The sequence below is a fragment of the Saccoglossus kowalevskii genome, chromosome 4, assembly GCF_978046115.1.
Source record: "Saccoglossus kowalevskii chromosome 4, keSacKowa6.1, whole genome shotgun sequence".
Lineage (NCBI taxonomy): Eukaryota > Metazoa > Hemichordata > Enteropneusta > Harrimaniidae > Saccoglossus > Saccoglossus kowalevskii.
The window spans coordinates 27,816,800-27,933,307 of NC_140644.1; the positions used below are offsets into that span (position 1 = coordinate 27,816,800).

The 116,508-nt window shown below is 35.3% G+C and overlaps 4 protein-coding genes, 4 long non-coding RNA genes and 1 pseudogene across 8 annotated transcripts; 7 read left to right on the plus strand and 2 right to left on the minus strand.

The window, feature by feature from the left end:
• Positions 1-1,789: 1,789 nt before the first annotated feature.
• LOC146747245 (uncharacterized) lies at positions 1,790-2,483 on the plus strand. Its single transcript, XR_014929197.1, has 2 exons — positions 1,790-1,877; positions 2,239-2,483. It is a non-coding gene; the product is annotated as an uncharacterized LOC146747245 (long non-coding RNA).
• Positions 2,484-4,713: 2,230 nt separating this feature from the next.
• LOC144345808 (uncharacterized) lies at positions 4,714-4,987 on the plus strand. Its single transcript, XR_013419403.1, has 2 exons — positions 4,714-4,761; positions 4,852-4,987. It is a non-coding gene; the product is annotated as an uncharacterized LOC144345808 (long non-coding RNA).
• Positions 4,988-5,817: 830 nt separating this feature from the next.
• Positions 5,818-37,658, plus strand: LOC144345639 (E3 ubiquitin-protein ligase rnf213-alpha-like). Its single transcript, XM_085498364.1, has 57 exons — positions 5,818-5,987; positions 6,098-6,272; positions 7,230-7,405; positions 7,574-7,768; positions 7,943-8,065; positions 8,187-8,313; positions 8,515-8,753; positions 9,355-9,437; positions 9,749-9,882; positions 10,005-10,094; positions 10,293-10,424; positions 10,782-10,945; positions 11,066-11,288; positions 11,433-11,603; positions 11,814-11,986; positions 12,248-12,385; positions 12,508-12,676; positions 12,913-12,989; positions 13,349-13,481; positions 17,997-18,190; positions 18,288-18,476; positions 18,860-18,986; positions 19,488-19,712; positions 20,087-20,232; positions 20,325-20,545; positions 20,955-21,179; positions 21,409-21,567; positions 21,850-21,994; positions 22,089-22,405; positions 22,574-22,749; positions 22,878-23,081; positions 23,725-23,918; positions 24,226-24,331; positions 24,857-24,954; positions 25,950-26,132; positions 26,242-26,490; positions 26,623-26,734; positions 26,837-27,256; positions 27,710-27,826; positions 27,962-28,078; positions 28,208-28,261; positions 28,360-28,557; positions 28,927-28,978; positions 29,092-29,126; positions 29,241-29,335; positions 29,473-29,623; positions 29,807-29,984; positions 30,131-30,225; positions 30,479-30,736; positions 31,011-31,155; positions 32,909-32,989; positions 33,091-33,265; positions 33,795-34,074; positions 34,526-34,711; positions 34,949-35,038; positions 35,150-35,328; positions 35,597-37,658. Exons 1-57 carry the CDS (start codon positions 5,818-5,820, stop codon positions 35,730-35,732), a joined length of 9,204 nt encoding a protein of 3,067 aa, XP_085354490.1. The 3' UTR covers positions 35,733-37,658.
• A 10,816-nt stretch (positions 37,659-48,474) lies between these two features.
• LOC146747246 (uncharacterized) lies at positions 48,475-49,341 on the plus strand. The gene is made up of 2 exons (XR_014929198.1): positions 48,475-48,538; positions 49,118-49,341. It is a non-coding gene; the product is annotated as an uncharacterized LOC146747246 (long non-coding RNA).
• A 2,455-nt stretch (positions 49,342-51,796) lies between these two features.
• On the minus strand, positions 51,797-53,136 carry LOC146747247 (uncharacterized). Its single transcript, XR_014929200.1, has 2 exons — positions 53,069-53,136; positions 51,797-51,837 (listed from the first exon to the last, which is right to left on the minus strand). It is a non-coding gene; the product is annotated as an uncharacterized LOC146747247 (long non-coding RNA).
• Positions 53,137-60,202: 7,066 nt separating this feature from the next.
• Positions 60,203-63,871, plus strand: LOC100376701 (L-rhamnose-binding lectin CSL3-like; the record flags this gene model as incomplete). Its single annotated transcript, XM_002730541.4, has 5 exons — positions 60,203-60,252; positions 60,524-60,583; positions 62,645-62,930; positions 63,140-63,157; positions 63,360-63,871. Coding segments are annotated over exons 1-5 (885 nt in total), but the record flags the coding sequence as incomplete, so codon positions are not given.
• LOC146747248 (L-rhamnose-binding lectin CSL3-like) lies at positions 63,872-73,070 on the plus strand. Its single transcript, XM_085498598.1, has 4 exons — positions 63,872-63,895; positions 71,131-71,439; positions 71,857-72,165; positions 72,851-73,070. Exons 2-3 carry the CDS (start codon positions 71,196-71,198, stop codon positions 72,159-72,161), a joined length of 549 nt encoding a protein of 182 aa, XP_085354724.1. The 5' UTR covers positions 63,872-63,895; positions 71,131-71,195; the 3' UTR covers positions 72,162-72,165; positions 72,851-73,070.
• Positions 73,071-77,506: 4,436 nt separating this feature from the next.
• Positions 77,507-78,916, minus strand: LOC144345593 (uncharacterized; annotated as a pseudogene).
• A 27,774-nt stretch (positions 78,917-106,690) lies between these two features.
• Positions 106,691-110,963, plus strand: LOC146747249 (uncharacterized). The gene is made up of 6 exons (XM_085498366.1): positions 106,691-106,742; positions 107,679-107,793; positions 108,129-108,196; positions 109,519-109,593; positions 110,438-110,611; positions 110,904-110,963. Exons 1-6 carry the CDS (start codon positions 106,740-106,742, stop codon positions 110,961-110,963), a joined length of 495 nt encoding a protein of 164 aa, XP_085354492.1. The 5' UTR covers positions 106,691-106,739.
• The last annotated feature ends 5,545 nt before the right edge of the window (positions 110,964-116,508 follow it).

Genomic DNA, 116,508 nt, shown 5'->3' on the forward strand with positions numbered 1-116,508 from the left:
TACTGAGCGCAGACAATCTCGGAAGCGCATTGTACAGTAGTATCAAAGTGCCACCCAAAAAAATAAATTCTTCCATATTTGAAATCGAAATTCTCTGGTTTGTTTTTTTGTAGTTGACATCGACGTCCTACATAGTAAGTTGAAAATTGATTTAGAGAGTATGCCATTGACATCAGTTTGTCTTCCTTTGACGAGTTTTACAAGCTGCAGAGAACCAATTATCACATTCTTTGAGTTACCACCAAATGTGAAGACTATTTTGGAGCCTCTCTATCACGTCCACACCAGTCGTTTATTCCACCAAAGATGGGAACAAAGAGTCCTCGCTTTAAAACAAATTGTCGTTGATGGCAAATCACCGGTACTCAAACTTGAAGACTTAATTGAACAAGTATGGCAGCCAGTTTGCGATTCGATTGTTGCAATGATACATGAACTAGAAAACGGTAAAATAACACTAAAAGAAGTGGACACTACATTTGGAGAAACTCTGAACCATGCCTTGGAGTTGGAGACTGAAGCAAGAACCCTCTACACCTTAATAGCTCGAGGACCACTACCCGACACTCTTCAAATACGACTAAATCAACTGAAACAGTATGGTGTCATTCGACAACGGTTGAAGGCTGCCAACGCTATTTTGCATGTCCGAGAAACACTACAACTTAAAGGAGACTTTAGCACACTGGATGGCATAGCTTCAATGGTATGTTATTTATTTATATTTTATAAATATTTTATTTATTTATTTATTCAGTCTTATTTCAACACGTATTGATGATTTATTCTCATTTTTGCAGACAACCAAAAACCAAACCCTTGACTCAATAACATCTGAGGTGATCTCCGGAGCTGATAGATTAGATTTCCTAACTTCTGACGAAATCACGTGCTTAAATGTTTTAGCCGAATGCCACGTATTTGTTAAGTGGCTGAAGAAAGAAGTGACGGGTAAGTCAGTCTGTGTTTTCATTTCGTTTTAATATGAGCAGAAAATGAACTCTTTGTAACATTTCCTCTACACTTTGCAGATGTCCAACAATTACAAGTGTTTATAGATTTAGCGATGATATCAGCTGGAGAGACGGATGATGAAGTAGATCGCGTTAAATGTCTCCATCAGGCTGCCACTGGATATTCATCACTGATCTTTGATTTGAAAGAAAATGCATCGCTTGAAGATTTGTTAAGCACGTGTGTGGTACTAAGAAATAACCTGAAGAATGACAGAATGCTGGCAAAAAAAATGGTAATACTGTCACTATATGCTGCAATATACAATATTGCCGGACCTGATTAACCCACGTACTAATTTGTTATTATTTGCTTTAAAACATTCAGAAAGACATCAACCGGCATCTGGAGTGGTTAAAGAGAGTGAAAGAAACGCATGGATCGGTTGAAAGGTCATCCTGGCTTGAGGCAGAGGCTATCAACAAAAATGGTGTTTATAGTATTGGGAACATTGGTAACAATACATGCAAGGTATTTCGTTGGTTTTTCACATCACTTCTTGAATGTATAGCATTAGGATAAAATATACATTTCTCATTGGATAACCAATGACAACCAATTGGAATTTGTTAATCAGGCAATGTCCTTGTCTAGTGTGGTTTTGTGTCTTGTCGATCCAAATAATAATTGTTTACAATTCTTATATTATTCAAATACATGAATTTCTATCACAGGACAATTTACGTGATGTTATTTGCCTGTCTGTTCCTGCGATCTTGAGCTCCAATGATGTTGAGACTGATACTGATGTACAAGAAAAACGTGAATATGATCTTGACAAACTAAATGACCTGCAAAGTAAACTTATGCTTGTTGCTGGCAAAGGCGAACAGAGCAGAGGGCAAATCGACCGGTTTACACAAGTGAGTAGTCACTCAAGTATATTGCTTAATATGAGATATACAAGGATTTTGAAACAAAGAGCTGAATTTCTACCTTGTGATTTATGGGGTCGAACATGCTTTCAGATGGACAAAATGGCTGACTTGAGCCGAACAGGCCTGTCTGAACACAAGTAAAATCTACCACTAAATGTGCTTCATTTCCGCAAATAATTCTTTTATTTGCTACCCAATTCCATAGCTTGTCATTTAGGATATTGCACGTTAAATCCTCGCATAACTTAAATTTTTTGATGTCTATTTTACTAACAATGTTTACATAGAATATAATATGCAATTGTTATATAACATTGTCTAATTAAGAATATATTAAATTTTCCAGATATTTGCGGCAATCAAAAGAGTGGCCAAAACATATCTCAACCTTCACAAGACAGGGAATTCCTTATTTGAGGGATTGCTAATTACAGTAAATTGCAACCCCGAAACAAAGGTTTCGGTTATGGTTGATTTTGGAGGTGATCATCAAATACTCCAAGGGAGAGATGCTGTCATAATACAGCTAGGAAAGTTATCAGCTTTTATCGAGGAATGCCTAAACGTGTGGCTACACTACATCGAAGAAAAGAGAGATAAGATATACCATCTCAATTATTTCACAACCGAACAGCTGGTCGTTTTAATGAACGAGTTAAGAAATTTCATATACGAGGACAGCAGATACCAAATCCCTCTTATTGTGTTTTCTATTCTCTCGAGTGTGAAGTTCCACTGCAATCAAAACGACATATATCAAGCAATCCACCAAGTCCGTTCACGACAGCAAGAATCGAGTCAAGATTTGGTGGTACATGAAATAAAAGACGATGCTCAATTTGATGATCATGCAGATTTAGACTCCCGAGAAAACGTTATGATTGAATAAGGTGCAATTAATTATGAAAGAAGGCTGTTCTGAAGAGACGGCCAAAGCAGCCATTAAAATCCTAGGACTAAGTGTCCAGGTCGGGGAAGCAGTGTCGTGGTGTATCGAATGTATAGAAAGTGACGAACATATTTCTAATCTGGCCAGACAATTTGACGAGGACATGATGTTGGTTAAACAAACAGACCAAGAAGTGCGAATGCCAATGGGTTTAAATGTACAAGCTCCAACTGATATCATTGAAGTAGGGAGCGCACAAGTCAGACAACATTCGTCGGAATCCCCAAATGATGATAGTGATTACTCAGCAATCACACTCGAAAGTGAAAGTGAAGTCACGAAAATCAGAATAGTAATAAAGGCTGTTAAAGATGCTGGATTTAGTGAAAAAATGGCAAAGGCAGGCATGGTTGAGTGCGGATTAGATGAAGAAGAGATTATTGGTTGGTGTTATGATAACTTTGAAGATGATGACGTGATTGACAGGTTGTCAAGACAGTGGGATGAGCGAATGGAGGAAGAAGAAGCAGTACTTGATAACACACTGGATGACAACGGTATGGACATAGACAGCAGGCCAAAAACAACTCCAGTGTCTAAGAAGGAATTGGTTGAAGCGAAAGAGTATGTATTTATTATTAATCACAATGATTTAGATTTCTATTCTAATTTATGTTATTTAGTTGTTCTCAACTTATTGTTTTGTAGTGATCTGATCAACGAATTACAACTCATCTGGCACCATCATCGAAATACTCTGGAATCAGACGATGCAGACTTTGGCATTGATCACTTGGGGAATGTACTAACTGCGCTTGCACATACAGGTGAAAATTGACAATATATGTTTACACAAACACTTGTACATTCATTCATTGATGTAGAAAATATAATATTCAACCATTAAATTTTGAAAGTTAAAAAATAATGCACAACTCCAAAATTTAGAATTCGTTTTGATTGTGGGAGTTGGATCGTATACTACTGATGAATATATACAATTATTTGTCCATTGTAGATCCAGTAGCAATAAATAGACCCTGGAAACTATCAGATGAATATGGTAGACCTCATCTTTTAATCAAGCCTCAAGGTATATTCTAATACTGAATTCGAAATAACTAATATTTTAGGTCTGTTGTTCTTCACAATATTAAATCTTCTAATTTTGTTCCCCACAGACGAAATGTTGAGCACAGCACTAAACATATACTTGAACAGCGATAATATTCCATTGCCGTCACATGATGAAGTGTTATTATGTACTCCACAAACAACATTAGAACAAGTAAGTCTTCTGTTAATTATATTACATATATAATACATCTGAACACAAACGTTTTTATATTTTACCAGTTGAATATTGCCAACCAGGTGTGGCACTGACAATAATGACATTCAGACCTGTGCCTGTTTCAAAACACTGAATATGACTTCTTTATTTTGAACACAATCACATGAATATGTTTTCAGTACATTGCAAAGGTTAGAAATCCGATGGAAGACCGGTAAAATTAAGAACATATTAAAATATCCCCTCTGTATACCATTATAGGTGGTGTTGTTTTATCGTCGAGCTATGTTTGACACAAATGGAAAGATTTACTGTTTAATGAACGCAGACTTGTTAGATTATGATGTCAGTACAAAAGCGGAGGAAAAACGAAATGATCTAGGCAGGAAAGGTATATTTATTTATTTGTTTATTTATTTATATTTCCTGTCATATTATTGATGGTGTACATGGAGTAATGATAAATCTCAACTAAATATAGCTGTTTCAGAGTATCGCCTTATCGTGATCTGTAGTCAGGAAAGAGAAGATAGAACTCACATAGTTACTGCCTTGGATTCGTATCGTAGTGACCCTCCTGATTGGCCTCTAGTAACGGGCATGAAGACATTCCTCTGGGACTATTTTAGAAATGACTATTTAAGGCCGGGTATGGTACATTCTGCCGCTGAGGTTGCGAATGATGGGTAAATATATGCTAGTTTGTTTGTTGATTCACCCACTGAATAGGTTTTGCATTCATTCATTAAATTAATTTATCTTTTCCACCCTAATAGGTGCTGTGTTCAAGTGGTCATGTCAAATACACCTGGTACAGGAAAGTCATTAGTTGTTGAGAGGCTAACCAAGAAACTTGGCGAGATGATTAAGAATGTATCTAACTGTATCACAGTTTCATTATCTGAAAGAAAAGTGGATATAGATTCAATTGTTGACTACCTCATCCCCTACACATCACACCCCGATACCCCAGTCCCAAGAATCTTCCATTTTGACATAGCTCCACTGGTAAGTTTTATAGGAAGTAATTATTTAATACAAATTTCTTTCCAGTTTATTAATTTACAATTCAAATTGATATGTGTATTTGTAGGTAAAAAGCGGTGTTAATGAGCTTCTATTCAATTTGATTGTACTTGGTGGACTCACTGATAAACATGGCCGGGTTTGGAGACGACACCCCTTTGACCTTTATGTTATAGAGATTTTACACTCTGAGAGCAACAGGAAAACCATTGTAGACATTGACAACAAGGTAATTATATCACACAAATATTGATCCAAGGTGCCATTGATATGCAGATTTCGCTCAAGACAACAATGATCTCTTTTAACGACAAATCTGTATAGACTGGGGTGAACATTTGTATTATTATAGTGAACAAAATACATAATAGAAATAGAGGCTACATTGCAATGAAAGATTTCCATCGCCACTGACATCTTGTTCCATTAGCCGTTCATCAGCTTTGTAATATTTTGTTAATTATATAGGATGCATTTACCAACCAACCTCTATACACAGTATTACCTACAATTGTGTGCAGATCACCAAAGGAAACATTACTGATGGAGAAACGGTTGGACGAAAATAAAAGCATTGGTACATTTTCCACTTTTTCTCATACATCGATTCAGTACACAGTGAAAAATAAATATTTCAGTCCATTAATTCTATCACATATATTGGTCTATATATCGAAACTGTTTTCTAATTTACAGAATCCTTCAATGTTCCACTAATGGATGATACAGAATTCAGAAGTGTAAAGACACAGCGTGTTTTCCAGTACCTTGCCAGACATACTATTGGGGTAGATCTGGATTATTTTGACTTTGTAAAGAAAAACGAGGCCGGCGATTCTTATGAGATTGAAGGCAATCATGTTAGTTGCTTGGAAACACTACTCAGGTAATTCACTTTACATGGTGACATTGAATTTACAGTATGTTACGGAGCGATTCGTTCATGTAGATTACGAGCTAATATTACCCATTCTGCCTATATTATTCGAATTACAGACATTGTGGGATCAATGACCCAACTTGGTCTGAGCTGAGGAACTTTGTGGTATTCCTCAACGAACAACTGAAAGACTGTGAAACTTCTTTGTTTTGTAATATAGAGTATCTAGATGATACACACTTGTACGGTTTCCGAAACTTTGTTGTTAGATTCATGATTCAAATGGCCAAGGTAAGTCGAGTTAATTATACATATGCGTTGACCATGATGGGCGAATAAGCCGCGTTATTACGACTAGTTAACAATTATACTCTTGTGATAAACTATTGTGGATTACAGGACTTGTATAAATCATCAGCCCAATTGATTATTAGGTTTTTCGTCAGAGAATTACCCAGTCTGCAAATCAGTTGGTTACCTGTTGGATAATAAATCGATATATGCAGTTTTCATCTATTATGTATAATCATTGTCATGTATAAACTTTTTCTTTGATGGTCAGGGCGATGTGCGATGCCTTAGTCTCAATAAGTAACTAGCGATGTTATTGTTTTTCGTAGTCAGCATCTTGTCCGTCCCGAACCATTCCCAAGACATGAATGACTCATTTTAAACTAAACTCAAAGACTATGTATGATTGCTATTTGTTCAAATACGGCTAGCTTGCTGTCATTTTGGTCCTCAAATTTCCTAAATTAACATACTTAAATGTTTTTGTTTTTGCCCTATGCCGATTCTTTACTAAAATATCGCCTGATTCCGTTGACAGTCTGTGAACATGTACTATACTATTACATACGTTATTCCATATATCATGATATTTTTTGATTTGATCAAGTTATCATCATTTTGTTTGCAAGATTTGGAGAAAAAGTGTCCGAATTGCGTACAATTTGTTCTCATTTATGTCCACGCTGATTATAATTGATAGCCTTGCAATTTAAGCTGTTTTTGTGGTTTTAGATCGAACATGATGTTCCCATTTCCCCTAATTTGGTATTGGCTGCATGTGGATCCCCAATGTAAATGCATTGTGAGTGCAATATGAACGAAAGTTGCAAAAACAAATTTGCGCGTCGAATGAATATTTTGTTAGCATCGGATATAAGATATTGTATACCAACCAATCCATCCCAAGTTATTTAATTCACAGCTATCATATATCACTATTTGCGACATTTTCTGTAGGATTTTGCCACCCCCTCACTTCAGTGTTCAGACCAAAGTTCACTGACACTGGATAATGGTAACATTGACCACGAGCACATAACCTGTCAAGAGCTGCCATCTGATGTTAACGGGGACATGGACAATATTGGTGACGATCTCACCGAATATCAACTTAAACGAAAATGGGAGACAAGGTAAATATTACATTCTTAATTGTAACTAAATATATTTATTTATTAGTAAATAAAATATATATTTATTACATATCCATATACATTAATATGCACATGTATTTGAGTATAAGCTTATGTAATCAGACACATATGTTACACCTAACTATTGACTTGTATTATATATTACAGTGCTCATCCATATATCTTCTTCAACTACGATCATACAACTATGACTTTTATTGGATTTAACATTGATCGTTTTGGTAATTTGATTGATCCAGTCAATGATGCTGTGATTGAACGTGGTGTAATGAGTAACAGGCTACGGGCAGCTCTAAAAGGACAAAATGTGGATCTTCGTCAAGATTATGATGCTTTTGAAAAGTACGTAATTTGCAACATAATTTGTGTTGACTAGTTTAAAATGTATTGATCATGAGTAAAAGCATAAACATGAATGATCCGCGGAAGTCTATCTGCATTAATGTACTTGTTCACTATTTCAATGTCGTGATTAGTCACATACTTGTGATGATATTGTATTATATTCTGTTTCAGAGAAGCAAAGCTACAGATACTATGCCAAGCAATTGGCGTGAGACACCTACACGATCCCGATGAAACATATGAGCTGACATCGGATAATGCCAAAAAGATTCTGGCCATATACATGCGTCTCAGGTACTGGACAATATGCTGCGACTCACTATCTCTCAAATTTACGTTCTTCCATGTAAAGATATTTTAGAGTGCGGAATAATATTATTGCTCATGTATTTTAATTATAATTTTACTTGTTTAGATGTGGTATTCCAGTCGTAGTGATGGGTGAAACTGGATCTGGGAAAACCAGGTTAATAAAATATTTGTACCAATTACTAGCAAGACAAAACGAAGATAAAACAGTGGAAAATATGATTTTGATGAAAGTAAGTTATCATGTTAACAAAGAAATAATGCCAAACAATATGAGGGGAATATTTGAAATAGTCAATCAACAGTAAGAAGCCGACGCTTAAATGTACTTCAATTAACCCCAAACATTGTTTAAGATTTTAATTTATTCTGTCTCGAGACATTAGGTCAAGGACGTTTTTACTAATTGGTGGCGTTTCTTCCTTTTTTGTCAGATCCACGGTGGAACAACAACTAAGGACATAGTAAAAAAGGTTGGGAAGGCACAACAAATTGCAGCAGAAAACAAGGAAAAGCGTGATATTGATACAGTATTGTTTTTCGATGAAGCAAATACCACGGAAAATATTGGACTTATCAAAGAAATCATGTGCGATAAAAGAATGAATGGTGAACGGATTTCGTGTGATGAAACCAGTTTGAGATTTATCGTTGCATGTAACCCTTATCGTAGGTATGATATATATAACAACAGTTCGTCAAGCTTTACCTTTATTGGTATTTCGATATTTATACATTAATTAAGTAGTTTTGGACCCGTGGTTTAGTTCCCATGAATTCATGCGTTCGTTCATAGCTGTTTTCTGGAATCCCCTGGATCGGTTCTCTTCAACCCCCGCACATACTTACTACCTTATTTGGTACATGTACACCTGTGGTGATTTCTTGTTTCGGTCAAAAAACTGATGGCTACAGTCAAGCAGATATTTTGACATGTCTGGAACCAAAACTCGGGGTTGTATTGACCAATTTACTTCAAACTTGATGGAGGATTAACCATTATGGGTAGCTGGTGTACGCCATTTTGATTTGTAAATCCGACTCAAAATGGCCGACTGGTGACTGGCGACATGTATATCTGGTACATGCTTTGACCAATTCTGACTTTATGCCTAGATTGTGCATCATGACACACATACATACAATAATGTTGTCATCTGTTCAAAGATAGCCGACTGCTGACAGGATTATATATGCTTATGGTCGTGCATAACGAGGGTGTGCATGGCAGAATGCTTATTTTATTGAATGGCATTTATGTTTGTGTCCATTAGGCATGAAGAAAAGATGATAGCAAAACTAGAATCTGCAGGGTTAGGTTATCGAATAAAAGCTAAAGAAACAGACGACAAACTCGGTAAATACCAATATTTTATTTATATTGTACATATAGGTTCCTTGGCATTAACACGTTTAAACGCTTGTGCTTTTATTGAACAATTGAATCTCTATTTATTCATAAAACAGAAAATTCATATCAACAGTTACTATGTGTATTACTATGGATGCCTTGTTTCCCATGTCAGCACATTTGTGTTATTTAAATTATATACAAGCTATTAAATAAAACAAAATTACCAAAGTTAGTTTACAAACCTATGATATTAGTCTTTTCATATAGCAGGAAATATGTGATATTTAATATAATATATAACTTGTATGTTACAGGACGTGTGCCTCTCAGACAACTTGTCTATAGAGTTCAACCATTGCCACCAAATATGATGTCTTTGGTGTGGGATTTTGGTCAACTAAGCCAGGAAACTGAAAAGCTTTATATAAGACAGATTGTTAAACGATATGTATGAATATACTTCTGTAATTCTTGTCATAGTTATGAAATAGTAAAATTATTAAGTGATGATTTATTGTGCGTGAAATAATGTACATAATATTTTCAATATTTTTTTCATTTCAAACTCAGAAGCACCATATTCCGCCACTAACCGCAGATTGTGAAGTAATTATAACAAATATCCTGTCTTCATCACAAGAATTTATGAGACAAACAAAGGTAATTATGATATTTGAATCTGGTATTGGCGAATCTTACTTATAGTGTCGCATAAGTAAAATTAATACCCTTCACGTATGTAAAATAATGGGGGATTAGTGAAATGTGGTTCTCATCAGAAAAGAGAATACGAAAAACACGCATAACGACATTAATTAATTTGTTTACTTCTAACTTGTAAATATGTTAATTTTTCAGAATGAATGTAGTTTTGTTAGTCTACGTGACGTGGAAAGAACAATGGATGTACTTGTTTGGTTTTACAAACATCCGCAAATAGAGGATCAGATGCGAGAACAGAAAGAAAAAGACAAAGAAGACACGTACATGGTAAGAATGTTTGTTGTGGTATAAGTCGATTCCTCACTCGTTGTGTGATTACGTTTATAAACCTACTCGATTTATACCTGGGGTCGATGACCACGCAAAATTTCAATCAATAATGTACACAACGTAAACACAATGCAATTTGTTTAATGTAGTCTACAGATGTAACAGGTGTATATTTTTTCAACAGTGACATATAAAGTGATGTTTGTTATCACGTTTTGATCATAGCTACCTCGCAGACTAGAGTTAACAATACGGGTAAATTATAAGTATTACAATTATTGCACAATCCCCGAAAAGAAATATGTCCGATGAATCAAACAATGAATCGTTCAATGTTTATTTTTCAATTACCAGACATTGAATCCATTGACTCTGGCCTTAGTGTTAGCACTTGGTGTGTGTTATCATGCATGTCTACAAGATGAGAGAGAACGTTACAGAAATGCTGTGGTAGAACATTTTACAGGGCTTTGCGATGTTCCTGGCGGTGGACAACAATTTTGGACCGAAATAAACAGGTAATAAAATGTATCATACACTGAGGGTATATAACGAATTGTGTTTAATATGTTTTGCAATACACTTTTGTCACTGTCACCTTGTTTCATGTCTATTTTATTATTTTGCATCCTTTGAAGGTGTCAAGACCTGTTTCTTGAGGAATTACAAGTTCCTGAAACTATTGCAAGAAATGCAGCACTTAAAGAAAATGTATTTATGATGGTCATTTGCATAGACATGAGAATCCCCTTATTTTTAGTTGGTAAGCCTGGCAGTTCTAAGTCATTAGCTAAAACCATAGTGGCCAATGCTATGCAAGGCGAAAACTCAACATCAAAGCTGTTCACGACTTTTAAACAGGTATTCCAATATTTTCACTTGAAGTAATAATTTGTTGTCAACCTTGGTGGGTCGTAAACTTTGCCAATTGGACGGTTAGGATTCAAGCACCTGTAATAAATGAAGTGTAGTAGCTTTGAAGTTTTGTTGGCTTTTAATTTACAGGTACACATGGTATCATACCAATGTAGCCCTTTGTCAACACCAGAAGGCATTGTAAACACATTTAAGCAATGTGGGCATTTCCAAGACGGCAAAGATCTCAACCGATTTGTGTCTGTGGTTGTTTTGGATGAGGTTGGATTGGCGGAAGATTCACCTACAATGCCTCTCAAGGTATTTATTATTACATACCGAATACCGGGGTGTGCTAATTATCGTTGCAACTACAACTGGCGGTCAGCGAAGCATCTTCTAATCTAAGAATTTAGGGAATGGCTGCGGGATTTATGAAACTAACGACGTGCTTGTGTGTAATATTACATGTACAACCAACACACTCTCACGTGCAGTAGCACGGTGTTTGTCATTATATATCATTTACAGGCGTTACATCCATTGTTAGAGTGTGGCTGTGTTGAAGACGATGACCCTCCACCATACAAAAAAGTTGGATTCATAGGAATCTCCAACTGGGCTCTTGATCCTGCTAAAATGAATAGGGGAATATTTGTTTCCAGAGGAGTACCAGATTTGAATGAATTAGAAGATACTGCCAGGTAAGCTATGTTAAGCATCTGACCACATCAACAGTAATCAATACTGTCAATGTTCATTTTTTGTTGAAACATAGATGGATATACGGTTTTGGTGTAAGCACGTAATACGACTTACTTCCAAATATTTGTATGTGTGGTTGTAAATGCGCATAACTTCTACCTCTGAATGTGGGTGGTTGTCAGTTCATACTTGTACAACATCTAACAAGAGAAAAACCTTAAACTTTCATAATAGTAATATAATATATCTGCCTCCTACAGGGGAATTTGTTCAACCAATCATGGCGTTATGTTACATATTAAATCAAGCATACCTGCTTTAGCAAAGGGGTACAGAAATTTATATATTAGCAAAGAAAATTGGCCAGGAGAATTCTTCGGTCTGAGAGACTTTTACAGGTATGTTAACGTGCTTAACAGTATGTACTAATTGACCGTATAGATTATTGTTGAATTTGTAATTCTGATACTATACAATCAACCATTTACACCAACACTTTGCCATCACTTTTCCGGCACAGCCTGATGAAGATGATATATGGTTTTGCAAAGGCATCGAATAGACAACCCAGTCTCGCCCAGCTTAAACATGCAATTTTACGTAATTTTGGAGGAGGCGAAAACATCCACCCTTTAGAATATTTTGAAGATCTATTAATGAATCACCAGAATGACGAAGTGTCAGATATGGTAAACACATCATTCTTTTCTTGTTTTATTCGATAGTTTTAGTAAGTTTGTAGAATTATTTCATGATAAATGTTTCCTCTGGTAGTGATAAACATATATGCATCAATTTGTAGGAAAGATTATACAAATTCATAATTCATTATACACAAGCCTGCTGAAGTGCAATGCGCCACGGCACGAAACAGTGCTAAAATAAAACCAAAATTGCATTTTATCGATGTTTATGTTTACTTAAGGATCCCGGGTGCAGCGCAGGGCAACTTATTGAAGCAAGTCTTCACGGCTTGCCTAAAGCACATCTTGATATGGACAGGTAATTGTAGTTATACTATTTATGTATTCAATGTTACAAGAAGTGTATACGGAAGGGGGTGGAAATTGAAAACATGATTGTGGACATAACAGTGATAAATGAAAATATCTTTTGAATATCGAATAACCACTCCAAATAAACAAAAATATGCATTGTGCGCCCTGATTAATTGCACTGCAAGACGTAAGTTTTAGTTTTTTTTAATAATTAAGGTTAATGGCAGATAATTACTATAGTTATCGAGTGACATGTCATATAGAACAATATTACAAAACATATCTGATCGGCATATTTTACAGCACTATAGTTGGGTGATTTGAGATAACTTATTTTTGTTAATGTGTGTTAATTACTTGCAGTGACTTGCGATATTTGTTGATTATGACTGAGAGGTTTGCATCACTTGGTATTCTACAGCAGCAAATATTGCGAATGAAGGACACTATGATAATCTATGGAAGCAGTTTTCCAAAGGACCAGGAATTTACTCAGGTATTAAATACACATAATATTATATGCCTCCACAAATCAAAACACGGTTTAGGATAGGAGCCTCCGGGATATTCGGGGACCAATGAATCTTGTATTGTTATGCAGTGGATGCTTGTTAAAGATGGCATTTTTTGGCTTGATGGTATATATATTGTTTTCGTCAGTAATATAAATATATATCGGGTGAGCAGCATGTAATAAAAGTATTACTGATCAAATATATAGGCCCCTGCACGAAGAGCATCTGACACCCTAACGTCAGGAAAATGACCCCGTGCTCGGACACAATATTCGACCAGTAATATACTAACCACAATTTTATTACATTTAAGGTAGATTTGCAGTTTATTTGTGCATTTCAATCAAAAATAGTTTTTTTCGTTTTTTATATAGATTATTAGTCCCCGTTCGGACGCAGTCCGAAAACGGGGACTTATGTTTTGCCCTGTGTGCGTCCGTCCGTCCGTGCGCCCGTGCGTCCGTGCGTCCGTGATCACCTGTATCTCGAACATGCATGGACCGATTAAGTTCAAACTTCACTCATACATCACACATTATATGGGACATATGCACATGCATTTTTTTCATGATCCGATTAACGATAGCCGAATAGCGGCCATTTTAAGGCCGAAAATGCATCAAAATCGCACATTTTCACCATTCCGGACCCGGATCTCAGTTATGCACGGACGGATTTTGTTCAAATTTGGTACATACATTAAACATAATAGGACCTTGATGCACGTCATTTTTTTGTGTGGATCGGGTTCGAAATGGCCGACTGGCGGCCATTTTGTTTTAAAGAATTCAGTTCTGGATCCGTATCTGAGACATGCTTGGATTGATCGAGTTCAAACTTCACATACACAAGGTACATCATGTCACAAATATGTATGTGCATTTGTTTCATGATCTCATTAACGATAGCCAAATGGCGGCCGCTTTAAGGCCGAAAATGCATTGAAATCGCACATTTTCACCATTCCGGATCCGGATCTCAGTTATGCATGGACGGATTTCATTCAAATTTGGTACATACATTAAACATAATAGGACCTTGATGCACGTCATTTTTTTTCGGATCAAGTTCGAAATAGCCGACTGGCGGCCATTTTGTTTTAAAGAATTCAGTTCTGGATCCGTATCCGAGACATGTCTGGATTGATCAAGTTCAAATTTCACACACACAAGGTACATCATGTCACAAATATGTATGTGCATTTGTTTCATGATCTCATTAACGATAGCCAAATGGCGGCCGCTTTAAGGCCGAAAATGCATTGAAATCGCACATTTTCACCATTCCGGACCTGTATCTCAGTTATGCATGGATAGATTTTGTTCAAATTTGGTACATACATTAAACATAATAGGACCTTGATGCACGTCTTTTTTTTCGGATCAAGTTCGAAATGGCTGACTGGCGGCCATTTTGTTAAAGAATTCAGTTCTGGATCCGTATCCAAGACATATCTGGATTGATCAATTTCAAACTTCACACACACATGGTACATCATGTCACAAATAGATATGTGCCTTTGTTTCATGATCTGCTTAACAATAGCGGAATGATGGCCATTTTAAGGCCGAAAATGCATCAAAATCACGTATTTTCACAATTCCAGAACCGGATCTCAGTCATGCATGGATGGATTTTGTTCAGATTTAGCACAATGTGTTGTACATATGCAGGTGCATTTCGGTCATGATCTGCTTTGAATGTATATGTCACTCAAATATGAACGGAACGGGGACGTGTCATTGACAATGACTTGTATTATCTAAAGAACATTCTGTGAAAATTTGACCAATAATTTCTTATTGGAACACCGTTACAATTGCTGTTTATTTTCTGATTAAAAATAAAACACTCACACGTGGCAATGTTTATGTCCAATTGCCTAATTTGCATGAGTAACCAAACAACAAGACCTTTGATTGACAATATGCAAATCGAGATTGTACGGGTCATAGTTCATTCAATTCACGCGCATGTGCAATTATTCTCAAATCAGTTCTCGCTCGCTAGCAAACCAAACATATTTCCTCAGCGTTTTTTCCTAATTTTTATCATTACATTATGCGTGGTGTGAAAAGAAAGAGAGGTAGAAAGAAGATTCAGATGATTTCTATGTCGGAAGAGGCAAAAGCTACACTGAAGGCATCAGCCCACCGAACGAAAAACAAAATCGATGTGAGCGTCCAAACATGACTTTCCCTGAAGGCATGAATCCGAGTTTCTGATTGACTGAGAGATTTTATTTTTAAATAATTGTTCTTAAAAAATAAACTGAGCATGTGAAGAATAATTTAACATTGTTTACAGTGATAACTGCTCATTGTCGAAACGAAGCTTACCCATTCACGCTAGTCACAATAAACATCATACTCTTGAATAGGCGTCAATGACTACGGTAAATTTTAAACTCTATTTTAGGCATCAGGAATGATTGAAATGTCCGAAAATGACGCCAAAATACACCTTAAAAGTCCCATTTTTTTTCTAAATCCCATCCCGAATTTACGGCAGAATCTGGTCCCTCAAATAAGGGACACGTGAGCTTTGATTCTAACCGGATATATTGCACTGGGTCGGGGAGATACAAACTTTTGTGTATCTTTTGTCCAATGGGTACCTGTACTTCGATCATTCGCAAGTTTTGCTAGGTGGTGCGAGACAGCTTTGTTTGCAACCGGACGAACTCCGTTTAATTCAATGAAGCAAACAACTGACAATGCTAAAATAAATTGCAGAGGTACGCTAAAATTAATTGAAAACAACCAAATAATTTCAATGAAAAATATATCACAGAGAGAGGTAACTTAGAGATACATTACGGTAACAACTCTTTTGACGCGCTGACCGCTTCTCCACGTCTGATGTTTTGTTTTCCTTGTCATAATACTTACTGATTGATGATTTTGTTTTGATTTTTGAGTTTTTTAGCCTGCAACTCGGCCACGACCTTTGCTTTTACCGTGAAAAATGGGGAAGTTTACGTCAATTTGACGGACATTCCATTTTTTTAAACTAACAAAGCACACTGTTTAGCACTCCTATTTTTTTCATTTGCCGATTTCTATTCAGAAAAATTCGACCGTTCGAAAATGCACCTTAATTTTGCACTCTTAAAACATGTCAGATTTCCAACACTTATTATTTAAAACCGTTCGAAATTTTTAAAACTTTTACGTTAGGCTGGAGCTCTCTTCTTTCAGGCGACCGTCGCCGGCAGTACAACAGCATGTCTTGTACGTACATCCGAGCGCTGATTGTCTGCGACTGTCTCAGAAAATCCCTGAATAAGGCGTTGCCAAAATCGGAAAAAATAAAAAAAATGCCTCCTTAAAAAAACGAACAGAATTCAAATATTTCTTTTAACAAATATGTTGCAGTGGGAAAAATTGGATTGAAAACGAACAAAACTTCTGTGCCTCGCGTTTCGATTCTAGGATTACGCGATTATTCATTATTGTGCGTTCGCTTCCTGTAGTTGGTTCTCAATACTACATAAAAATCATCAAGGATAAATAAGTTAATATCCCACTTTGTACTCTTCACGGTAAACCATAGGCTCTGAAATACTCGTAGATTTTTTATTGAAAATACTTCGAAGAGAAGCCATGATGTTTTGATCGTGATAAAAGGTCACCTTCCTAGGACCGCCCCCTGTTTAATAATTCATGACATGACGTTATATTTACTGGGCATTGCCACGTGTTTTTACCGACCCCATCAAAACACTGGTATGAATGACGTGTTTCTGATTTATATATTCAAGAGCAGTTGTTCTGGTTCAACGATTTTACATAAAATGTCTATGTCTATACGTTAACTTTCAATTTCAATAGTCTAGAAAGTATGACAAAGTATGACAAAGCAGTAATTCCCGGTTTAACGCGCAAATATGCAAATTAGCCTTTTTCTCGTCTTCTATTTTTGGTGAATTCTTGGGTTTTAAATTAAAATAGCTAATAGACGATTTGGCCATTTGCCTCGAAATTTTTACACATTATTGACAAGGTGTTCCCCCTTCAAAATGCGTCCGGACAATTTATTACGGCGAGTGGAACACAAATAACAAGTCCGCAATTAACATTGATATATAAATTATGCAAAAATAGAAAAGAGTGAACTTTGAGGTCATGCTGTGCGACTTTGAAAGCCGTTAGAGAGATGAGTGGACGCATTTGAATTAGTAGTATACCAAGGTATCCAGTGATGTAACTTTACCCACAAACGGACTTGAAGTTTTTAAGCTAATTTTTTTTAAACCACTTTTGTCCAAAAAAGCATATTTTTGACCCAAAATCAAAAACGCATTCTGGATATTTAAAATAAAGACAAGTTTTATAAAGTTTGTATAATAAGCTTTCAGAAACATGTAACATGTTCATATAACATGTTGGATATATAATACCATCTTCATTGTCTAATTACTCAATTAAAAAGCAAGCCAAATAAACTGCATCTCTACCTTAAACAAAACGTTATTATATCATTTCTATATACAGATATGCCGTACAATCAACCGAATCAAACTTTGCATGGGTACTGGTAAAACTGTTATTCTTCTGAATCTGGAAAGTCTCTATGAAAGTCTTTATGATGCGATGAATCAATTTTATGTGAAATTTGGCGAAGATAGATATGTAGACTTGGGACTTGGGACACATAGAGTCAAATGCCGGGTGCACAATGATTTCAGGTAATATACTCATATAGTGTACTTAATAACGATCTGATATCAGCATTCAGTTGTTACCCACTAATGTACCCTCAATATGGTTCATTTTTGTGCTCAGGCTCATTGTTGTAGCCGACAAGCAGGCAGTGTACAAGAGATTCCCGATACCTTTAATCAATCGTCTTGAGAAGCATTTTCTGTCAACCACGACAATGCTAACTTCAGACAAACTAAGTATTGCCAAACGACTAGATACATGGGCCCATGATTTTGCGCATATTCGCCTAAATCCTGGTCAGACAAATGGGTAGGTGAACACTAACATGTTATAGATCGTGTTACTAACTCTAATACAACATGACTCACGATATTTTAATTTATTTGTCATATTCCGAGATTAAAGCAATATTCCAAAGTGATACTCTTTTTACTTTATTTTTTACCGATTTCAAGTTACGTGCAACGTATATTGTTGCATTACGATATGCACATGTACACCATTTTGCAACTGGTCGTTTGGTAGTTGTGATGCTAACGTGTTTAGGGTTTCTACATAACCTACTTTGTGGAAAGTTGTACTTATTATTCCAATTACACAATTGCATGTATAACTGTTATTTTGTCGACATATAATATAACTCTTACTTTCAAACAAAATAAAACAAACGCCCATGCTGAATGCGTTCACAGGTCTACTTTCGATGTACAAGATGCTTTCATTGGTTACTGCAGCGATACGCCAGCTCTAATTGTAGCAAACATCAGCTCGTCAGTGACAAAACAAGATTACCAAGATGAGAAGGAATGGGAGAATAGGGTAAGACACGCAATCATATCATTAATAATGGAATATTTAAATTTCATTCAGACCAATTCGTTTGCTACTTACGGTATATTTGGTAGTTGTATTAATGATGCCAATGTCCAATATATGGGTTATTGTTTAAGGAAAGACTATATTATTTACCGCCGACTTCATAACTTTAAGGCACTAAAAACCATGTTCAAATGTAATACTGCATCTAAACGCTTTATTTTCACCCGTGGTTCAATGAAATGGGTTTGAAACTAGCATACAACTATTATAAGTACATCGAGCGGTGGTGCAAATTCGCCTTCATATTTCGGCTTTGCAGAGGTTTATTCGTGTAGTTTCTTGTTGGAGACAATTGTGTTCCAATCAATACAATTAAAAAATATTAGTATTTTTCACGCTTTGACCTACTTCTAAACACGGAAAACCCATGGCATATATTCTACGTAACCACAGCTTGTATAAATATAAAACATAATAAGTAGTATATATGTTGTATTTCAGGTACTAGAGTTGTCTCAGGATGCACTGTTAGCCTGTGCCGTCCCCGATGCTATACTTCGATTGCCCGGGTCTGTGCTTTGTGACCCTGAAGATCCGTATGATTCTGCACAGAGAATAGGGTACAAGTATAATTTTGAACAGAATCATAGAAGTTTAGCTGAGTACATTAAATGTGAAATCAAGCTTGATCAAGAAAAGAAAAATAATAATGGCATCCTAGCACAGGTTTGTGCATATATATGGTCACTAGTTTCTCCTATATTATGCCCATTTACTGAAATTAATGAAGTTGTAACCCGCCATGAATTTATGTTATGTCAAATTTATGTAAAATTTAATTGTCCATCTTGCCCCTCCTTATTACCCATAACTGGGCCATTCAGAATATTTTTTCTGTACTTCACAATACATCCTTCCAACGTTACTGTATAAAGTGTTTTACACTTTGAATACTTCAAATATATTAACCGAATCTTGTTCAATTTCCACATCTCTTTTCCATAAACCAGGACTGACCAAAATAATTTTAAGCTCAGACTGTTTTTGTGGTGTAAGTACATTAATACACATTTTGCGACCGACAAACTATTTATTGATAGGTTACAACACACTCAAGACTCCTGCTTCCATGGCAAGACTTAAGCGAAGTGGCAAAGGTATTGAATTTACAACCAAGAAAATTAAGACAGAATTGTTTGTTTTTACAAGAGTTTGAAACCGAAAACCAGTTTACAGAAAAAATTAGGTAAGGGAAAAACTATTTATTGACCTCGGATAATTTCGTCGATACAATAAGTAAAAAAGTACACAGATATAACTACATTTTCTTCTTTAAAGGGAATTCTTCATGGATACGTCTTCAGACGACCAAATGATGATAATTCAGTGTGAAGGAGAAATCAAACATACTAACTTGATAGAATGCTCGCGATACATTGTTCAGAATGAACGAAACGAAGTCTTCGACAATGGCGAGACTGATCACAAATTTTCTAGACATGTTGTTTTCATAATCCAGCTTCCAAGGCTTGCTGGTGGCTGTTCTCATAGTCTACTAGGTAAGTTATTCTCCATATCTGCATTAAAATGCGCCGAATTATTGTCATTGTCGTAGAGATTGCATATGGTATGTTTCATTTGCTGTTACATTGTGTTGAGTGATAGTGTGTAAACGTGTTTAATTGGTCGGATTAAGCACATATCGTACATTTACAACAATGTCCTCAGCATTTAATACCATCAATGATTAGTAATATCAAAGATGTGTTTATTTGAAATATCTTTCGTTCTATAACTCATTTATTTACATGCATACACTGGGAAGCCATTACACCTGAAAAACATTGTATAAAATGTGAACCAGTGAATTCTGTTTTCATGCGTTCTAAACTAACATTTCGACTGTGGATTAAAACTACCACAATTCAAACATTACTGTTGAACATTTGAACTATTCTTGCAATACAGGTGGGAAATGGCGATCGGTACATATTGATGAAATTCGTTCACCGCACGCAGAGTCACCAGACACGTCAGCGTTCGAAGACAGACCGTTGGGAGCAATCTTTGAAAGTGACCCAGACGTGGTGAAATACGAGTCGGACGATACTGGCACTGTGGGAGAAGATAAAGGCGATTCACTAGGACGGATACCTCTCGAAAATACCCCAGATGACAATATCAACCTACAAGGTGATACATTGCACTGGTTTATATAGTGCATTCTGCTGTACATTGGCTATCACAAATAATGGAAAATAATAATATATAAAATAATAATTCAGCATAAAACGCATGCTTTACGTGCTTTTGTAAACCAAATTGATTAGTGAATCATTACTATCATAATATCAGAATTGGAATTAGTTTGAACGACACCCATTTATAACCATCCAATAATCCTTTACTACTGTTCTTACAGGTAGACGAATTGAAGACAGCCCACGACTCGTAAACACAGTCGCCCTGCTCATATCCTGTGTCCATGCCGCCACTGCTTCGGTTGAAGACGTGGAAGGTAACAGGAAACGTAAAAGAGTGAAAATGCTTTTAAGACTACTGAAAAGTGAGGATGACGTTGGTAAGACCATCCTAGCATATCCACCTTTATCATGTGGTGGCTATTGCTGACTTATTTGCGTTCCATACCTCGCTTTCGCCCCCAACAATACAATACGAACGATTCGCCGTCAATACGTTTCATCAATGTGAAAGCGAGGCTTGGAACGCAAATTAGTTAGCAATCGCCGACGCTTGTTTGAAGTATCGTGCTAGATGTGATTTTGAAATAATCTATAATCTAATTTGAATTAGTAATTTAATGTCATGAAAATAAGTAGATCTTTTTTAACTAATTTTTCAGCTAAATTGACATTTGCAAATGTGATAAAAGCACGAATATGTCAGTTATTGAAGGAAAGAGATGAGCGAATAGGACACTCGGCTGCCCAATGGTTATGTAATGAGGCCATGTGCTCTGAGAAGATCCAAATAAATGGTACATTCAGGTGAGACAAGTTTACTAAGTACATTGCACTCATCACTGCTAAATTAGACACACTAAAACAATCTAACATATTAATAATAATATTTTTTGAATAGGCGAACAGTGTGGCAGAAACTGAAAACAGTGGTGACACCAATACTCGCAGAAGTGATAGCTTTTGCGGATAAAGATGATAATTTGGATATTCTTACGTCACCTCAAGGTAGTTGGAAGCATCAATTGTGGTTAGAGATATTAAGAAATCCACAACTAGCAGTGATGACTTATGACGATTTTCTGTCGCCAATAAATCACTTACCCCGGGAAATTGTACCTGTGCTGTCGACCAGTAATATTTGTTATGATTTCCCCTTCTTCTGGGTTGTGAAAACGTACATTGACCGCGTTCTACAGAGTGCAATTGCGACAAAAGGTATATTTAACATTTGTTACTATCTCACCTGTACCAAACATAAGACTTGATGACGCTGAAAGATGATTATGGATTTGCATCACTAAATGAAAAACACTTTTCTGTTGTGAGCAATTTCTACATTTAAACGATATTTAATAATATTTTTCTCTTTTCCGTTCATCATAGCATCTGGTGCCAATGTATTGGAGTACAAGTTTAAACAATTACTCCAGCAATCTGAAATTAGTGAAATGTGTGTCATGGATGATAATCATCCCTATTACGACGAAATAGTCAGCTGTTACTTTACTGATTTCTTACGAAATATGTTAAGAACCACAGACAGTGAAGACAAATACATGGTACGTGCACAGTATTTGAGAACATTGATAAATTGATTCATATCGGCACACATTACATAATGTACAATAGTCATCACAGTCACTTGTACAGACACTGTGAATAATAAATAAACATCATTTGTCAACAGAATGTAATTCGAAAGGCTATTACATCTGCTGCTTTTGCGAACTTCATCACAAACAAAGCCAAAGACAAATCTTCATTTGTTATGAGCGTTGCGGACATTCACGTGACATACCACAACCTACATACGAGACTACAATATCTAGAACAGATTGTGAAAATATTTCCCGCTGCTGTAGACCTATCTCTTGAAGTTGAAAATGAAATGGTAAATGTATTATACATTTGTTGTCAGTATGAGTGTATTAACTGTGTGTATGTCAACCATGGGTGTTTAATTATACAGTTACAAATAAAATTGTGGTAAATTTTCTCAGAAATTGTTCAAAATTATCCTTCACATAAGAAGCCATACATGCAATATGCCAAAAAAGGGATTGGTTAAAGCACTCGAGGGTCACAAATGCCCCTAATTGAGGCAAAATATTAGATAAACGGAGTAAGAATACTTAATTTTTAGAAGAAATCAAAGATAGCTGTGTACGTACATGCTGAAAGTGTGTTTATTTGGTATGAAAAAAAAAAGATTTTCAAACTCCGGAACGTTTGTAATCGGGATAAGTGGTAGCTCATACAGCAATAATGCTACTACATTGAATTCAGAATGCTTAGATCCACGCAAAAGGTTAACAATGGCCACAAATGATTTAACTTCATTCCAAGATGGCTATATAAGTTGTTGACCTAACAAAATTCTGAAAGGGCACAATTTCACATTTATCATACAAATTTGAGAATGGCGGCTTCCTCAAATGAGCTGGGAAAAATGAGGAAGAGGAAGAAAAACGGAACGATAATAATAGGCCGATGTACTTGAACCCCTATATTCGTTTTGATTTTCTTTATTGAAGGTAATTGACGTCTATTCATTGCTAAAGCTTTTGGAAAATCTAGAGAAGACCCAATTGTCTGAATATGAGAAGAGAACACATTTTGTATCCATGATGCATAAAGCCAGACCAATTGTAGAAAAAATGCATGAATCTGAAAGGCAAAGCAAGGAATTGTATGGAAATAAAAGCCAGCAATACATTGCAGATTCCAGGTAAAAGGTTAATTCACATTAAAGATGCAATGTTTGTTTTAATATTCTATGTTTTATATACGAGATATTATCTTAAAATAAAAATAAATGTCGATTGTGCATCAAACTGTATACTCACATGTGCGATTTTTAGTGTATGTACCAACGCTATCAGCCCACATACGTAGTAGAAATACTGCGTCACTAAATGAAATATTTCATTTTAATTATCGCGCCTTATTAATTTTCTACGTAGCGACACGGTGTTTTCTTTAATTTCAACCGCCTCTGAGAATGTGTCTTAAACTGCTATGAGTTATTGTTTCAGAAATTTGTGGAAGAAACTTTGCGTAGTAAAATCTTTTGTGGACCACTTATGTCCTGATACTAATGTTGGCAACGAAAATGCTAAGAAGATTGTTCATTTACTGAAGGTATGTTAATTTATATTTCTTTCGGTGCAATATGTAAACTGGCATTATATGTGATTGTGCGCGGGCTACTAATATTCGAGGTTTGATAAGTAATGAGCACAAGTTGCGTACCAAATCAAATATAGGATTTTTTTGAAGAGATTAAAAGTTTACCATTTTAAATTTAGAGGGAGAATCGTTTTATGTATACATGAATTCAAAACTTTTGTTTTTTATCTTCTTGGCTGGAATAATGTATATAGTAGAGTATAGCTATGTCATAGAGCTCAGGAATTCCTGGATTAAATTATGTGTATTTCACTTGTGAAAGGGACTAAAGAATATTAAGATTGTAAAAAATGCTAGCAGTCTCGTCTACCCATCCCCATTTATGTGCCGACCCTCTGATCTGATTTAAGGATTCACTTCACCATTTAGGACAAGGGCTCCATTACTGATTTGGTGAGCAAACATGAGACGAAGCGCAAAATTTTCTTCGTACTCTCTTAATATTCAAATATATTGATGTGCAATTCTAATTTACAGGCGTTCGACAAACACAAAATTGGTTCAACAGGTGCATTAAAGGTAGTGGAAACGGTGCTGAAGATGGCAAATAAAGTTGCACAAGAAAAATACTTTCGGTAAGAACATTCTGATACATTAAAAACTTATGGGTGACGAATGAATTTTCATGACAAGTTCCAATAGGAAACCAAAGTTTTAATATTTTTTCTCTTTTTATGGCGCTCAATTAATACATACTGATTTGTTTTCTCAGTGTTTGTCGTTGCAATTGCTGTGTATTATGTATTGTGCCAATGATTTAGTGCATTTTGGAAACAAAATTAATTTGTACCTGTTTACAGTTTCGAAAGAAAACAGCTGATTGAATACGGAGACATTATATGAATATCGTATGATTATTAGTCCCAGGTCGGATTCCGTCCGCACCTGTATCTCAGACATGTCTTGGCCGATTACGATATAACTTCACCCGCATCACACATCATATCATACTTATTATAATAACGCACATGCATTTGTTTCATGGTCCAATTAAAAATGACTATTTTAGTAATAACAATTCATCAAAATCAAACATTTCAGCCATTTAATCAGATCTCAGTCATGCATGGACGTATTTCATTCAAACTTTCATTGAACATAATGGGTGATGCACGTTATTTTTTCCAGGTCGGATTCATAATTACCGACTGTTGACCATTTTGTTTTAACAATGCAGTCCAAGGACCATATCTCTGTCATGATTGGCCGATCACATTCAAACCCATACATGTACACCATACATCACGTCCTACGTATGCATACGCATTAATTCCATTATTCAATTCAGAATGGCGGTGGCCATTTTGTTTTAACGGACGCTGTTTCGGGTTGAACTATTTTGACCGATCTCATTCAACGCAAAAACGCACAATTATAAACTGTTAACTGGCTCTAGCTTGTATCAGTCATAACATTATTCTAGTGATGTAATCTATTATCATACTAACCACAGTTTCTTTAAGAGAAACACATGTAAATTGGTCATTTTTTTCCTGTACTTGTTTAGCTCATCAGAGATCACTTTAAAATAGTGTGATCTGGGTGTAATTATTCAATGACTTGTTTACAGTTTAGGCAACAATGAGTGCCGATTCTGCACAGAAGCAGTGACTGAACCAGTTATATTGCCATGTGACCACGTGTATTGCTTAAAATGCGTACAGCCTATGTTCGATCAACTACTTCAGAGAAAATGCATGTGTAAAAAACCCGTCAGTGAAGATTTCAAAATCGAAAGTACTACAAAAAACAAGTACGTAAAGCTAATACCTAATAGTCGCAGTATATATATATATATATACACTAATGTTTGGATTATTAATTCATTAATTGTTTTTTTGTCTATGTTGCCTTCAATATAGGGAAAATGTAGCTGCTTACACACGTTTCAGACGGCAGTGCAATTCGTTCTTCATGGAGTACATATCTTTATATTGTTTTACGGATGAACAGCCACCGGAAATGAAGCTTATAGAAAGATTGATGAGTCATGTTACCCTGCAAACAGGCGACAAAGTTGAAACGAAACGCCCGTCACCATTTTCAGAGGAGAGTGTCGATCAAACACCAGTTGTCAGATCGTTTGTATTGCAATTACTTCTACGATATAGGTTAGTACGACATAATTACTGAAACCACTTTATCTCATTGTGATACGAACACGAATGTACATTTCTAGAAATCAACATTACCTGTCTTAATATATAATTACATATATTTTTTAATTGACTCTTGTTTCTCAGTGATAACAATGTACGCACATCCCTTCAGGATTATCTTAGTAAAACAGGGAATGTGGTAAAGACAGAACAGGACATTCTTGAATTCAGTTCACTGAGCATTCAGTGCATAGAGGTAACGAATATAAATTGTGATTACTAGATTTACAATTTTTCAGTATCTTATGACACAGACTTCTTTCTTATTGCTGATCAAACCACACTATCATCTTTTCAGGACGCTCTATACAACAAAGTGGTTAAAACTGACAGTAATTCCAAATTATCCATTATACACGACGCTATTTTAATAATAGAAAAAGCTATCCAGTTTAGATTGGAAGAACCTGATTTGGTAAATATTGACCAATTGGAACATATCGCTAGTGTTCGTTTCGGGTTGACAGTTACTGCTGAAGTGATGTACCAATACTGCAGTAGTAACCCACAAAGAAACCAATCTGGACAACAGTATATGCAATATGTATGGAGACTGATGGAAGTAGCCAAGACATATTGCGAAAAGTGTGATTCCTCACTACCGAGGGACTTTTTACTGAAACAGCTGTGTCGAAGATATGGTTCCGACTGTTTACAGTCAATTATTCACGACCAGAGAGGTACCGAATGGTTACTACCAGCAGACTTGATTGTTGAGGTAAAGTGGTAATATTTTGACGATTCTAATCGACACAGAACATTATTATAAATTTAGGTACCGAAAAGAAAAGAAATTAACGGTCCGTAAAAGGCCGTGTATGCTATCGTGCTAAGACGTATGTTCACTCCCAGGAACGTTTGCATTTTCTCTTAAGATACGTTTAAGCTTAGTAACTTCACATTCAAACACTCTCCTGTGTTTACATCAAGTGTAGAAGCTATATCGCTTTATAGAAATGAAACCCTGACACTGAACGCAAACGTTCCCGTCGGCCGATAAGGTCGTTGTGCTGTTTTCGTGTATAATTAGTCACGTGATACTCTCATAATACTATGCTTATCAAACAATTCAGAATTAAGCTGTTTGCCTGTTGTAATTATATATCATTAATCGGTTAACATGTGACATTTACAAATTAAAGTGATACTTATCATGCATCTATGTCTTCAGCTCGAGGTACCAGATAGATACATTATATGTGGTAATGATTATCGCAAGATAAGACAAGTTATAATCGAGTTAGTAAAATCATCATCTGATGACAAGTTTATACATAAGACAATTGAGGTAAACACAACATATTCCTAGAAAGCTATTTACTCTAACAATTTTTGATAATAGTTCATAATACATAATAACATCTGTTGTTTGTGTAATGTAGTTATTCATTACAGTAAAAATGTTTATTCTCTCCACCTGTAGCCTTTAATGGAAACTAGAGAGGTCAGTGAAGCCATGTTGTTGCTCGCTATATACCAAGCTGTGACCCTACTTTATGACAGTGACAAAATGGAAGCGGGAAACGTTCTAAAACAAAGCGTATGTTTCTATTACGGATTTCCTTAACTATAATTTCTTTTTGATATTATAAATAGTTGATAGTATATAAATCTGCTGAACAATGCTGTCAACAACAACAACAGTAATAATAATTTTCTTCTATTGCAGCTATTACATAGACTAAATGAACATATTCAAAATAATCCATTTGTGAAACACAAGGTAATACATTTCAGTGTTTCGTTTTTATCCGATGATGCTCTTTTATTAATGTATTTATAATGATGAATATATTGAGTGGTCTGTTTTTTCATTGACAGAAATTTGCAGAAGACCTCCTTTACAACAGGCAAGGCGGTAATCGCTCTGTAATAACAGTTCTTCCTGGTCAGCCATCCTTACACCGTACATTGGCTGCTATCGTTATACATGCGATGACTGTATTTAAATGTATTGGGGAGGAAAATTCACTAATTCAACCAATTACGTCGTTGATGAAAACACCACTTGATATGATGGTAAGTCCATTTACAAGTCGATTGCAATATCAGTAGCCAAAGTATGAAGCCAATACCAAAATTACAAAATGAATTAGATATAATATCCTATTTAATGTATGACTTGTTTTATTTACTGTGTGACGTTGCTTATATATTCTTTAGGTTAGTGACCTAGATCACGTAGCTAACATACATGCCTACTCTTATACATATTGATATGCTGTTTTTTACGTTAATTGTCCCATGTATCAAGTTTCAAATCATTTTGATCAATCAATCAACCGAACTTAAAACTTAGTATTTTACCGTTCAGTCTGTTCTTACCATATAATTGTACAGAATAAATTGTCCAATATGTCACCATATAACTTGATGTCATTATTTCAGGAGTCATTCTTACCGACGATGCATGAGAGAACGGAGAACACAAGGACGTATTGTAAGTTTCCAGCTTTAACAAATCTACTTTTCACTAATGTCTCCTCAATGTATAATGGAAAAATTAAACTAATAGTATCGTTTAACAAAATATAACTGTATTGCATTTTTTAGATTTCCCACACCGTCATGTAGAAGTCATTGGTAAGGTATGTACGCATTTTATACACACAGTTATATTAGAATTCATTCATTTATATTGATCTAGGAGTACCTTTTAATAGTAATAATAATTTAATGAGTACATATTATTTTAATTACAGGGTAGCAGTTCCAACGGCGACACAGTTCACGAAGGTGAATACGAAACAGATGGACAGTTGCACCACTACGATGGCGGAGAAACCGAACCTGTAGGGTAAGTGATGGGTGAGGGTTGTATTCTGTTTGGCGCCCAGTTATGTTTAGAAATAACGCTTTAAATGAGAATAATAGACCTCGCTCATGAGTGTACGATGACGTAATCACGCTATAGGAGACACTTATTTTTCCTAGCTTTGGCAACATGCAAACTGGTCATAATCTCGGATCACCGGAAACGCGACTTGACGAGGAGCCAGTACCATGCCGAAAGATGTCTGCTGTTGCTTCTGCTATTGTCAGACTAATAATGCACACTGCATTACTGTCTGCAGACGTAAAACAGGTATGTCAGTCAGTAGCAATTCATGGGAACGTGGTATAAGAAGGAGTAAATGGTATAATTTGAGGAAGGGATGGTTCACTTAATTATTAGTCATTATTTCAAACATTGTATTTACTGAAAAGATAATATTATTACACCAGTAATGTATATCTTAAATTATAATCATATGTTTTGTTCTGTTAGAACCTCAGCGGTTTGATCTGTTCACCCATAGCTGCCACTCAAAATGTTTCGCAGTATTTTTGGCAACATTTAAATTGCGATATTCATCAGCTGTCACGTGCAACAGGGAAAGGCGTGGACAATGCTGCGTTAATCGTACACATGGTACTACACAGAATACTCACTCACAAAACAAGAGGTAATATAATAATGTTTCATTTTGGACTGGATGGACCTGACCGTATATTGTGTTTATATTTGATGAATTGATAGTTCACTGTAATTAGTTTAGTATTCTTGTGTCATTGGGAAAGTAATCTAATTGTCCCATTAATCCATTAATAGTTCACGACAAGTGTGATAAATTCCTGAAAACAACAGAAAGTCGAGCGGTCTGGGAAGAAGCATTCACCATAACATATATTGATCCTGTTATGAAAGTAAGTAAGATAAATTGTTAATTTGTTCAAATTAGGACTGGCACATGTCTGTGCGATTTGGTTTAACTACTTCACCATTACGGCACATATGTGGATCTTTTATCTCATAGTTCACATATCAACTGCATGGCTGAGATTGGTATATAATTAGGCGCTAATATTTAACAAAATAGTTTGCATTGAGTCCTCTTTCTAACATCGATATGCCTGGGTTAATATTTTACATGTCTAAACTTTTTTTTCATTCTTATAGGGGATTACGAAACAATTACATACTGCAAATAGAATTGTTCATCTTGAAAACAATCTCGTCAACAACCAACTGTATAAACTGGTTCATGAATTGATTTCACCACAAGTAGACGTGAAGCCAAAATCCTTATTACAACACCCTGGGATATGGATATATCGCGAAAGAATAACAGTGCAACATCTTGTCCATACATTGGCAGAGAATAACGACGGCAAAGGAACCGAATCTTGCAGAGTTCTTCGGGAATTTCTTAATAGAGTAAATATCATATTTTCGTTTTAGAGAATGTGCCTATAGACCTGTTTTAAGCCCAAAGTACTGACCTTAGATTTATATTCCATTATTTAAAAATATAAAAATGTAATCACACGAAAGAAAATGGTGGAAGGATACTACACATTTGTATTTGTTTTAATTGGCGAACTGGGAATCGTGTGATATGGTTTTTATTCAAATCGAGTGTGTAATATACTGATTAAACGGTCGCTAATAACAGTTACTTACATAAAGTTTATTACTATTTTTACAACAGGAACATCAATTACGGGCTCTGAAGTACTTACCTGATATTATCCGTCTGCAACAAATACTCATCAATAAATACCATAGAAGAATAGATATGAAAGAGGCATCTGAACTAACAATTAGACAGTTTATTGACGACATGTCCTCCCAAGGTAGAACACGATTTATATACAGATTTTGTTCAGAGTGAGAGAGCCACGCGACTAATTTCTGTCCCTTCAATAATCTTATGTCCACTCCCATCATCACGTCAGCTGCCAAATACATGGTTACATTGATAAATGGAAGAGTGGAAGTGATGATGTGAGAAAATTGAACACTCTCTGAGGGACAAAAACAAGTATCGTTGTAAAAAACAATCAGATGATGACACAACTATATGTCCTCATAAAATGCTATCGCATCATAGATATATAACATTCCTGTGTTCACGGACACGAGTACCTCCCTCCCGAATTTACGCCAATAACTTTTGAGATCTGGTCTTCGTTTTTCTCGATAAAGAGTCTGTGAAGCGTGTTTAGACATTATATCTATAAATTATGTCATTATGTGTGTTTGTTGAAGGGGAATACATAAGCGCACAGAATGGCGTCGGGTGTATTTGTAAAATCGATTCTTGGTCAAGCTGAACCTGCTGAAATTATAAGCTCATGCAAAGGAAAGAGGTGTCCAACCCAATAAAAAAACGCTATTTTAATTTGTTAAAATTATATATTTGTGTTCATACACGAATTCATGCATTGCCATGTTTTATGATTTATTCGGTATATTTATTCGTTTATAATTAGTATTTGGGTCTCAAAAACTGTCTGCCTGTGTGAGCGTATAGTGTTCGTCTATTTAATGGTATTTGCATTCCGTATACGAAGCACATAATAGGAGTCTGTACGTATGTGTGTATGTCGGTGTGTCTGTGTGTCCCAATGATATCTCTGTTTTTTTTTTTATGAAACTTAATGCATAGATGCTTTGGACTAATACATATATTTAACAGGTTCAAATATCCGCGCATATGAATTACCTAATTTGCATAATTACTTAATTTTCAGTTTGCCGCTGAAACTTCAAGTACTAATCCTTACATTTCAATGAAACTTTGTTACATAGGTCCTCTAGCACAATTCACAGACCTTATTAATTTTTGGTTTACAATCCGTGTATGTTTAACAACACATTTGCATAATTAGCCAATTTTCGGCTTTTACACCGATATCTCGTGTCAATTTCAATGATCCTTGGCACTTGGTACATGCTCTTGGACAATGTACATACCTTCTCAGTCTATATAATTACCTATTTTGCATAATAATTCATAATTTTGTTAGTTCTAGTCACCTTTCCATTTGCATATTAATTAGACAGATATAATTAGTTTGGGAATTGCATAATAATTTACTTTTCAGCTTTCCACCAATTTGTTTAGGATTAACCATTATATTATCATACCATACCATCACAGACCTAAATCTATGCATATAATTACTTAATTTGCATAATAATTAATTTGGAACATTTGGGTAATTCAAGGACATGATTAGTTTAATGTGGAAAAACATGCATATTGATGTATAATTATTATTAGTTCATTTCTGATATCTAAAATATCATATTTAAATTGAATTAGTGGCAGAAGTGCTCTGAAATTAATTTGACTGAAAACCACAGATGTCAAATCAAGTGTATTTTTTGCAATTTCTAAAACGTGGATCACATTGTTTTGACGCTGTGCATCTCAAATATCAGACAAATATTAGTTGCAAGGCTTGTTTGAAAGGCTAATTTTGAATCAATTTTAATGTGTTTCCAGCACTCGCAGCACACGGGGGTTCTTTCTATGCTTTCTTTTATATATTGACTTAGCACCCAGGATAGTATATAGCAATTTACATATTTTTATTTTAGATCATGACATGCAATATGAAAAATTGGTTGATAGTTTTTCCAAGGCTTGGAATATACTGAGACAGAATCTTAAAGATCATGGTAAATATAGGCATTTTACTTGCTTACAATACAATGTTTATAGTAATACCATGTTAGCAAATTTATCATATTTAATTCGATATGTATTTACTTATACACAGGCTTCCCAGTACAGTTATATCAAAATGACATCGATTTGGATGGCGGTATTGAAGTTCTTCTTCCAGCAATAAAAGGCCATGGGAAGTGTTCCACTGCCTTGACTGACCTCTTGATTGACACGCAGAATGAATTTATTGACATGTATACATCTATTAAAAAGGATCAAACGCAGAGGTATGTATATCATTGTCACTGTTGGATTACTCGGTCATACTCACAACTATTAAAAATACTGGTTATTCTGTGAGCGGAGAAGAGGGAAGCGGGGCTAAATTAAATGTTTAATGGTTGTTTTTGTTACCTAATTTCCCAAATGTAAAAGAGTATAGGATTTCATAGCATACTATTTTCTATTCAATCCCAGATATTTGTAAGCGACAAAAATCGAGAGGGGACACGACCTATGCAGTTGTTCGAATGTAGCCAGTCAATTTGTGTAGTTTATATCACACGACGGCACGGCGATTCAGATATCCAGTAAACACAATAATCAATAATCAGAACGTGGTCAATTCATTTTAAACATTGAATGACCAACACAGTATTTCAAATTACAAACCAAAATAACAGTAATATCAATTGCTCGTTTATTTTATGTTTTCCAGTGTGGACACTGCGTGCGTAAAACATGCTACATTCGGTACATCTAGGTCGTAGCAAAGGCATGCATGTGCTAATATTGTGTTCAATACTTATATTTCAGTGGCGATGCCTGTGAACCGAGTGCACTAACTGCAGCTCATCTGATATGGTATGACCCCGAAAAAGATTTGTTACCATTGGTGTTGTCCAACTGCAACTACTCTTTGGAAATCGGGAAAGGAACACTCGTGGAATATGACGTTATTAACATTGAGCGACAGCTGGAAGAAAGATTTATAATGGGAAAAAGCAGAATACTAAAAAATAATAATCAGTTAATGTTTCGTCAAGATTCTAGAAATCCTAGAATTTTCCGTACGCTTGAAGACAAAATACCACAGGTAGGTAGTCACGGTATTTGATGATCTGAATCTGTAGGGGTTGAAACAGAATTTGCCATAAGTGTACACATTTGTATTGTTTAGTATACGGTGTGAATGTACCGTATGTGAGCGTTATGGCAAGAATATCAAACGTAATTACTAATATTACTAATATATCTTTTCAATTAGTGGCGACGGCAAAAAATGTTGGGGGCGTCGCACCTCTAAAATCAAGCTGAAACCTATTGTGTCAGCAAAATTTGCCCCTCAAAGTACAGGAAATAGCGTTTTGGAGGGTCTAGATTTCCAGACCCCCTAGTGAAGTCGATCCTTATATCGCGAGGTTGGTGAGCATATCTCGCCCCTCTGTGTAAAATTTCGTGTCGCCGCCGCTGTCAATGATTATAAATTTATTTTAAATGTAACCAATTATTAAAAATCCTCGTCTATGTTTAATTTGAACTTTCAGATTGGTCTATCAAAATCGGCCAAAAGGCGGATTCTATTTGATATGAAATCTATGACAGATATAAACGATTCGATTATGTGTTTGGATGTTGCCATTGACTTCTTGGCATCATCTGGTGAAATTCCGAAGACGCCATTAAACAAGTATTTGCAGGACATACTTGAAATGGACAAAGATTTAATGAAGGTATGATGTGTGTTTTTCAAAATTGTTCAGTACATTGGCGTTATTTTGCCCTGTAAACAAGTTATAGATTTCATTATGTATTCTGTGTCATGTGCGTGTTCTATCACCCTCAATGTGTGCCTCAGTATTGATATTAGTATGTGATTTGTGCTTTAAATTAAGTATATAGAAACTGTTCACATTGAAATGTTTGCATTGTTAGCTTTATATTTATTCAATCAATTTGTATTTCCAAAGGTGAAATATTCGTGCGAGTTGGGACATATCATAGCTCTATGGAAGTTGTTAGCAACCGAGCGTGACAGAAGATTGACTCTGAATTCACAGGTAAACTCTATAGCATTCTTTCCATATCTCATTGTATTGTTTAATTGATGCATATATCTCAGGAATAAATATAGACAAATATAATACAAAGCTGTGTCTGTTTATTTTTAGGATCCTTTCGATTTCCTTAATGATGCATATCGGATTGAACTGACTGCCGAACAGAAAGAGAATCTTCGATCAGCTTTGCCGTACATAGACATTGATAAGCTCGTAGATGAATTGCACCGATATATTGTAGTTATGCTAGGATGTCAAGTACACGAAGACCATAATGTCACTGCCAAGCGGTATGTACAGTTAATGTTGAACGTAACAATTTGTAAAGGACTTTAAATATGTTGGATCTGTTTGTCTGTTTTTTTCTGTCTGTTTGAAAGCAGTTTCGATGCGAGTAATATAATAAACTTAAGCCTAATCCTACTATGGCCAATGTATGTGTGTATATGTACTGTTAAATGTAATGTATATGTCCACTGAACAACTATTGATTTCTGATTAATGGATGGGTAGGTCAGTGCTTTATGTGTCACTAGAAATAAGCTCCAATTCTTTCAGATTGCTGCGTGACGTTTTACTGAAGACGAGTAAGCTTGACATCAAAGGAATGGCAGAATTTTTCCCTGGCGATATTTGTGTACAGCATGTCCATGACACGTGGAAAGAACTGATTACATATCAACAAAAGGAATGAAGAACCTTGTAATATAATCAAGCTGTGATTTATTAAATAATATTTAGCATTATATGTTTTATCTTGTAACGTGTGTGCAGTTATGTATTGTGTAACCGTTTAACGATGATTTAGTATTCCAGGATACATATATCTTACTTTGGAGAGACGTGTGCTTTTGTTAAAGAGTTGTGATTAGTAATAACACGTTTTGAATTTTGAATTATTATGAGTCAACTAATTAATTTTCTTGTATTTTGTCCTCATTATATTAACACTAGACCAATGAGAGAAACTATTCGACATTGATCTTCATCTGACTTAATTGCATTCACTTCAAGTCATTATCGACGAATTACATTATCATACTATTATAGTAATTGTGTTGTTAGTATATCTGATTATCTGTTCTATAACAGCATTTAATTACAATTTAAATATGCATAATGGATAAATTGGGTATTAAAGATGCAATGTGGATGAAAACATGCTAGTGGCAATACTGTTGTTTCATACATGTGTGACTACTTTGGAAAATGATATATTGTGACTTGAAAACGCTGTTCTTGTAAGCTCATACTGGAATATTTGTTCAGAGAAACAATTACATTCCTTGACAGACATGCGATGCTGGTAGTTTTGGTGCGTACAATGACAGTCATTGCGCATGCTTATTGTTAGTTGTTTTTTATCTAACAATATTATTATGCGTCTTGAAAATGCACCATTTTTAGTTTATGATAAAACTGTAATCTGATTTGGTCTATAGTATAGACTATCAAAGAGCAATATTAAAAAATGTTTTTGTCCATATCGCATCTTTAATATGACTTTGTTGTTAACTTCTTGACCGCTTTAATTTTGGTGTATTTTGCAATTTTATGTCTAAAATTTCGTTTATTTTTACCTAATAGACATAATTTCACATTGTCTACAATCAACAATTTGGAAAAATATGAAATAAAAATACTGCAGCTTCATTTTGTGAAGATGAAAAAAGTTTACTTTGGCGTTCAAAGGCTTAATATACATTATTGCAGCAACAATTAATTTCTCTGTGATATGTATTTTGTATTCGTTATGCTATTTCCGTGAGCAACAAATACACACGCGTCGAATGCTGATATCAGTGCCGAAGTGGTGTATTATTTCCAATGCATCTTGTGTATTTGTCTCAGTGGCAATATACAAAATGTTATAGGATGTTTTGCTGTGACGGATTTGCGAACATGCAGGTAAAATAATAACCAGCCCTAGTATAATTATATAGCTTTTTTGTGTCAACTCGAAAACAATTAATATTTACCATTACTATTATATTAATAGTCAAGGAGTCTGATGCCATATATATCACATTTACTTTTGTAGTCAATTAAGTAGACGCACGGAAATGACGCCTTGATTCACTATATTGTAATTGGTTCTTGAAATCAGCTAGTTTGAAAGTTGCAGTGTGCTGTTGAGTGGAGGGAGTTGTATTACGCAGTGAAGTCGTAAAGCAGATGTGGTCCTGTTTTTTGAGTGGTGATTTGCTTATTGATTGGGAAATTATATTGACCTTCATTTGTACTTCAAATTATATTAAAGCAGCCACTGTATGAGTAGCTAACACCTTGGGACATCGGGGAGTTGTCCTAACAATACCCCGCTGTCACATGGCGTTTCAACAATACCCCGCTGTCACATGGCGTTTCAACAATACCCCGCTGTCGCATAGCGTTTCTTATACTGTAGCATGATAAGTCATATGCAGATTGTGTGTGTGTGCAGATGCACAAGAGATTGAAGATTTTCGAAAATCATCCACCTTAATATTAGTATTGAGTTTTGTAATACACCGTCGGATTTATTGAAATAACACAACATTAACTGTCTACAGATAATACTTGTTATTAAATATATGTTCATTGTTTTTGCTAAGAATAAATATGGTATGCATACACGAAATACTAGTATGTCTAAGCTTTTTTTGTAATGAATGCCAATCTTATTGATAATATGGCCGCACATAAAGGAAAATATAATTATATAGATACGAACACCTAATTACACAAAGAACATAGAACACTTTCCCGGGGTATTTGAAACCGAAATTGTCATCTAACTGTAAGGCCGTCGCTGATTGGCTGCTGAAAGTGTTCTATGTTCTTCGTGTCATTAGGTGTTAGTACTAAAAGGATTTTTCCAAACAAAAACGACGAATCCGGCCGAATTTTGTTATCGGTTGACTTAATATTACTTTAACGGATCGTAATTCTGTGAAAAATTGGCATTAATGTCCTAATTTGTAGGAATCTGAAAAACGCGTTTCACAACTTGTCTCTTAGTTAGTTTTATGCCACATTAAAGATGGCGGCCCCATACAGTAAATATCGCATTTATTTTATTATCACGTGTGTGCCAGCTGACTGTGTTTACTGCCTTTGTAAACTAGGTCGAGGAGAAGTTACAATTCATATAATAACGTTTAACTAGGTCAAGAGTTGACGCGATGGCAGCATTGGAAAATAATAATGTGCAGTTTCCTGCCATCGTCCCGAGAGTTTATGATGGTCAACTACTATCTAAACTAATTCCGCCACCGAGTTATGACAGTATTTTATCGGAGCTCTACGGCTACGGCTCGAGCAAAAATACACATATACAGATTCGGCTTCAATAAACACACAGGTTGAACTCCGACAGGGTTAGGCCCCCACAGGGCTCCGACCGTGTATACGCATTGGGGCCGAACTATCGGGCCGAAATCACGCCGTCAGTCGACTTCCTCAAGTAACCTCTCATTCTAATTATGGCTGAGACAGCGTCGTTTGCAATATTGCGTAATTTCTAACTTGACGAAGAGGTGCGTGCCCTAACATATATTTGACAGAGCTCGGACATCTAATAAGTAGTTGTCTGAGGACAGAGTAAACAAACACTGCGGCAGATTGATAGTTCAACAGGAAACAGAAAAATGGCGTACGAAATTACGCGAAAATAACTCGAAAGGACGATTGAACAGATCAAATGGAAATTCAAGAAACTTGTTGAAGACATCGAAGATACAAATCGCGGTCACTGTACGGCAACATGTTCCTACTAGGTTTAAGTTGACAACTTTATCACAACAGTTGAACAATTACAAGATGGTATTTATCGTATGCCAGCTGGCGTGTATTCTGTTTATTCAAGATACCTTAATCATAATTGTCTCATACTTGTGACTTCTCCCAGCTTAATAGCATCGTGCCATGCCACAACACATGCACAACACCAAATGTTGTTTGCATACTAAGTATTTGAGGGCTATATGTACCATTTGGCTGTGGTAGAACTGGACTGACTCTGACAGATCATCTATTTTTACCTCCATGGGCAGATCTAGGCTCTCGTTTAGCCCCGTGTAAAGGCACTGAAGATTAATCGGTGTTAATCGATGGGAGGCGCAGTAGTTCGGCTCCGATAGAATGCTACCGTGCAAACGTAGCAATTGCCATGGAAACAAGATATCAGGCATAGCTGACAAAGCTATTCAAAGTAACAATTAACTTGTTGTGTTTGCAGTAGAAGATCAATATCTCCTTTATATCTAGTTTTATTATAATTTACTCTGTGTCCATATGGGTGTATTGACCGCAATAGATAAAAAAACTATCATTTCCAAAGTTTGTTCCGGGGTCACAAGAATGAGCTTAAAGTACATGACACTGTTGTAAAATTTGTATTTTGCAATTGAAAAATCGAATAATTCACACGAATAAAATGTATAAAGAGCTATATCTCTTTGCTATATCTGAAACATGAATTTCGGTATATTGTATACAAATGCACTATAACATGTTTGTTTTTAATTCTCAAACATAAACAGTAAATGAAAATGCTGTTCTTTAAATTGATTTTTACCCAGATCAATACGCAACAAATCCACTTATATACGTGGAAAACCGATGGTTGCGTAACAAGCTCTGAGTACACGAACAACACAACGGACCAACAGTTGTCATCGTCACCATTCTATATAACATCACTTGATGCGATACAAACACATGATATTAACACTGCAATGTTTATACCAGTGATAAAAACGTCACAAATCAACGTTTCAGCAAACAACATAGTGATTTGATCAATTTCTCTCAACTGTACAGATATCATATTCATACAGCATACAGCATTACCCAGACTTTCACACTAACACGTAAAATGCATTCAGTTATCCACATTTGCATTGCTAGCGTGTATGCAAATGTACTCAAGTCAAGTACTCAAGTTAACTAGCAAATAACCCAAATATTAGAAATACACCGCGAAACTACACTGTGTAATGCAAATTGTTTCTTTTCTATATGACCGTAATAATATAGAACTATCATTAAATGAATTAGATTCTCAGGTAAATGTAGTCTTGGTCAAAGCAATTACACTTCTAGTTTTTTCCGTCACTGGAACACAAATATTTGGCACAAAGTTATCTGAAAATATTGATATTCTGTTTCATGGGGCACAACAGTTCAAAAATGAGTCTGTACAAGAATCGTCGATGATGGCGCTATTAACTTACAGTACAGTGATTTGATGATCCTTCAAACGAAAGCCATTTAAGGTAGAGATGCAGTTTATTTGTGAATTTCAATCAAAAAAAGTTTTTTTCGTTTTTTATATAGATTTTTATCTAAAGAACATTCTGTGAAAATTTGACCAATGAATTCTTATTGGAACACCGTTAACATTGCTGTTTCTTTTCTGGTTAAAAATAAAAAAAACACTCACACGTGGCAATGTTTATGTCCAATTGCCTAATTTGCATGAGTAACCAAATAACAGGACCTTTGATTGACAATATGCAAATCGAAATTGTACGGGTCATAGTTCATTCAATTCACGCGCATGTGCAATTATTCTCAAATCAGTTCTCGCTCGCTAGCAAACCAAACATTATATTTCCTCAGCGTTTTTTCCTAATTTTTATCAATACATTATGCGTGGTGTGAAAAGAAAGAGAGGTAGAAAGAAGATTCAGATGATTTGTATGTCGGAAGAGGCAAAAGCTACACTGAAGGCATCAGCCCACCGAACGAAAAACAAAATCGATGTGAGCGTCCAAACATGGCTTTCCCTGAAGACATGAATCCGAGTTTCTGATTGACTGAGAGATTTTATTTTTAAATAATTGTTCTCAAAAAATAAACTGAGCATGTGAAGAATAATTTAACATTGTTTACAGTGATAACTGCTCATTGTCGAAACGAAGCTTACCCATTCACGCTAGTCACAATAAACATCATACTCTTGAATAGGCGTCAATGACTACGGTAAAACTTAGACTCTATTTTAGACATCAGAAATGATTGAAATGTCCGAAAATTTACGGCAGAATCTGGTCCCTTAAATAAGGGACACGTGAGCTTTGATTCTAACCGGATATATTGCACTGGGTCGGGGAGATACAAACTTTTGTGTATCTTTTGTCCAATGGGTACCTGTACTTCGATCATTCACAAGTTTTGCTAGGTGGTGCGAGACAGCTTTGTTTGCAACCGGACGAACTCCGTTTAATTCAATGAAGCAAACAACTGACAATGCTAAAATAAATTGCAGAGGTACGTAAAATTAATTGAAAACAGCCAAATAATTTCAATGAAAAATAAATCACAGAGAGAGGTAACTTGATACATTACGGTAACAACTCTTTTGACGCGCTGACCGCTTCTCCGCGTCTGATGTTTTGTTTTCCTTGTCATAATACTGATTGATGAAGTTGTTTTGATTTTTGAGTTTTTTAGCCTGCAACTCGGCCACGACCTTTGCTTTTTCCGTGAAAAATGGGTAAGTTTACGTCAATTTGACGGACATTCCATTTTTTTTAAACTAACAAAGCACACTGTTTCACACTCCTATTTTTTTCATTTGCCGATTTCTATTCAGAAAAATTCAACCGCTCGAAAATGCACCTTAATTTTGCACTCTTAAAACATGTCAGATTTCCAAGACAAATTATTTAAAACCGGTCGAAATTTTAAAACTTTTACGTTAGGAGCTGGAGCTCTCTTCTTGCAGGCGACCGTCGCCGGTAGTACAACAGCATGTTTTATACGTACATCCGTGCGCTGATTGTCTGCGACTGTCTTAGAAAATCCCTGAATAAAGCGTTGCCAAAATCGGAAAAAATAAAAAAGTGCCTCCTTAAAAAACGAACAGATTTCAAATATTTCTTTTAACAAATATGTTGCACTGGGAAAAATGGGATTGGAAACGATGAACAAAACTTCTGTGCCTCGTGTTTCGATTCTAGGATTACGCGATTATTCATTATTGTGCGTTCGCTTCCTGGAGTTTGTTCTCAATACTACATAACAATCATCAAGGATAAATAATTTAATATCCCACTTTGTACTCTTCACGGTAAACCATAGGCTCTGAAATACTCGTAGATTTTTTTTATTGAAAATACATCGAAGAGAAGCCAAGATGTTTTGATCGTGATAAAAGGTCCCCTTCCTAGGACCGCCCCCTGTTTAATAATTCATGAGATTACGTCATATTTACTGGGCATTGCCACGTGTTTTTACCGACCCCATCAAAACACTGGTATGAATGACGTGTTTCTGATTTATAAATTCAAGAGCAGTTGTTCTGGTCAAACGATTTTACATAAAATGTATATGTCTATAGGTTAACTTTCAATTTCAATAGTCTAGAAAGTATGACAAAGTATGACAAAGCAGTAATTCCCGGTTTAACGCGCAAATATGCAAATTAGCCTTTTTCTCGTCTTCTATTTTTGGTGAATTCTTGGGTTTTAAATTAAAATAGCTGATAGACGCTTTGGCCATTTGCCTCGAAATTTTCACACATTATTGACAAGGTGTTCCCCCTTCAAAATGCGTCCGGACAGTTTATTACGGCGAGTGGAACAAAAATAACAAGTCCGCAATTAACATGGATATATAAATTATGCAAAAATAGAAAAGAGTGAACTTTGAGGTCATGCTGTGCGACTTTGAAAGCCGTTAGAGAGATGAGTGGACGCATTTGAATTAGTAGTATACCAAGGTATCCAGTGATGTAATTTTACCCACAAACGGACTTGAAGTTTTTAAGCTAATTTTTTTTAAACCACTTTTGTCCAAAAAAGCATATTTTTGACCCAAAATCAAAAACGCATTCTGGATATTTAAAATAAAAACAAGTTTTACAAAGTTTGTATAATAAGCTTTCAGAAAATATATGACATGTTGGATATATAATACCATCTTCATTGTCTAATTACTCAATTAAAAAGCAAGCCAAATAAACTGCATCTCTACCTTAATGCCATAAAGAGGGCGTTCTTTAAACAAGGTCAAGTCTCAGCAAATTAGTTTCTCGTCACCTGGGATTATTTTCAATCGGCACCTGAACTTAAATACTGGATATAATCAACATGAACAATCAAACCAAACAGCATCAACAATCAATTTATACTGCTTTTCGACTGGAACCAACCCTCTGACGAAAATTGTTCCAATTGTTCACCGTCAGATGAACCATTTATTTACCAACACACACAAAAAACAACTATATAGTGCAAGAATTGAAGAAAAAATCTTATATGAAAAAATTCTTGGCCATTGTTTCTAACATTACTGAAAATTTACAAAAAAGAAATAACGTGATCAACAAAAACAAAATAATTATTGTTTCTGGCAAATAGAAAACAAATTAAACTTCTAAAAGATTTTGGACAAAACATCTTTGGAAACCTGTGCCTGTCGCATTGTCGCGTATCACTAACAATCAGGTGGCGGGTTTCACCTATTGCAACAATGGATGAACTCATTGAAAAAATGCACCGTGATGAGACTGGTATAGACTCTTATGTGTCCTGTCCACCGGTTTCCCAACACGAACCGAAAATAGTTTACTGTTACTGTTTACTGAGCATACAATATGGGTATACGGTTTGGTAACATATATTGTGGACAAATTGCACACTACTAAGATAGGTACATTTTTCAGGAACACGGTGAATACACTGATCAGGAATATCGTCGTAATTGGTTTAGGACTTTTGTTATACGATGTAGTGTAGGAGTATGATAGTAGACTGTTCACGAATAGAGTTATTTCACTATTCAGAAATAAAATGGTTATACAATAGCAGGATATTGTGTGAGCGCTGTTCAGGTTGTGTACACATAATTCCATCTTTTTACCGCCAGAAGTATGAATACTAGTCATGAGCTTCATGGGGTCTATTTTGTTTAAAGTATATCTACATAAACCACTCTTGTGGCAGAGAAATATAGTTATTCCTGCAAATAATAAAGTGAACTTGTCTAAATGTCATAAATAATTAATGCTTGCTGATACTCAATACACGACATGTACCTGGAATTCATTTTTGAAAATAAGTTAGAACATAGTTTAATATGGCGATACAGTTACTTAAGAGCTGCAATGAATATAGGATGATTTCATATACATAATTTATTAGTTGAATTTTTTTTTTCATTTTGAATATCTATTAGTTGAAGGATCATACAATTTCATTAACATTGTTAAGAATTTATACATTTGGTTACCCATCGTTGCCACACTCATTATTACAATGTTTTGTCAACTGACCTACGGCCAGGAAAGCAAAGATCCATGCGACCGCTTTCCACTCACCATGACTTTCTGCTTCGATTGGTGCAACTTCATCATATTAACAGGTCATATCTCATACCTAAGGGCAAGATGTCCACTTCTTCTAACATAGATGTCAATGGCCCTCCTTTTTAGAGTTTTAATTTCAACGCATTCATCCCAGCATAAATCTATGAAATGTAACATCCAAGAGATTGGCAATATTCGGGAATGGCCTGAAGCTAAGACACAAGCCCTTTGTCCATGCCTTTGCAAAAGTGTTGTAGATGCGAATATAATTTCTAAGATGAACTGACAAGCAATGCCAGTAATATTTAAATTTAACTTTTACTCAAAGTATGTCTGTAATGTCAATATAAATCCAAATTAATGTAAGTTCTATATATATACCATTATACTGCTGACCTATAACCTTTCTTCATATATAGTAAATTAACATACTCTCAGCTGATCATACACAACCCAGTAATAATGCCGGGGATCAACTAGATATCTAAAAGATTCTTTCAATAAAAAATTGTGTATTGTTCCTCATTATGCAGCTTCTTTCCTAGTCACATTGGCTTATGATTTGTCGCCTCATAACTGTCTAAATCGTAACTTGCAGTTTTTGACTGTGCACTATAATGTGAGTGTACTGGTTCAGCTTAGTTGAGACATCCTTTCAAACAAAACCCTTTTTCCATTTTTTATGAGCGCATAGTTCTTTATCAACTATTACACTCAACCATTTTAAACTGAAAATTAACTGGACGATTTATACTATGTTGCATACAAGACATATCATCGATTAGAAGAAATGTTGGCCAATACAGGGTTATGTGTAACGCTTGTTTTATTTTGTTAAATGTAACTTGACATTCAGATTACCAAGAGAATACTATATGTTTCTCTGTCAATTTATTCAATGATCACATGAGCACAATCTATTTCAATTTACCTCGACTTGTTAGGTATTGCTTCAAGATTGTATTGGATACATGATCAGTCACCGAATATAGACAATAAATCTTTTTTTATTTGCTACTCCGTTTACTCCATTCATTGTGGATTTAATGTAAAACTCAAATGTAACTTTATTAGACATGTATGACTTGCGAGTACAAATATACGAGTAAAATATAAGTTCCCTTACATGATTACTTAAGTGTGTATTTAGGCCATTCTTATCAGTAAAATGGCCCTGATTGATTCATTCATATTGTATTCAAATTAATTTTGAAAATAATCATGAAATAATTGTGTACATGTATGAAACCCACGAACTGAACGTCGAATGATCTGATTTATAGTTCATTGACAAAACACCAATCTTTCAGGAGACATGATACCTTAACTGTGTCAAAAGTGCCCATCATCGAATGTGTATAGGACATCACAATCGTCATGCCTGGTATGAAAAACTAACTACGAAGTATAGCTACCCCACTAGCCAGCAGACAACGCAATCTTCAATGTCTTTAATTATGATGTTCAATATTCATGAAGATTGTAACACGTGAAAACTACAATACAAAAGGAATCTCAAATATTGTGACAATGTATACAATGTATGAACAATTATGTGAATATGGTGTTGTGTGTTATAGGAAGTAGATGGTGTCTTAAGTCTTTTGGTTATGTCATTTGAATCAAGAGGAGGAGGTTAAAGTACTTGATCGGAAACAATGATTATATTTGGTCTTTGGCAGTGAAGGACATTGTTAAAATAGATAATGCTTTGAAAATGATTGGACTTTTCATAATTAAATCTTGAGGCACATTGTAAATAACTGGTGAGAGGATGCTGAAAGCACTACCATGCATTCAAGCATACTCTCAATGAAAATAAACACACGGTATGCACATTTACATAATAATGAGGTAAACGACTCATGGTTGACGGAAGATCAAAATGATAGGTATCACCACTGACAACCAATTTGGTAGTAGTCATATTGTCGAAATACTAGATCTTGTTGTTTTCAATAAGTATATGTACAGCAACAATAAACTGTACAAAACCAGTAGTTAACTGTTTACAACATTGTACAAGACAGTATTATAGACCCATATCATGCAAAGTCACAAGGTGACATACCCCCTTACTTTTAGGCTTTTGTATGTTCATCCAACTGTCCATTCAGAATGAATAGGAAATAGAGTAGGTGCAAAAAGACTATATGGAATGTAATTGTACTTCATAGGAATATCATTGATGATATCAATCCCATCAGACTGATAGAACCTGTAAAATAATGAATTTATCGCATGGCAATGGCAATGCGTCATCTGACATATAACCGGAGTGAATTGACCATGTGCAAAGACAGCATTGATGGTTTGTATAAGACAGCCCACACATAAGCTATAAGAAGTAAAGTCCTGGTATCACCAATGACAGGGTTGTAAATGAGTCAACATCAAACCAGAAACGTAGAATGTAAATGCATGGACCTGTTTGTACAGAATCCCAGTTCATCCCTCATTATTTATGTGGTCCATGTTGAAAAAATCTCAAACAATTATGAGGCCAATGAAAAACAAATTTGGTGTTTCCAGTATTAGAGTAAAAAATAATGGGTAGTTAGGCAGGGATTTTATTATTTTAGATTTTTTTCCCAACATGTTCAGTCTATATCAAATACAATCATTTTAAACAATGTTTTTTTTTACATGATGATATTTATATCAACTTTTGTTCATTTTAAAAAAATGTAACTCATTTCCATAACAATATAATTTGACCTTGATAAAAAATGACAACACATGTTATTGTTTAAGGTTGAGGTGAGAGGCAAGAACTGTTGATCGGTTGCACTATTTCAAGAATAGCAGCTGGCGACAGCAAAACTTTCACTGATGTGTATGTATATGTAAGCATGAATACAAGGAATTGGCCCCTATCAGTTTCTGCTTAATAAATGACAGTTATGTACATTCCTGCTGTGGCCATTTACCTACAATAGCAACAACACAATCATGATAAAAGCACTCTGATGTACACATTGCAGCTCTTGCCGTTTTTTGTATGTGACAAAAATCCGTCCAAATAACAAGAAAATTGTAATGGGCCTAACAATGGTCATGAACAAGTAAGAGTGAATACAGCCAGCCATGCCAATTTGGTGAATGGAAAGTAATTTCTTGCATGACTTTCTGCTCAATATTATACAGTGTGTGGTAGCCTATACCGAATAATCAGTGGCGTGATCACAAATGATCATGAAGATTAGTCATGATCACATACTTCATAGACAATAACATTACATTAATGGGCAAAGACTATAAAGACATAGCTACATCCGAGGTCATAATTTGGCCAATGCCATTCTTGCAATTTCATTATTGCTGGCTGCATAGACCAGACTATTAATGTACAAGTATTAAGCCTTATTTTGGGTTTAGATGCTATTTTATTGAGATGCATCGTGACAACTGTGGCCGTGAAGGACCAGTAGATTAAGTAATTGTTACTAGTCGCACCGTGCATGTGCACATCACACAAATTATATGAGTTCACAGGCCATAGGCCTAGTAAATCGCTGTCATCATTTATAAACGATGCAATATTTGGCGATTTATTTTTTGCTAATTAGATTCCCTGATTCACGACATTATGTGCCAATAAATCCTGAAAATCCGTTTTGCTAAGCGATGAGTCGTTTAGTTTAAAACACTGAATGATCATAGCATGGTGTGCAGAGTTTTAGAGGTAAAGCAATTGTTAAGAATATATTGAAATTTGTGGGAAAGGGCAAGAGCTCTTACCTTTAGTACAATGTCTGTGCGGCGTCCTCGGTTGGCCGGGCAAAATAATCTACGTCATCGAAAGATGTGTGTACGTGTACTGTAGACAATTTCCATGACGCTTCTTTGCATGCGCAGAGTCAATCTGATTAAAATAAGATCCTGGTTGGCTTAATTTTTTTTTTTATTTTTTTTTTATATAATTACTATAATTATTATTATTTATGTAAATTATTTACTTCAATTATTATTATTTATTTTAATTATTTTTTAACGTTACAATTATTTTGCTGCAAGAATGGTTTTGTTTGTGAAAGCCACCTGGATCTGAACAACCCGCATAGGAACTCTCGTTCCAGTCTCACAATTTACGAGAAAAACAGCAGCCAATCAATTCGTTGTAACATGTGCAAGATTACGCGAGTGTTTTTGTTATGGTCGCCATTTTGTTTTTCGGCAGCGTGAAGATTTCGGAGTTGTTATTGGTAAGTATATTGTGTATCTATAGATTCGTTTCTTGGTAAAAAAAAACGACAGACATTTTTAGTCAACTGACAGTGTATGTATGTATGTATGTATGTATGTATGTATGTATGTATGTATGTGTGCATGTAATTTTGTTTGTATTCATTCGTAATGATGGATCTCAATCAATCACTTTTTGTTATTTTGGGTCGGAGGTTAGCTGCAGTTCTGTAGCTCCCTTTGTTTCGCTGTCAGGTATTTCGTTCATTGTTGTGTTAACGCGAAATCAGAGAGCTACAGTTCTATTCTATGCGAGTTGCTCTATTTTACCGACCTGAAATCAGGTCGGGCCGTAACAGCAGTTTTTTTCATTATTTTCGCCTCAAGTTTCTACTGTTGATGGGTTCCGAAACTTTTTCATCAATTATTTTGAGGACGATGGTCCGAAATTGGTGGATTTCACGAAGAAAACCGCGGAAAATAGGAAAACTACAGCGAAATCCCTGTGTTTGCCGCTATAATTGAATAATTTATTGTGACGTAACGTGAATAGGAGCTGTAAATACAAGTGAACTAATTATTAATTTTGTTTCTTTTAGTTTCAGATTGTTTCTGTTTGTTAGCTACTATGTCGTATGTAGTTTTGGTTTTAAAAACGAGTTTTTGAATAAAGCTGGAAATCTTGCCAGTGGATACACCAGAAAAAAAGATTCTCCGGAATACAGATGAAATTATTGGATTGAAAAATGGTTGGCTGTGCCCAGCAGAGCTGATATGATTGTTTTTAGCCTGTTAGAATAAATTTTTTGGTCAAAAAATAAAATGCAGTTGTATTGTCTACAAGGATCACCCTAGGTACATGGTTTTATAGTTCTAAATGTGTGTAGGGAACAAAATATAAAACTGTTTTCACAGCAATTAAGACACATTGGCAAATGTTAATAATTTATTAAAAATAATATAACTGATGTCTCTGTACATGTATTCCCAGCATGGGGACAGATCCAATAAAGGAAATTTTGTACTACAAGTAATAATTCATATGCAAGATAGAGCTTTTAACTACAATTTCTGTAGTCAATCACAAATAACATATCTGACTCATACTGAGGAAAAATGGGTAAAAAAAAAGGTTTTACAAATTTAATTACCGGTAGTTATTTATTATTGATGTTTGTCAAAATCTACTTGGCATCGTATCAACATTGGATTAAAAATATCCCCAAAATAAGAATTTTCACATATTCAGAGATACTTGTTGGATAACAAATACAGATCCTCATGTCACACTTGTAAATTGTGACAATGTGATCAATTTTCATTTACCACTGAATAACATTATGAAAATGCTTATTCTTCAAATGTTTTTAATCAGATGACAATGAAATACAAATACAATGCCAATCTGATTATACCAACTTCACACTGCTATTATCAATGGCATATTCAGTCCTCTGTACCAGTGCTTGATGAGCTATTCTCAATTATCAGACTCTATACTGTCACTGCTAACACTGTCACTATCTGCACAGTAATGAATAAGATGTCTTTCAATATACCGGTAACTACTCTCATCTTTGCCATGTCCACATGAACACTTAGATACACAAATATCACAACAACTGTGATATAATACTTTGTCTTTCAATTGATTTATTTCCAAACTTGAAGCAAAATCTTCATAAAGTTTCACCGTCTGCATACATTTGTGTTTCTTAAGTATGATACACAATAACGGAATGAGATGGTTTGTCATCTCTCCCAAATTCCTGTACATACAACTCTATATCAAATAAAGGACCATAGTGAATAACATGATGAAAATTTTTCATATCAATTAATACCCATTCTAAGAGCTGTTGTACAAAAAATAATATGCAACTCTGTATGTGACACTTTCGTCATTTCTTTTAAGTGAGACTCTTATACTACAGAATCAGTTTCGCAGTGGTACATCCCAATGTAAGAAATTGAGGCAGGATATTCTTCAACGTAATCATATAATCTAGATGTATAATAAAGTGATGAACAGTAGACAAGTGTACGTGGAAACTGGTCAGTTTCCTCTCTCAACTTATCAACCATCCAGTAAAGAGTTGAGGGGATATCACATACAATTTTCAAAACACCATATATAACATTAGCCTTATTGGGACAAACATTTATATTATTACAGTCTGAAATGGCGACTGTCCTTGATCTGTAACAATTAGGATGCTGTTGCGGTCAATGCACATCAGGAAAATAGGATCATAGTTCTCCTAAATAGGAAAAATACTCTCTAAGTGCACATTCCTGCTCCTTGCGTCTGTCTTTGTTACTTTGAGCAATAGTCTGCTTTCCCCTGTAAAGAGCAAAAATTAAGATACTCAACATGTGTACATTATTTTAATATAGATACCGGTAATTCATTTTCCCTCTGTCTTAGGGGCTTGAGGATTTGAAACTTGGAAGGAGTGAGAACAAATTTTTGTAAAGCATTATTTAACTAATTTGTACTATGGCTGTCACAAATTGGGCAGTTTCGGCAAATCAAATAGTTATACGTGTAGTTTAAAGTAGAGAATAATCACCTGCGCATGGCAGATGGCCATAGCGTGTCATTGTTTACAAATAAGCATCTACTCATAAGCCTACGCATTTTTAACGTGTTGTTTATCATCACTTGAGACTCAATTCCTGCATGTGTACAGGTGACAATCCTCCCGCTTTAATTTGTAGCAAATTTGATGATACCTATGCTTTGATCTCGTATTTGATGGTTATGGCTTTAAACAACAAATTCTAAAACGCTGTGGTACAATGTGTTGTTAATGAGTGATATACTTACCACTTTGGAACTGTATGAACGTCATCAACCACTAATAAAATGATCTTGTTACCATATTTTGTATATTATTTAAGCCTTTGGCGACCAAAAATATATTTTGGCAGGTCAGCATCGAGATTTAATTTTGTTATTGTTGCTGCTGACAAACCACAATTTCTGATGAAAAATATCTAAAGAAAAAAAGGAGCACATTAACATTAATTTGTAATTAATCAAGTTTGTATCAATCAATTGAATTATTTTTTTTAGGGGGAAGTAAAGAAGAATTCTACTAAAATCATTTTATTAGGTACATACCTGGTCTTTTATCAGGGACACCAAAGGTCACTAGGTGATACAATTATGATTACTCCATCAGTTGGTGATTATAAAATTGAAAACATTTCCCATATCCAGTTGGCAGAATTGCAAGTACATCATTTTTACCTAATATATACTTTATAGCCAATTTTTGTTCTTCTTTTAACTGACACCGAACTTCCCAAAGACCTTAAAATTAAATAGTAAAAATATAACATAGGTCACAGTCATGTATAAGTAGTACCACTTTAGCAGTGTATTACCAGGTTTTTAATAAGACAATAACATGAATCGAAATATAACTCTGACTACTATAGAACAGATGAGCATTGGTCAGATGCATTTGTTTGGGGGCTTAAGTTTTTAATCAAATAATGCAAGATACCAGGTAGTGCAAAATGTACACATAGTCCCTTGCTATCCCTGGTCTGGAAATGAGAATAGAGGGATTGTGACAGGGAGTAGTATTAGTGAGATCCTAGTTTATTTTCTTTTTTTTGGTTAAAGATTGACAGTACTGGTAAACACTAGCCATTGTTAGATGCAGTAATACAAAATACTAGTAATTTGCGACTTGTGTTTATTGAATAAGAAAGAAGAAAAAACATCAAAAACTGGGCGGACCTTTAGTTTTTGACTTGTAATTTAGGGTAGATAATCAAGTTTACCTAATTTTTCCCTTTTAAATATCTATGAAAAAAACCTTTTGGTTATAGGTATGCCTTTTATTGCTAATGTTGTATTTGTTCAAGTAAGCTCTTGTAAGGGTTGAACTGGCTGGACAACAGGAAGTGCTCTGCCTGCCAAGCTTCAAATAATGACCTAACATCAGTACTGTCTATCTTTAAATAATCTTCACAATTGCGACAAAACATATGCAAGTTATTGCAGCTTCCTGCTGAATATTAAATGACTTCAATCGTTAATTGCATGAGTATATCAAATTTTCAAACGCAATGTCCACAAAAAAACTACGAAACGTTCACACAACACTGTCGACGCCAACACCGCCATTTGATCTTTTGACGAAAAATCAAAATAATGACAAATACTGCAATAAATTTGCTCACTAGTATTCATATACATAGATATCGTAGACCAAAGTAGAAGTTACTAAAAATGCTGTGACTCAGGCGAAAATTGGCCGACTGAATGACATTACGAAAACACATAAAACAGATAAATGCGAGTGCGTTCTGAAATCTTCGGGTAACGTGTGCCAAGGCACGCATCCTACGGGCGTACTACCAGTAATCTTAAAGTTTCAAGTCTGAGAAGCTAAATAACCAGTCGGCCATCGAACGCAAAGTTACGCTGCAGGACAACAGCTACAAACAAGACAATATGCGAAGTATGCAAGGAGACAACGATTGTTTGTCAGTAACAATTACGAAATTCATCGAAACACGCATAAACCTACCTCGAACTTCACCTCTGCAGCAGTACATATGTGGTCAGCCAGTTTTTCATCTGGAGTTCTACGCTTGCGCAAAACATGAGTTTAACCGCTTTGTAAGACGCTCTGTGATTGGCTGAGTAAATTGCCTGGTTCTGGAACGAGAGTTCCTATGCGGGTTGTTCAGATTCCGGTGGCTTTCACGAACAAAACCATTCTTGCAGCAAAATAATTGTAACGTCAAAAATAATTAAAATAAATAATAATTATAGTAAATAATTAAAATAAATAATAATTATAGTAATTATATAAAAAAAAATTAAAAAAAATTAACCAGGATCTTATTTTAATCAGATTGGCGCAGAGTCGACGTCACGATTTTTGCGTATCAATATTTCTCCGCTTTTTTCAACAAATAATTCACTTTTTTCTCCTGAAGAAACGTCGTCAATCTTATTTTATTAACCTGAACTTTGTCTTGACAGGGAAAATTATACTCAAATAAGCGTCATTTTCTGGTACACCAAATCGATTCTCGACTTAGTCCTAATTATGCGTTTAGGAATTACGAGGTGATCCAAAATTGACCTCGCATGAAAATACTGCCGCCTACGACGGGTCCAGGGATCATTGCGTCTAGTGGTGAAACTAAACGCATCTACAGTATAGGGGCAACGGGGTAGCTGGTAGCATGAAATAAAAACGGTATTACAAAAAATAAAATGAAAGTTCCATTTACAGTAAATAATTGGTTTTTACACTTTACAGGTAAAGCAAATTCATAATTACATGTTTCTAATACTTGATAATCTGTGTTTAAGAATCAAAATTGCGTACGAATTACGACATTTATTGTGAAAAAAACTTTATACGCTTACAAAGATAATATCTTTGCACAAATTACGGATGCAATAGCTGATTACATTTTACACCTTGTTTATGTTTGTGTTTTTTTATTTTAATTATCTAAATTAAATTATTACGAATATAAAAACAATTGTTTACAGCTTACAAAAATACCCCTTGCCGGCCCTCTACAGTACATATGCACTTAAAAATGTATGAGAATCTCATGTCAATAGATTTATACTGTACATGGAATGTGACAATATATACCTACATGGAACAACAATAGTGAATTTCGACGAGTGTTAACTCGGCATGTAAACCCAGGCATGTAAACTACGACGTCGATAAATTAACTAAATCGATACGGCTTCTGAAATAAGTCCAAACAAAGCAAAAGTCTTCTAATAAATTCCCTAGTAACTTCCCAAACTTTACTACCTTGTTGACAGCATAAACGATACGTCGACAGCGAAACTAGACAAAAAACTAGATGCAGTGACACGCTCGTCTCACTTCTAGCGAAAGCAAAAAATGACGCGATCCTCGTACAGAGCGCGCACAACAACAGAACTGCCATGATATAAATAAACGAGTGAGTGAAGGAATCAAGAACAACAAAACTACAATACCTATTAATATGATCTGCTGTGTTTATTTTGGGAGACTGATTTATAGTGTATGTGAATATTTTCTAAATATACCATAGAGCATATGTAATGTTTTCCTTGGAGAATTCATATTAATATGATCTGTAGAATAACTTTCATGAATACGTTCTCTATAGTGCTTATAGCAAGTTTGACAAACGAACGTGACCTCAGACTACTGAGACGAGACTGACAACGCGCGGGAACGCAGCAAATGTTAGGTCACATGAGAAACGGCGGCCACATAAATTTACTGTTGTAAATCTCAAACTACTAGTTTAAATGAATAAATTAAAAAAATATTTGACACGACTATGATCTTTGATTTTCATGTGTTAACGTTCGATTTCACGCATAACGCAGGGTCTCGCTGAGAACGTAACTCAGTCTATGAACATTGCTTTATCAATGAGGCCAGACTTTTTTTATTCCTTGTTTCTCGAGTTTTTATCAGGCAATTTTTTTGAAGAGCGCGGACAAAAATAAAATTAATTCTTTTTTCCCATTAGATTTGTGTGATTCTCAAAGAATCGGAAATCGTGAGAGAAGAAATGAAATAAAATTTTATTCCATGTATAATTCTCATCTGCGCGGTACTTTGTTCATGATACTCCCACGAAAATGCAACTTGGGTTTGTTATGCGGCGGGCGGAAAAAAAAAGAAGATAAAAACAATTTTTTAGCAATTTTTTGCACTTACAATTTGGCAGGCGCGAGAAATTACGCTGAAATAACATTTTATTTTTATTTCATTTTCGGCTTCTGCTTATTCGGCGGGTTCGCGAAATAAGGGATAATAAAAGTCTGGCCTAACCTATTTATATGTATGTTACATCAAGAACAAGGTAAGCATTAGAATACATATGCTGCTCTCCTATTCCAACTTGGTGTGTTTATTTTGGGAGACTGGTTTATAGTGTATGAGAATATGTTCAAAATATCCAATGGAGCATATGTAATGTTTTCCTTGGGGAATTCGTCCCTTATTCTTATCGTTACGCTAAAACAGCACTTTTTGGTTGACTCTTATAAATTCTTATAAAAACACTTCCTTATGCACCCACTTTTAAGTCAGAAAATGTGTTTTAAGACTATTTCGTAAGTTTTATTCCTAAACTTGATAAAACAATCACTTCTGGCTTCAACATTATTTATTTATTTAATTATTTATTTATTTATTAAACTACCGCACATACCAAGTTTAAAGGCCTTGTGGAGTAGCAGTGGGCGGCACACAGTGTCGAAAACCTTCCTGAAATCAGTATATATGGAATCCACCTGTTGCTTGTTGTTAATAGCAGCAGATAAAAAGTCAGTATATTCAACCAGATTAGTGGAGGTTGATCTGTTTTTAATAAAGCCACTTTGATTGACAGTAATATTGGGGCGAATATGATTATACAAATGAGGAAAAATAACGGACTCAAATATTCTGGCAAAATGCGGTAACAAAGAAATTGGACGATAGTTAACAACATATTGTGAGCAGCCCGATTTAAAAATTCAACTGAGAAGCGAAATGAACCAAATTATTATATAAAGAGGTATAAAAGATAACGTCAATACACGGCTTAATAACACGAGCAGAAATACCATCAAGACTCCCAGATTTATTATTATCAAGATCACTAGTAGCCCCTATAATCCGATACAGCATCATGAACAGAGATTCAATGTAGAATAGTATAACAAATACAATTTGAAGTGCCCTTATGTTGAATGTCCTTGAGACCAGCTATTGATCTTATCGACATATGATCCCACTATTCAAGCAGAAATTAAGACAGTTTCAATTGCAGGAATTATCTAAATCTGTTCACGTGATTTGCACAGGTAAAAAATGTCACGCGATTCCTAGTATATTATTATATTTCGATTAGTGAAACATTTCATGGCAATGGAGACTTTCAACTTCAAAAATGTATGAATGTCATTAGTGTGTACAACGTATAATAACTTTTATTTAACGTTAAAAATTATGAAATTAAAAAGAAATTAATAAGCAAGTTTTCCCACACCGACCATTTAGACTGGTGCTATCAATGAATGGCTTGATGGATGAATATGAACACAATTATGTTATAAAGTAACGTACATCAGTGGATTATGGATTTTGTCATCCATAGACTGCCATCAGTTGTTTAATTAATCTGGATCAGTAGTAAAATTATATAATTTTGACTATATATACCGTATTTGGTCAAAGTTATCAGACCGAGGCCCCAAAATAGTCGAGTAACAGTACTTTTAAATATACGGGGGAAAGTTGTATTCTCCACTTGGATCATGTGACAGCAAACACGTTCTGAAAAACAGTCTTTTCCCAGTAATCTGACATGGCTTAGAACAAAGATATAAGTAAACACGAACTGTTAATCACAGAGTTGTGTTCACATATGGATTGTGCGTGGGAATACAAGATGCTGGACTCGAACCACATTGATCAGCCGACTCATAAAGTAATCACTCTACTAACTAAGAAAATTTCTATGGAGGTACCCGCCAAATAGACTTATTGAAGTGGTATTATTATGTGACATTGAAATATTGAAGGGTTGTGGTCGTCGCGAAGCGCGTATTCGAATTTCATATAAACGAACAATGTAGTGCCATATTGAACACGACAAGGCGCGACGATCGCTGCTCTTTAATGGCGAACAACAGAGCGTACACAATACCTTTAGTGTTCATGTGAATTGGTGAGTTTTAAATTTTACCGGTTTCATTGTAGTATAAGTCGATAATACCACAGCTCGTTATCGTGTGTTTATGATCGTAAGCACCACGGTTACAGCCAGCAAGATAATGACCACTACTGTGGTTTCCACAATCATAAACACACACAATCTCGACTACGTCCGTTTTTATATTTGTGTATATTTGTGAAAAAATAATGGTTAAAACCTCGTTTGTTTAGAATATAAATAAATAAATATATATGTGTCTAGTGTAGGCAGAGACTGGGATTACATTGACATACCCATGACGCAAATGACGCACAACTATCGGTCTGGCGTGATTTTCCTATCTTCACTGAAAGCAACAATATTTTTTATCCTGACAATGTGTTTGTTCTGTATGTGTTCGATTAGCATTATATTTTCCTAATGGAAAACCATACGAACACCGTTAATTGATTTGTATTATATATTTATAACAATAGAGCCAGTAAGCTTAATAAGAATGCGTACACCATATTTAGCTTTCAAACTACAAGAGAATCTTGGTATATAGTAGATCGTATTGCATATATCATGCAAAAACTATGTGATAAAGCCATGTGATATTTTCGTTATCACACCTCCAATATTACACACTTTATCGGCAATTTGATTGATTCTTGCACGCAATTTGATACAATAACGTCACCGATTGATAACCTCCAAGGAGACCAAAACAGAAATCGTTTGCCGACTACAAATATACTTTGTTATAAATGTTTTGAATGTGGTTAATTCGAATGTTTCGGCATTACACCAATAATTTCAGATTTGTCGCATCTTGGGCAAACGGTACAATGGGGTCGGACGAGCTGATGAGATTAGGAGGCGCACACACAAATACGTGTCACATAACTTATAGCTGACGTGTCATATGGTCTGACAATTTGAATTGATTTTCCAGAAGACCATTATGTATAATCTTACATACTTTCATACTCTTTTCTTACATAGCAATTCACACTTTTCAGAGCCCTGTGCGATATAAGAATGTTCTTACTGCTAGGTGCTGCTGAATACTGCCAAACATTTAATTATAATCTTTCATTAATCGTCATTGCCTAATTGACACAGAGTTGGCACTATGTCATTGACAACAATTTTAATACATTAAATCTCTTATTCAAATTAAATAAAAAATATTTTATGAGAATGCTACTTAAATTAAATTAAAACAAGCTATAACAGCTGTCTTTTGTACATTGTTTGTCTTTCAGGAGACTTAGATGAGTGTGTCTAAAAAGGTACTCAGTATTATGGTTCGAAATATCAGTGGGGTCGATGCAAACATTGTTATGCAAGTTATATATGATATATAGAACAGACTAGAATAGAATAGAAATATACAACCCCCTCTATATGATAATTTATATGGTATGGTATGGTTTCAACGTTTGACCAACATCTCAATACAAACGTGTTATTAATGTCACTGTTTATATCCGTTTTGTCTTTGGACTGTGAGCGTTATCGTTAATATTAAATTGATGGTTGTAGCAAATCGAGTGTTTACTGTGAAATAAATCATTACAATTAAAAACGTAAAGTGTTTACAATAAACGCATGAAAATGTATTTATTAATTACTCCAAGTTAGCAGTATTAAAATCAAGAATAAGAAAATTCTACTAAGCTTATATGATACAACTATATGTCTCCTGACTTTGTACGTTCAAATTGCAAATGCTAGTGTTGACACATGGTGTATTTTGTCACAGAAGTCATATTCATGTTTGGGACTATGTGACAGGGCTTTGCGGCCATCTTCCTATCAAATGGCTATCTCGGTCGAATACAAGCACCTGCGGACCTCAACAAAGGCCCTCCCATTGAATCTGTGGCACAATTGCCCAGGGTAGGGGTCATTTTTTTTTGATGTTCAGCCTAAGTATGATTTGAACTTGGGTCTACCAATCATGAGTCTGATGCGACAATCACTATGCTTCCAGTGACCGGTCAGGAATCGAATTGACCGCATTAACCCATCGTGTACCACAGTCAGAAACTGAATAAAAAACTCTCTACAGATAATATTATTACTTTATCATTCGTCAACAGTTTTAAATCACATATTTACCACTTTTGAATAGGTTCTGGATCAAAATTATTTACGGGCATTGTCCTTTCATTTCATGTTACTAAATTGGCCTAAGCTAGGATTATACATGCGCACACACTGTTAACTTATTTGTATTTTCTATGGACAACAAAACAAATGTATTAGATTGCTGTAGACACTCCATAATGTAGACCTAGACCATGAATTATGATTTATCAGAACATACACAGTAATCGTTAGATAAATTAAATACACTAACACGCATATGCATTGAGTTTTATCGAGCACAAATTCGAATGTGAGTTATAGGATCAGCGTTTTTATGTCGTAATAGTTGACAGTATTCATCAGTATACAGTATCAAATAATATTAAATAGTGCGTGTTCTCGTCCATATTGCACTTTACTTTTTAAAGTAGATTTCCTTGTACAAAACATACGGGAAGCGTCTACGTTGTTATATATGCTTATTTATTCAATTTTAAATTGCTACTCTATATATGTAAGACATGATGTGATTTACAATATCCTTCTTGAAAGTGATAGGCGCGTAAAGTTGTTGACTCGTAGTTCCATTTTAAAAAATCGGCAAAGAGAACATATTTGAAAACAATCTACAGAGGAAGTTACAACTGGAACGTATAAATAAATCCCACACACACTTGGTGAAGTGAAGCCGAACACATTTCAGCAGCATGGTAAAAAAAACATGAAAAAAATTCACTATTCTAATGAATATTACCTTACATTGCTAACACGTTACAGAAATGATAGCAGTTAAAGGTCATGAACTGTGACACGTATATTCAAATGCAATGTTAATCAACTGACTGGATACTATATAATAAAAAAATAGGTTCTACTGAACAGTCAACGCAGTCAACATCAGGCAGCTCTTGTGTCCTGCGTACTCATCTATCAATTTATGTTTGTGGTCAGTATTTTCATAATTTTGGTGATATTCTTATAATATATAACCGCCTTTACAGTTAATTTGTTAAATCTTTGTAGGTTTTTTGGCAAATTATTTTATCATAGTATTTATGTATTATCTGTAATCTCATTGCAAAGGCCATCGTTTTGTAATTCGTATAGTCTGCTTTTGTTTACAGGTACGTGGTTCGAACCCTATGTAGCGTTCGTAATGTATGCATAACTTATATTGACTCTTAATTAGCTGACTCTTGACATGTTTTCTTTTTTAGTCAGCTATGTGTGTGTTGCCATATTTCTCACTATTGGTAACTGGGTTGTTCGCAGTCAAGGTATGACGCTCACTTATTTTCAAGTTGGGGGTACAAGCCAATGGCTAAATTGTTTTTGTCTGTGGGCGGCACGATGGTGTACTCATATTCGTATACTGGATTAGATACATTGCACGCAGTTATTTAATTTATGATGTAATATGATATAACGCTGTGGCCTCATTCTGATGTTTGTGGATATTTAATTTATTTTCATGGGTGATGGGGTCTATCCCGCGGCCGTATTTTATACTGCATCACGAGCGAAAATGACTTACATACCCCACGAATATCAGGGCGAGAATCGGATTTTGTTCAGATTGGACTTATGGGTACTTTTGGTAATACTCAGAGATGATTAGTTTTAGAGTCATGTACATGCTTATTGAGTAGCTTACATTTTAGTTATCTCATTCCAGCCTGTGTAAGCAAAATCTCAAAAAAGTTAGTACATATGTACATTAGGATAGGGCCGTGCATATCAAGTTGTTAATTTGCATAATAATTATATTCTTCTATTTTGTGTAATCAAAATTGCCCCTTCATTTGAGATTTGCAGAGTTTAACTTCGATGACATATGTTTCAAGACCTCACGAAAATTACCATGAAAGTCGTTACCACTTCATTCGTTGGTATCAGTGCGCGCAAGGGCAGTGACCTATTTTAAAATATGTTCAATGATTGGTTAATCCGGCGTTACATTCTATTCATATGCAAACTTAGGTGGACTTACAAATGAAAGATACCGAACAATTTTTTTTTCACAATAAATACTAGTACAATATACTATGGACGTTTTTTTGAGACGTAAGGCGTCGCTATGTGTATTTCAACACCGACCGAGTACCGGGGCATCACTGGTAGAAACCCGCTAAAAGGTATGGAAGTCATCCAAGGGGCCTGTAAACCTGGTTTCAAAAGTCAAAAGGTCCTTTTTTGAAGTTTTCAGGAATTCAAACTGTGACGATATACTAGAATGCATTTAATGTGTGATATGTTACGATAGGTCCATTTTACCATTTGGATTTCCGGACCGTTATTTTCACAAAAAGGTTGACGCCTCGCGTAACCGTATTTATATTATTAAATCACGTGACACTCGCCCCACCCATATCCCGAGACCGAGTATTGCCATCAGGTATCATTGCCGGAGGCTATTTTCGAAAATTTAAAAGCTACACGTTTTGTTTTGTTTTAATTTTCTGATCAATATAAAAACGAAAGTTTGATTCGATTCCCTATTTCTGAAGAAAACTAACGTAGATTACAATTTGCATTTACAGTGCCACAAAACTTCGGTATTGACGTTTTTAGTTTGAGGTGTACTGTACCAGACTGTGAAAGTGGCTCGTTTGCATAAATTATTATTACATGAATACATGACTATTACAATATTGAACAAGGTTGTAACTATGAATACCACTGAATGAAAATTACAGAACCCTTTGACATTGCCCGAGCGTTTGTGGGGTATGACAATTCTTTTCAGGAGTGATGTGATGTATTCTGCGACTATGTGTCACCAATACAGCAAGGATACACCACGTGTGATCGTGTCTGATTGTCTTCGTAATCCTAACAGTATAACCAATCACAGAGCAGCTTATTTGTTGACAGATTGTTTTACGACATATCAAATTATGTCTTGTATATACGTATTGTGCCCTAGTTGACAAACGTAATATTTCAACATCAGAAGAATATAAGTTGAAAATTAGTTAAGCATACAAACTAATCTACGTGGAAATTCAACATTGACAATAGTATAATACTGGCATTCTAGTAATTAGTATCAATAATCTCAATTTTTCCAACTTTTGTGCCTGATTATTTTATGTGCATGTGTTAAATCCTATGTTTTGGGGACTAGGAGACAGAGCTTTATATAAAGATCTTCGTCATAATGACATTGTGGAAACTTCACATCTTCACACACTGTTGAATACTGACGTCGCTTCAACTTGGAAATCTTAAACTGCTAACAAATACAATCACATTTACGCGTCTTTCTGACGTTAGAACCCATCCAATATAATTAGGCCACAGGGTTTTCACCTATGTTCCTTTCTTGTGCCTTACAGACTGTGGGTGTTGTAACAATAACATGTTATAACGATAGTCCAATGGTCTTAGATTGCTCTGATAAAATAATCCATATCAATACTGCCAACTATGGACGTACTGATGGTGCTAGTACCTGTCCCCATACACATGTCAGTGATACCGATTGCCATTCACCAACCAGTCTATCCGTAGTACAAACCTACTGTGAGGGTCGTAGTTTTTGTTCCGTGCCACTCGAAGGTGCGACGTTTGGTCCCGATCCTTGCCATGGAACATATAAGTATCTTGAAGTGGATTATGAATGTGAGTATTTGATATATACATATTTGTATATCAACAAAGCGATGCCATAAATAAATACTAAGGTCTCATAGTTCAATCTATACTTTTATTTGCAAAACAAAACAAATATGTTCTATGTAGAATTGCGTATTGGGAAATTGTATTAACCACTGATACTGGTCCGGGTATTCGAAATGCGTATTAATGTTACTTTCTCTGTTCTATTTCAGGTGTGACACCAATACCTGGTGAGTCAATTGAGTACTACTACTATATATATATACAAGTGCATTTAAAAATTTAATATAAGTGCATTTAATACCGTTTGCTGTATAGTGTACATGGTATGAATAACGAATGTAGGAGATGTCGGAATTAGGCAGCGTTCAATGCTATATTTATTGCCAAAACATAAAGAATACTACATGTACTATGTTTACCTCTCAACAGACGTCGTTGAAGTTGGTTGCTTCAACACCAATACAGACGATGATCCCATTGAGTCTTTGGAATGCCGAGATGACCACTTAGTATCCCACCATCTGGAGCGTGAGAATCATGTAGAGAAGTGTGCCCAGGCAGCTGCAGCTAGAGGGTGGACAACTTTCTCATTGTTAGATGGAGGTGCTTGTCACTCAGATGCCGATGCATGTCAGAATCAGGACAACTTTGGAGAGACGACCGACTGTGGTGAGACTGGGACATCAACGAAACAAGTGGTATATGAAATTATCCAAAGAGAGATAGTTTGTCAGGACGAAGTACTTCATCTCGAGTGCGATTGTGGATTCATTCATATAGTGAGTGCTAACTTTGGGCGTAGTGATCCATACACATGTGGAGGTCCTGTTTTGACAACTGACTGCTCGTCCGCTAGCAGTTTCAGTATCGTGCACGAGGCATGCGAAAGAAAAACGTCATGTGACATCCATGCGATTCACACTCTGTTTGGCGACCCATCAAGTACTTGGATGTAGAATACTATTGTAAGTAATTTATATAGTTTAAACTATATTTATACAATATATTCTAATTATGTATCCATGATAACTAAAGCATTATTGGGGTCTGATATGAGCTAAAATTCGCGCGAGAAATATTCACTAAACGTTCAAACTTCAATGATATTGAGTGCGTTCGAATGTTACTGTTACTGTTACTGTTACTGTTACTGTTACTATTACTGTTACTGTTACTATTACTGTTACTATTACTGTTACTGTTACTATTACTGTTACTATTACTGTTACTGTTACTATTACTGTTACTGTTACTGTTACTGTTACTGTTACTGTTACTATTACTGTTACTATTACTGTTACTGACTCTGTTTGACTTATCTGTGCTGAAGGTTTTGAAAAGTGTTTCAATGTACGTTTTTTTACTATTTTCTATTATTTCCACCAATTCAGGCATATACAGATTAGCAAAAATGTCACCTCAAAACAGCTTTAGAAAATGTCACCTCAAAACAGCTTTAGAAAATGTCACCTCAAAACAGCTTTAGAAAATGTCACCTCAAAACAGCTTTAGAAAATGTCACCTCAACACAGCTTTAGAAAATGTCACCTCAAAACAGCTTTAGAAAATGTCACCTCAACACAGCTATAGAAAATGTCACCTCAAAACAGCTTTAGAAAATGTCACCTCAAAACAGCTTTAGAAAATGTCACCTCAAAACAGCTTTAGAAAATGTCACCTCAAAACAGCTATAGAAAATGTCACCTCAAAACAGCTTTAGAAAATGTCACCTCAAAACAGCTTTAGAAAATGTCACCTCAAAACAGCTTTAGAAAATGTCACCTCAAAACAGCTTTAGAAAATGTCACCTCAAAACAGCTTTACAAAATGTCACCTCAAAACAGCTTTAGAAAATGTCACCTCAACACAGCTTTAGAAAATGTCACCTCAAAACAGCTTTAGAAAATGTCACCTCAACACAGCTATAGAAAATGTCACCTCAAAACAGCTTTAGAAAATGTCACCTCAAAACAGCTTTAGAAAATGTCACCTCAACACAGCTTTAGAAAATGTCACCTCAAAACAGCTTTAGAAAATGTCACCTCAACACAGTTATAGAAAATGTCACCTCAAAACAGCTTTAGAAAATGTCACCTCAACACAGCTTTTGAAAATGTCACCTCAAAACAGCTTTAGAAAATGTCACCTCAACACAGCTATAGAAAATGTCACCTCAAAACAGCTTTAGAAAATGTCACCTCAAAACAGCTTTAGAAAATGTCACCTCAAAACAGCTTTAGAAAATGTCACCTCAAAACAGCTTTAGAAAATGTCACCTCAACACAGCTTTAGAAAATGTCACCTCAAAACAGCTTTAGAAAATGTCACCTCAACACAGCTTTAGAAAATGTCACCTCAAAACAGCTTTAGAAAATGTCACCTCAACACAGCTTTAGAAAATGTCACCTCAAAACAGCTTTAGAAAATGTCACCTCAACACAGTTATAGAAAATGTCACCTCAAAACAGCTTTAGAAAATGTCACCTCAACACAGCTTTTGAAAATGTCACCTCAAAACAGCTTTAGAAAATGTCACCTCAACACAGCTATAGAAAATGTCACCTCAAAACAGCTTTAGAAAATGTCACCTCAAAACAGCTTTAGAAAATGTCACCTCAAAACAGCTTTAGAAAATGTCACCTCAAAACAGCTTTAGAAAATGTCACCTCAACACAGCTTTAGAAAATGTCACCTCAAAACAGCTTTAGAAAATGTCACCTCAACACAGCTATAGAAAATGTCACCTCAAAACAGCTTTAGAAAATGTCACCTCAAAACAGCTTTAGAAAATGTCACCTCAAAACAGCTTTAGAAAATGTCACCTCAAAACAGCTATAGAAAATGTCACCTCAAAACAGCTTTAGAAAATGTCACCTCAAAACAGCTTTAGAAAATGTCACCTCAACACAGCTATAGAAAATGTCACCTCAAAACAGCTTTAGAAAATGTCACCTCAAAACAGCTTTAGAAAATGTCACCTCAAAACAGCTTTAGAAAATGTCACCTCAAAACAGCTATAGAAAATGTCACCTCAAAACAGCTTTAGAAAATGTCACCTAAAAACAGCTTTAGAAAATGTCACCTCAAAACAGCTTTAGAAAATGTCACCTCAAAACAGCTTTAGAAAATGTCACCTCAACACAGCTTTAGAAAATGTCACCTCAAAACAGCTTTAGAAAATGTCACCTCAACACAGTTATAGAAAATGTCACCTCAAAACAGCTTTAGAAAATGTCACCTCAAAACAGCTTTAGAAAATGTCACCTCAACACAGCTATAGAAAATGTCACCTCAAAACAGCTTTAGAAAATGTCACCTCAAAACAGCTTTAGAAAATGTCACCTCAAAACAGCTTTAGAAAATGTCACCTCAATACAGCTTTAGAACACAGCTATAGAAAATGTCACCTCAAAACAGCTTTAGAAAATGTCACCTCAAAACAGCTTTAGAAAATGTCACCTCAAAACAGCTTTAGAAAATGTCACCTCAAAACAGCTATAGACAATGTCACCTCAAAACAGCTTTAGAAAATGTCACCTCAAAACAGCTTTAGAAAATGTCACCTCAAAACAGCTTTAGAAAATGTCACCTCAACACAGCTTTAGAAAATGTCACCTCAAAACAGCTTTAGAAAATGTCACCTCAACACAGCTATAGAAAATGTCACCTCAAAACAGCTTTAGAAAATGTCACCTCAAAACAGCTTTAGAAAATGTCACCTCAAAACAGCTTTAGAAAATGTCACCTCAAAACAGCTATAGAAAATGTAACTTCAAAACAGCTTTAGAAAATGTCACCTCAAAACAGCTTTAGAAAATGTCACCTCAAAACAGCTTTAGAAAATGTCACCTCAAAACAGCTATAGAAAATGTCACTTCAAAACAGCTTTAGAAAATGTCACCTCAAAACAGCTTTAGAAAATGTCACCTCAAAACAGCTTTAGAAAATGTCACCTCAAAACAGCTTTAGAAAATGTCACCTCAAAACAGCTTTAGAAAATGTCACCTCAACACAGCTTTAGAAAATGTCACCTCAAAACAGCTTTAGAAAATGTCACCTCAACACAGCTATAGAAAATGTCACCTCAAAACAGCTATAGAAAATGTAACTTCAAAACAGCTTTAGAAAATGTCACCTCAAAACAGCTTTAGAAAATGTCACCTCAAAACAGCTTTAGAAAATGTCACCTCAAAACAGCTATAGAAAATGTCACTTCAAAACAGCTTTAGAAAATGTCACCTCAAAACAGCTTTAGAAAATGTCACCTCAAAACAGCTTAAGAAAATGTCACCTCAAAACAGCTTTAGAAAATGTCACCTCAAAACAGCTTTACAAAATGTCACCTCAAAACAGCTTTACAAAATGTCACCTCAAAACAGCTTTAGAAAATGTCACCTCAAAACAGCTTTAGAAAATGTCACCTCAAAACAGCTTTAGAAAATGTCACCTCAACACAGCTTTAGAAAATGTCACCTCAAAACAGCTTTTGAAAATGTCACCTCAAAACAGCTTTAGAAAATGTCACCTCAACACAGCTATAGAAAATGTCACCTCAAAACAGCTTTAGAAAATGTCACCTCAAAACAGCTTTAGAAAATGTCACCTCAAAACAGCTTTAGAAAATGTCACCTCAAAACAGCTTTAGAAAATGTCACCTCAACACAGCTTTAGAAAATGTCACCTCAAAACAGCTTTAGAAAATGTCACCTCAACACAGCTATAGAAAATGTCACCTCAAAACAGCTTTAGAAAATGTCACCTCAAAACAGCTTTAGAAAATGTCACCTCAAAACAGCTTTAGAAAATGTCACCTCAAAACAGCTATAGAAAATGTCACCTCAAAACAGCTTTAGAAAATGTCACCTCAAAACAGCTTTAGAAAATGTCACCTCAACACAGCTATAGAAAATGTCACCTCAAAACAGCTTTAGAAAATGTCACCTCAAAACAGCTTTAGAAAATGTCACCTCAAAACAGCTTTAGAAAATGTCACCTCAAAACAGCTATAGAAAATGTCACCTCAAAACAGCTTTAGAAAATGTCACCTAAAAACAGCTTTAGAAAATGTCACCTCAAAACAGCTTTAGAAAATGTCACCTCAAAACAGCTTTAGAAAATGTCACCTCAACACAGCTTTAGAAAATGTCACCTCAAAACAGCTTTAGAAAATGTCACCTCAACACAGTTATAGAAAATGTCACCTCAAAACAGCTTTAGAAAATGTCACCTCAAAACAGCTTTAGAAAATGTCACCTCAAAACAGCTTTAGAAAATGTCACCTCAACACAGCTTTAGAAAATGTCACCTCAAAACAGCTTTAGAAAATGTCACCTCAACACAGCTATAGAAAATGTCACCTCAAAACAGCTTTAGAAAATGTCACCTCAAAACAGCTTTAGAAAATGTCACCTCAAAACAGCTTTAGAAAATGTCACCTCAAAACAGCTATAGAAAATGTCACTTCAAAACAGCTTTAGAAAATGTCACCTCAAAACAGCTTTAGAAAATGTCACCTCAAAACAGCTTTAGAAAATGTCACCTCAAAACAGCTTTAGAAAATGTCACCTCAAAACAGCTTTAGAAAATGTCACCTCAACACAGCTTTAGAAAATGTCACCTCAAAACAGCTTTAGAAAATGTCACCTCAACACAGCTATAGAAAATGTCACCTCAAAACAGCTATAGAAAATGTAACTTCAAAACAGCTTTAGAAAATGTCACCTCAAAACAGCTTTAGAAAATGTCACCTCAAAACAGCTTTAGAAAATGTCACCTCAAAACAGCTATAGAAAATGTCACTTCAAAACAGCTTTAGAAAATGTCACCTCAAAACAGCTTTAGAAAATGTCACCTCAAAACAGCTTTAGAAAATGTCACCTCAAAACAGCTTTAGAAAATGTCACCTCAAAACAGCTTTACAAAATGTCACCTCAAAACAGCTTTACAAAATGTCACCTCAAAACAGCTTTAGAAAATGTCACCTCAAAACCGCTTTAGAAAATGTCACCTCAAAACCGCTTTAGAAAATGTCACCTCAAAACCGCTTTGGAAAATGTCACCTCAAAACAGCTATAGAAAATGTCACCTCAACACAGCTATAGAAAATGTCACCTCAAAACAGCTTTAGAAAATGTCACCTCAAAACAGCATTAAAAAATGTCATCTCAAAACAGCTTTAGAAAATGTCAACTCAAAACAGCTTTAGAAAATGTCACCTCAAAACAGCTATAGAAAATGTCACCTCAAAACAGCTTTAGAAAATGTCACCTCAAAACAGCTTTAGAAAATGTCACCTCAAAACAGCTTTAGAAAATGTCACCTCAAAACAGCTATAGAAAATGTCACCTCAAAACAGCTTTAGAAAATGTCACCTCAAAACAGCTTTAGAAAATGTCACCTCAAAACAGCTTTAGAAAATGTCACCTCAAAACAGCTTTAGAAAATGTCAACTCAAAACAGCTTTAGAAAATGTCACCTCAAAACAGCTTTAGAAAATGTTACCTCAAAACAGCTTTAGAAAATGTCAGCTCAAAACAGCTTTAGAAAATGTCAGCTCAAAACAGCTTTAGAAAATGTCAACTCAAAACAGCTTTAGAAAATGTCTCCTCAAAACAGCTTTAGAGAATGTCACCTCAAAACAGCTTTAGAAAATGTCACCTCAAACAGCTTTAGAAAATGTCAACTCAAAACAGATTTAGAAAATGTCACCTCAAAACAGCTATAGAAAATGTCACCTCAACACAGCTATAGAAAATGTCACCTCAAAACAGCTTTAGAAAATGTCACCTCAAAACAGCTTTAGAAAATGTCACCTCAACACAGCTATAGAAAATGTCACCTCAAAACAGCTTTAGAAAATGTCACCTCAAAACAGCTTTAGAAAATGTCACCTCAAAACAGCTTTAGAAAATGTCACCTCAAAACAGCTTTGGAAAATGTCACCTCAAAACAGCTATAGAAAATGTCACCTCAACACAGCTTTAGAAAATGTCACCTCAAAACAGCTTTAGAAAATGTCGCCTCAAAACAGCTTCAGAAAATGTCACCTCAAAACAGCTTTAGAAAATGTCACCTCAAAACAGCTTTAGAAAATGTCACCTCAAAACAGCTTTAGAAAATGTGTAATCAAGAATATTGATGCGCTGATAACAAATTTACAAGTTCTTTGTTGCCCTTTTTACTCGACGTCCTTTTATTCAAGTAACAGCTACCGTAATAAATAAATACCGAGATAAATATGGATACCTATACTGGCTTCAACCAGATACAGATACATTAGATGAAATTAGTAGCGATTTTTGTACAGTACAGAATTATGTTGTTGTGCTTTGGGGGTTGACTTCATAAAATATCACCTTATCTATAACTAGCTGCCAGGTTAAGGCGGATATCAAATCAAAATCGATTTGATATCTGTTTTCTGATTTGTTGTGATAGTGACAACTGTCACACGCAACGTAATATTACCGTAATTGGTATAGTACAGGTGTGATGGTTCAAATACCAAAATGGCAACAGTAACAGAAAGACTTCCCTGGCGGCGATGATAAAATACGAACACGGAGCCAACAGATGATGTTTCAACTGGTACTGGTATTATTATACTCTGCAAACATCAAGTACAATAACGCGGTAAAACTCCACTACTCCAATAACTAGATACGTAAACTCCAATACAATTCAACGAGATCTCCGATCTGATCTCCCCTATATATACCCACACTGTCTATGAATAGACCATTACATCAGCATACATAATGAGTCTGGAACTTACTACAAATTTCTAGAATGTTCCATTACCTTATATTGCCTCCTACAGTGTTCTATTACCTATTCAACCAGTTTCTAAAAAAAATCTAGAATATTCCACCCAGACACAGTACGGTTCTAGAACATTCTCAGTGACACGGAAGTGGTAAATAAGTCGTATGCGACAACAACCGATCGACAGAAGCTCGAAGTAATTGCATTTATTTTTAATGGAACCCATAAGGTGTATAATAAAAATGTTATGAACAGGATACTGTTTGTGTGGCTCTTGCTCCTAGTCGCAGGAAAGAACACATCCTCAGTATGACCATGATGTTTAAAAGCCGTATCAAATTTCATGAAAATTATTCTCATTCATATTGCAAATTTCTCACGAATTAATCTTTAATAACTTATATAACAAACTAAATTTTCTACCAATACTTTGCAGGTAATCAGATTCCTGGGGAACTTGAACAACCTTCATCGGCAATAACGTGTTATTATGATAGTCCAATGGAGTTGAGTTGCATTGATCTGTCCATTCATATTTTGTCGGCCAACTATGGGCGTACTGATGGAGCTAGTACCTGTCCCCATACACATGTCAGTGATACCGATTGCCATTCACCAACCAGTCTATCCGTAGTACAAAACTACTGTGAAGGTCGTAGTTTTTGTTCCGTGCCACTCCAGGGTGCGACGTTTGGTCCCGATCCTTGCTATGGAATATATAAGTACCTTGAAGTGGATTATGAATGTGAGTACTTTTAACAAATACAGCATGACGATAAACATTTTTGTTGGACATTTCAACACGCATACTAAAACACGTGTGTACACTTGGTGTAAACAAAACATCAAATGTATAAACTTTCAATATCATGTGACGTTCCCTATAAAATATCCAAACTCGGATTAGTGGGTCGACACTAATATTGAACGTTTTAGTGAGGAAATAGTGGGATAATTCAATATCTTCATACTATAAATGCTAGTATCATGATATAACCAGCTTTGATATATGATTACCAGTCACAAAATATTATCTAGCGACAATAGAAGATTTAAATAAAAATTAAAATAAGCTTTAAAATTTAAATAAATCTAGATATTAGAATCGTACATAATGCATAATTCTCCTTTTAATAACGACCAATTTATTTCCATTGGCTAGGTGTTGCCGCTGTTCTCCCTTTCACTGTTATTACCTGTTACAATGACAGTCCAATGCAATTGGATTGCTTTGATAAATCAATCCATATTGTATCTGCAAACTATGGACGTACTGATGGAGCTAGTACCTGCCCACATGCGGCTGTTAGTGATACAGATTGTCATTCACCAACTAGTTTGTCTGTAGTACAATCAGCCTGTGAAGGCAACAACGCATGCTCTATAACACTTACCGGTACTACATTTGGACCTGACCCATGCGTTGGTACTTACAAATATCTTGAAGTGGAAGTAGAGTGCGTATAATACGGTGAGTAAATGTGCAGTCGTGTCGTATCATTTTGGGATCAGTTTAACTTGATTGTTATAACATGCCTGGTAAACAACATGCATTATAGTCCGTATTCTGGGAAATCATTTCTGGAGGAGATATCAAATTCGTGGTTCAGATAGACACATAACACGTCGAAGTGGCTGTGCCACTGACCCTGTGCCTCTTACTATTAAAAACTATCATTGATTACTGCATGTGTTGTTTCTCATAATAGTGTGCGTCGTAATTTTCTGCGGACATCCCATGACGTGACCAATTTCAATCGACTACTTGGCCCTTATATTTTACATCGCATTGTATGTGCAATTAGTACATGTTTCTTAAACATTATTTGGGTCATCATGTGGTTATATTTAAAAAATGATCAAAATCACAGCTACTGCCGCTTAAACATGTCCTGTGTATAAACACGACAAAGCCCGTCATCCACTCTAACAATAATGTTTTATAACCAAATGTTAAATCTAATAACAAAACCACGGAACCCGTTCACACATCATATTAGGGCAAAGGTACTCCAATCAATTTATATTGTATTATATTTACTGTATCCAGGAGAGTCACGTCATTCACTTTGTACTAGTTTGCGTATCATAGTATTTCGTATATTAGTTCGTATATTAGAAGAACCACTTTCTAACTCTTTTGTCTTTACTTCTAGGCGTGTCGTAACGATTGCTCATCAACTAAATATGAACCAATGCCATAACATGATGCGCACGGTCTACACAATGTGTATTCGTTCGTTATTAATTCTTTGTCTCTTCGCTTTAATCATTATTAGCAGATTGCATGTACACTGATTGTGAATTTGTTCGAAATATTTCTCACACACAATTCTGAACAATATTTCAAATAAAAGTAGTGTGCGGTGAACTCCATTGAATGCTTGTATTTTGGGCGTATGTTAAACATTGCATAATATTGTGATTCAATTTATATTGAAATTATTCATTTCGCTTTATCGTCGCGGGTCTAATCACAATGCAAGAGCATACATATTTTTATGTAAAAAAAACGTGTATTGCTCGGACTAAGACAGACTCTTGCTTTATGAACACCTGTCCAGTTCCCATATCGCAGATATTCCTTTTTTACATTGGCCAGTGGATACATTGTTTCTACTGTAAAGTACATCAGTCTAAGGTTATTGGCTATCAGAAGTAGCACGGTCGCAGTATCATATGCGTTCTCAAGACCGATGGAAAGTGTGTCCATTGGTCGTAGTTTCCCCGACTATTTTTAAAAACAAATGATACATAAACTTTTCAACAATTTACTACAAACTCTATATCATTAAAATCAATTTCAAAGTTTTGCGAGGAAACGTGTAAGTTGATACGAACACACAAGTGTTTAGCAAAAATAAAATATATCTAGAGCTCGGCCACCAATCCATTTCAGGACGTAAACCAGGAATCCAAACAGACTTAGTTTTTCTGATAATCGCATCGTTCTCGCCAAACTGTGGCAATGTGTGTGGACACGTGTTAACAGATACCACTGACAAATAAAAATGTGTTCTTGTATACAATATTGTGGATTAAATAACTCTGCGGCATTCTATCATTCTATATTGAGACATCTAGTTTAATGATGGCGTATTCGATGACGTATATTGCGCAATTGGACGGTACTGTTCTACACCGATATATATGATGTACCAAGTTTTAAAAAATTATAAAAACGAATTCGAAACGTGATACAACCTTTTAGATTTTATATTAACAATTGCTGATGCAGGACATTAAAGTTTGACGAATAGTTATTTGGTTATGCGAAATGAAGAAGAAATGACAAATCTTAATTCTACTTTCAGTCAGACTTATGATCATTCACATCCAATAAGATAGCGAAAATGTTTTCCTGTGTATTTATCCCAAATTTATTTTGTAAATCATATATGTTAGGTTTCAAAATTGAGATTATACAATAAAATATAAAACATGTTTGCATCAATCTGAATTATAATTATATCGTGAATCTAATTATATCTATGAATGTCACGAATGCAGTAACACATGGTGTATCGAATAAATTAACTATGACCATTGAAAAACCTTTTTTAGTCATAAACAACTGTCTTTTGCATATGAGTAACTCAAATGCAAATATCAATAATGTTAATTATATTTCATATTAGGTTATAAACGCAAATGATATGCCACAATGTAGCGCAGTTGGCCATTTTGATATAACTATGCCGAGTGACATTGTAAATCCTAATCTTGTAAATGCATCTTACCTGAGATAAAATAAACCCAACACAGATTTAATTTCTGATGGACAATGGCTATTTCATCCATACTGTAATCTTCTAGAGGACACTAGAATATCATATTAGATAAATAATAAATATCAACAGAGTTTTTTTCATTTGACCTCACAGTGGCACGACATTCGTAGAATCATGATTGTACATTGTATGTAACTTTGAAAACACTAACGATCAGAATAATTATACGACATTTTGAATTATATAATAAATGTGTAAAATACAATATATTCGTGTTACAAACATGGTTCGTGTACACATTATTTTGACGCTCGAACGTGTTTCAGTGGTTAAAAATAAATATGAACAACCGCTTTAGGTTTTAGAAAGTCTATTAATACTTTTTTTAAAAAAAACAGCTCAATACAAAAGAGCCAACTTTGAAGCTAATAGGAAAACGTAAATTAATTATGTACTTCAAAATCAGCCGTTTTTCGATCTCAAATGGGTTGTTATATCATAAGTACCACTCCCAATCGTTAGCATTTAAAAGGTTACCAGCCATATATCATTTCAAACTACAGTACAATGGTGCAATGCGACAAGTTGATGCCATCTCAGACCATCTGTGTAATTGTGTTATTGTTTTAAACCATAATATCTTGTATGCCAAAAAACCTTTCAAATTTCTAGCGAATGAGTTGTGAAATGTACACTCCATTGTGAAATGCATACATCCAATAAGCAGGACAGAATGGTATATTTCTTTAAAGTTGTGGAACATTTCTGACAGGAAAATTAAAATCTTTTCTCCTTATTATAAGAAATGTAAATGATACCAAGCTTGTAAATTATATAAACTAGTTGATGCTAAAATATATTGGTGAATAACTGAAACAGCACTGAATTTTTATTTAGATTATTATTGTTGTGTAATTGAATATTTGTTTTTATATACTTAATTGTTTATATATTGAGTGGCCAAATGCGAGATGGTCATATGCTTTATCCAAGTCTCATGTAAACGTATTGTAAAACCAGTTCTGTGACTTGCGCCATCCAGTGGCAATACTTTCGTTTTTATCGGCCATCTTAGATTTGAAGAGTTATATTTAAAAAGATAATGCTGTTGAAAGTTGATGTATTTTCGACACAAATAGATAGAATCTCAGAGATAAAGTGACACAAATAGAAGCGATTGAGTTCCAAGAATCAGTGTAACTCCCCGGGTTAGCCGATCAGTTTGGTAAGATTAGAAATATTTTATGTTTGTATTGACACTTTTTCAGTTAGAAAACCATGTACTTTTGCAGTCTATTTTAGAAACTACGCAACACTAATCGATGAGACACGTATTTTGTTCATGAGTTTAGGATAGTTTTATCCTTTCTATGATCGACAAAGGATAATATGGAAGTTAACATAATAAACAGCATTAATACTGGTCCTACTTTGAGGTAGACACGAAGTAGATTAATATGGTTAGTGATTAATTGTACATGAAACATGTTATGTTTATTGAATTTTGTTATTTGCCATATATTTAGAGACAACATTGTAAAGTTGTCTGCTTTAGTTAGTTCAATACTCGTCAATGAACAGGACATTATATTAAAAATCCTGTATTTGTTTCTTACAGTTAATGGGCTAATGGGCCGTTGCCAATTGTATGTTGAATTATTGATGTGATGAGTTATTTAGATTAAGATTGAATAAAAGATCCACATTGTTTAAGTTCAATTGGTTGTAGCCTTATTGACGATGAGCACTACCCAGGGATACCAGGATGGTAGATGTTATAAGACACCTTACTTAATAGATATAGCATCCACTACATATATTATTCATACTGTATTATTTAAGTCTGTTGAGGAGTTGATTGTTGGGCGACTTTGATATTCCGTGGTGCAATTGAATGAGTTATGATCTCATTACACAGTTGCCGTAAATGTATGTGAATAGACTGAAAAATAGACTAAAAGGGATTAGTTTGACAATAGTTCGAGTGCCTAATATATATTGGACTATTGAGTGCCATCTCATTTAATGTATGCAGCAAATGTGAACGGCACCCCAATATATGTGTGTAGCCAGAACGAAAATACTTTCAGCCGAGATCCCGACATTTCATATCATTTCTTACACACATGGGGACGGACAATATTTCTTCTCTAAGTCCTGCCATGTACTAGTCGTATCGGGCCGTTGTGCTATCCTGGTCCCGGGACCAGACGTGATGCGGTTGTTTGGGCAGTGATCGATGTGTAATTTATTTATGTTTTGCTGCTACAACAACCCTATATCCCATTGGAATAATATGTAAAGTAAACCACATGTTATTTAAGTTATTAAAGGCTTTAATATGTTTTCCTACTGCATCAGTGTCTGTATGTAGGACTCCACGTTGAATAGTCAAAAAGCAAAATGTCAAAAGCAGATATTAAATAGAAAATAAATATATAAACCACGGTAAACATAAATACATAATTTAGATCGAAAGCATATGACAGCAATATAATTGTATTGTCTATATTTTGATCTTCTCGGACTTGTCAGTGAGCAATAGATATATTGATACGTTGGCATATATGTTTGCAATGCACTCTTTCCCTTTCACACCCTGAACATATGTACACAATCTCTATGATCTTGAATGTGCTCTACTCTTCATTGTGACTGTTAATACATCATGTAGAATAGGTAATGGGTAGACCATAGAAAATGAAATATTCTGTGCAAGACTTAAATCATTAAGTGTGGTTTCAATGTTCAATGGTTGTAATGTATTGCTTTAATATGAAAGAAACTATTAACTTTGGTGACATGAATTGGTTTTAGGCGGATACCTTCAACTGTTACATTAAAGTGCATGTGCAATGCCCACCTATATCTTTCCAATTTTATATCTGTGTCCCACTGAAAGGGGCAGCTTTTGATTTTTCTGCTGAAAATGATTACTCGTATCCAAGTAAATTTGAAATATTTCTCATATTGTTGTTGTTAAATAATTTGCCGTCTGGTTGTATATATGTATCATTAATACAGTTAAATACAAGTTCTTAAGAACGTTTTAACCCAGGCGAAGTCCAAGTTTGTATGTGATTAACCGTGAAGACGTTCATTCGGTATCTCATATGCTGAACTAATAGAGGCAATGCCGAAGCCTTCATTGTCTAGGCTCTTGATTCGAAGAATGTGTTTACCTGGAGGAACATTAAATGCCACATCATGCACTATTGTTATACGATGTTTACTGAAGCAATCAATTGTGGTTTGGTATTCATCATCTAAATAAACATCAGCATGCCCACTCGTGTTACGTTCATACTTTATTGTTGTTATGGCTATAATACTGCTGAGGTTTTGATAAGGATCAATATCAACTTTGAAATCAATAACACTTTTTTCCTTCACTGTACGCCATATACGCTTCACATCAGTTCGTTCGTATTGCATATGGAATGTGAATATGTGCCAAAAATGGCTATTTAATGGAGTAAGACCAGCCCCTCCAGGCCTATACTCTGATACCATTTGTGACCAACACTGTGGTCGTGTTATGGCAGTGATATTGAATAAACATGGTCTAAGTGCTTTCTGTGGAAAACCTGCTGTTTTCATTTCCTCAAAGGGAACATCAAACGAGTTACTGGATATTTGTAGTTGCTTTTTGAGTCGCTCTGTAGTGTTGTAGAGAACTTGTTTTACAAGTTCAGCCAGAAAAAATGCCATCATGTGGTGCGCCTTTGCACTCGGGTGATTCCCGTCATGTTCACACAAAAGATCGTCAGCTTTGTTATCTTTGACTAGCTTGCAGACTGCATCCGGCATGCTGATAGACGGAACGTCGTAATACACACTGAGCGGGGCGCTGCCATTTTTCTCACTGTTTTCACAAGAGTAGTCATGAATCTGTTGGCCATGTAGGAAATTTGCATATATCAACTGAGGCTCATTTGGCAGATCAGCGATAATCATTCTTGTTAATCGTTCCTGGCCAAGATACGCATGTTTGTACACAAAATCATTGTGTGCAAATTCCCATAGAAGTAAATCTCTTGATTTCACATTACAGTGGGTTTGGAAGCAATATGAATAGTAATAACTGTTTGTTGCGCCAATAGCACAATTCTCCACTGTTACATTAACCCCTAACATCTTCTGGAAATATTTGCCAAGAATAGTAGTAAATAGTGATGGTACGTCGCCAACGCCTGCCCCAACAGATATAGATCCGCCGATCACACTGATGTTAAATGTCCTGTTAGTCATTAACACATTTTCAAGCTTTTTATTTAATTTTTCTGTAGAGGTAATATGCTTCAAAGCCAGATTCACCATCCTATCGTCAATGTCAAGTGTTTTTTTATCTGCCTAAAGAAGACGTGATGTGATTTTAATCCTATTTTGTATATCAATAATTCTGTCACCCACATTTATGTTTGGTGTATGCAAAATTGTTTCGGGGTGGACGGTGAAGGCTGATATACCATGATATTGCGAATCAAGCATTTTGTTCTGTTTTTGTGTGACTTTCATTGATTCATTGGAAAAACTCAAATATAATATAATAGTGTAAATACACACCATGCCAAATATAAATTGCAATGTCTCTTTCTTGCCAACCATCATCACTCTTTGTGGAAATTCAGACCGACATCTTCAAATAATATCACATTAAGGTCATTGAATCGAAACTGAAAAAGAACAGAATCATTAGTTATCACCTGTGACATTTGTTTTTTTCAATTAAATAAAATCATATTATTTATCTCATTTTATTTGCCACTTAGTAGTTCAGGATTTACTGTATTTTAAAATAAACATAATTCAACGGAAATACGTTGCTATAAGTTTACGCATTTTAACTGGTTGAATTTATCACAGAAACATAATGCTTCGTAAACGATTCCATGAAAATTGTAGGAACGAAGAATATCAAGAACTGGTGGCAAACAAAAATGGTATACAAAAATGCACAAAACAATAGAACATTGTAAATATATTAATACTTTTACCCAGTATATGTGTCTTTTTTGTTGTGTACCCAGCATTTTGCGGCTGTTTCATAACATTTTCAACTCGTTTCCAGTAGTGGAAAACCTGACTGTATAAATTCTGAAAGTAGTTCGGTACCATATCGCAAACACACGCGTACTGATATGGAATTTATGAAATGCATATCACCACAGTGATAACGTGTCACCGAGTATGTAATATATTATACCAGTATTTCAACTGGTCAAAATATCGTAGTATACTCGCATCTGGTGGTGGTTATATCTTAAATAAAAATTGCAAAACTCTAATTAGTCAAATGCAGTCAGAATAAACATTATACATCATGGATGACAATTTCAAACTTGATGTTGACGAGTTTACAATCTATACGCAGTTAAAACGAATTAATGTTATAAACTCATCATATCTCATTGATTTCAAATGACCATAATTCATTCACTGTGCAAAGGATTATCTCCAAAATTATTAATCGCGTCACCGATGCACAGATCTGGTCAATTTTCGCCCAATCGGAATACGCGTTCTTAAACAACATTGTATCGATGTGTATATGAATACACTGCGGAAGAAAATAACAAGTTTTACCTTTATTGTTTTACAGAAAACGTATGAACAGTGAAGAAGGGCCTTTCAAATACATGCCACGCCTCACTATCTAGATACCAACAGAGTATACATGCTTGTTATGTCAAATAACATTAAAAACAAGTATGAAACTGATCGAGTATGTTTACTTTTAAACATTTTCCAATATCTGAAAAGTAGTGTCAAAGCCAATTTCAGTAAGGCACCTATAAATTGATGTGCATGGAATACAGCCAAAATGATTTGGTTCGAATGAAGAGGAATTATTTAGATTAGTAAACTGTAAAAACTTATTGGAATATTTGGAATGTTTCAAAAACAATATGCCCCATAGGTAGCATGAAATCAATAATCATACTGTTCCAAATAGGCAGCATCTAAAATTATTGAATATACCAAGGGTAAAGAACTTTGTCCAGAGATGGTTCCTAAATATTTCAATTACCTGGGCCTGTTATTTTATACTTTGAAGTAGGACTAGTATAAAGTTGCACATTGACACACAAAAAGGTTTGATGTTTTTATTACAAATCTCTGTTTGTGTACAATGAAATATTCAAAGACTAAATACCTACTTCTATATATTATAATTTTCCGGTAAATAAAAGTCTCAAAAATTAAGAAATTTATCGTCGCGATATTATGCCATTTGATGAATACCCCCACCAAAATCATTAAGTCGTTTGTTTATTCAATGGCTGGAAAATCTCATGGTTTCATCACGGTGGTTTTTCAGTCACTGCATTTACCGATTTCGATAAATCTGTTTTGCAAACCCTGGCATGGCCGGATGAAACTGACCAACATCTGTAACACTGGCACAATTACATTCACAATGTCGACAAAACATTCTCATATACATTCACTATAAACAAACATTACTGTAACAAATTATTGTATTCATAAATAATTAACTTAAAATACAGTAACAATATTCAATGTAGACAGCCAGAATGCAGTCCACCAGTCCATTATCAAACTCCAGTTTTCCTTATAGACCGACAACAACACAAATCCTGATTTGCATACACAGTTGCATACACATACAACACCAACTATTTCAGTTAGGCGCATGGCAGACGAACAGGTGAATCTAATTTTACCCTATGTGATACCGTACTTGTTTTGATGAGTTTGTGAAATGTAACGTTTATTCCTAGTGCGATTTATTGCCAGCGGTGGTTGGCTTAAAGTAGCTGCCGGCGCACTGTAAACAAATAATAGTTGTAGTAATCCGCCAAGTTTTGCGTGACGTTACGTTTAAATAGTGTTTATTCATAGTGGGTTATAGATCATATAAGCTGAATATTGTTCTATTAATTAAAACGAAATAGCATTTATTATAATAGCTACGTGGGTGGGATTTGCAGATCAATCAATCAATTTTTATGCTGGAACTATTGTCTACTTGTTCCGAGAGTACTCGGCGGGGAAAAACAAGAAGGCGAAATTGATGACCCATGCCTAAAAATAGATTAAATACTGTCCCGTAATGCATTGCGAGGAGAGCTAAACATGGCCGCCGCCATGTTACGCTAACATGTTGTGTGATTGATCGAACTTGTCTCGTAAATCAACAAACTGACTCTTCGTTTTTCGGGGTTCACAAGCAACCGATTCTCGCCTAACATAAAGCTATGCTATCTAATTCATAGCAACTGAATCGAATCGACATACATGCACGTATTAGGAACATTCGTCTTTCAATTCAGGTGAGTCGTGAAAACTGTTAAGTCTCGACGGTGAGCAACATTATCCAGTCGCGTATCGTTACTGATCTACCACGCGTGTGTGTTTCTTTCGTACTACAACTACGTTGTTTACGAACGCCAAGGTGAAGCGGACTCTCAGTGTTATGTCCCATGATGCTATTTAATAAGTTGTTACATTTATTTGTATAATTTTGAGTCGGATCTCTTACACAATATACAAGCTGATCAATACTGTGACCAGGATATTGAGTCACTATTGTATTTTAATCACGTTGTACCTTTAGCTAATATTTCTGAAGTGTGCTGCCATGGCTGTAGACCTGGGTGATTAATAAGGTTAAGCATTTATTGCGTTAATGTTCACCTTTATAATGTACTAGTAGTGAAACAATTGAATACATGATTATTATATTTAAGCGTGACGTGCCTCTGTGATGTTTGGATTTTATGTAAATGTACATATTTTACAATTGCTGTAGTAATAATCATGTTATTAGCGGATTTATGTTACAGATTACTTCAAGCGCACTGTGTACAGCTGTCTCTTTATACTGGGTCACTTCTTGCATTATTAATTTCAAAGATCACCTTTATAATGCACTAGCAGTGAGACAATTGAAAACATGATTATTAAATTTAAGCATGGCTTGTAATATCTGAAGACATATTGTATGTAGCAAAGTATACACATTTTACAATCGCTGTAGTAGCCAACGAAAAACACTGATGTAATCTTATATTTATTGTGAAGATTTTAACACCGTCAAAACTGTGAAATACAAGATTACATAGAATTTGACGTGAATAATTGTATAGAACAACGACTTAGAACTTCGATGAGTGTCAATTCAACTGCATGACTGATGGCAAATCGGCATGTAATCTACGCCATCGATAAATTAACTAAATCGATAAGGCTTCCGAAATAAGTCAAAACAAAGCAAAAGTCTTCTAAAAAAAACATTCTAGTAACTTTCCAAACTGTACTACCTTGTTGACAGCATAAACGATACTTGGACAGCAAAAATAGACGAAAAATTAGATGCAGTGAAACGCTCTTCTCACTTCTAGCAAAGCAAAAATGGCAACTAACACGATCCTCGTACAGAGCGCGCACAACATCGAAAACTGCCATGAGATAAATAAACGAGTGAGTGCACTGAAGGAATCAGGAACAAGTCTACTAGATTACCTATTAGTATGACCTGTAGAATAACTTGCAAGAAGACGTCCTTTATGTGCACATAACACGCTTGACAAATGAACGAGGCTGAACAATGCGTGGAAACGCAGCATAGATTAGGCTGCTCGGGCAAAATAGCCACATACTGTGTACATCTGTCACTTAATACTTCGCACTAGTCAATTTTAGGGTCACACTCTATGCTCGAGTATTACACTACGGTGTTTACATCAAAGGGCAATATAATATTATCCAAGCTATAACACTAGAATACGCTCTACCACGAATCGACGCACGTGAATTTAAAGTGTAGAAGTATATACTTATAGAAACAAATTTGAAAATTGCACCACGTTCAACCAAACTGTACCTCCAATTAAACGTAATGAGACGATGTTCTTATGCTGGTGTATATAAACTGTCAATATCATGCTATATTGTTATGTGTACAGCACTTTATTATATGTTTTGATGCTTGATTATTTATAAAACTATATTTATCCCCATCTGTCCTTTCAATCCTGTTAACAGTTCAACTACCTCTTTCACTCTAATTCTCATTCCTGTCACTTCAGGTCTCAGATATATTTCATGGATTTGTTTTCGGAGTTCCATCAGTTTTACATTGACGTAGCCAAACTTGTTCAAGAACAGTAGGCCGCTTCCTGTAAAACGACTACTTGTAAATTCACATATTCAGCGTAAATGTATAAGCGGTCCCCATACTGTTTAAGAATTCCGATAATATTTGACTACCATGATTATTGCGTATAGGGAATTTCTCGACCACGACTACATCACCTAATACGAACGAAGTTCAGCTATCTTCCATTACAGTGTTCGCTATATCGTTGATAAACTGCACCATGTACACTAATAACTTCAGTGTATAATTGGGTTGTTAGACATGCCATTAAAAAGTAGGAAATTCACTGGCAAAATTTGCCATTCCCCCCCCCCACATCTTTGAAATAGAGCACTCCGCCGATTTAAATGAAAATGCACTCTAGTTTTTCATTTGTCTGTCTCGTCATACTTCCAGTGCGTGTGAATGAAGGCAATTTTGTTACAATTTTCTCATCGATATCTTATTAGTGCTGTGACGCTGCAATTCTGAAGTCAAGCTGTAACATTAGAGGACGTGTACAGCAACAAATAAACATACAAGATTGCAATTTTGGGAGTTAGTGGATGTTTTAAATGCCAAGTTGTTTGAAAATAGTGCTGTGCTACCGTCAGAAAAATTTAGGTTGTAAGTGGGAATAATAATATGTAAGTGCAACTAAGTAAATATACATCACAAATGAAGTGGAAATGATTTGGAATGACTACCGTTCGTGACTTTCCCAAATTTAGGATATTGGCGTTTATTTGGTCTACATTTGTAAAAAATAGAATATTCATATTGCAATATAACTTGAAGCGGTTTTGATGTCACCCATTTTGTACATGAATAATTGTTGTAATGTTCTTGTGTATACACCTCTTGCATTCATCATAACACATCAGTCAGTCTTGCTAATTTAGACACAATCATCAGCGTACCAAAATTGGTACTCAGTTCTCCCTCATTAATTTATATACTTGCCGTTAAATAAACTATTTTTCTATGGATTTGTATTCCCGTGAACAATTTTGAGAGAAATGGGGAAAAGTTATTTCATCTAATCATAAAAGTAAAATAAAAACTTTAGTCAACATTCAGTAAGCTCGTATACGTATTATGTACACACTAAATACCACAAATGACAATCACAAAAACACTCCGTATTCAGGAGCTGGGAGCTTATCTTCAACATAGTGTCAACGTTAGGTGACGTCATAAATGTCACGTACCAATGTATTAAATTTCGATTGGCTGTTGCAATATCACGTGATTAAGATTAAAATGGTAGCCAGCCATTAATTAAGATACCCTTAAAAGGAGGAATCGGAAAACCAATCGAGGAGATCCCGACCCCAAAAACTGAAACTATCCCCTACTCCGAACTACGACCGGTTACAATAGGTCTAATAATAGAGATGTTATGTTGCAAATAACAGCTCTGAACTAATTGTGGTTTCTGATTCACAGGTGTTTGAACTGAATCAGGTGTGAAATGGAGCCAGTTGAGTGTCGCGCAGTGATCCGGTTTTGAAATGAAAGAAACTTATGGTAATGATTCCCCATAATATGACCTTGTAAACGCTGACATCGTAAATTCAAACATGGCCGGAAGTTTGTGGAAACAGATCCTAGACCTGGTCGTCCCTCTTCTGCCATTGATGAGGCATCTGTCTGTCAAGTTGAGGCATCTATTTTGGAAGATCGTCGCATTACTGTTCGCAAACTAGCACAAAAGGTCGAGATTAGTACAGGGTCTGTGGAAACTATCATTCATGATCATTTGGATATGCATAATGTGTCTGCCAGATGGATTCCTAGGTTGCTCACACCTTTCCAGAAGCAAGAACGCGTTGCGTGCTAGAGGATGAATTTTAGATGTGCCAATAAGATGGGTCAAAGTTGTTCAAAAGACACACAAAATGTAACTTGGGTCCAGCACTATGATCCAGAGATCAAAGCTCAGTCAATGCAGTGGGAGCACTTGTAATCACCACCTCCAAAATAGGCAAGGGTGCAGCACTTCGCTGGCAAGGTCATGCTCACAGTCTTTTGGAACCAGGACGGAGTAGTGATGACAGATTTAAAGGCAAAGGGTACCTCAATTACATGAGCCTATTACGCTTCACCTTTGATGAAATTAAGAATAGGCGGGGCAAGATCAGCAAAGGTATCCTCCTCCTGCAGTACAACGCTCCGGTCCACAACTCACATGTCACCAAATCAGAAGCACCCTCTGACTTTCATCTCTTCCCAGACATGAAGTTGCTTTTGAAAGGAAAGCGTTTCCCAGATGATGCAGCCTTGATTTCTGAAGTTGCAACGTGGTTGGAGGACCAGTCTGGGGTGTTCTACAAAAACGGTGTCCAGGGCTGCATCAAACGATGGGAGAAATGACTCTGGGTGGTTCCTATGTAGAGAAGGACTAATAACTGTGCCAAGTTTCATTAATGTCCTGCTATGGGAAATGGGTCAGGGACATTACTTATTAAACGCCCCTAGTATAAGTCTTTCCAGCTGTCACGGGAAGGGAATCGTTTGGTGAAAGTATGTCACCACAAGTCATGTCAACTTCCTGACTAAAGGTTGTGACCATGCAAACAATAAAATGTATCCAACAAAGTGATTGGTTATCTCGAAATAATAAATCAGTCTATAGAAGATGACAATTTTGGTAGTGGAATAAACCACATTTTATTCAAGTTCTACCAATTTCAAGTAGGAGACTCGGGCCAATGATGTCATATCTACTTTCATTGTCAACAACTCTGGGCTCAGCACATTCCGGGTATTTCACAATAACCACGCCACTGTATGGAACATACCATTATGCCACAGGGGAGACATAATGCATGTATCTCAAATTCTGCTGACAACACAATCCAGTGATTGTACCAGCAGCCTAAAATAAACATGTGCAATGGGTTGTTACAAAGTATCCAAACATGTGTGTTTTTCATTCACGCAGCACGGGCTCTGTTTTCTAAACAAACTTTCAATTTACAATTTATGTCACAATATCATCAACAAACATGTGTCTGGTGGTGTGTTTCCTGGTGGCATATCTACTCAAAAGACTATATAATTCCATGGACTAGGATTAGCCTGACGCCTGAACCTGACGCTACATGGGTATCATTTTCTAATATAATTGAATCATCATCCACATCGACACGCTCGTCCATAAACTGCACAAGAAGGCCTTGCACTCGTTTTGCTTGTCTCCCGTTCACAGTGATGTCATTTATACATTTCATTCTGGAATATGTATGTATGACTACGACGGTTTTATGCGTCAGCTGACAATCTGTCGCTTCTATATCATATGTCTTATAAAGGACTATTCACGTTAAGCAATCTAGAATCGTCATATTCCCCTACGTGTGCTATTGCGAATTACAGGGTATGGCCATACTATGAAGCCTAAAGCACTGAGAGGTGACATTGATAAAAATACTTGTTAAGCATAAAGATAGATAGAAACATGTATTAACTACGTGTCACAAGCATTTAAAATATGAGAATAATAATGTTGCCCTGATTAGTTGTTCGTCCTTTACACAACGACGCTCTTCCATGAGAGCAATTAACAATTTAAAACATTTAAAAATCTACCTTTTTCGTGGGTCTCCATGATATTAATTGTCTTAGTTGATCATTAAACGAGAGTGAGGGGACGTTATATGCTAAAATAATGTTTATTGTCACTAAAACAATATAATATATTATGTTGGAATGCTTGAATCATCTTGCAGTATTATAATATTATTTGTTGCAATAATCAATTGCACCCCTTACAATTCTAGGATTTCGGATTCATTAATTTCAAGTTTAACATTTTTTAATTTAAAATCATGATTGCTGAAACGAAATCACTCGACATAATATATTTTAATAGTTTTCAAAATATTATAACCTAATCTAGCAATATCATTCTCATTGTTTGGTTTATTGCACGTCTCCCAAAACCCCGATTTTGAAGCACAATGTTTGAGACAAAGCCCCGTCTGTTTCTACTTAGTTATAATATTTCACAACTAACATATAACATCAATGGGACAGTCCTAACCTACAAGGTGTGTGTTGATGCATCTTCCAAATAGATGAACGTTGCTGTGCAAAGAACCGCCACACTGCGACAGTGAACAATAGCTAGTTTAAATTAATGCTCAGATGGTGCAACTAATTTTCCATTTATTACTATGTATGGGCGCATGAAATACTGGTGTTGTTAATTACCTGACAAGTCTAGATAATAGTGATTTGTTTATTCGTGTCTAACCTTGTCCCAATAAAATGTACTATGAGTACATAATAACCCGTACCTACAAACAAGCCTGGTCAGCTTGTCGAATTATGCAAATGATTGCAGGTCCAAGCATCGACCTGAAAACTAGTCTAGCGCCGAAATTCGCTGACATTTAATAAGGGTATTTTATTGGTGGATTGACATCCTCGATTAAAATTTCTAATATTTTTTTTTCATAATTTTGCATCAATGACAAATCTATATAAAATGCAAGTGTATATAGTCTCGCAAAATATAACTCGTAAATACAAACAAGCGTGGGCAGCTTGTAATATTATACAAATGATTGAATTCCCAAATATCTCCGGCATTTTACTCAACAGTGACCCATAAAGCTGGTTCAGTCAGCGATAGCAATAACTATGTATATTGTGTAAACCAAAATGACGCCCTATAAATCTCTATTTTCAAAACAAATTTGATATACTTCTTATGTTCATTTGTTGACATAGGTTGTAGATTATTGGTGGATTTTCAGGCTGATCTGACATACATCTCATAGTTGCATTTTTTTGTAATATACTAATAGAAATAAGGTGATTAGTATGAGCTGTTATATTGTTCAGAATTCACTAATAATAGTAGTAGATCATCCAGTCTAGGAATTTTGTGAACTAGTGAATATATCAGGAACAGAATTATGTCTATAAATAGCAACAAACATCATATTTGGATTCAATATTTGTAGCAAATCATACTTCGTAATGGCTACAGAATTCGTGATGTTGTGGATAAAAACTTTACTTCTATTAGCATCAGGGTGCTATCTTGTCAACAAATTGATGTTGTACCGTCGATATAATCTACCTCCTGGTCCACAAGGATGGCCTTTGATTGAGTCACTGCTGCATTGCTATGAAAACACACATTTAAAATTCCACGAGTGGAGTCTAACATATGGCGAGGAGTACAGTTAGTGATCGTACTTAGTAGTTATGATGCAATACATGACGCGTTTGTGAAGAACTCAAAAAGCATTGCCGACCGTCCAAAACAGTGGGTAATGAGCAGATCAGAAAATCAAAAAGGTACGTTGTCATTATGTTTGATAAGAAACAGTGCAGTTTAGGGTAATTTAAGACATGTGTTTAATTTAATAATTTAAGACAACGTTTTTTGCCTTCCACTCAGCGCAACACAAAACATAATATAATAACAGTAATACTATAATAACATTTCAACTAGTAATGAAGATGTCATAGTAGTCTAGCTCATGTTGTCATACGTTTGACGAGTAATTGAGAGGTGATTATTGCTCTAAACTTGTTTTGTTGGCAGATCATTTTGATGTGTAGTGGCGGTCTGATATTGTGATTCGTGATTCGTGGTATTGATCCAGTTTCCATAATAGTCGTGGGGCTTATTCTCAAAATTTGATTTGTTGTTGTTATAATCTATCTGAAGTTTAATGGAGCTGTTGTTGTATGGCATTAGACATTAGTCTATAGTTCGTGTTGTCAGGATATTGCTGACATATCATGTTCTATTTTTCGTTGTATGAGAAGTAATGTAATTTGTATTTGGTCCTGTTGTGATATTTATGTCAACATTTTGGTGAATTATTCCAACTATTAATTTAATTATGAGTAAGAAGCTGTTCTACTATATATTATATATGCAAATATGTGAAATATATTTTTTTTAAATGATTTCTTTGTTAATGAGGCATAGGGTAGTGTTTTGAATCAAGCCTTGAATCAAGAAGTTCAGGAAAAGTGCCATTCAGAAATAGTAGAACTGGTCGGAAATGAACAACACGTGACAATGCATAATAGAGGAAGTCTCCCATACGTTGAAGCAAATATCTTAGAAATCAATCGATGCGTATCAGTTCTACCGCTAGCAGCACCACATCTAGTGATTATACATGGTTATCACATCCCTAGAGGTACAACAATAATGGCTAACTTGTGGTCCAATCATATGAATGAGGAGTTATGGCTAAGGCCTTGTGAATTCAATCCAGAAAGATTCCTGAATGACGGCTTCGCCAACAGGCAATTCGTTATTCCATTCAATATTGGTAAGTATTTTTTTTTGTTAATTTCTCGTGAAATGAATGTGAAGTTACCTGCTCGTTTGTCGAAAACTGAATACGAGATGACATATATCGAATATTACAAACTCATAAACCAAACCAATTGTGTTGTTCGGGGGGGGGGGTGTTGTATTGTTCAACAAGTAAAATACGAATGAAATAAACACTCTACCAAGGCAAATGCTATCAGAATATATAACAAGTAAAGTCAGTTGTTTGAAAATATGGAATGTCCACAAAACTGCATCAAGTCCTATTAAATTGTATTTATAGGTTTACGTTCCTGTCCAGGTATCGACATGGCCAAGACAGAAATTTTTCTTATCATGACAAGACTGGTGCAAAGATTTAAGTTTAAACTTGCCACAGGATGTAAGGCACCGCCAATGGTGGGAAGATTTGGGCAGACATGTGGACCATTCGAGAACGGAGTTGTTGTCGAAATACGTAATGACAATTCCTAAATTGTGTGTATCACAAATATAAATAAATATATAAATAAATAAATAAATAAATAAATAAATAAATAAATAAATAAATAAATAAATAAATAAATAAATAAATAAATAAATAAATAAATAAATAAATAAATAAATAAAAAACAAATAAATAAATAAATAAATAATTGATTAATTAATTAAATAAATAAATAAATAAATGAGTGAGTAAGTGGGTGATTGTGTGAGTGAGTGAGTGAGTGAGTGATTGAGTGAGTAGGTGAGTAAGTAAGTAAGTAAGTAAATAAATAGTATACTGATTTTTGAAGTTTAATTCGTATAATCCTGCATAGTTGACGTCTATAATGCTGTGTCGTTTACATAACAAGTCATTGTCAATGACACGTCCCCGTTCCGTTCATATTTGAGTGACATATACATTCAAAGCAGATCATGACCGAAATGCACCTGCATATGTACAACACATTGTACTAAATCTGAACAAAATCCATGCATGCATGACTGAGATCCGGTTCTGGAATTGTGAAAATACGTGATTTTAATGCATTTTCGGCCTTAAAATGGCCATCATTCAGCCATTGCTAAGCGGATCATGAAACAAATGCACATATCTATTTGTGACATGATGCACCATGTGTGTGTGAAGTTTGAACTTGATAAATCCAGACATGTCTTGGATACGGATCCAGAACTGAATTCTTTAAGAAAATGGCCGCCAGTCGGCCATTTCGAACTTGATCCGAAAAAAAAAATGACGTGCATCAAGGTCCTATTATGTTTAATGTAAGTACCGAATTTGAACAAAATCCGTCCATGCATAACTGAGATCCGGGTTCGGAATGGTGAAAATGTGCGATTTCAATGCATTTTCGGCCTTAAAGCGGCCGCCATTTGGCTATCGTTAATGGGATCATGAAACAAATGCACATACATATTTGTGACATGATGTACCTTGTGTGTGTGAAGTTTGAACTTGATCAATCCAGACATGTCTCGGATACGGATCCAGAACTGAATTCTTTAAAACAAAATGGCCGCCAGTCGGCCATTTCGAACTTGATCTGAAAAAAAAATGACGTGCATCAAGGTCCTATTATGTTTAATGTATGTACCAAATTTGAATGAAATCCGTCCATGCATAACTGAGATCTGGGTCCGGAATGGTGAAAATGTGCGATTTCAATGCATTTTCGGCCTTAAAGCGGCCGCCATTTGGCTATCGTTAATGGGATCATGAAACAAATGCACATACATATTTGTGACATGATGTACCTTGTGTGTGTGAAGTTTGAACTTGATCAATCCAGACATGTCTCGGATACGGATCCAGAACTGAATTCTTTAAAACAAAATGGCCGCCAGTCGGCCATTTCGAACTTGATCTGAAAAAAAAAATGACGTGCATCAAGGTCCTATTATGTTTAATGTATGTACCAAATTTGAACGAAATCCGTCCATGCATAACTGAGATCCGGGTCCGGAATGGTGAAAATGTGCCATTTTGATGCATTTTCGGCCTTAAAATGGCCGCTATTCGGCTATCGTTAATCGGATCATGAAAAAAATGCATGTGCATATGTCCCATATAATGTGTGATGTATGAGTGAAGTTTGAACATAATCGGTCCATGCATGTTCGAGATACAGGTGATCACGGACGCACGGACGCACGGACGGACGCACACAGGGCAAAACATAAGTCCCCGTTTTCGGACTCCGTCCGAACGGGGACTAATAAGTATGGTTGGTGTTTTCCTGTAAATGTTTAATTTGGTGTGTATCATATCATTGTTGTTATGTGATACATTAAGTATAGTAATTTAAGTATAGTATTTATGGTATGGTATTTATGGTCTTCACATACCTGACCTGTGATTTTACAGAAATTTATCTCGATTACCCTATAGTAAACAATAGTTTGTTTAATAAATTAATAATAGTTAAAGTTATTGTGTTACAAATATCGTTTTATTTCGGTTAAGTACTGTGGTACCATTGTTATGGTTGGTTATAGAATAAATGTATCGTGTTTTAACTGACTGTTACAATCATGATATTCTGTCAAAATGTACGTTATATAAGTAATATAGGTTATATAAGTTATTTGAGTAGTTTATATGCACAGATGTTTTATTATGTTTTAGTTTATCGAGCCTTGTTACCATACAAAACAAGATTTCATTATTGATGTTGCTTTTAATAATTGTACTGTGGTACAATTTGTTACCATGATTCATATTGCATTTTTGTCAGATTTGTCTTACATTTATTATATTTCTCATCATGTTCAAAATATATATCGCCCATCTCATTATTATATTCATATATTAATGAACGTACAGTATAATGTATAATGGCAACTCTATGGTGGCCGATATTTATTCAGCAACTCATCACTGTAAACAAACGCGCTCACCTAATTCTTAGTGTATGCATTCTTACAGTGACTAGTTAGAAACGCGTAATTCGAATCTCCGACGGTCACAAGCAGCGAGAAAAATATAATCCTGTACACAAATATAACCTATTATAATCGTCGTCAGAACGACCTACTCAGTTTCTGTTGAAAACTAATCATATAAATGAGACTTTTCCTATTTCAACTATTTCAAATTAACTGTAAAATAATAATTATTAAAAAGAACGTGTTATCATTATACAGAGTTTGTCTTGTTTATTACATATTATTTGGGTTTCTCTTTAACTGTCTTATTATATTACAAGCAATTATAACAATGACCTTCAATACATTCTGTTGCATATAACATTACTGCCGCTGATGGCGTACTCAACACGTTCAGTAAATGGTTAAAAGTGATAAATGCATACCCTGAGCCCTCATCGGCGTTTCTGTGTTTAACACTGCTTATCCACGCTGTACATTTATACCCTAAGCCATCATAGAACAAAATACTATCAATTAATTTTCATTATTTTTGATTTCTTGGGAGACATAAACTTATCTGTTAAGTGATATTCAATACTCTGTTTGACTTTATTTACAAAATTGGTTGACGTTGTAAACCCAGCCTCTGTTGGGGTGAACATTTGTATTATTATACCGAATAAATATTAAATCAGAAATTACGGATCTGAGTGCATGTATGAAAACAAATATAAAACTAATTTCAGCAGCTTCAGCCTGACGAAGAATTATTTTTTACAAACACCCCCAGTGTCACAGCGATACGCTATACGCCTCACTGATTTACATAATATGTAAATATAACAAAACACACAAAATACGTAACAAAATCAGACAAAGCGGTGCCGTCTCACATCAAAATACATGACTCTCAGATTCTTCAGAAAGACCAACCATGCAATTGCTCAAAGCCGCGCTGGCGAAACTCACGTCAGACGCGACTAAAAATCAGGTGAAATCGCAACAAAATTCTAGTTGCCGCGTATCGTGTTCCCTTGACAGGTTATTGGGCTGAATCAGATAAATTCGGGAGAAAGGTACCCGGATGGAGGTAGACATACGAATATGGCAACAGGTCGACACACGAGTTATGCCATGAGGTATAATAATATCCAAATGTTTTAGCGACCCGAAGAGCTCATTGTCAACCGAGACGAAACCGTCTTCAAATTTTCGCGAATTAACATTATGGCATTTTACGTCTGTCAAATAACGGCCAAATAAATACGTGGAATAATTAATTATTAAGTACCTAGCGTAGAATTGGAAATTACTCCAAATAAACAAATTTGCAATTTGGGAACAGGATAATAGTATATTTGGTTATTGATGGAATAGTAGGGCGCCACCAGACGGTCTGCTTAGCACTTGCGTAGTGTTTCTCTCTTGAAGTAGGCGCTGATTGTGCACAAAGGATGGCGGCACAGGACGTAGAGATGATCCGTGGTACATCGTGACCAATAATAAAATGATTGGTTGTCCAACTGTGGGCGTGTCTTTTATTTCTGTGCTATACGTGCAACACCAAAGTCCCGCAATTCATTTATCATGGTTGTTCGACCATAGTCATCTGCACCATACCCCAGACCATTCGTCCCGGTGTTATCGCTATCGCCACACGAGACTCCAGCTTGTCTCCTATACAATTTTCCTTCCGCCCACTTAATTTTAATATTCATATGACCTTTGCACTGACATCGATAGCCAATCGCATTCGACCGCGGACGTCACTCTAAATAAACAACTGAATAAATTAATATACCATATTTGGAAGATAGCGGGTAAATTCAACGTTGTTGGTGTGTTCCTTCGGGTTCCGAAGTCGCACGAAACGAGTTCATGTTCCGTTATCTTTCGCAAGTAAAACAGGTCGATATGTATTAAACATGGCATTTGTTTTCTTGTTTTAACCCCCTTATTACGCAAGCTTCCGTCGAAGTGGTGTTTTTTTCGACGATTTGTGGCATGTTGCAAAACGAACGAAACATTGCGGCATTCTTAGCGGTGGATAAGGGATCGACTATGTCGTCACATTTATGTCTCGTTTGAAAGAGAATAAACAACCGCTCAGAAAAATATGTTGCTAATATTTAAGTGCGGTGCCTTGAAATCGCCTGCCCGACGTCCAAATTTCAAAAGGATGTTCGATTTGCAATGACGACCGTTCATATGTACTAGGCCACGTTACTAATTACTACTAGGGTCGGTGTTTGCATTAAGAATTATAGAACAAAAGATCAGCAAAGCGGTGCTTTTGTCGGCGATTTTGTCAAAGGGAATATTGATAAAATGTTGCAAAACAGAATCGCGAGTTGGGTGAAAAATTGCGCCGGCGGCATTCTCAGCGATGGCGACACCCGAGAAACACCGTGTCACGGTGCATTCGTGCTTCAGTACACCGAAGAAATACATACATATTGTTGCGGACGACTATTGTAGACTGTGTTCGTGTAGTCTTCGAGTTTGTGGACAGTTAAAGTCGTGTGTGAATTTATTCAAGCCAGGAAAAGCAGGAGGGATAACTTATGGAAATCGTCTTTCCAATTTGATCCAGTGCGACGTTGTGAAAGGAGCGACTCTGTCGTCTCATCTATGTCTAGTTTGTAAGAGAAAGATTGATAGCGCAGAAAAATCCGCCAATAATGTAAAACAGTGGCGTGAAATTGTCAGTCATTCTAATATCTCCCAACCTGTAAACGAAAGGGTTAAGCGTGCTGCCTTGAAATCGCCTGCCAAAACTAAAATGGCGCGTGTCACGTGACTTTGTTTACTAAAGATAGCGTGGGCGTTTGATTGACACTCAACTCATTAGTATTCCACCAATCACAGCTACATCTACTTTCTGGATGTGCGCAGTCAAATTGTATAGGAGACAAGCTGGAGTCTCGTGTGGCGATAGCGATAACACCGGGACGAATGGTCTGGGGTATCTGCACCAGTATCGCGGGTTCTAAGTTTGGTTTAATACTATGTTGGTCGCTCGACACCATATTCAACGCCACCCTCTCGGTACCGTCCAACTCGGCGTCCTGGGGAGGAAATCTACTCACCACGCCACGCCACCTCGATACCTTTCCTTCCCGGAAACATGCTTTTCAATACGAGACTGATTTCTCTATAAGTTCGGCCATTTAAAGCGCGGTTCGAATTTCATGTAAATAAACAATGCATTTTACACGCGTTGTATACGTCGCTATGAGTCCCATATAGAACAGAACGCGGCGTGACGACTGCCGCCCTTTAAAATCATATTCTGGATAAGTTTTTTATCAATTAAATGGTCGGCCTCCATTGCTGCTCCAAATCATTCAGAAAATGGCAGTTCACATCACAGCAATTTCACATCGACCAGACACGCCCCAAAGCACAAGACGAGATTTGACAAGATGCGCCAATGCGCATGCGTATAAAACAGCTGGTACTAATATTCTAATTTCTAATAATAACTTGTGTTTCACTTGTACAAGGCAAAATACATATTTGATTAGGTTGGTTTGCCATCAAGTACCATCCTATGGCACCCAATACTATAGTACAGAGTTATGTTAACAGCGAGTCAAAAATAAGACTAGTATACTAAATTTGTATTTAATTAATTGTAAAGATGAGATTACATTGTGAAATGGTCACGATGTACCACGGATCCGCTACTCACCCGAATCACAGTCTGTGCTTATGAAAACAAAGGAAACTTAAATTTGCTTAAATTTGTGTTGGATTTTGGTATTTTATAGGGCAAAAAATGCACATTTAAAAGTTTTTTTAAAAAAACATTTATTTATATTTTCATCATTTATTTTAATTTATATATCAGCATTTTCACAAATTTGATTTGCTGAACTAAAACTGTCACAGCTCTTTGAACTAATTGCTGTTTTGTCTTTCCGTCTCCTGTTATAATTGAATAAGTCCCGTAAATGTCTTATACAATGGTGACTGATATCAGCAGCACATGGACTTGGGATGTGTTTAAAACTTAACAGTATGAGTGGGGTTCAAGCCGCATTGCATAATCTGTTAGTTATTTGTCAACTTCAACCCCAAAATATTTAGCCTATAACTTTTTTTCATCAAAAAATGTATAGGCAATATAGGTAATACTGTTAAATACTTTATTTTAGCTGGATTTAATTTTCGTTGAAAAGACTTTTTGGGTGTTTGTATGGAATTTATTATCATTGATTTTTGGCAAGTTGAATGTAAAATATAAGAAAAATAGTATATTCGCTGGATTTTATTTTCACTGAATCACTCCTTCAGCGACAATAGCGAAAATTCGGTATTTAACAGTAGTTCTTGGGGTCAAAGGTTACTGGCATGTAAGCAAGATCTTTGACTGGCCTGCTCCGTGGGCTCCTGTGAAGTTTTATAGGCAATAAGTACAGAACAATCAAGCAAATCACTTTATTATGGGTGTAAAGTTCTGGTCGCCGGTTGGAAGTGAGTTTTTGTTGAAATTATGCCGCCAAAGACTGTGAAAAGCAAGGTTTCCGAAACGAGACAACAAAATGTCTTTTAATACAGGGTTTCGCGACCCAATCATCACAATTCGGGAAAGTTTCGGGAAAAATCGGAACACGAGAGCAAGGTGAAAGTGATGGTGAATCTCCCAATATGCATGACGAGGTCGATCCGGACTTCCAATTGTATATAAAAACGCTCTTAGCAGAATTGAGAAGAAGGTGGACGCGCTTAATGAGGAACAACACGCTATAACTGAAAGATTTGAGAATATGGAGAGGAAGCAGGCGGATTTCGAGAGAGCGTTAACTGCGTCATCAGATGAAATGACCACATTGCGCAATAGCCATGAGGCGGTAGAAGGCAGACTCGGTGAATTTGATAGAAAGATCAAGGAGCTGGAAGTCAAGACCAGGGAAAATAAGGAAGAAGCGCTTCGGCTTGCTAGATACTCAAGAGCTTTCAACCTTAGGTTTGGTGGATTCCAGATACAACAGGGCAAGAGCTGCATGGAAATAATTGCGGATTTATTAAAGGAGAAGTTGGGGTTCGAGAGCGCAGCCGCCATGATCGAAAATGCGCATCGAGTTGGGATAAATGGTCGCCGGAGTGGTGCGAGACCTGCACCTCATATAATAGTCAAATTCATGAGGAGACCGGACCGCAAAAAGTTTATTAAAGCAAGGAGAAATATTTGCAACTGAAGATTATACGCAAGCTGATTACAAAAGGAAATGTGAGCTGCGTCCAGTCATGGAGAAAGCGTTTGAACAAGGTAAACGTCCACGTTTTGCCAACGGTAGACTTTTCATTGATGGGAAATTATTTAAGGACTGAAGATAATTCGGCTGATAGGCAGTGTCTCAGATTCGGATGATTTAATACGACGAAAATGATTGAGATGACACACTGAAGATGAAATATGGCGACTGAACGCGGTAGACTATTTTCGCTTGTCGTACGGGGCAGTAGGAAACTTTCGAACGAACTGTTGTTTGTGTACTGTTATTTTGAACTGTTGAACGGAAATATGGTTGGTGAATGGTGAGTTTTGAACTTTTGAACAGTAATGTTATTTTTGATATATGTTAACCTGAACTTGTAGAGTTATGCTGTTTGATTGTTTTTCGAGAAAAGCGTTTGTTTCTTTTAAAGTTGTTTGGGAGCTCGCGGGGTGGGTGTTTGTTCTTGATGCAACAATCCATTACCCCAGACCATTCGTCCCGGTGTTATCGCTATCGCCACCAGACTATTCGTCCCGGTGTTATCGCTATCGCCACACGAGACGGCAGAGCTCCAGAAGGAGTACCTACACTTTATGCAATTTTTTTTAAATTATGCTAATTTATTCATGACGTAGCAGTTTCTGTGCTCATGAATATTCATTAATTTGTGGGTCATTACATTTTAAAAGGGGCGATATATTATTTTTGGGGGAAGAGTTAGAAAGGGGGATTAGCAATCCTTAGGGGGTCAATACAAAAGAAGGGACCCATTTGGAGAGCAGCCATGCTCCTCGTGTCTGTTGTTGCACGTGACCTACAGCTGTCAACTGTAGTTCGTTCTTCGACGACTTCGGCTGGCTTCCACGTGGGGTAGTATTCTTGTGTTCTGTTTTCCTGACTTGAGTTTTTGAATCCGCTGTTTATGATTTTAACGTCTTTCATGTCTTTTGTAGGAGTGTCCAATCCGTGATTCGAACTTGCGATCTTTGAGTTCCCAGCGCACTGTCTTGTCCACTGTACCACGAGTGTCTTCACACAGGAGCTAGGATTTAAGTCCTATTCATAGGACACTGTCTTCACTAGCATTCAAAAATCTAACTAAACATACTGGATTCGAACCAGCGATCGCTCACATTGCTGACATAGTACAAATCAACTGAGCTATGTGGGTAGTCATGCAACTTAAATAATTTGTTGTCATATTTAGCTTTATTGCCAAATGGTGTTTGCGAAAAAAAGATGGGCAGGCAAGGGAATTGAACCCAGGTCCTCCTGGTCACTATGTAGAGAACTGACCCACAAGACCACAATGGATTGACTAGATGTATTTGCATTTGATAAGACTATATAGTGTGTATATATATAGAAATACAACATATTTCTATTATTGAGTTACAATTGTCCAAAAAATTGCCAATTTTGTGTTTTTACTTGTGTAAACTATATGCATGCCATAACCCGTTAGTGTACATCTTGCCAATTGGGTGTTTGCCATTTGCGTTGCCCATACCTGACCCGACCCTAACCCTAATGCCAAGACACGTTCCTGTTAATAATTCCGTTGCCCATACCTGACCCGACCCTTACCCTAATGCCAAGACACGTTCCTGTTTATAATTGCTCAACAATGATACTCTGTTGTGCACTGTCTGCGGGTAAGTTGCATTGATGTCAACTGATTAAACAAGTCGCGTTTAAGTAATTTCCACTATTAACAAGTGGTTAAATTGTGACAATAAATGTGTGGACAAATATTTGAGATTAATTTTGGTGTAGACAACTCTCGTTTAATTATTTTACACCATTACAAGTTGTTAAATTGAGAGAATAAATGTCTCAACAAATATTTAATACTTAGTTTGATGTAAACAACTCACGTTTGATTAATTCCCACAATTACAGGTTGTTAAATTGAAAGAATAAATGTGTGGACAAATATTTTAGACTTATTTTGGTGTAGACAGCTCTCGTTTAATTGTTTTACACCATTACAAGTTGTTAAATTGAGAAAATAAGTGTGCAGACAAATATTTTAGACTTATTTTGGTGTAGACAGCTCTCGTTTGATTAATTCCCACAATTAAAAGTTGTTAAATTGAGAGAATAAATGTGCGGACAAATATTTTAGACTTATTTTTGTGTAGACAGCTCTCGTTTAATTATTTTACACCATTACAAGTTGTTAAATTGAGAGAATAAATGTATGGACAAATATTTTAGACTTATTTTGGTGTAGACAGCTCTCGTTTAATTATTTTACACCATTACAAGTTGTTAAATTGAGAGAATAAATGTGTGGACAAATATTTTAGACTTATTTTGGTGTAGACAACTCTCATTTAATAATTTTACACCATTACAAGTTGTTAAATTGAGAGAATAAATGTATGGACAAGTATTTGAAACTTATTTTGGTGTAGACAACTCTCATTTGATTAATTCCAACAATTACAAGTTCTTAAATTGACAGAATGAATGTATGGACAAATATTGACCATTATATTTGTGAGTAAATACCTGTTGTTTAATTAATTTCCACCTCTACAAGGTTGAGAGAATAAGTGTGCGGACAAATATTTTAGACTTATTTTGGTGTAGACAGCTCTCGTTTGATTAATTCCCACAATTACAAGTTGTTAAATTGAGAGAATAAATGTGCGGACAAATATTTTAGACTTATTTTGGTGTAGACAGCTCTCGTTTAATTATTTTACACCATTACAAGTTGTTAAATTGAGAGAATAAATGTGCGGACAAATATTTTAGACTTATTTTGGTGTAGACAGCTCTCGTTTAATTATTTTACACCATTACAAGTTGTTAAATTGAGAGAATAAATGTGCGGACAAATATTTTAGACTTATTTTGGTGTAGACAACTCTCGTTTAATTATTTTACACAATTACAAGTTGTTAAATTGAGAGAATAAATGTATGGACAAGTATTTGAAACTTATTTTGGTGTAGACAACTCTCATTTGATTAATTCCAACAATTACAAGTTCTTAAATTGACAGAATGAATGTATGGACAAATATTGACCATTATATTTGTGAGTAAATACCTGTTGTTTAATTAATTTCCACCTCTACAAGGTTGAGAGAATAAATGTGTCGACAAATATTTGATACTTATTTAGGTGTAAGAACTCGTGTTTGACCAACTTCCACCATTGCAAGTTGTTAAAATAATGAAATAAATATACTGGTATCATTGGATATTTGATTTAATTGTGAAACTTTCTAACAAAACGTTAACTGCTGGCTTCGAACCCTCAATCAACAATTCCGCAGACACGGTATAAATTCAACAACACCACAGAAGATATTCGTCTGTTGCCTGAATTGTTTTCGTAATATAGGGAACGCCATCGACACTTTAACAAAACTTACCTTGACTTGGGTCTTGTTTATCTCTTGTCACAATCTGGAAACTGTTGAACAAATTGCGCGTCGTCCAGTTTAAGACGTTAGTTATTTTATTATTTATTCATTCAGTTTTGTATGGTGCAGTTTTGTGAGGTTTATTATTTTTTGCGACGTTCTTTGTTTACTTGTTTACGGTTTGAGAGATTTCAGTTTATTTGATTTACGTGTTTACGGTAGCTCTGAGCGGGACTCGAACCCACTGTCTTTTCAAGCTAATTTTGTTTTATTTTGATGGCACGCTTGTGTACCACGCCACGACGTTGGTCGTTAAGTGGTGTTCATTTTTCTAACTACTCTAGTGTTCCGATGAGTTGAACGGAAAAGCCAAAACGATTGCTGGTTTCTGATTGCTTCGGTTCTGGTGAGTGTGTATGTAGTGTGATTCGAACCCATGTCGTTTGTATTGGGCGTTTTTTTATTTCCCATGGTAGCTACGCCGTAATATGCAACCACTTCCCCGTTTTATTGTGATTTTGAGTGTTTAATGATGTCTTCCTCACCCGTCACGCCATGACCCAGTTTCAACCACACGGCCATTTTGCAACACAGTTCGTGACCCTCGGCGTCACCCGACTGACTATATGAGCGTTCTCTTCAACTTTTAAGCTAGGATTTATTACCGTTATTATCATTATATTGTCACGTGATTTGTTTTACCTTATGTGTAATGTCTTAAGTATCTTTATTGTAATTTGTATATACCAATTCGTATATACCGAGGAAACGACCCCGATTGAAGGTCATGTATTTTATGACGTCACCAATTCGTGTGTAGGTACTGCTTCTAGATCTGTGCCCACGAGACTCCAGCTTGTCTCCTATACAATTTGACTGCGCACATCCAGAAAGTAGATGTAGCTGTGATTGGTGGAATACTAATGAGTTGAGTGTCAATCAAACGCCCACGCTATCTTTAGTAAACAAAGTCACGTGACACGCGCCATTTTAGTTTTGATTAGTTCATCGGAGTGTCGGTGCTCGCCATCCATAAATCAAATCAAAATGATTTCTAAGGAAATTGTCGCGTCAGCAGTGGACAGTGTATGTATTTCTTCGGTGTACTGATGCACGAATGCACCGTGACACCGTGTTTCTCGGGTGTCGACATCGCTGAAAATGCCGCCGGCGCAATTTTTCACCCAACTCGCGATTCTGTTTTGCAACATTTTATCAATATTCCCTTTGACAAAATCGCCGACAAAAGCACCGCTTTGCTGATCTTTTGTTCTATAATTCTTAATGCAAACACCGACCCTAGTAGTAATTAGTAACGTGGCCTAGTACATATGAACGGTCGTCATTGCAAATCGAACATCCTTTTGAAATTTGGACGTCGGGCAGGCGATTTCAAGGCACCGCACTTAAATATTAGCAACATATTTTTCTGAGCGGTTGTTTATTCTCTTTCAAACGAGACATAAATGTGACGACATAGTCGATCCCTTATCCACCGCTAAGAATGCCGCAATGTTTCGTTCGTTTTGCAACATGCCACAAATCGTCGAAAAAAAGACCACTTCGACGGAAGCTTGCGTAATAAGGGGGTTAAAACAAGAAAACAAATGCCATGTTTAATACATATCGACCTGTTTTACTTGCGAAAGATAACGGAACATGAACTCGTTTCGTGCGACTTCGGAACCCGAAGGAACACACCAACAACGTTGAATTTACCCGCTATCTTCCAAATATGGTATATTAATTTATTCAGTTGTTTATTTAGAGTGACGTCCGCGGTCAAATGCGATTGGCTATCAATGTCAGTGCAAAGGTCATATGAATATTAAAATTAAGTGGGCGGAAGGAAAATTGTATAGGAGACAAGCTGGAGTCTCGTGTGGCGATAGCGATAACACCAGGACGAATGGTCTGGTGTAACAATCCATTGGCTTTATTCAGATGTGGATGCATCCGATATGGGGAAATTTGGGAGTTTTTGTGGCCCACCTTTTACAGGCACATTTTTGGCCTGGGGCAGATTCCTTTGTTTTGTTTTTTGTGGGTTTTTGTGAGAAAAGAGTCAAATTTTATTATAAGTGGTGTACCACGGAGTGTGTTATAATTCAACTGCCATGTTTTCTGAACTTAAATGTGAGGGGCTTGGGTCATTGCAAAAAAAGGAAAAAAGTGTTTAAGTGGGTTAATAATCAAGGCTCTAGTATTGGTTTCTTTTACAAGAAACGCATAGCAGTACAGATGTGGTTAAATTTTGGAGTAAGCAGTGTAGGGGAAAGATGTTTTTTAGCCATGGTGTTTCCAACAGTAAGGGGGTGTTGACTATCTTTCGAAACATCGACTATGAGGTTATAAATACAATATGTGACCCAGGTGGCAGGTATTTAATTCATGATGTTATGCTATATGGAAAACATTTTCTTTTGGTTAATTCATAAGCCCCAAATGAATAAAAACTGTACATCAATTTTCTGAAGAATTTCCTCACTGAGATCAGGGGGAGCATGTCAGACCCAGATATTCAAATTGTGGGGGGGGGGGGGATCACAACATTGTATTGGACATGGTTAAAGATAGGAAAGGTTTTAACCCCCAGAGATGGGTTCGTGTTTCGGAAATGTTTCATGGCTATGGTATGGAGAATTATACATCCGGATAAAAGTAGCTTTACATGGAAACGCTTTAACCCTGTATTGATCCAAAGTAGACTAGACTATTTTCTGGTAAGCCAGTCACTTATTAGTGATGTTGTTTAAACAGAAATTGTTCCCTGTGTGCTGTCTGGTCATTCGGCGGTCGTCATTAGATTGAAATATGACGAAACTGTACGTGGTCCTTTATATTGGAAATTGAATACTAACTTATTGAGAGACACTGATTATATTGAATTTAGTCAAATAAAACAATCATTACAACAGAAATACGACGAAATGGCAGAGGAGCAGATTGTTAGAGCTAGGGCCAACTGGCATGAGTTAGGCGAGAAAAATACTAAGTATTTTTGCAACTAGAAAAAATGAACGCTAGGAGATCTCAAATAAACAAACTTACTAGAACGGATGGGTCAGAGGCGAGGTCCCAGAGGGAAATTAATAATGAAATTAAAATGTATTATGAAAATTTGTATGCCTCAAAACTTGACAAAAATGAAAGAGCGGGGAGAGAAAATGCTTACTTTTTTGATAATCCAGACATTCCAAAACTCACTGAAGATCAGGCAAACATTTGTGAAGGCCTCATCTCTGTCGAGGAAGCCTGGGAGGTGATTAAAACTTTTGTACCAAAAAAAACCCGGGTAATGACGGTCTGCCAGCAGATTTTTATAAACAATTTTGACCATTGGTTAAAACACTTATGGTGATGGCTCTAAATACATCCTTTGAGAAAAGCAGGCTATCCACGTCTCAACGACAAGCTGTAATAATATTGCTGGAGAAAAAAGGACGGGATAATAGCAAGATCCAAAATCGGGGCCTATATCACTTCTCAATTCAAATTATAATATTGGTACAAAATGTATAGCTAAAAGATTAGAAAAAGTCCTTCCACAGTTAATACATATAACCCAATCGGCTTTTGTCAAAAATCGATTTATAGATAAAAGTATTTTACTCTGACATCTTCAGTTGTGTTATGAACAAAGGCGAGGAGTTAGGCAGAGGGATCCAATTTCTCCCATGTTGTTCATTTTGGGGTTGGAGATATTTCTGTGCTCACTGCGGTCCAGTCAGGACATTGAAGGGGTTGAGGTTCCGAGTTTTGGTTCTTTAAAAGTGCAGCGTTTGCAGACGATCTGACATGTTTCCTAAGTGATCTTCCTTCATGTAGAAAACTGTTTGGATTGGAAACAAAACCAAATGTAAAGAGAAAACCCTTGCGGTAAAATGGCCAAATATGATTCAAATTGTTGGTGTTTACTTTTCAAATGACAGAAATATGGCAACAGATATGAATGTCACAATCCCCATAGAGAAACTAAAAGTATCTTTACACTTCTGGTAAATGAGAGACCTAACACTGCTTCGGAGAATCTAAATTATAATAGATACCTGAAAGAAATAAACAAAATGTTATTTGCATTTCTTTGGAAAGGAAAAGATAAGGTGGCCAGGAAAACAATGATAGGGGGAGATTTGTGTAGGTGGCCTAAAAGTACCGGATATTTTTGCAATAGTGAAGGCTCAACGAATAGATTGGCTACGTCGTCTGTTTGACAACGATATAGTCCACCCTTAAAATGGATATTGCAGAAGAAACTATCTCGAGTTGGGGGAATAGCAACTCTAAGGAGTAATTTTAATATTAATGTTCTTCCAATTACTGTGAGGGGTTTCTTTCGTAGTATGTTAGAGTCGTGGCTAGCAGTCACAGCTCCGCAAGATGGTGAAAAACATCCCCTAAATCAAAGTATTTGGAACAACAAACATATTTTACAAGGAGGCAGAAGTATATTTTTGGGAGATTTCAGGGAGGCTGATTTCCACTATGTTGGAAATCGTTTTGATAATAAGGGCCAACTTCTTCAATGGGGTGAAGTGGAAAAAAGAGGAATACCTCGCAAGAGGTTTTTGGATTGGTTTGGAATTGTGGACTACGGCAACCGAGGTGGCTCACAAATTAGAATTTTATAAAATAATTTTTACAATTCATTTACATTTTGAAAATTCATTTTTTTTTATATAATTCATTTTTAATAACCATTTTCGGTTCTGAAATCGGTTTTAAAAACCCATTTTTGTTACTGAGATCTGATTTTATTTTTAAAAGTAATTATTTAAACTCATTTTTGTTTTTAAAATCATTTTCATTTTTAAAATCCGATTTTATTTTTAAAATCCGATTTCATTTTTAAAATCCGATTTCATTTTTAAAATCCATTTTTGTTTTCAAAATTCATTTTCATTTTTAAAATCCGATTTCATTTTTAAAATCCATTTTTGTTTTCAAAATTCATTTTTAAAATCCATTTTTGTTTTTAAAATTCATTTTCAAAATTCATTTTCATTTTTAAAATCCGATTTCATTTTTAAAATCATTTTTGTTTTAAAAATTCGTTTTCATTTTCAAAATTCATTTTCATTTATAAAATCCGATTTCATTTTTAAAATCCATTTTTGTTTTTCTTGACCTTTGAACTCTAGGTATATATGTATTTTTCACTTTGAAGCAAAATTTCTATCATAATTTGCTGAAAAGTCACTGTTATTTCCTGCCTATCGCATTAACTTTAACATAATAATTGTTTTTAATGACATTCTCATTTCGATACGATATTCGATTTGTGTTTTCAATATCATTTAAACTTTCAATTTCAAAATCCATTTTCATTTTCACTTTTTGACCTGTGACCTCGCCCTCTGACCTCATACCACGTGATCAGATTTCGTTACTCGGCATTGATCCTGGCACTGATTTCCGTCATTGAAGTTTTTATGGTAAGGCTACTTTGCGTCACTTTTCTCCAGTCTAGAACTTATTTAGCCGTTGTTTCGCGGTGTTTCGGGGTTCATAGAGGGTTCTTGGCTTAATCTGTCTGCTTACAACGTGCCTGCAGCGTCGAGTGCATTTGTGGTCCGGCCAGTACACCGACGGCGCTGCCTTGTACACCCTACTCGGTACCACGCAGCAGAACCACGGCTATAACTTGTTCGAATCATAATTATATCTCTCATTTTAACTCCATTGACCAACTAACATGGCTGACCGCGCTCGAGGAAATGGACAATTGTGCTCTGAATGTATGAATGTATGTTGTCGTATGTAGTTACCGTCAAATTATTTTCATCAACTCGATCTGGGTTCAGTGTCTTTACATAGCCCAAACGCAGCTGTTATACTTTATGTCACCGTTATTAAAGTTCGTTAGGACATGTTCATTTTTTGGAGGAGTGTGTGTGGTGGTATATACGGTGGAGATTTACCTTCATCCATTTGTCTCAAAAATTGCTATTACAACTTCAGTGCAATTAATTTTCCACAAATGTTTGTTTTTATATGTGAAGTGCAAAAATGAGCAAGAGAGCAAGAAACGAGGTATGTGACAACATTTAATTTTTAATCGCACATGTAGTAATAGTCTACCCATGTTCACTGACGTCTGCAATCTGCCATATTTTAATTGGCAGAACCTGATTAGTTCCTGATAGAGACGATCACGTGTTACGTGGCTATATTTAAAATATTGTTTTATTTTGTAGTTATAATGCACCAATAATAGAAGTAGTATACAGAGTAATTGTCTGCACTAACATGTATTAATTATTTGCTGATATTGTTGATCTTGTAAAGTGTATTAATTCTAACTTTAATATAATTACAATAAAAAACCCTTGAACTACAAATTGTAATCCCTCTAACGGTGTTTCCCACAGGGACCCAAGTTCAAATCCTACCTTAGGCTGAACTTCAAAGGGTGGACCCCTACCCAGAGAGATGGCCACACAGCCCTGTCATGTAGTCCCACTTCTGTGGCAAAATGCACTACCGGTATGTGTCGGCACTAGCACTTGCGATTTGCACATACAAAAAAAAAATGTCAGGGGAGACATTCAATTTCCCGAACTATCGTCTGGCACCAAAATATATTAAAAAAAAAGAAAGATATGCATTCTACTTTGTAATACATGCAATACTATATGGCAGGATCACAGCTCAGACTGGTTAGGGAAAGCTATATTCTGTGATCCGAAATAAGAAAATTTAGTATTTGATAACATATTTTAATAATCAGCTTCAAGATGTAAAAATCAGGGTCACTGGTGCCTCCTCTTGGCTTTCACTGTTTCAGTGCATAAGTATTAATACTATTTTTTTTCATGTAGATACTTGGGATAAAATAAGGGAGAAGCAGCGAAAGCTGAGAAAAGAAAAGACTACTAAATGTCCTCAGGCAAGTAGTATTAATTTTCTCCTATAATTCTCAAAGAATTTTGATGTACCTAGTATTGTTCAAGCTTTTTTACTGATAGTTTGCTGATCGTCTGTAGCACTCTAGTATAATGTATGAATGGTATAAATACCGGTACAGTGAAGGATGGTGTGTGATTTGTGAGTGTTAATATATCCTTTGGTAAAAAATATTATGGTTAATTTTGTAAGAAGTTTACCTCTTATGATAGCTGTATAATGGATGAAGGAAATAAAGTATTAGGTAGTACTCTTGTTCTGACAGTAACAAGTTTAAACTCTTTTGTGATCATGGATTATGATTAAATAGAATTTAGTGGAATTGTCATCATCATATCTGTTGTAAATTGTTTGTGGTTACAATAATCCCAGTGGATCATTCAAACGAATGTGTCTTTGAACAGGGAGTTTCACACTTACCTGGTAGTTTCCTACAATAATCTATCAAGTCATCTTGGGTAATGTTGAACATTTTTTTTGGTGTTTTTTGACTCATTTTTGTGAAGCACACAATGGGAGTCTTTGCAGTTAGTATTCTGTGTGTGTGTGTGTGTGTGTGTGTGGGTGTGTGGGTGTGTGTGTGTGTGTGTGTGTGTATGTGTGTGTGTGTGTGTCTGTCTGTCTGTCTGTCTGTAATAGCACCAGTTGCATGTCCTTATCTGCAACAGTTTGCAGATAAGAACATGCAACTGGTGCTATTTTGTTGTCTTTCAAGATATATGACCAAAATATCAGGTCATCATACATGGTCATTATTCCATTAGATATTTACACCATAGCTACTTGGAAACCACTGATATCATTGCTTAAATATAATATTTGCATTTCATGCCTTCATTACTTTCAGCACACACAAGTCCTTTCTAAGCTTTCTTTAATTTGTATTATCTTTCCCAGAATGGAGAGCTATACATGTAGGTATTGAAATTGCTTTGTTATTGTCTTTGTCTTTGGCATAGGCACTTGGTTGTTACCAAGATGAGGCAAATAATTTTAATTTGATTTTTCTCATACTTAAATGTGTCATAGATTATACATTATAAATCAATTTGTGTGCATAATATATAATTACTTCAAGATCTTGCTGAAAATGTTTCCTGTAATCGCCATTAAGCTACGGTATTGACAAAAATTCTGTTTGGAATATCAAGATTTTGTTATATTTTTGGCAAATAAACTTTAAATATGGTGTTTTAAGTTGTTTTAGTAACATCCATATTCTTAAAAGTTTCAAAATTGATATATAAAATAATGTGAAAAATGCACAAAGCATTTGTTAGTGTTTTTGCTACATTTTCATTGCAGTTGCTGACAGTGACTAAACTTGTTTTTATGCCAGAGAAAAAAAAATACAAAAAAAGCGACACTTTAAAGCAGTTGGTAAGATATTTGTATTCTATTGCTCTATATATAATTTGTGGTTGTTTATTGACGTCAATAATTCACAAATAATTGCAGCAGTTACAGTTACTATCTTACATAGAACAAGTAATACTTAGTTAGATTAGTTAGAGATTTAGTCAGTATTTTGACGATGCTCAAAATACAGGAGAAGGGAATAATCTCACCATAGTTCAAGCTGCTTATATAAGTGTTGGTATTTTGATAAATTTGTTTTTTTTAGTGCTAGGTTCAAAAAAGTGATCTGTATTGCATTAAGAGCATCTATTTATCATCATTTCTAATACTTGCCTGGGCTTGCTGCAATTTTGTTCCTAAAAAACACTGAAAATAGTAACTTGAACTTGTCGCTAAACATTTCTCAAGCATGCCTGGGCGAACAAAGTCAAACTTGGTATGAACATCGCATATGTTGGGTTATATTTTTAATTTTCAAACATGCTTTGTTTTGATGAACTATGAAAATGTTGTTCATTTTTGTTTTATTTGAAATAATTTTAATTTTTTAATAATTTTAACATATCAATACCGACCTTGTCTATCTACATCTTTAATCGTGTCACACAGTTACTAAATTGTGGACAGGGACTATGCCATTGACAATAACTTGTTTGCACTGTAATTTCAGGGAATTCTAATCTAGTTGAAAATAGTTATTTTCACTAAAATTAGATAATGTAGATTCACATCAGATACCCTGCAAATTTATTTATTGTATAAAATGCTAATACCAAACACCATATGAATGTGTTTATAGTTAATGTGAATATGTTTAAGGTTTACACTGGTATACATGTTATTCTGATGCAAGTCTCTTTTATAGGTGGAATTCAACAAACCTGTGACAATAAATAATGTAATGTTAGCATGCTTGACTTTCTTCAAAGTCCCAAGTTCCAGGAAAAATGACTGTAAATTGCTTGGAGGGCCAAATGGTCCTGAATATAAGGAAGATTCTCATATAAGGAATAAAACAACATTTTGCTTCTACTGTCCAGTAAGTGTATTTCTGATATTAAAACAAATCCTTAGTTAACCAAAATAACTACCTGTTGGATTATTTTGCTATTTGATGTATTAGGCCTGTACCAGAATTACACTCAGTAGCTAATTAAATTATTTGTGCAAATGAATTTGCCTTGTTAATTAAAACATTTTTTGTGTATAATATATTTGAAACACATGCGCTCATTTCCTGATAAAAGCTTTCAAAGATATCAAAATTACTGGTGGGGAAAAAAAGTCACCAGGCAATATGTAATATTTGCTAAATCCTTTTAAATTTACAGGATTTTGAGGATGAAGATGGTGATGCTGATAGTGATGCTCTATCTAGTGAACCAAAGTAGGTTGTTCTCATTAGTGCTAAACTCTTTCTGATTAGTTTTTAAAACACAGTAAAACCAAAATAATTTCATGTATAGACTTGTTCTACTGTTTTTGTCTGTTTTTTTACTGTTTTTGTCCCATCATTTATATAAATAATCCGAAATGGCTGACTAATCTAATTCAGATACAAATTGTGATATGATGCAAATGCTGCATCTTTCAATGACTGTTTTTAACAACCATATGTTTATTTTCATGATGGCAAATTAACTTACAATACAATACAATACAATACAATATTTATGCAGTATTTTTGACTCCCATGTGCGAAGCACAAAATGGGAGTCTTTGCAGTTAGTGTGTCTGTATGTGTGTGTGTATGTGTGTATGTGTGTGTGTGTGTATGTGTGTCCGACTGTTCCACTGCTATCTCAAGAACCATACATCGGTTTTTGATGAAACTTGGTGCATAGATGCTCTGGGCCAATGCGCAGATTTGATTAGGTTTTGGTAAAAATCCATGCTCGTTAATTACCTAATTTGCATGATAATTAGCTAATTTTTAGCTGTTCTATGACTGTTCCACTGATATCTAAAGAACCACTCATTGGATTTTGATGAAACTTGGTACATAGATGCTCTGAACATATGCGCAGATTTGATTAATTTTTGGTAAAAATCCGTGCATATTAATTACCTAATTTGCATAATAATTAGCTATTTTTTAGTGGTTCCATGACTGTTCCACTGATATCTAAACAACCACTCATTGGATTTTGATGAAACTTGGTACATAGATGCTCTGAACTAATGCTAGGTTTTGATTAGTTTTTGGTAATAATCCGTGGATACTAATTACCTAATTTGCATAATGATTAGTCAATTTTCGGTTTTTCCACTGATATCTCAAGTACTAATCATCACATTTCAATGAAACTTGGTACATAGATGTCATACGACACTGCACAGACCTGATAGTTTTTATGGTAATATCAGTACATATTAATTACCTAATTTGCATAATTAATTAATTTTCAGCATTTGATATAAGTAGTTAGCATTACATTTCAATGAAACTTGGTACTTACATACTCAAGGACTATGCAGAGATTGATTGTTTTCGATAAATATTTGTGCATATTAATCACCTAATTTGCATAATTAGTTAATTTTCAGCTTTTCCACGGGTATCTCAAGTACTAATCATCGCATTTCAATGAAACTTGGTACATAGATCCTTTAGGACTATGCAGAGACCTGATTAGTTTTAGGGTAAATAATTGTGCATATTAATTACCTAATTTGCATAATTAATTTTCAGCTTTTCTACTGATATCTAAAGTACTAATCATCACATTTCAATGAATCTAGAATTATGCAGACCCAATTAGTTTCCGGTAAATATTTGTGCATATTAATCACCTAATTTGCATAATTAACCAACTTTCACACTGATATCTCAGGTACTATACATCACATATCAATGAATGTACATGGATGCTGTAGGACAATAGACAGACCTGAATAATTGTGGGTTAAAATCTGTACATATTAATTACCTAATTTGCATAATTAACCAATTTTAAGCTTTCACACTGATATCTAAAGTACCGTAAAAACTCCAAAATTTCGACCGGTTTTAAATAATTGGTGTTAGATATGTGACGTGTTTTTAGAGTCAAAATTAAGGTGCATTTTCGGACGGTCGAATTTTTCAGAATAGAAATCAGCAAATGAAAAAATGGGGATGATAGACAGTGTGGTTCATTAGTTTTTAAAAAATGCAATGTCCGTCAATTGACGTAAACTTCCTCATGTTTCACGGTAAAAGCAAAGGTCGTGGCCGAGTTGTAACTCAAAATCTAAACAAAGTCATCAATCAGTGAGTATTATGACAAGCAAAACAAAACATCAAGACGCGGAGAAGAGGTCAGCACAAAACTAATAGGTCAAAAGACAAAGCTGTCTCGCACTACCTAGAAAAACTTGCGAATGTTCGAAGTACAGGTACCCATTGGACAAAAGATGCATGGAAGTTTAGCAAACTATCTCCCCGACCCAGTGCAATGTATCCGGTTAGAATCAAAGCTCACGTGTCCCTTATTTGAGGGACCAAATTCTGCCGTAAATTTGCCCTTGGATTAAAAAATAAAATGGGATTTAAGAAAATAAAATGGGACTTTTAAGGTGTATTTTGGCGTCATTTTTCGGACATTTCAATCAATCCTGCCGGCTAAAATAGAGTCTAAGTTTTACCGTAGTCATTGACGTTTGTCTATTCAAGAGTACACGTGTATGATTTTTATCGTGACTAGCATGAGCGGGTAAGCTTCCTTTCGAGAATGAGCTGTTATCACTGTGAACAATGTTAAATTATTCTTCAGATGACCAGTTTATTTTTTAAAAACAACTAATTTTTTTATTTAAAAAAAATCATGCCGTTTTCGCATCAAAATCCAAGCCAAAACATCGTACTACAACACCAATCTCTTCCGCATTGCGTTCAATAACATTAACATATTTAAATAAGCTATGGTAATTTGAACACGTTGGCATCATCCAGCTTTTTGATTGGTTAATTAGCGATTTGACCTATTTGACCTAAGAGAACATGGCGGATATCCTACAGCATCAAACGTTTATACGAGACCGGAATCATTCGCTTACGATGAAACTAAGTTGACTTTTATTTGTATTTCATAACCATTCAACAAATTTATTTTGTGTACATTATTATAATCACTACTGAGTACAGTAATAATCAACAATTCAGAAACGCAGCATGCCGAGATTTTTGTGTTCGTTTTTATTTCAAACTTCGTTTATTTAGAATATATTTTCGTTACCAATAAAATAAAAATCTCTCAGTCAATCAGAAACCCGGATTCATGCCTTCGAGGAAGGTCCCGTTTGAACGCTCACATCGTTTTTTTTTTGTTTGTGGGAAAACTAAAACTGGTCGCAATTTTCGAATAAGAATGAGTCGGCAATTTTTAGTGGAATCGAAAATTTGGAGGTAAATAAAACACCGAAACCCGGTAAATAAATAGGCGATCGAATTTTTAGAGGGGTCGAAATTTTGGAGTTTTCACGGTACTAATTATTCCATTTCTATGAAACTTAGTATAAAGATGCTCTAGGACAATGTACAAACCTAATTAGTTTGGGGTAAAAATCTGTTCATATTAATTCCCTAATAAGCATAATAATTCATAATTTTTTGGTTCTAATCACATTTCAATTAAACTTGGAGACATAGATTTTCTGTTACATTGCGCAGACCTCATTAGTTTTACACTCAAATCTGGTCATATTAATTTTCTGATTTGCATAATTAGTTTTCAGCTAAGTAATTTCGAATTATATTTAATGTGTCTCCAATACTCTCAGCACATGGGAGTTCTTTCTAAGCTTTCTTTGATTTTATTTATTTATACCTTTTTGTTTAAATTAAACAATTTACATGGGTAAATAATAACATGACTAATGTTTTGTGGCATTATTCGTATCTCATGGTATTTATTAAATTTGTGCATTATAAGCATCAGGAATATGAAATATTGACATTATAATAATCGTTTTTGAAATGAATATTTCATGATCATTGCATTGTAAGAAATCAATATTCATGTTATCATGTTTTGAATGCACTATTTATGTGAATCATATTTTCCTGTAGTGTTGTTTAGACGAGATAAATTTGATACTCATACCATGACATTTGATGCATATTTAATAAAATATTATTAAGGGTTTAAATAGAAGATGATAAAATGTTTGACATCTCTCATATCGTTGTCTGTACACTATTAGGGAGCCGTGTGATGTTGTCATAATGTCTGTCTGCGTGTTACATACGAATTAATAATCATGTTCCAGAGAAAAAAAAAAATTGAAAACTTTTACATTCCATGAAAATACAACATTTTATTTATGCAACAAATTTAATTAGGACAAAAAAGAGCCAATTTTAGTAAATCATACGTGCATTGTACTGAAAGAAAATTTCATATTTTTAAGAGTTTTTATTTCTTCAAATGTTTGCATATCATTTGTAATAAAAAAATTACTGATGATATTCCTTAAAAATAACTGACTGTGTCGAAAAGAACCTCAGTGGAATGCTCCCTGCTGCAAAATCCCCCCCCCCCATCTCTCGTGCAATAATAGTGTAAAATCTCATTCTCACCTTTTTGACTTCCATGTGCGAAGCACAAAATGGGAGTATTTGCAGTTAGTGTGTCTGTATGTGTGTGTGTGTGTGTGGGTGTGTGTGTATGTGTGTATGTATGTGTGTCCGTGTGTCCGACTGTTCCACTGCTATCTCAAGAACCATACATCGGTTTTTGATGAAACTTGGTGCATAGATGCTCTGGGCCAATGTGCAGATTTGATTAGGTTTTGGTAAAAATCCATGCTCGTTAATTACCTAATTTGCATGATAATTAGCTAATTTTTAGCTGTTCTATGACTGTTCCACTGATATCTAAAGAACCACTCATTGGATTTTGATGAAACTTGGTACATAGATGCTCTGAACATATGCACAGATTTGATTAGTTTTTGGTAAAAATCCGTGCATATTAATTACCTAATTTGCATGATAATTAGCTATTTTTTAGTGGTTCCATGACTGTTCCACTGATATCTAAACAACCACTCATTGGATTTTGATGAAATTTGGTACATAGATGCTCTGAACTAATGCTAGGTTTTGATTAGTTTTTGGTAATAATCCGTGGATACTAATTACCTAATTTGCATAATGATTAGTCAATTTTCGGTTTTTCCACTGATATCTCAAGTACTAATCATCACATTTCAATGAAACTTGGTACATAGATGTCATATGACACTGCACAGACCTGATAGTTTTTATGGTAATATCAGTACATATAATTAACTAATTTGCATAATTAATTAATTTTCAGCTTTTGATATAAGTAGTTAGCATTACATTTCAATGAAACTTGGTACTTACATACTCAAGGACTATGCAGAGATTGATTGTTTCGGATAAATATTTGTGCATATTAATCACCTAATTTGCATAATTAGTTAATTTTCAGCTTTTCCACGGGTATCTCAAGTACTAATCATCACTATTCAATGAAACTTGGTACATAGATCCTTTAGGACTATGCAGAGACCTGATTAGTTTCAGGGTAAATAATTGTGCATATTAATTACCTAATTTGCATAATTAATTTTCAGCTTTTCTACTGATACCTAAAGTACTAATTATCACATTTCAATGAATCTAGAATTATTCAGAGACCCAATTAGTTTTTGGTAAATATTTGTGCATATTAATCACCTAATTTGCATAATTAACCAATTTCCAACTTTCACACTGATATCTCAGGTACTAATCATCACATATCAATGAATGTTTATACATGGATGCTGTAGGACAATAGACAGACCTGGATAATTGTGGGTTAAAATCTGTACATATTAATTACCCAATTTGCATAATTAACAAATTTTAAGCTTTCACACTGATATCTAAAGTACTAATTTCCATTTTAATGAAACTTAGTACAAAGATGCTCTCGGACAATG

What these genes read in the sequence shown, in the direction of transcription:
- LOC146747248 (XM_085498598.1), top strand. Translation starts at nt 71,196, where the DNA reads ATGGAGTTGAGTTGCATTGATCTGTCCATTCATATTTTGTCGGCCAAC. An exon ending in CCTTGAAGTGGATTATGAAT is followed by an intron (nt 71,440 to 71,856) that starts GTGAGTACTTTT and finishes TCCATTGGCTAG; the next exon opens with GTGTTGCCGCTGTTCTCCCT.
- LOC146747249 (XM_085498366.1), top strand. An exon ending in AGACTACTAAATGTCCTCAG is followed by an intron (nt 108,197 to 109,518) that starts GCAAGTAGTATT and finishes TTTTCATTGCAG; the next exon opens with TTGCTGACAGTGACTAAACT. An exon ending in GCGACACTTTAAAGCAGTTG is followed by an intron (nt 109,594 to 110,437) that starts GTAAGATATTTG and finishes TCTCTTTTATAG; the next exon opens with GTGGAATTCAACAAACCTGT.
- LOC144345639 (XM_085498364.1), top strand. Translation starts at nt 5,818, where the DNA reads ATGGATGATACAGAATTCAGAAGTGTAAAGACACAGCGTGTTTTCCAG. An exon ending in GACAGATTGTTAAACGATAT is followed by an intron (nt 9,883 to 10,004) that starts GTATGAATATAC and finishes TTTCAAACTCAG; the next exon opens with AAGCACCATATTCCGCCACT. An exon ending in GAAAGTACTACAAAAAACAA is followed by an intron (nt 26,133 to 26,241) that starts GTACGTAAAGCT and finishes CCTTCAATATAG; the next exon opens with GGAAAATGTAGCTGCTTACA.